The sequence below is a fragment of the Rhinoraja longicauda genome, chromosome 30, assembly GCF_053455715.1.
Source record: "Rhinoraja longicauda isolate Sanriku21f chromosome 30, sRhiLon1.1, whole genome shotgun sequence".
Lineage (NCBI taxonomy): Eukaryota > Metazoa > Chordata > Chondrichthyes > Rajiformes > Arhynchobatidae > Rhinoraja > Rhinoraja longicauda.
Window position 1 is genome coordinate 17,555,823 of NC_135982.1, and position 125,768 is coordinate 17,681,590.

The 125,768-nt window shown below is 45.8% G+C and overlaps 1 protein-coding gene across 2 annotated transcripts; it reads right to left on the reverse strand.

Moving 5' to 3' along the window:
• Positions 1-52,778: 52,778 nt before the first annotated feature.
• On the reverse strand, positions 52,779-121,226 carry LOC144607929 (alkaline phosphatase-like). Of its 2 annotated transcripts, none has more exons than XM_078425071.1 (13): positions 120,972-121,226; positions 108,253-108,365; positions 89,229-89,362; positions 84,257-84,376; positions 82,710-82,825; positions 80,204-80,378; positions 77,867-78,042; positions 74,741-74,881; positions 72,240-72,309; positions 70,719-70,853; positions 68,348-68,539; positions 57,483-57,602; positions 52,779-55,250 (listed from the first exon to the last, which is right to left on the reverse strand). In XM_078425071.1, the coding sequence occupies exons 3-13, from the start codon at positions 89,284-89,286 to the stop codon at positions 54,970-54,972; spliced, it is 1,584 nt and encodes a 527-aa protein (XP_078281197.1). In that variant the 5' UTR covers positions 89,287-89,362; positions 108,253-108,365; positions 120,972-121,226; the 3' UTR covers positions 52,779-54,969. The 2 variants fall into 2 exon arrangements, with proteins under 2 accessions (XP_078281197.1, XP_078281198.1); XM_078425072.1 differs by lacking the exon at positions 120,972-121,226 and adding an exon at positions 119,819-119,964.
• Between the last annotated feature and the right edge of the window lie 4,542 nt (positions 121,227-125,768).

The window sequence follows — 125,768 nt, forward strand, 5'->3', positions numbered from 1 at the left end:
GTATCTTCAAATGCCTTTTCTTAATTTAATATTACGTGCTTCTAAATGCATCTGCGACCTCCTAGCAAACCTGGGGACAGCGCGCGACAGACAGCGCCCGCAATAAGCTACGATACCTGGCGACAAGCCAGCTGTCGCCGAGAAATTTCTATCTGGAAATTTTTTCCGCGACGCGCAGAGATCCGCTACAATTCATTGAAGACTCCTCACGATCATGCCCGCGACACCCCGGCGAACGTTCGGCAACAGCCTAGTCGCCGGCAGTCGCCTTAAAATCGCCTAAGCCGGACAGGCCCTTTACAGTAAGACCGAATGACTTACGAAAGAGTGTTCAATACCCTTTGCCGGGGATCGAAGCTCCAACCGTAGGGCCTGTGGTCTTTAACATCGTGAAGCCCGCGGTCTCTGGTAAGGAGAGGCCGACTCGAGAGCTCCATGCCGCGGAGAGAGTTTCAACCGCCCCGACGCGGGAGTTTCAATCACCCCGAGGGGGGCTTCGATCGTCGGCTGCGGGTGGTTTGACTGCCCCGACTGCGGGTGGTTTGACTGCCCCGACTGCGGGAGAACAAGAGGAAGAAGTTTGAACTTTATTGCCTTCCATCACAGTGAGGAATGTGGAATCCACTGTGAAGGATGTTTATGTTAACATTCATGTGGTTGTGTGGCTTGTTGCTTTTCACTTGGTATGGCTGTATGGTAACTCAAATTTCACTGTACCTTAATTGGTACATATGACAATAAACTGACCTTGAAACCTTGACCTTGAACCTTGAAACCTTGATTGATTTGAAGAGGGGAAGGACAGGTAGAGTACCTGGCATAGCCTGTATATACTCTGGAATTTTGCAAACCTTTACTATGTTTTATTCAGATCTTATATTATGAGAGGAATAAATGGGGTAGACACACAGAGTCTCTTGTCCAGAGTAGAATCGAGAACCAGAGGACATAGGTTAAAGGTGAAGGGGGAAAGACTTAATAGGAATCGGAGGAGTAACCTTTTCACACAAAGGGTGGCGGGTGTATGAAATGAGCTTCCAGAGGAGGTAGTTGAGGCAGGGACTATTGCAGCATTTAAATAACAATTTTAAAAGACGGGTACATGGATAGGACTGGTTTGGGAGGGATATGGGCCAAACGCAGGCAGGTGGGACAAGTGTAAATGGGATATGTTAGTCGGTGCGGGCAAATTGGGCCGAAGGGCCTGTTTCCACGCTGTATGACTCTATGACTCTCGAAGTTGGATGCCCCACAGAACAACATCAATTGATCTCCCCCCCTCTTCCTCCATATCCCCACCCCCACCCACCCACCCACGCACATCCAGGCCCCTTACCTGTACTGCAGACAGCATGACAGCTCAGACACATCCTTCCATCTGTATCAGGTTGCATTGGCGGTGATCCAGGGGCCTCTGTTACCTTCCTCACCAAAGTTCTGAGGATATTCTGCAGCACCTGAACTTGCTTCCAGTGAAGCCAATCCCTTGGTCCATTTAACCGCCAGAAGTGAACGTTAACAAGCTTTGATGTACTCGATGGGGACTGTCTGGAATGAGTGGAATGTGGCTCTGGATGGTTTTGGCCGTGAAAGGTAATAACTCTCACAATGGATCATGCATTGATCCCTGATACTGGTTGATGTTACTTTATTTTGCTGAGTCCATCAGTTTTGTTCAAATGGTTCACTTTCTGCTCCTTATTTCATGCCAAGGGGAGAACTTCATTTTCTGTTAAATGTGCTAAATGTGTGATGTTGTAACAGACTCATTAAATTACTGTACGCTTCTCAAGTTCGGTTTTACTGATTTCTTAGCAACACATCAGGGCCATAGTTGTTTAATCAGGTCGATGCAGTCACTGAAATACAGGGGAGTGACCAGCATGGATTGGCTTTGACCTTATTGGCGATGAAGAGGTTGTAATGGACTGGAAACTCAATGGGAGAGACATAAGAATCTCATGAACAGAACAGTGGGAAATAAACTAAATCTTATTGTAACCTTAATTTACAGTCATGATTTGGGGGTTGATAACTTATCAAATCTCTCACTCAATTAGAGGCCAATAACACCCAAAACGTCACTCGTTCCTTCTCTCCAGGGATGCCGCTGAGTTACTCCAGCATTTTGTGTACATCTTACCATTATATCATTATATCATTCGTTCATTTTATCTTCCACATAAGAAGCATTTTATCGGGATGCATCACAGCATGGTTTGGGAACAGCTCCATCCAAGACCGCAAGAAGTTGCAGAGAATTGTGGACGCAGCCCAGACCATCACACAAACCAACCCAACCTCCCTTCCATTGACTCCATCTGCACTTCACGCTGCCTCGGCAAGGCCACCAGCATAATCAAGGATGAGCCGCACCCCGGTCAATCCCTCTTCTCACATCTCCCATCAGGCAAGAGGTACAGAAGTGTGAAAACACATACTTCCAAATTCAGAGACAGTTTCTTCCCAGCTGACATAAAGCAACTGAACCATCCTATCAACAACTAGAGAGCAATCCTGAGCTACTATCTACCTCATTGGAGACCCTCAGACTAACTTTAATCAGACTTTACTGGACTTTATGTTGCACTAAACATTATTCCCATTATCCTGTATCTGTACACTGTGGATGGCTCGATTGTAATCATGTATAAGTCAAGTCAAGTTTATTTGTCACATACACATACACAATAAATGTGCAGTGAAATGAAAGATTACCCACAGTCCAACAACAAGAGCAATAAAAATAAGCAATAACACACACAATCAAACAAAAAGAAACATCCATCACAGTGAGTCTCCTCCAGTCACCTCCTCACTGTGATGGAAGGCCAGAATGTCTTTTCTCTTCCCCTGCCGCCTCCACAGACGAGTCCCAGGTGGAGGCCGCCAGCTCCAGGGGCATAGCCGATGGTAGGTCGCAGCGGGAACGGAGACACGGCCCTGAACAAAGGGTCGCATCTCCGTTCGGAAGAGACAACTTTACATTTACATTTACAGTTTACCCCCCCCCCATAGTACACAACCCCAAAAAACGACATCACATTTACAGTACAATCAAGACAAAAAACAACATAAAAACACAAAGACAGGCGGACTGCAGGTATGCCGCTGCTGCTAAGCCAGTCAGCTATAGTTTTTCTGCTGACTGGATAGCAGGCAACAAAAAGCTTTTCACTGTACCTCGGTACACATGTCAATAAGCTAAACTAAACTAAACAAAACTAAATATTTCACTGCTGCTGATTGAGTATTTCTCATCTGAACAACTATGATCATGTTGAATGGGAGAGCAGACTAGAAGTTCTGTAGGTTCTCCTTTTTCCACATCTTATCGTCGTGTCCTTCGACTTCAGTTGACTATGGGAGCAGGGTGCCGGGTGCCTGCCAGGAATGAACCTCACCCGGTGTCAATACATCTGGGATTGAGGGCAAAGTCCGTCCATAGGGTCACAAGTTTAGGTGCTTGTCATTTCATCGCCACCTCAGGTGCTGAAGGGCATCCTTTGGAAGAGCGAGCGATCGCCTTATTTCTTGACCAGGTACGTGTAATAGAGGGTGATGGTGCGTGCGGAGCAAGGCATGGTAGCCACCGGTAGCCCCATTCTACATCTGTCTTCTGTCGATAAGCCGGCTCTGAAACCAAAACGACCAAGCTCACGTAGATCTTAATCTGCTGGATCAACGAGGAACATTGTTAATGCCTTACTAAAATATGTGTAGACACCATACATTATCCTGCCCTCATCAATCTCCTTCGTCATCTACACAAGAAGCCCGATCAAGTTTGTAAGACATGACCTGCCCCTCACAAAGCCAAGCTGACTGTCCCTAATTAGCCCATTCTCTTCCAATTGCGAATAAATCCTATTCCTAAGTGTTATCTCCAATAGCTTATTGATGTGAGGCTCAAAATCCTGTAATTTCATGGATTGGCTTTGATCTTCTCAAATTTCTATTCCCCTTCTCAAACAAAGTAACAACATTGTCTGCTCTCTAATTTCCCTCGCCTGTGGCTTGAGACGCTGCCAAGATCTTTGTCAAGGCTCCAGCAATCTGCTCTCTTGCCTCTCTTAATAACTTGGGATACATCCCAACAGGCTTGGGGAGCTACTCCACACTTACTCCACACAAGAGACTCAACAGCACCTCCTCCTTGATCTCAAAATATCCAAATACATTAGTATACCTCACACTGATATCACTGTCATCTGAAGAAGGGTCTCGTCCTGAAACGTCACCCATTCCTTCTCTCCAGAGAAGCTGCCTGTCCCGCTGAGTTACTCCAGCTTTCTGTGTCCATCTTCACTACCCTACATGTCCTTCTCCTTGATAAACACAATTGAGAAGTATGCGTAGGAAGGAACTGCCGATGCTGGTTCTCACCGAAGATGGACACCAATTGTTGGCGTAACTCCGGCGGGACAGGTAGAGAAGAAAGAATGCTGACATTTTGGGTCAAGACCCTTGTTCAGACTGAGAGGGAGAGGGAGTCGAGAGATATGGAGGGGTAAGGTGTGAAAGCACAGATAAAAGCAGACAATGGTAAGGTAATGTAGAGTGGTTCACTGTTAGCTGAGAGGAAGGTGACAAGGAGGCATACAATCAGTAAAATTAATCTGAAGGACAGCGAAACTAGTCGGATATCTAGGGTGGGGGAAGGATGGAGAGAGAGAGGGAAACCATGGGTTACTTGAAGCTAGAGAAATCAATATTCATCTCCAAAAATCTTACACATGCTTCCTATTTCTTTTTGACCAAATTTACAACTTCTGTCATTACCCAATTTTCTCTTGCCTTGCCATCTTTTTCCAGCCTCTCCACTGGAACATTGGCAGTCCTGAACTCTGATCAGCTGGTCTTACTCAATAACAGTTACTCATAATTTGCTCACCCTAACTCCCACCTAATACTGTCCAGATTTTGTCCCCTCCCAATTGTGTATGTTCCACCAAGGTCCAGGCTTATTTTTAGCATCACTATCATAAAATAGTGATTCCGGCTCCCAAATAAACAGCAGTCACCTGGCGGGGCTCATTTCCCAATACTAATCCATAATGATCCCTCCTCTCGTTGTATTCTCCACATACTGTTTAAAGGACCCCGCTTGCATACACCGAACAAATCCTGCCCCGTTCTAAACTTCAAGGGAATAGATTGCGGCACGGTGGCGCAACGGTAGAGTTGCTGCCTTACAGCACTTGCAGCGCTGGGGACCCAGGTTCGATCCTGACTACGGGTGCTGTCTGTATGGAGTTTGTACGTTCTCCCCGTGACCTGCGTGGGTGTTCTCCGAGATCTTCGGTTTCCTCCCACACTCCAAAGACGTACAGGTTTGTAGGTTAATCGGCTTGGTGTAAGTGTAAATTGTCGCTAGTGTGTGTAGGACGGTGTTAATGTGCAGGGATCGCTGGTCGGCACGGACTCGGTGGGCCGAAGGGCTTGTTTCCACGCTGTATCTCTAAACCAGACTAAGCATGAGTAAGAAGATGGATGTGGTGAGGGTTTTGGGGGAAGTTTCTTGGATCTGTGTGAGAGCTGAACTGATGCAATGCTCCTGCGGTTTCCCACATTAGTTGCCAAATGCTTTCTGAACTGTTTACGAGAAATGGTCATTGTAGATTTTTTTGGGGGAGATTCCTTCGCACTTGAGGCCAGCACAGTCATATCAAACAAATCAGTCACCCATTCTGATTTGTGAACGTAACATTAACATTGAAAAGTTCAAGATGATCATTTATAACATGTCCTTTTCTGAAAGTCTATTCCTAAACTATGTGGCATGTAAGTTATGGGTCTGGCATCAGATGACAGTTCACTGAGATGTACTGCCTTGCATGTTACAGAACCGTGCCCTGAATAAGTCCTCTTACATTGGCAAGTATGAATTGATCTCAACAGTGAAAAGGCTTCATTAAAATAGCAGATTATCATGTCATATTTTGAGGCAAAGAGACCGTGACAGTCAGAAATTTGGAAGCTTTAATTTGAGTAATGAATGTCATCTTCCATGACCATCTGCCTTGCAGCAGGTCTCATCTCAGATCTTGAATCATTTGGAAGGGATTCAATTCCTCAGCTTACAAGGCAGTTCTCTTCTGCATGGATGAGCTGGGTTTCAATGAGGGGTGCAGGGGGGAGCCACACGAGACTAACTGCATATTTAGAAACTATACATTCTCCACTCTTCGAAAGACACTCAAGCACTTATCCTTCCGAGTTGAAAGCCGAGACGCTCACACTGAGCCGAGGTCTGGCTCTTACTTTTTCCACTCAAGTACAGAAGGCACTGATTCACACTGAGGCAGAAATTGAGTCAATGGACCACGCTGGTACGTGAGAATAAATAATGAGTGGCCGCGGAGTAGGGCGGCACGGTAGCGCAGCGGTAGAGTTGCTGCTTTACAGCGAATGCAGCGCCGGAGACTCAGGTTCGATCCTGACTACGGGTGCTGCACTGTAAGGAGTTTGTACGTTCTCCCCGTGACCTGCGTGGGTTTTCTCCGAGATCTTCGGTTTCCTCCCACACTCCAAAGACGTACAGGTATGTAGGTTAATTGGCTGGGTAAATGTAAAAATTGTCCCTAGTGGGTGTAGGATAGTGTTAATGTACGGGGATCACTGGGCGGCACGGACTTGGAGGGCCGAAAAGGCCTGTTTCCGGCTGTATATATATGATATGATATGATATGATATGATATGATATTCAGCTCTGAACGTCATCTTTGGTTGATCTAGATTCTGCCGTTTCATCAATGCACATGTTCTAAGAGGGATAAAGTTCACCCCGATCAGTATGAGAATTACAACATGGTGGCGCAGTGGCAGAGTTGCTGCCTTACCGCGGCAGAGGCCCGGGTTCGATCCCGACTACGGGTGCCGTCTGAACGGAGTTTGTACGTTCTCCCCTTGACCTGCATGGGATTTCTCCGAGAACTTCGGTTTGCTCCCACACTCCAAAGCCGTAGAGTTAATTAGCCGTAGGTTAATTGGCTTGGTATAAATGTACATTGTCCCTCGTGTGTGTAGGATAGTGTTAGTGTGCGGGGAGGCTTGCTGTGCCATTTAAGGGTCAACCACATTATTGTTGTCCAGAGCCACTTAAGAGACTGGCCAGGACAACAATGGCAGGTCACCGCCTGGCTGGACCGTGGTAGCACTGCAAGATGGTGAAAATAAAACTCTATCAATTTAACACCCACAGCCATCACCACACAGCTTGCAGGCCGTCTTGATATTGGTATCAGTGCATTATTGTCACTTGCACCAAGATACAGTGAAAATCCTACATTAATCCCTATTTTTATTTTCTTCACAATCTCATCAACTTTTCCCCAGATTCTACCACCCACTTACACACGTTACAGTGATCATTTAAACTACCAACCGGCAGGAGTTCGATACGCAGGAGAAAACAGAAGCACCTGTGGAGGAAACTTGCCCAGTCACGGGGAGCGCGTGCAAACTCCACACAGAGAACGCCAGAGATTGGGATCGAACCCAGGTCTCTGGGGCTGTGTGGCAACTGTACCGTCAGAAATCCCCAGATTATTTGATTCATCCGTTCGAACCATTACAAACCTTGCTGCAATTGCATACGAAGTAAAATCTGCTCAACAAAATCATTTTAATTGATGCGGGTGACTTGCGTGCTCCATTATTTCTGCTCCACTCATGAGGTCCTCTGCCGCTTTTTCTAAAAAAAACTGTCGATAACGCACGGTTTCACTTTGCCACGAATTCAAAGTACTAACACGTACGTTTTTAGATGTTTTATTGCGCAGCGGGGATTCACGAACCTTTTTGATACAGGACTCTACCAAAGCTCATCTGGTTTTTGTTATGGTAATCATTTCAGCATAGCTTCACCGCATGCTTTGGAAAACTATGCTTCCCAGAAATTGCTTTCTATTTCTGGTCTTCTTTTTAATACATGCTGCTCTTGCCTTAACGTAACAGTTATGGAATACACAGTAAACTGATGAAAATTTATCCTTGTCTTTACTTTTGTTTACCATGAATGATCTCTTGCTATTCACTTTGCTGCTGTAACACTGTAAAATTCCGCGGTGCGGGACGAATAAAGGAATATATTATTAAATTATTTCCTTCTAAAATTCCCCATTTCATTATCTGAATGGTGGCCGATTAGGAGAAGGGGAGATGCAACGAGACCTGGGTGTCGTGGTACACCAGAAATTGAAAGTAGGCATGCAGGTGCAGCAGGCAGTGAAGAAAGCGAATGGTATGTTGGCATTCATAGCGAGGGGATTTGAGTATAGGAGCAGGGACATTCTGCTGCAGTTGTACAGGGCATTGGTGAGACCACACCTGGAGTATTACGTACAATTTTGGTCTCCTAATCTGAGGAAAGACATTCTTGCCATAGAGGGAGTACAGAGAAGGTTCACCAGATTGATTCCTGGGATGGCAGGACTTTCATTTGAAGAAAGACTGGATAGACTCGGCTTGTACTTGCTGGAATTTAGAAGATTGAGGGGGGATCTTATAGAAACTTACAAAATTCTTAAGGGGTTGGACAGGCTAGATGCAGGAAGATTGTTCCCGATGTTGGGGAAGTCCAGAACAAGGGGTCACAGTTTAAGGATAAGGGGGAAGTCTTTTAGGACCGAGATGAGAACGGTTTTTTTCACACAGAGAGTGGTGAATCTGTGGAATTCTCTGCCACAGAAGGTAGTTGAGGCCAGTTCATTGGCTATATTTAAGAGGGAGTTAGATGTGGCCCTTGTGGCTAAAGGGATCAGGGGGTATGGAGAGAAGGGATACTGAGTTGGATGATCAGCCATGATCATATTGAATGGCGGTGCAGGCTCGAAGGGCCGAATGGCCTACTCCTGTACCTATTTTCTATGTTTCTATGTTTCTAAAACATGATCATTTGCGTTGGTTTATAACTGCTCTGCGTTCACAATCTTCCAGCACTCCACCGCCAGATAGTCCCGCTGAAGTCCCAACAGGAAAATGGCTGAGAGAGAAAAATCAAAGGTCACTCTGCATTTCCAGATGGGTTCAGGAGCTCCAGAGGCAGGTGGCATACTGTATATGTTTAACAGGCTGGGGTTAACAATTGGGCAAAGCGTCCAAAATAAGTTCATTGCTCTTGACTCGGGGCCTGGTTGTAAACATGAACCCCCTCACAAATAAAGGGAATGACTAAGGAGCTGCCAATGGCAATGTGACAATGGGACAAAATGAAAGTTTGCCTGGGGGAGAATTATAAGAACGATGAGAAAACCAAACCACTCTGTTCATCCTGAGAAAACGGTATGGCGTTTTATTTTCAGAGATACAGCGCGGAAACAGGCTCTTTGGCGCACCAAGTCCATGCTAACCATCGGTCACCCATTCACACTAGTTCTATGTTATCCCACTTTTCGCATCCTACACTCCAGGCAGGGGTCATGTGCAGAAACCAATTAACCCACAAACTTTACATCTTTTGGAGTGTGGGAGGAAGCCAGAGCACCCATTCCTAATTGCCCCTGCACTGGTGAGGCAATCAAGACTTGACCAGGTGTCGATCTGGAGTCAGGTGTAGGCCAAACATGGCAGGGACAGCAGACCTACTGTTCTGGTTACCCCCACGACAGAAGGATGTGCGGGGAGAGGAGATTCTCCAAGGATGTTGCCTGGGATGGAGCTCCTCACTTACAAGGAGAAACTGGAGAGGCTACTTATCTTTTTGGCTGGGATGGAAAAGACTGACAGGAAACCTGAAATAATTATAACGGAGCACAGATTGGGTAGATAGAAGGCAACGCTTCCAAATAGCAGATGTCTAAAACTAGAAGGCGTGGGGTTAGGGTAAGGGGTCGGGGGTTTAGAGGAGATCCGAAGAAGAACTTTATCAACCAGTGGGAGGTTGGAGCCTGGAACGCACTGCCAAGTGGGTGCTGGAGACTCTCATAACATCAAGGAAGCATCTAGATGAACAATTGAATCACCAATACATGGAAGGCTATGGGCTAACTGATGATGAATGATAGATACATTCTTGATGGAGGACCATGTGCCAATTTTGTGCTGTGTGACTCTATGACTTAATGAAGTAAATCAGTAAACCAGATTGTCTTGTTTTACCTTAACTCCGTTCATGTTTCTTCTGCGTAACCCATCTATTACTAAGATTAGATTTTTTTTTCAATTCCAGACGTAATTAATTACTTGAATTTAGATTCCTAGCTGCTACGATGGGATTTGAACTCATGCCTCCGAATTAATGACGCCACCTCTGGCTACCAGTCCAGCAACCTAATTGGAACCCTAACCTAAAAAATGACAATCATTGTTACATGGGTTGGCTACAATTGACTTAAAGTTGTGGCAGTTTCCAATAATGTGTCATGTAACATTCATGTAACATGACACCAATCATAAATAAAGTTGAAGATGACTTATTTTGCCATGGTCCTCTTTTCCATTTTGACACATTAATGTGGGTGATTCTGACAAATTCCATGGTTGTAATGACGTACGAGTCCCACGTTCAGTTTTATTAAGATATTAAGGCTGTTGCCAAAAATATCTTTGCTGTAATACAGAAAATACTGAAAATACACAGATCAGGCAGCATCTGTGGAGATGGAAACACAATTAATGCTTCAGGTCCATGAACTGGGAACTGCTCTTCTTAAAAGTTCATACGTTCTAGGAGCAGAATTAGGCCATTCGGCCCATCTAGCCTACTCTGCCATTCAGTCATGGCTGATCTGTCTTTCCCTCTCAACCCCTGCCTTCTCCTGCCTTCTCCCCATAACCCCTGACACCCACTCTTGGAGTAAGGCTTAACTGGGACACCATTCAAGGTTGCAAGGGTGGCCTAGAATCTCAATGCTGGTGCATGTAGATTGTAGTATGAGCCTATGGCACATTTAAGTATAATATATCAGGACTACAGGGTCTGAGCGATAGGCAGGGGTTGAGCAGGCTGGATCTCTATTCCATGGGGCACAGGAGGATGAGGGGTGATTTTATAAGAGGTGTATAAGATCATGAGAGGAATAGATCGGGTAGATGAACAGAGTCTCTTGCCCAGAATAAGTGAATTCGAGGAACAGAGGACATAGGTTTAAGGTGAAGGGGAAAAGATTTAAGAGGAATCTGAAGGGTAACTTTTTCACACAAAGAGTGGTGGGTGTATGGAACAAGCTGCCAGAAGAGGTAGTTGAGGCAGGGACTATCCCAACATTTAAGAAGCAGTTAGACAGGTACATGGATTGGACAGGTTTGGAGGGATATAGACCAAAGGTCGGCCGTGGCTCAATGACACCACCAAAGCCCTAAGAAGGGAGTGCAGAAAATCAGAAAGGAGATGGAAATGTGACAAGCTTCAAATTTCCTTCGAAATTCTGAGAAACAATCTTCTCAAATACCAGGAAGCAGTAAAGTCTGCTAGAGCACAATACTTCTCCGACCTTATTTCGAAAAACTCTCATAACTCCAAGGTCCTATTTAGAACAATTACCTCTGTCATATGTCCCGCCCCCAGTACCAGCTTAGTTGGGTCCCCTGCTAAGTGCGAAGAATTCGCTAAATTTTTCCCCAAAAAAGTTGAGAATATTAGAATGAACATTTCCCCTCCCACCCGTGACCTAGCTGTCTCACTAGTCTGTTCATCTAAATTGGACTGCTTCCAACCCGTCACTCTATCCTCCCTTGCAAAGCTTGTCTCCACTATGAAACCTGCAACCTGCCCCCTTGATCCTGCCCCCACTGCCCTTCTGAAGGATGTCATTGCAATAGCTGGTCCCAGCATCCTCTCTATTATCAACAGTTCTCTGGCCACTGGCACTGTTCCAACCAGTTTCAAGCACGCGGTGGTCCAGCCCCTACTGAAAAAACCTAACCTAGACCCCACCTTGCCTAGCAACTACAGACCCATTTCCAAACTGCCATTCCTGTCAAAAGTCCTTGAAAAGGCTATCCTTAACCAATTAGTGCCCTACCTGCACCAAAACACCATCCTGGAAAGTTTCCAGTCAGGTTTCAGAGCCCACCACAGCACAGAGTCTGCCTTGTTGAAGGTACACAACGACCTGCTTCTCGCCATCGACACCGGCGACTGTGCAATCCTGCTCCTTCTCGACCTCAGCGCAGCATTCGATACAGTGGACCACACCATCCTTATTGACCGTCTCCGGTACGCGGTTGGCATTGATGGCACTGCCCTGAGCTGGTTCGCTTCGTACCTCAAAGATAGGAGTTTCGCCATCAACATAGGCAGTTATTCCTCTGCTCCAGCTAGCCTCTCCTGCGGAGTTCCACAAGGCTCCATCCTAGGCCCCATTCTCTTCTCTCTATACATGCTCCCCCTTGGCCAAATCATTCAAAGGCACGGCATTTCTTTCCACTGCTATGCCGATGACACTCAGCTTTACCTCCCCCTGAAACCCAACAACCAGTCAAATTTAAACAGCCTCTCACACTGCCTTGAGGACATAAAATGTTGGATGGCACAGAACTTCCTCCAATTAAATGAGAGCAAGTCTGAGGTCATCCTATTCGGCCCCCCCGACTCCATCAAATTGATAACAGGCAGTCTTGGAAGTCTATCCTGCCTAGTCAAACCGCATGTCAAAAACCTCGGCATGATATTTGACTCTGCATTAAAATTTGATAAGCAAGTCAACGCTGTGGTAAAAGCCAGCTTCTTCCAACTTCGAACCATAGCTAAAATCAAACCTTTCCTCAAATTCGACGACACAGAAAAAATCATTCACGCTTTCATTTCCTCCCGCCTAGACTACTGCAACTCCCTATACACTGGGATCAGCCAATCTTCCCTGTCCCGCCTGCAACTGGTCCAAAACGCCGCAGCGAGACTCCTGACGGGTACCCGTAAAAGGGACCACATCACCCCGATTCTGGCCTCTCTCCACTGGCTCCCTGTACGGTACAGAATCAACTTCAAGCTCCTCCTATTCACGTATAAAGCCCTAAATGGACACTCCCCCCCCTACATCAAAAATCTTCTAACCCCCCTCTCTAACTCCAGGTCCCTCAGATCGGCCGACTTGGGGCTATTCACTATCCCGCGGTCTAGGCTTAAACTCAGGGGTGACCGCGCTTTTGCGGTTGCAGCTCCTAGACTGTGGAACAGCATCCCTCTCCCGATCAGAACTGCCCCCTCCATCGACTCCTTTAAGTCCAGGCTCAAAACATATTTCTACTCCCTAGCGTTTGAGGCTCATTGAGGAGGCGCTGTGAACTGTTTGCGTGCTACTGTATGTTTTCATTTTTTTTTCTATTGGAACCTAATCAAATGTACAGCACTTTGGTCAACGTGGGTTGTTTTTAAATGTGCTATACAAATAAAATTGACTTGACTTGACTTGACATGCTGGCAGGTGGGACTAGTGTAGCTGGGACCTGTTGAGCAAGTTGGGCCAAAGGGCCTGTTTGCCACAATGTATCACTCTATGACTCTGTGACTTTATATTAGCACAAGCCTTTTGTTCATTATTATCACTTGATTTAAGGTCTTGGCTTCACCACAATTGAATTATTTGTAATTCTTTGAAATTGCTTCAGTATTATTTGCAGCAGTAAATAAATTGGAGGGAATAATAAGTCTGGTCCTTTAGTGAGCGGTTCCTTGCAATCTTGAAAGCAAATTGCTCACTGATAGAATGCTCACTGATTTGAGCGGCACGGTGGCGCAGCGGTAGAGTTGCTGCCTTACAGTGAATGCAGCACCGAGAGACCTGGATTCGATCCCGACTACGGGCGCCGTCTGTACAGAGTTTGTACGTTCTCCCCGTGACCTGCGTGGGTTTCTCGGAGATCTTCGGTTTCCTTCCACACTCAAAAGACGTACAGGTTTGTAGGTTATTGGCTTGGTAAATGTAAAAATTGTCCCTAGTGAGCATAGGATAGTGTTAATGTGCGGGGATCGCTGGTCGGCGCGGACCCGGTGGGCCGAAAGGGCCTGTTTCCGCGCTGTATCTCTAAACTAAACTAAACTAAAATGCGGAGATCTCTGGCAATGCCATCATTTATTGTCCCTTTCCAACTTCCCCATCTACTCAATGAAGCAGTTAAAAGTCAATGCGCTCGATATTTTTAAAGTATTAGAGTCATACAGCATGGAAACAAGCCCTTCAGCCTAACCTGCCCAAGCCATTCAAAATGCCCCATCTAAGCTTGTCCCACTGTCCACACTTAGCCCATATCCCTCTAAACATTTCTGATCTGTGTACCTGTCCAAACGTCCTGAATTTTGTTATTGTACCTGCTCAATTACTTCCTTTGGCAGCTCCTTTCATATACCACCACTCGCTGTGTGAAAAAGTTGTCCCTCAGGTTCCTATTAAATCTTTCCCCTCTAACCTAAACCTATGCCCTCCAGCGATTGATTCACCTACACTTGGCAAAAGACAAAGTGCATTCACCTTAGATCTCACCCTGGTGATTTTATTTTCACCTCTAAAAGATTATCACTCAGTCTCCTGTGCTCCAAGGAGTAAAGTCCAAGCCTGCCCAACCACTCCCTATAGCTCAGTCCATCAAGTCCTCGTAAATCTTCTCTTCCCATCCTGAATTCTACCACTCATCTGCACACTAGGTGCAATCTTAAGTGGAAAGCAGAGCACCAAGGGAAATTCATCCAGTCAAAGCGAGAATGGCAAACTGACCAGTTGCATCACGGCCTGGTTCAGCAACTTGAAAGCACTAGAACTGAGGAGACTACAGAGAGTGATAGACATTGCCTGGTCCATCACAGGCACTGGGCTTCCCACCATCGAAGGGATCTAAGTGAGGCACTGCTTCAAAAAGGCAGACAATATCATTAAAGACCCACACCTCCCTGGCCCTGCTCTCATTTTGCTACTAACAATGGGAAGAAGGAACTTGAAACCATGGCCGCCAGGTTCAAGAACAGTTTCTTCAAAGCAACCGTCATGGTCTTGAAGTACAGCACTACACTACTGTACAACACTAAACTCAGCAACTACAGTCTGACCTTCTATGGACTGTGTCTTGCTAATAATTTATTGTCGTTGTGGACTACTATATATTTAACTGTGTGTTATTGTGTTGATAAGCCTGTTAGGCTGCAGCAAGTAAGAAGTTCATTCATTCGTCGCGGGTACATATGACAATTGCACACTCTTTGACCCTTGACTAGGCAGCACTAGTCAGGGTTGAACCCAGGTCACTGGAGCTGTGAGGCTGCACCACCTTGTATCCAAATACTCTCCCCACGCCCATCCTCAGTTTTAATCATTCTGCCTTTGGGATGTGTGCCTTCAGCTGCTGTGGCACTAAGTCCTAGTCTTCCCTATGTGATCCTTCTCTACCTCTCCCCTTCCCTGTTATCTTCATCAAAACCTACCTCTTTGGACAACCTGCGGGAAGAAACTGCAGATCCTGGTTTAAACCGAAGATAGACACAAAAAAACTGGAGTAACTCAGCGGGACAGGCAGCACCTCTGGAGAGAAACAATGGGTGACGTTTCGGGTCAAGACCCTTCTACTGGAGAGAAGGAATGGGTGACGTTTCGGGTCGAGGCCCTCCTTTCGGGTCGAAACCCTTCTTCAGACTCCTGGAGAGAAGGAGTGGGTGACGTTTCTGGGCGAGACCCTTCTTCAAGGGTCTCAACCCAAAAGGTCACCCATTCCTTCTCTCCAGAGATGCTGCCTGTCCTGCTGAGTTACACCAGCTTTTTGTGTCTATCTTTGAACAACATCTTGGTCACCCATCTCAATGTCACTTTCTGTGCTTCCACAGCAATCTGCCAACTCTCCTGAAGAGCATCTTTGGACGATTTGACGAAGTGAAAGGTGCTACCTAAATTCAGCATCTCGCCGACAAGGTCTTGTGCACCACAGTGTGATCGTGCAAGAATGTGGGCAGAAGACATAAATGGTCTTTGACAGCTGGCTAAGCTGTTTACTCCACTCTGCCAGAAATTTTAAAGTTGGCAAAGAGCTTAAAACAATCTGGAATGTTTCAGATGCTCAGGAACAATTGCAAATGATTAAAACCATTTGAGAATTTTAAGCAAAAATCGTTTTTTTAAAAACTAGTTTTAAAACCTTTTCAAAGAATTCAAAACATTAAAAAATCTAATTTAAGCCGACAAGCCCAAGTCTCCCAAGTCTCCACGTCACCCATTCCTTCTCTCCAGAGATGCTGCCTGGCCCGCTGAGCTACTCCAGCTGTTTGTGTCGATCTTTAGTTTAAACCAGCATCTGAGGTTCCTTCCTACACAAATCTCCTTGAACCATCTACTCCATTCCCTTGGTACCAACTCGAAACTGACTCAGTACACGTGCAGGGATTCCTCACTGCAAGCACAATACAGAAATCTGCTGTAATTTCATGCTCTGATGTGCAATCTACAATGAGTCCAGCACCTAATTCAAACGGTGTTAAAAGGCAGGGGGTGTACTACAGACCATCTACAAACCATCCCATTATGCGGCCACTGAAAGAACTCTTGGGATCTAAGGAGCTCAGCGTGCAGTCCCGGTACATCCAGTCAGATCCAAATATATTTGTCCCCCTCCACAATCAGTCTGAAGAAGGGTCCCAACCCAAAACATCACCAATTGATGTTCTTCAGAGATGCTGCCCAACCTGTCATGGTACTCCAGCACTATGTGTCCTATGTGTAAACCAGCATCTCCAGTTCCTTGTTTCTATATTTCTCAGCCACTTGATGGAAAGCAGATTTCAGAACAGATCTAAGCACCTAATATTCAAGCTCTCCAATGGGGATTGAAGCACTTCTAATTATTTTAACACACACTTGGAAATCATCATTTTTTTTCTCTCACGCTTCAAGGGTATTGTTGCTCTCCAGTCAAGGAGACTGAAGGGACAAGCAACCCACCTCATTGCCAGTGCACGTGTCAATAGTCAAGAGTCATGCAGTTCACCTCCATCTCTTGTCATCCAAAAACCTCCACCGCTTGAAAGTTCAGCATTTGAGAGATGGATCCAGTTCATTGTATCATTGACCGAGATGTTGGGTTTTTTTCAGAAGCAGGCTCGCAGTTCACCTTCGCCACCTGTGATCCAGGATGTGTTTCTGCTCTCGGGTGGGGAACGTACTATAGGTGAAAGAAAGTAGTCTGTAGACCTGATCCAGAACCGTACACTTAGCCACCCTAAAGGATCCGCAACATAAATACAGAGAGTTGCTGGTCAGAAGGTCGCAAGTGATAGGAGCAGAATTAGGCTATTCAGCCTGTTAAGTCTACTCTGCCATTCAATCATGGCAGATCTATCTCTCCCTCCTAACCCCATTCTCCTGCCTTCTCCCCATAGCCCCTGACACCCGTACTAATCAAGAATCTATCTATCTCTGCCTTAAAAAGCCCTCCACAGCTTTCAGTGGCAAAGAGTTCCACAGGTTCACCATCCACTGACTAAAGAAATTCTTCCTCATCTCCTTCCTAAAGGAACATGCTTTAATCCTATGACCTCTAGTCCTCGGCTCTCCCACTACCAACTCACCCACTGGTGTCTTGTGCTTATTTGGACTGTAAAATGTTGTTTTGACTGAGGCAGAGTCGGCAAGCCGTTCTCCAGCTGTCCAGCCAACCTCCACTTTGGGTGAGATGAGATATTATTAAACGTCTCGAGAACGACAATCAGTCTGGTGTCCATATTACCACCCACGTAATGACATGGAGATGATTCTGCCACCAGACATTGAAACCCAGTAATGAGGTGGTATAATATAGAAATATATATACCAGAGCATTAAAATGTGCAAACTCGTGTTATTCATAAAACTTCCACAGTTGGAAAGTCAGCTTTGAGAGAAAGATCCAGTTCATTGCATCAGTGTCCCAGATTTTCGGTTAAAAAACAGACAGACCCTCTTTGATCTGCTTGGGTCTTCTGGATTCAAGAGCAGAAGATCAAGATTTCCGATGCCATTTAAGAGCAGACGACACAGACAACGGCACAAAATGCTGGAGCAACTCAGCCGGTGAAGGCAGCATTTCCGGAGAAAAGGAATATGTGACGTTTCGGGTCGAGGCCTTTCATCACTCAGAGAGTCAGGGAGGGGAACACTGGAGATATGGGAAGGTACCGAACAAAGCAGAACCTACACTGATGACTGGGGGAAGGTGGAGCCCACCATGGTGCTTTGTTGGCTGGGGACGAGGTGGTAACGAAGGAATACAAACGGTGACATTAGGAGGGATGGAGAGAGAGTGAATGCAAGGGTTACTTGACGTTACTCCATGCTGTTGGGGGTTGTAAGCTGCCTAAGTGAAATATGACATGCTTAGAGCAGGTGAATTGGATTTCCACATGAAGGTTGAGACCTCCCAAACTTCCACCAATAGAACAATACAGAAAGGGGCCAGCACATTAGTGCCACATCCTTTGAAGGACCATCCAAGCACTTCCATTGCATCTGTGCTCTCCCCATTCCCGTAATTCTCACCCCTGCAACTACTTACCCAATTTCATTTTGACGTTTAATATCGAACCTCAACCAACTGGCACAATGGCACAGCTGGTCGAGCCACTGCCTCACCCGGGTTCCCGGGTTCGATCCTGACCTCGGGAGCTCTCTGTGCAGAATTTACACGTTCTCCCTGCGACCGCGTGGGTTTCCTCCAGGTGCTCCGGCTTCTTCCCACATCCCGAGGACGTGCGGATCTGTAGGTTAATCGGCCTCTGTAGATTACTCCTAGTGTGTAGGCAGTGCAAGCGAAAATGAGATAACATAGAATGAGTGTGAGGGGCAGAATGGCCTATTCCTGCTTCCACTTTTAAATTTCCTTTGCTCTTCCATCATCCTAAGATTTTCCTTTAATAATGTTTCTCTGTCTCATGTTCGTTAACATTGTAAATCTAACCGAAGTCATGGACACTTCACACCGTCTAGGGAAAGAAGCTAACATAATCAAAGACCACTCACACCCTGGCCATTCCCTTGTCCTCCATCTCCTGCTAAAGATACAAAGGCTTGAAAGCTTGAAGGCACGTCCCAGCAGATTCAAGGACAGCTTCTTCCCCATCGCCCAAACTCTTGAGCGGACCTCTCATAAGCCGATGATTTATTCCTTATCTACCTTGTTGAATTTTTTTAAATCTTTACTTTCTCTGAAATTGTAACATTATATTCTCCATTGAGCATATTTTTCTCTTTCTGCACCACCTGTCGTACTTATTTATTGTATGATTTCCCTGGATAGCAAACAAAACCCAATTATATCACTATATCTCAATACATGTCACAATCATAAATCAACCGCCAATCTAAACTCTATGCTTTCAAATGTCAGCACATTCTCTCTTCCCCCTCCCTAAACACCCCCCCCCTCTCTCTCTCTCTCTCTCTCTCTCTCTCTCTCTCTCTCTCTCTCTCTCTCTCTCTCTCTCTCTCTCTCTCTCTCTCTCTCTCTCTCCCTTTCTCTTTTTTTTTTCAAATACTTTATTCAGCACAAACGCATGATACACCACATCAAAACCACATTCAGAGGTTACAATACATCAAGTAATCATTATAGTACAATGTTGCCTTCATTATTTACAATGCTCTCTCTCTCTCTCTCTCTCTCTCTCTCTCTCTCTCTCTCTCTCTCTCTCTCGCTCTCTCTCTATCTCTCACTCTCTCTCTCTCTCTCTCCCTCTCTCTCCCTCTCCCTCCCTGCCACCCTCTCTTGGAATGATTTAAACATGTTCATAAACACCATGACCAAGATTAAAAAGCATCTTTAAAGTAGCAGCATGTTTCAAGGTACTTCAGACAGACATTTATTGTCAGGCCTGCTAAAGAGAAATTAGGGCCGATGAGCAGAAACGTAACAAAGAGATGGCTTTTCATTCAGGGAGGAGAGTGAGATCACAGTTGATCTTTTCCTCAGTGCCACTTTATTCTTGATTCCTTAATACCTAAAACTGTCTCAAATACACGCTGCAACCAAACCTCCATGGCAATTATTGTCAGAGAATTCCAAGGATTTAGCACATTCTGGTTTAAAGATGCTTACCGAAGGTTCTCCAGAAATTGCAGCCCAAGCAGGTAAAGGTAACGTCGCCAGTGGTGACATAATTTAAGTTAGATTAGTACAAGAAGCCAAAAGAGAAAGATTGCAGAGATCTAGAAGGCTCAATGGGTTGGGTTGGGTTGGTTTGGAACAGAAAAGGAGATGTTGATCAACATGAACTGGGATGAAAGGTGCCCGGGGTTTAAAGAGCAGAATTTTGGATAAACCTGTGCCTATGGTAGATGGTAACTTTGGAATAGTCAGTGATCCCGAAAGCAGAGCTGAGGGGGTCATGGGTTTATAAACTGTAGTGAGGCTGTGACTGCATAGTGTTTCACAGATGGAAGTATGGAGTCATGGCTATAAGGTAGATCAGCCATGAAAGCTCATATCACAGTCAAGAGTCCCAGGGAGAACTTGGTTCAGTTTCAGACGATTGCCATGATGATTTGGTGCTCAGGGAACAATGAGAATCAGTTCATGGCGAGAATCAAAATCTCTTTGATGTGCCAGAGAGGTTTCGAGACACCTAGTGTGAGATGTATGAGATAGAGAAAGAACAGAGACATGTTGATTTTGAAGTGGAGATGTGGTCTGCTATCTATATGAGCTGGAGCTTCTGAATGATCTGCAGATGAGCAGGTAAGTGGGAAATGGAAGGAGATCATGGACAGATCTTTGTGGATCTTTGGAGGCTGTGGTGTGAGAGAATCAAGCAGAATCTTTGCATATGGCTTCCGAGACCTGACTGAGAATGGATGAAAAGATTCCCATCCAGTTGACTTACAGAAGAGAAGCAAAGACAAACAATGGATGTTGAAAGATGCACCTGGGTGGAGGAGAGATGAAATATAGAATGCCATTTGCGACTCTGATATGGACACCTTTAGTACTGTGGGAGTGGCGGGACTCGAATGGAGAGATTCAGACTTGGAGTTGTCGATGAGAGGTGAGGCTCCTACAGGTAGTGATCCGGGGTACAAGAGTCATGGATGAATTGGGAAGAATGGTAGTATAGTTTAGTTTAGTTGAGTTGAGTTGAGTTGAGTTGAGTTGAGTTGAGTTGAGTTGAGTTGAGTTGAGCTGAGTTCAGTTGAGTTGAGTTGAGTTGAGTTGAGCTGAGTTCAGTTGAGTTGAGTTGAGTTGAGTTGAGTTGAACTGAGTTGAGTTGAGTTGAGTTGAGCTGAGTTGAGTTGAGTTGAGTTGAGTTGAGTTGAGTTGAGTTGAGTTGAGTTGAGTTGAGTTGAGTTGAGTTGAGTTGAGTTGAGTTGAGTTGAGTTTAGTTTAGTTGAGTTTAGTTTAGTTTAGTTTAGTTTAGTTTAGAGATACAGCAAAGAAACAGGCCCTTTGGCCCACTGAGTCCGCACCGACCAGTGATCGTATGTACACTACTTTCATTCCGCACACACTAGGGACAATTTATAGAAGCCAATTAACCTACAAACCTGCGCGGCTCTGGAATGTGGGAGGAAACATACAAACTCCCAAAAGACGATATCCATAGTCAGGATCAAACCGGGTCTCTGGTGCTGTGAGGCAGCAGCTCTACAGCGAAGCCACTGTGCTGTCCTAAATTATAATAATGGTGCAGACAGAGAGTGGTGGAGCCTACAGCAATCTCTCTCCCATATGGACCTAAACCAGGTACTGATGGATTTTTGAAAAGAAAAATGGGAACCTGGCTTAGTAATGGATTAGCCGTGATGTCATTGAATAGTTCAGCAGGCTAAGTGATCTTCCACTGCTGCCTGTTACCCGAAGGATAATGAGTGGTTATGGCAGTGAAGAATAAACCCCAGCTTTGCATGGCCCAGCCGCCTACATTAATTCAGGTCACCGTTCATGAATGGTTGATTTAGCACTTCTGTCCAAGGTTTAAAGTTACATGTCCATTTTGTTAATAAATCTCTTTAACATACTTTCAATTTGACCTTTGAAGTCTACAATCAATAACCAGGATTTAAATGTGATTTATTTGCAAAGAAACCAGCGCTGCTAAAATATTCATCAGGTGTCTCATTTAAAAATCACAAATTGGGTTGAATCCTCTCAAAATCAGTTAACTCGTAACTAACTGTTACTGATGAATACTACCAGAACTTTGTATTTTTACAGATCAAAGGTCTTCAGGAAAATCTCGTGGGATTGCCAGCGGAATCTTTTTGATAACAAAAGCCCCTGATGGAAACGGAGGCTAAGTTTGCGGTTACAAAGTACATCAATCAGGGTCGATTCCACATGTTGATCTTGGCAGGAGCATCAACCCAGGTCAAATCCTGGTCATGTTTCTAAGATAATGATAAAACATGTTTGAAAAAGGTTGGATGGACATTGAGGTTTCTCAGTTGTAATTCATTTTGTTTTCAGGAACCCAGGAATCCTTGCCTTTGGATCTTGTTTTCCATCTTTCTGCTTCAGTTGTTCCATTCTCCGTCGCTGATGAAGCTGCAAGTGTCATAGAACCAGATGGTCGGAGCTGGGGGGGGGGGGGGGGGTGGGGTTGGTCAGGAAGGCCTGAAGAAAGGTCCCGACCTGAAACAACGTCAACCCATTCCCTTCCACAGATGCTGCCCTGCCAACTGAGTTCCTCCAGCAGTTTGTTCGCTGCTCAAGATTGCATCATCTGCAGTCCCTTGTGATTGGTCACTGTGTGCGACTGAACATTCATGGTGCTCCTAAGTTCATACATTCTAGGAGCACGACCATCAAGCCAACTCCGCCATCCAATCATGGCTGAACTATCTTTCCCTTTCAACCCCATTCTCCTGCCTCCTCCCCGTAGCCCCTGACATCCTTACTAATCGAGAATCTGTCAATCCCAGCATTAAAAATATCCATTGACTTGGCCTCCACAGACGTCTGTAATGCCACCACATATTGTAGCATCTGGATGGACATGTCAATGGTTGATATTTGACACTATTGGAAGCCAAGTAGCCCATGGATCTTAATGGAACCACCAGCTGTAAATTAGGCCAAGTCAGCCTGAAAGGAACCATTGTATTGATTATTCATGTCCGTGTTTGATGGTTTTTTAAATGTAATCTGATTTTGTGTTTGATATTTCATGAATTCAATTTTAACTTTGGATACCAGCTGTCATATTTTACATGGCTCCGACAAAGGGAAGGGTTTCATGTTGGTAGCCCTGCAACTAATGGTAAGATACTTATTTAGTGATCCATCCATTGTTTCAGCACCTTCGCTCTTTTGGTACTAATCTACTTTAGGACGGCACGGTGGCGCAGTGGTAGAGTTGCTGCCTTACAGTGCTTGCAGCGCCGGAGACCCGGGTTCGATCCCGACTACGGGTGCTGTCTGTACAGAGTTTCTACGTTCTGTCCTTGACCTGCGTGGGTTTTCCCTGAGATCTTCGGTTTCCTCCCACACTCTAAAGATGTACAAGTATGTAGGTTAATTGGCTTGTGTGTAGGATAGTGTTAATGTGTGGGGATCGCTGGTCGGTGCGGACTGCATCTCTAAACTAAATTAAACCTGCACCTGAAGCTAGATGGCAGTGCAGACCCCAGCTTGGCCTCTTGGGTACGTTAGGTCAGCTTGCTTGGGCCTCCGTACGTGGGACGGATGAGGTGCGTGAGGGAGTGTTGAGGGTCAACTGAGATGAGTGCAGGTGTGGTGAGGGGCAACTGAGGAGAGTGCAGGTGTGGTGAGGGCCAACTGAGGAGAGTGCAGGTGTGGTGAGGGCCAACTGAGGAGAGTGCAGGTGTGGTGAGGGCCAACTGAGGAGAGTGCAGGTGTGGTGAGGGGCAACTGAGGAGAGTGCAGGTGTGGTGAGGGCCAACTGAGGAGAGTGCAGGTGTGGTGAGGGCCAACTGAGGAGAGTGCAGGTGTGGTGAGGGCCAACTGAGGAGAGTGCAGGTGTGGTGAGGGCCAACTGAGGAGAGTGCAGGTGTGGTGAGGGCCAACTGAGATGAGTGCAGGTGTGGTGAGGGGCAACTGAGGGGAGTGCAGGTGTGGTGAGGGCCAACTGAGGTAAGGCAAATTAGCTGAGTTTGGGGACGAGACCCGATTCAGGTTTATCCTGACGTAAGATAGGCACACAAAACGCTGGAGTCACTCAGCGGGACAGGCAGCATCTCTGGAGAGACGGAATGGGTGACCTTTCGGGTCGAGGCCCTTCCTCAGACTGGTTAGGGATAAGGGAAAAGAGAGATAAAGAACAATGAATGAACGATATACAAAAAAGTAGCGATGATAGAGGAAACAAACCATTGTTAGCTGTCTGTAGGGTGAAAATGAGAAGCTGGTACGACTTGGGCGGGGGAGGGATAGAGGGGAAATGCCAAGGCTACCTGAAGTGAGGGAAATCAATATTCATGCCACTGGGCTGCAAGTTGCCCAAGCGAAATATGAAATTCTGTTCCTCCAATTTGCATTTAGCCTCACACAGAGAATGGATGAGTATCGTAATCCTTACTGAAATAGAATAAGCAAATTCATCTAAAGCCTTAGGACAATATTTCAAGTCTGTCGGTGTGAGGCCAACTGAGGCGAGTGAGGATTTGGCAGATTTTTGCGGGCCGTAGGAAAAAATAAAGAAATGTCAATTAGACTCGTAACTCATGCAACACGTACGTTCTTACCTTGAAAAAAACGCCAAAGTGGTCAGGTTTTGTGCTGTAAAAAATGGGGAAGAAGCTGGAGGATCCGGCGGAGGAAGAGGAACCGGAAGAAGGTCTGCAAAGCCCACGGTCACAAGAAGCATCTGGAAAGACGTCTGGCCAGCCGGCGGGAGAAGGGGAAACGTGGCCGGGAAGGGAGGCAGGAGAGCAAGGCCGAGAAGCAGAGGGCCACTGACCGGGGGGAGAAGAAGAGGAGGAGGACGAGGAGGAAAGGACAGGGTTGAGCGTGCTGGGAGAGGAGCAGCGGGAGGAACCGAGACGACCCGAAACATCACCCATTTCTTCTCTCCAGAGATGCTGCCTGTCCCACTGTCCCACTCCAGCGTTTTATGTCTACCTCTGTGGTTGAGCAGCCCTTTTGCAGCAGAAACAACACTGTCGTTACTGGAGGATATCTCGGCATTTGACATTACGAAGGGAGATCCCCCTTGAGTGAGTGTGGGAAAAGCTCCATCCCGAAGACTCTTGCGTTATCGCCCGCCACTGTTTAGTATGGTTTTAGTTTGGAGATACAGCACGGAAACAGACCCCTGTGAGGTAGCAGGGTCTATCACAATAGACAATAGACAATAGGTGCAGGAGGAGGCTATTCGGTCCTTCGAGCCAGCACCGCCATTCAATGTGATCATGGCTGATCATTCTCAATCAGTACCCCGTTCCTGCCTTCTCCCCATACCCCCTGACTCCGCTATCCTTAAGAGCTCTATCTAGCTCTCTCTTGGATGCATTCAGAGAATTGGCCTCCACTGCCTTCTGAGGCAGAGAATTCCACAGATTCACAACTCTCTGACTGAAAAAGTTTTTCCTCATATCATATCATATCATATCATATATATACAGCCGGAAACAGGCCTTTTCAGCCCACCAAGTCCGTGCCGCCCAGCGAACCCCGTACATTAACACTATCCTACACCCACTAGGGACAATTTTTTTTACATTTACCCAGCCAATTAACCTACATACCTGTACGTCTTTGGAGTGTGGGAGGAAACCGAAGATCTCGGAGAAAACCCACGCAGGTCACGGGGAGAACGTACAAACTCCTAACAGTGCAGCACCCGTAGTCAGGATCGAACCTGAGTCTCCGGCGCTGCATTCGCTGTAAAGCAGCAACTCTACCGCTGCGCTACCGTGCCGCTCATCTCAGTTCTAAATGGCTTACCCCTTATTCTTAAATTGTGGCCCCTTGTTAAGGACTCCCCCAACATTGGGAACATGTTTCCTGCCTCTAACGTGTCCAACCCCTTAATAATCTTATACGTTTCGATAAGATCCTTAATAATCTTATACGTTTCGATAAGATCCTTAATAATCTTATACGTTTCGATAAGATCCTTAATAATCTTATACGTTTCGATCACTGTGCCACTGTTCCTCTCCTTGCTAAGCTCGGGCCCAACTCTGACTCTCCACCAGTGAGCAGGCTGGACATGTTCCCAGCTGCATGATATACGTCCAGAGAGGCAGTAGACAATGTTGCAGGTCAGTGCAGACGTATTTACTCCTTAGCGACTTTACTTTGACCGAGAGAGACCACACGAACACCCCATCAAGGCCACTTCTTGATCTCAGCTGAGCAAAATTAGGAAGAGCCTGATTTTTCTTTGTTGATTTTTTTGTTCGCACAGTAATGTTATCTCTTCTTCAAACAACAGTGTATTGCGTTGATATGTAGATTCCCAAAACGGCAATCTCTCGAGGCAAGAATGAGTCATGTATCTCTCCCACTCACTTAATTAGGTGTAGTCAGAGTCATGGAGTCAACAGCTCCAGTTATCGTCATCATGCACACCATTCCTACACTAATCCCATTTTACTCTCTCTACATTCTTTCATCACCCCCACAGATTCTACCACTCACCTACACAATAGAAGCAATTTGTAGTGGCCAATTTACTTACCACTCTGCGTGCCTTTGAGATGTAGGAAGAAACTGGAGCAACTGAGAGAAATCCATATGGTAACCAACCACATTGTTCAAAGTGTGGAGCACAAAGCAGTTACTCCAGCATTTTGTGAACTGCTGAGTTACGCCAGCATTTTGAGAATCTCCCGAGATGCTGCCTGACCTGCTGAGTTACTCCAACATTTTGTGAATCTCCCGAGATGCTGCCTGACCTGCTGAGTTACTCCAGCATTTTGAGAATCTCCCGAGATGCTGCCTGACCTGCTGAGTTACTCCAGCATTTTGAGAATCTCCCGAGATGCTGCCTGACCTGCTGAGTTACTCCAGCATTTTGTGAATAAATACCTTCGATTTGTACCAGCATCTGCAGTTATTTTCTTATACATTGTTCAAAGTGATGTATTTCACAAAAATCTAAAAGATAGACCTTTGAAGGCGACGTTCCCGTCAGCTGTGGCATTGGCAATCCTCAGGGGAAAACTCACCTTGAGTGGCAGCTCCAAATGGACGGTTGTGGCTGCCAGACAGTTTATACTTTAGACTGTGGAGATACAGCGTAGAGATACACCGAATCTGCGACGACCAGTGATCTTATGCTAGCATTATCCTACACACTAGGTACAGTTTACAATTTTACCTGACCCAATTAACCTACAAACCTGTACGTCTTTTGAGTGTGGGAGGAAACCGGAATACGCAGAGAAAAACCCACGCAGTCACAGGGAGAACGTACAAACTCCGTACAGACAGGGCCGTCTTAACGCATGGGCCTGATGGGCACTTGCCCGGGGCCCCACGAGCATAGGGGCCCCATGCTGATCTGTGTATGTTAAGTGACTTGCAATAAATAAATACTACTTTAAAAATGTAGGTTCAATAAGTGCTTTTTTCGCAACATTTTCGGTCACTAAGTGCTTCTCACAGCGATCTGTAAGTGCTTTTCGCAACAATGTAGCACCCTATGTCCATCGCTAAGTGCTTTTCGGTAAGTGCTTTTCGCCGGCACGACAGGGGGGGGCTGGTAGGGAAAGGGGGGTGGGGGAGAGTAACGGTAGGGGCCCCAGTGCACTGCTTTGCCCGGGGGCCCATAATGCTGTAAAAACAGCCCTGCGTACAGACAGCACCTGTAGTCAGGATCGGACCCGGGTCTTTGGGGTAGTGAGGCAGCAACTCTACCGCTTCATCGTGAGTGTTGTGTTCGGTTTGGGTTACCATCTTCAGGAAAGATGTAACTGACAGAGTGCAAAGGAAACTTTTGTGGATTTTGGACTTGGAAATTGTACCGAGAAGGAAAGATTGATAAACGAGGATAGTTTTCTACGGGAAACATCAGTCTGAAAAAGGCTCCCGACCTAAAACGTTATCTATCCATGTTCTCCATAGATGCTGCCTGACCCATTGAGTTACTCCAGCACTTTGTATCATTTTTTTTCCCCTATACCCATCGACTATTTGCTTCCCCTTCATTGTACACCTTTAAAACCGACCCCTTTAACTGAGCATTTGGTCAAGGGTTCTGCATCTTCATGAGCCTTGGTGATAGCTTTTCCATCCGATGACCCTCGTGTGATGCTGGCCTGGATGGTTTATCAGGTCTGCAGTGTCAGTGCACCATAGCTAAATGCCACATCGCTCGTGCTACAGTGCTACAACTTGCCGGGGGTCAAGGTTCAACCTAAGCAGTGACTGTGGTTCCCTCAGACATTGGGCCGGTTTAGAAGATCGGTCTGCTTACAGAGGGAAACTGTGGTCTTCAGCAAGCAAGATCTTGGCAGAGGCAAGGAATGCCACTCAGTCTGGCTTTAGCCAATTTAATAACACCGTTCCGAACCCGCCTGGATAAGCCAGATGCAGGCAGCCAAGGAGACCACAGATCTCGGTTCGGGACGAGGACCCCACCTCTCAAACTTGGCCATTTGCAGCCCAATGACCATTTTCCTCCCCACTGTGATAGTTTATGATTTAGAATGATAGCTAATTTAGAAAGGGCGAGAAAACATGCACTGGGGATTATAACATGGAATTAAACTGTCTCTGTTCCACCCAATGCCAGATGCGTAAGACATTCAGTGTTAACTTCATCTTCATGTGCCTTGGTGTTCAGCCTACGCTGCCTCAGTAGAGCAGGCAAAATAATAAAAGATCCATCCCACCCCGGCCACCGTCTGTTTGTTCATCTGCCCTCTGGTCGACGTTTCAGGTCGATCAAATCCCGAACAAACAGACTTAAGAACAGTTTTTACCCCAGGGCTATATGAGAACTGAACACTACCTTCTGCACTAGGCAACACTGTTAAAAAATCTTTTGTACTTAATATAATTGTATTTATTTGTTTTTGCATTTATTGCATATATGTTTGTACGCACCGTCAGGATTGGCTATTTTTTAATTTCGTTGTACTCGTTGCAATGACAATAAAGAATATTATTATTATTATTATTATTATTATTAACAGCGCTGCTGGCTCGGTGCATGCTTCAACCTAAGCTGAGCTGATGTTGAGGAAGTCCACTGCAGACACCCAGGAGAGGGGGGCGGGGGTGGGAGGTGCAGATGTCTTCATGGTTTGTTGGAAATCATGGGTGATCTAATTCATTGATATAAATGAGAAGAAATAAGGCATTGAGCACTGAGTTGGTATGGAATCCAGCCGAAAGCAGCATCACAGGCACAGAAATATTGTTCACCTTTGTCAACTACATGGAACTAGCGTGAATAGGTGATCGATGGCCAGCGTGGACTCGGTGGGCCGAAGAGCCCCTTTCCACGCTATATATCTAAACTAAACCAAAATTTGGCCTGAGGTAGACACCAAGTGCTGGAGTAACTCAGCTGGTCAGGCAGCATCTCTGGAGAAAAAGGATAGGTGACGTTTTGGGTCGGTAACTTGGGTCTATCTTCGGTATAAACCAGCATCTGCGGTTCCTTTCTACACAAAACTGGACCTGCCTGCCAAGCTTTTGTGATTGGTGCATGAGAACACTTAGATCCCCCTGTACTTCATTCTCGAGTTTGATCATAATCTGCCTTTTGAATCCTCTCCCCGGTGAGTAGCCTCACATTGCCTCACATGAAACCCTGTTTGTTTGCCATGTTTTCACTCAACCACCCAATCTAATCTCATTGCGGAAGTACAATGTCCTCTTCACAGCATGACCTATTTCTCTTTATTTTCATTAAACTTGGAAAGCTTACATTTTATTCTCTCCTCCAGGGTCATTAATATAAATGCGAAACAATTGAACATCAAGGACCGATCCCAGGTTGCGAGGTCACATTAACCTTAATTATAATACCTGATGCTATGATACACATCCTTTTCCTTCCACTTGACAATTCTACAAACTGTACCTTGTACGTACAGTTCCAGGGGTCTATCGCTGACTGTCTAATGGGTCACTGCTTCTTGTGGCTGACCCCCATCAGCTTTCCTGCTTGTAGTGCCCTTGTGGTTTAGACGTATAACCTTGTTGGCCGTAAACAATTTCATTTGCGGTTTTTTCTTTGTTCTCAGCTTACGTTTCACACTACTGAGCTGAGCAAAAGGTAATTCAGCTCACCTCCTCTCTCTTGCTAGATGTCTTTTGTCAGCACTTTGATACAATTTTTAATGTTGTGAAGTCATAATGTTTGCATTCAATTTTGCATTAAATTTCACGTTAAAATATGCTCCTTCATTTTACGTTCTCATCCAAATCATTGATGTCAACCACAAACAGCAAAGGCCCCAACACCAATCTCTGAGACACCACTGGTGATGGGCCTTCAGTCTGAAACACAACCTTCCACCATCACCCTCTGCTTTCTTCCATGGTGCCAATTTTCTATCTACTCGACTAGCTCTCCCTGGATCCCATACGATCTAACTATCCAGAGCAGCCTACATGTGGAACCTTATCAAATTTCATGCTGATATCCATATGGATAACATCTACAGCTCTGCCCTCATCAACCTTTTCGGGTTACTTCTTCAAAAAATCTCAATCAGTTTCATGAGGCATGTTTTACCATGAACATAATCATGCGGGCTATCCTCTATCAACCCTGTCTGCACAAATGCATTTATGTCTTGTCCCTCAGAATACTCCCCAGTAACATTTGGCCACAGATATTAGGCTCACTGGCCTATAGTTCCTGGACTTTCTCTTGCAACCCTTCTTAAATAAAAGCACATGAGCCACCTTCCAGTCTTCCAGCACCTTTCCCATTTGTCATGTATCTCAGCTCGGGAGCCTGCAATGTCTTCTCTCACCTCTCACAGTGATATATCTAATCAGGCCTCAAAGATCTATCCACCATCGTACACCTTAGGTCGTCCAGAACCTATACTGGATAGCATTCTATCCTGAAATAGATAGCGCTGTATCCTGTAACGGGCAGCATTGTAACCTGTAATAGACTGCACTATCCTGTAATAGACAGTGTTTCACACTGTAATGGGCAGCATTCTAACATCTAACAGATCACCGAGGAGTCCCCTGCAACCTGTCCCTCGCGCGGTTCACAGACTCACCAGCCGCCTGCCACTGTTGCGGGCTGGAAGAGTGTGTGTACCACGTGTGTATGGAGAGGGTGAGTCTGTGTACCACGTGTACACGGAGTGTGTGAGTCTGTGTACCACGTGTACACGGAGCGTGTGAGTCTGTGTACCACGTGTACACGGAGTGTGTGAGGTTGCAGCCCCTGTTCCTTTATCTAAAGGGGCTGCTCCTTGCCTTCTGGCTGCACTTCTCACCCACCATCCCTATCTTTGGACACCCTGTGCGTAGGGGAGAGGGTCGGGCCGAGGATGTCCTGGTTGGGTTGCTCCTGGGCCTGGCCAAGCTGGCCATCCGCCACTCACGGCACCAGGCGGAAGAGGGCTCTGCCCGGGCCAGCTGCCTGCCCCTTTTCCGGGGTTACGTGCGCGCCCGGGTGGTGCTGGAGAGGGACTACGCGCTGTCCACGGGCACCCTGGGAGATTTCCGGGACCGCTGGGCACCGCGGGGGATTGGATGTATCCTGGATAGGGATTGTAATATAGTTGTATACTAGTTTCATTTGGTTTATTTGATTGTATTGTATTCTGATGGTGGGTTCTGTTTTGTTTTATTGCATTGTAAATATTGTTTATAGATAATTGAATACATTTTTTGATTATAAAAAAAAATAAGCTGTGCCACTGTGCTGGCTTCTCAGGGAAGGAAACAAGCCCAGCCATGTTCGGTTTCCTCCCACACTCCAAAGACGTACAGGTATGTAGGTTAATTGACTGGGTAAATGTAAAAATTGTCCCTAGTGTGTGTAGGATAGTGTTAATGTGCGGGGAACGCTGGGCGGCGCGGAGTCGGTGGGCCGAAGGGCCTGTTTCCGCGCTGTATCTCTAAATAAATAAATAAAATAAAATAAATTGCATCGGTAATCTCCAGAGAGCAGGATGGGAGCACACATTCGTGTTGTAACAAAAACGTCACATTCTTGTAACCAGAACCAATCGGCCTCACAGCTGCAGATCAAAATGATCTTCGAAAGAAACTAGAATGATTGGGAATCCATCCACATCAGGACACACCTTGCCACCCACCACAAATGTACGCACACATTGAACCGAAGGTTTCGTTGGGTTCGTTTCACGCTGGGGAATGTTGAACCTGTTCCTCCATTCACCACAATTCTATCGCTTTGCCCTCGGGTGGTCACCTCTGCATTCAGAACCAGCACAGTAGCTCAGGGGGGTAGGCTCACCTTGAATGGAGGATGGTTATGGATTTCTCAGAATTGGCTTAAAGCATTAAGTTACTTGTGAGGACATGTCGGGGCCCTATGAGGAGAGCAGCAGATTAACATTGTAGATTAAGAAAATAACTGCAGATGCTGGTACAAATCGGCGGTATTTATTCACAAAATGCTGGAGTAACTCAGCAGGTCAGGCAGCATCTCAGGAGAGAAGGAATGGGTGACGTTTCGGGTCGAGACCCTTCTTCAGACTGATGCGACGTTGTACAATCTACATTGTAGATTGATCATCTTCCATCAGGGGTGAGAAACGTCTTGGAAAGCAGATATGTTTTAAATTGCAGAGTACAGAGTAGGAGAAAGGTGGAGGGGAGAAAGGGAATGTGTGTGATAGGATGCAGACCGGAGCCAAGTGACACAAACAGGGGTTGCATCAGCTGGAAGGGGGCGGTAAAGACTCACCTGTTATTAACAAACTTCATTATCCTTTCTCAGCTGCCACCTCCACCTCCCTTATTCAGTTTCTCCTGATCTGCACTATCATCCAAATCTGCTTTTGTTCTCTCTAGCTTTCACCCTTCTCTGCAATTCAAAAGACGCTTGATTTCTAAGCTTCCCCTCATAAAGAGGGACTCGGGCGAGTGGAGGTGCGGGTGGACCATTGGGACTTTTGCAACTTTGTCGGCACCCTTTACATGGCGACTCTTTGCATACTCTGCTCCTATCACTGATGAACTTATGAACTTGTGCACTGTGCACAATCATCATAATCATAATCACAATCATACTTTATTAGCCAAGTCTGTTTTGCAACATACGAGGAATTTCATTTGCCATACGGTCGTACCAATAAAAAGCAACAGGACACAAAAAATACATTTTAACATAAACATCTACCACAGTGACTCCTCTGCATTCCTCACTGTGATGGAAGGCGAAAAAAAGTTCAATCTCTTCCCTTCTTTGTCCTCCAGCAGTCGGAGGCCTCTAACCTTCCATTGACCGGATGATCTAGACTCCCATAGCCGATGATCGGGCCTTCCATGTCAGGGCGATCAAGCTCCTGTATCGGTGAGGAATCTCAGCTACCCCGCACCGGGCGATCTACTCTGGGTCGGGGCTATCGAACTTCGTGCGGCTTAGGAGCTTCCCGCCCTCGGTCTCAACCCGAGACTGCGAGCTCCTTGATGTTAAAGTCTGCAGGCCCTGGTTGGAGCGTGGATCCCAGGCAAGGGATCGCACGCTCTGATGGTAAGTCCACGCCCCGCGGAGGGGCTCAAAGTCAGTCCCGAGCAAGGCCTCCAGATCAATGGAGTTGGGCCACAGAGCGACTGGAGATAAGATCTGAAAAACAATCGCATCTCCGGCAAGGAATTCAAATCAAAGAATTTCACTGTACCAAGTACACGTGACAATAAGGTGTCAATCAATCAATCTAATGTGACCGTTCTGCAGTGTTAACTTTGCTTCTCTCTCCACAGGTGCTGCTCAACCAGCTGAGCAGTTCCCACATTTTCTCTTTACGCTTCAGATTCCCAGCCCCTGCTGTTTTTTGGGCTTACAGGTTACTGTCAATCGGAGTGTCTGTGCATGGAAATCCTGGAGAAAAGGACAATAGACAATAGACAATAGACAATAGGTACAGGAGGAGGCCATTCAGCCCTTCGAGCCAGCACCGCCATTCAATGTGATCATGGCTGATCATTCTCAATCAGTACCCCGTTCCTGCCTTCTTGCTGCTCGCTACCTCAAAGCAATCATTCCACAGAGTTCTATCCTCTGTACCACAAAACAAGCTGCCCTTAAATTGTCAAGCACCCTCCTTAATAGTTTCAAGAAGTGGCCTCACCAGGCATCAAATGAACTGTTGATGCCCATTTGCCATGAAAACCAGAAGGTGGTTAGTTTGACATGAATTGGCAGTAGAGTTGCTGCCTTGCAGCGCCAGAGACCCAGGTTCGATCCTGACTGCGGGCGTTGTCTGTACGGAGTTTGTACGTTCTCCCCGTGACTGCGTGGGTTTTCCCTGGGTGCTCCGGTTTCCTCCCACACTCCAAAGACGTACAGGTTCGTAAGCTTATTATCTCCGGTAAAGATTGTAAATTGTCCCCAGTGTGTAGGGTAGTGTTAGTGTGTGGGGATCGCTGGTCAGTGTCGGGGGGAGACGGCCAGAGTCTCTAAACTTAACTAAATTGCGTCTGTTTCTGAAACTTTATATTTTCACATCCCACCAGTCCTAAATTTGTCTGTTTTTGCAGGTGAAAATTACTCGCATTAAAACATTCAACACGTCCGACAGCATTTAAGAAAGAAAATATTAGGATTTCCAGCAGACCCATTCAGTACTGTCCATGCCTGAAACATTAATATTTTCCTTTCTTTTTTTTTTTATCCTGTCAGTTTGCTCAATGTTTCCAATACTTTTTTTATGTGCTTTGCATATTTCCAACACAATTTTTTTGTTATTTTTGCAAATGATATTTAGGAGTTTATAATATTCCCTAAGGCAGGAACATGCCTTTCCAACTTAAGATATATTGGAAATCTGGTCACAGTTCAAATGCATGAACGGTGTAAATCTGGCGTGTCTTCTCTTTAATTTAGAGGTTGCAAGGCTAATCTAATCGAGATCATTAAAATTGCCACGGGTCTTCATTTTAACTCTGTTCCGTCATGCAGTAAATGAAAAGGAACCGCCTTGTAAAAACTACAAAGCTCTGGGACATTTTCCTTCTGCGCTGTTCTGTGCGACTAATTCATGCACAGAGAACTCACACAGCCAGCGATCTGATAATCTTTTAATACCAATTAAAAGTACAAGCCATGCTGTGTAGAAACGACATCATTTGCACTTTCCCCAAGGCATATGTGTTTACGATCTGATGGTTTCATCAGTGTCCTAGCATCAAGCTCATCAGTTTGGGAGAAATCATTCTCCCTCCTCATGATCGAAATAGTCATCCTACTAGTTCCACTGTTAAAAATGCATCCCTGTATCGCTCTGTTACCACCTCTTCCCCAGCCGACAATCGGCCATTATGGGGTTAACCCTTCCTTGGTCATCCCTCGACATCCCTGATTTGTTCTGGCCTTTTCTTACCTCCAGTTACCCCCTCCTCTCTACTTTTAGTGTGAAGAAGGGCCCCGACCAAAAACATCCTTTATCTCCAGAGATGCTGCCTGACCAGCTGAGTTACTCCAGCACTTTCTTCAAATAGATCCTGGCTTGCCCATCCTTGTCTATTAACCCATCACTGATCGCATCCTTGCTAATCCCACCAAACAAATATCCGTGGAATTTCTTTCCTGAAAATATACATTGATCCTCACCATCCCCGCTCTGATTACTCAGCATCTGTTTGCGATTTCATTTGGCCCAGCAAGATTGTTTGCATCGTGGACCTTCGCTTTTCATTTACCGTATGAGGAAATCATTTTCCTATCAGGCCTCCTCTCCATTTTAAAGATCTTGATTAGATTATCCTTTAAATTAAAGGGATTGCATGTTGGATTTATGTAGAGGCACATGAGACTGCAAGATGTTGGAATCTTGAGCAAATAGCAAACCGCTGGGGGAACTCAGTGGGTCAGGCGGCATCTGTGGAGACGAAGATCCCAACCCGAAACACTGTCCATCCATTTCCCCCAACGATACGGTACGGTACGATACGATACGATACGATATGATACGATACGATACGATACGGTACGGAACGGTACGGTACGGTACGGTACGGTACGATACGGTACGATACGGTATGGTACGGTACGGTACGATACGGTATGGTACGGTACGGTACGATACGGTATGGTACGATACGATACGATACGATATGATAGAACTTTATTTACCCCTGGAGGGAAATTGATCTGCCAACAGTCATATAAACACAAAATATATGAAACATGAAGTGATAAGTGGAAAGGATTGGGGGTGTGCAAAGATTGGGGAGAGGGGGGGAAAGGGAGTCAGTCTCAGTCTCAGTCTACCCCACAACAGAGGGGGGAGGAGTTGTTCAGTTTGATCGCCACAGGGAAGAAGGATCTCCTGTGGAGTTCTGTCCTGCATCTTGGTGGAGCCAGTCTTTTGCTGAAGGTACTCCTTCAGACGCTGCCTGATCATGGGCTGTCCTTCCACTGACTGGTTAGCACGCAACAAAGCTTTTCACTGTACCTCGGTACACATGACAATAAGCTAAACTGAACTAAACAGATCTGCTGTGTTCCTCCGGCTGTTTGCTGTTGTGGCTCAGGTTTCTACAGTCTAACTTCACACTTTAACCCACCCCGCCCGTCCCGTCTCGTCAAGCACCTTCCACGGCAGAATCTGTGGCTCCAACATTAGACTCGGCAGTCTCCTCTAAAACAACAGAACTGGAGTGGAGCAAAACCATCCTTAACCTCAGGGACTGCTTCAGAAGAAGAAGAAATCAAACCAGGTTCTACTCGAGTTATTTTAAAGGCAAGAAGTTAATCTGTACCAGGTGTGTAGGAAAGAAATGCAGATGCTGGTTTAAATCAAAGGTAGACACAAAATGCTGGAGTAACGCAGCGGGTCAGGCAGCATCTCTGGAGAGAAGGAATGGGTGACATTTCGGGTCGAGACCCTTCTTCAGTCTGATTCCATTCCTTCTCTCCAGAGATGCCGCCTGATCCGCTGAGTTACTCCATGTCTACCTTTAATCTGTACCAGGACTGGCAGTGTCAGCAAATAAATAAAACAACATTTGTGATTGATAGGAAAGGTACATGTGCACCAGATGTTTCCAAACATACACCATATCAGATCTTGGCTCCAATTAAATTCATTGTTCTTACTTATTCATGTTTGGAATGACAAAGGAAGCAATGTGCATTTCAATGGAAATATAAAGGAATTGTCCATGTATTGAGCTCTCTGGATCTCAATGAACCTTTTGGCATTTTTAGACAACAATTCTCGGTTTTAAGTGACATCCTGCTCATTAACTCCAGTTCACTTTCCCCTGACCTTCAGTCTGAAGATGGGTCTCGACAAAATAAAGAGGAAAATGTAAATTAACCTGCTGCTGCACGGTGGAAACTAATCTCAGTGTAGTCAGATGTAGACACTTGGGAAGAAAGTTTATTGCAGTGTCAATTAACTCCTTTAAAAACAGCTGGATAAATATCTGGTTAGTGCTAGGAATGAGGGTTGCAGGGATAAGTATAGAGGCAGATAATTAAATACTCCTTGCAGACACTGATTCCTTAAGGGATGGTGCCTGGGGAATATTTCCCATGGAATGCAGCTGTGGACAGAGGATTTATTCAACGGATTGTGTAAAATGCAGAATTAGATTCATATTCATTTGATCATTATATGAGTTGAGGAAAATTATTGAGTAGTGGCAATGTGAAAGGAGGCCATTCAGTCTATTGAGTCCATGCCGGCTCTCTGCTTCCACTCAAATACTAACCCAACTCCATTTTCAGCGCTAAAGTAGAGTCTGCCTCCACTAATCCCCCAGTTCCCCAGTTACTCACTGAGTAAAAAAACGTTTCCTCCTGTCATTCCTGCCAACCACCTTCACTAGGTGACCCTTTATTTCTGTCCTGCCTGAGAGAAATAAAGGGCCACTTAGTGAAGGAGGTTGGCAGGAATAGACAATAGACAATAGACGCAGGAGGAGGCCATTCGGCCCCTCGAGCCAACACCGCCATTCAATGTGATCATGGCTGATCATTCTCAATCAGTACCCCGTTCCTGCCTTCTCCCCATACCCCCTGACTCCGCTATCCTTAAGAGCTCTATCTAGCTCTCTCTTGAATGCATTCAGAGAATTGGCCTCCACTGCCTTCTGAGGCAGAGAATTCCACAGATTCACAACTCTCTGACTGAAAAAGTTTTTCCTCATCTCCGTTCCAAATGGCCTACCCCTTATTCTTAAACTGTGGCCCCTTGTTCTGGACTCCCCCAACATTGGGAACATGTTTCCTCCCTCTAACGTGTCCAACCCCTTATGACAGGATGTTGGAAGTGTTTATTAGATGTTCCCTTCATGATGTTGGAAGTGTTTATTAGATCACGTTGCAATCTCCCCTGCCCCCTGGAGAACAACATTGGCTTCCCTCGCCTCCAATCTGTCCACATAACTAAAGTCTCCCATCTTTGGAATCGTTTTGGCAGATTTATTTTGCACTGTCTGTGAAGCAGCCACATCTTTCCTCATCTGTACCATTCCGACCAGGACGCAAAAGTCACTTATGGCTGAACCGGTATTTTACAGTTTAGAGTTTACTGTTTAGAGATACAGCACAGAAAACAGGCCCTTCGGCCCACCGAGTCCTCGCCAGCCAGCGATAGTACTCTGGCACTGCCCTACACACTAGGGACAATTTACAATTTTTACCAAAGCCAATTAACCTACAAACTTGGAGTGCAGAGAGAAGATCCACACGGTCATGGGGAGAACGTACAAACTCCGTACAGACAGCACCCGTAGTCAGGATCCAACCTGTGTCTCTGGCACTGTAAGGCATCAACTCTACCACTGCTCTACAATTTATGTAAGGTTTTACCATGACTTCCATGCTCTTGCGCTCTTCTCAGGAAGCCCAGGGTTGCGTTTTAACCTCTTTTAAATCCTGCCGTAAAACTTTCAATAAACTATGCATGCTGTATATCCCCCCCAATCTCCGCTCTGGGCCTCCTTTTTTGACCCATTTGTTTATACTTCCTATTCTCATTTGTCGTACCAAAATGAATGCATTTATGGGCAATAAATTTCATCTGCCATCTCACTGTCCTTTCCACCAGCCCGTCTGTGGCTCTTTAAAGTCTGTTCCTATTCCTCCTCACTGATCAATGGCCTGTTCCTGTACTGTGCTGTTCTATGTTCCACGTTTTATTGCTCAAAGTGGACTCTGGCCACAACCTGTTTGATCATTGTCTGCAGGAAGGAACTGCAGATGCTTGTTTAAACCGAAGATAGACGCAAAATGCTGGAGTAACTCAGCAGGACAGACAGCATCTCTGGAGCGAAGGAAAGGGTGACGTTTCGGGTCGAGGCGGGTATGAAGAAGGGTCTCGACCCGAAACATCACCCATTCCTCTCTCCAGAGATGCGGCTTGTCCCGCTGAGTTACTCCAGCATTTTGTGTCTATCGTCCGTTTGATCATTACCTCCTCTAACTTACTCCCCACACTGTTTCTTACATGTGATTTAATGTTCTGGATGGCTTTATCAGTTGCTGCTGTACATTAACTTGTCACCTTTACCCGAGAATTGTTTAACATTCTCAGGTCTCTATCAACTTCCCTCTTGAATACTTCCAGAAGACTAGATCCAATGGCAAAACAAGGAAGACATTTTCACTTTTAAACCAGCTACTATCTGCAAATGACAAAAGGCGCCAGTTTCAAAATACTAATAGGACAGCTACCTGAAACGTAACAATGAAACACGTTCCAATAGTTTGAAGGTGAAATGATAAATAAGCTTTGAAGTTATTTACATTATGCAGAAAGCATATGGTAGACGTGATCAGCATGCATTAACCATGAAAGAATTGAAAGTCCAGCCACCAACTTAGCTTTGTGAACGACCCATCCGATGAATTTAATAATTACTGAATAATATTCTGGGGGATTTAATGAATTTTCTGTTTTGAACATGATGCTGGGTTCAAAGATTACTAGACTGCCTTCTCAATTCCCCACGAATTCTCTGTTACATCAAATTCCACAGTTAGAAAACCGACTTGTACTCGTGCACAGTAAACATCCAATGGCTGTACATTAGCTCTTCCTTTACTTATTAATTTTTCGGGTCACCGGCTTAGCTGGTAAGGTCAGCATTAATTACCCATTCCTAAGTGTCCTTGAGAAAGCGATCGCGAGCCACCTTGTTGAAATACAGCAGGACTTCTTTAGTTTAGTTTAGTGTTAGAGATACAGCGCGGAAACTAGCCGTTTGGCCCACTGAGTCCACGCCGACCAGCGAACAATGTGCACTAGCATTAACGTACAAACACTAGGGACAATGAACAATTATACCAAGCCAATTAACCTACAAACCTGTACGTCTTTGGAGTGTGGGAGGAAACCGGAGATCCCGGAGCAAACCCACGCAGGTCACGGGGAGAACGTACAAAATCCACACGGACAGCACCCGTGGCCAGGATTGTAAGGCAACAACTCTACCGCTGCACCACCGTGCCACCCCTGGTGAAGATCAGGTGAACGTGCTCCTGAGATGTTGTCAATGTATTGTCAAGTCAAGTCAATTTATTTGTATAGCACATTTAAAAACAACCCACGTTGACCAAAGTGCTGTACATCTGACCAGGAAAAAAAAGAAACATACAGTGGCAGGCAGCCAAACACAACGGCGCGGCCATCTTGAACAAAATGTTAATTCAATTGTGTTTCAGTTGACTGGATAGCACGCAACAAAAGCTTTTCACTGTACCTCGGTACATGTGACAATAAACTAAACTGTAACAGTGCATTTTGTCCGTGGTGCACACTCCAGCCGGCATGATGGGGGAATGAACATTTAGGGGGATGGAGGATGTGCCAAGTAAATGGGGGGCTTTGTTTAGTTTAGTTTAGTGTCGAGATACAGCGTGGATACAGGCACTTCTGTCCACCGAGAACACGCCGACCTACGATCACCCATATACTAGTTCTATCATAGACGCTAAGTACAATTTACAGAAGCCAATTAACCTACAAACCTGCACGTCTTAGGAATGTGGGAGGAATATGCCAGTTGTACAGGGCCCTAGTGAGACGGCAACTGGAGTACTGTGTGCAGTTTTGGTCTCCAAATTTGAGGAAGGATATTCTTGCTATTGAGGGCGTGCAGCGTAGGTTTACTAGGTTAATTCCCAGAATGGCGAGACTGTCATATGTTGAAAGACTGGAGCGACTAGGCTTGTATACACTGGAATTTAGAAGGATGAGAGGAGATCTTATCAAAACGTATAAGATTATTAAGGGCAGGAAACATGTTCCCAATGTTGGGGGAGTCCAGAACAAGGGGCCACAGTTTAACAATAAGGGGTAGGCCATTTAGAACTGAGATGAGGAAAAACTTTTTCAGTCAGAAAGTTGTGAATCTGTAGAATTCTCTGCCTCAGAAGGCAGTGGAGGCCAATTCTTTGAATGCATTCAAATGAGAGCTGGATAGAGCTCTTAAGGATAGCGGAGTCAGGGGGTATGGGGAGAAGGCAGGAACGGGGTACTGATTGTGAATGATCAGCCATGATCACATTGAATGGCGGTGCTGGCTCGAAGGGCCGAATGGCCTCCTCCTGCACCTATTGTCTACTGTCTCTTGTCTATTGAAACCCGATTTGTTGCCTGGAACGCGCCGCCAGGGATAGCGGTGGAGGCAAATACGATAGTAGCGCTTAAGAGACTTTTAGAATGTGCACGGAATGGAGTGATATGGAACTTTTTGCAGGCAGAGGAGATTAGTTTAACTTGGGACCATGTTCAACACAGACATCAAGGGATGAAGGGCCTGATTCTGTGCTGTACTCTTCTATGTACTACAAAATCATTTTAAACATTGGTACATGGATAGAAACATGGATTGAAACATGGTTGCAGGAGGGTTGCGATTGGCAATTAAATATTCCAGGATTTCATTGTTTCAGATGTGATAGAATCGGAGGGGCAAGAGGTGGGGGTGTTGCATTGCTTGTCAGGGAGGATATCACAGCAGTGCTTTGGCAGGACAGACTAGAAGACTCGATTAGGGAGGCTGTTTGGGTGGAACTCAGAAATGAGAAAGGTTTAGCAACACTTATAGGGGTGTATTATAGACCGCCAAATAGGGAACGAGAATTGGAAGAGCAAATATGTAAAGAGATAGCAGATATTAGTAGTAAGCACAGAGTAATGATTGTGGGTGATTTCAATTTTCCGTATATAGACTGGGAATCACATTCTGTTAAAGGGCTGGATGGTTTGGAGTTTGTAAAATGTGTGCAGGATAGTTTTTTGCAGCAATACGTAGAGGTGCCTACCAGAGAAGGGGCAGTGTTGGACCTCCTGTTAGGAAATGAGACGGGTCAGGTGACGGAGGTATGTGTTGAGGAGCACTTTGGGTCTAGTGATCACAATGCCATTAGTTTCAATATAATTATGGAGAAGGTCAAATCTGGACCAAGGGTTGAGATTTTGGATTGGAGAAAGGCTAATTTTGAGGAGATGAGAAAGGATTTAAAAGGAGTGAAATGGAACTTTTTGTTTTATGAAAAGGATATAATAGAGAAATGGAGGATATTTAAAGGTGAAATTTTGAGAGTACAGAGTCTTTATGTCCCTGTTCGGTGGAAAGGAAAGAATAATAATTTGAAAGAGCCGTGGTTTTCCAGGGAAATTGGACACTTAGTTCGGAAAAAGAGGGAGATATACAATAAATATAAGCGGCAGGGAGTAAGTGAGGTTCTTGAGGAATATAAAGAATGTAAAAGGAATCTTAAGAAGGAAATTAGAAAAGCGAAAAAAAGATATGAGGCTGCTTTGGCAAGTAATATAAAAGTAAACCCCAAGGGGTTCTACAGATATGTCAATAGCAAAAGGATAGCGAGGGATAAAATTGGTCCATTAGAGAGTCAGAGTGGACAGCTATGTGCTGAGCCGGAAGAAATGGGGGAGATATTAAACAATTTCTTTTCTTCGGTATTCACCGAGGAGAAGGATATTGAATTATGTGAGGTAAGCGAAACAAGTAGAGTAGTGATGGAAATTATGAGAATTAAAGAAGAGGAGGTACGGACAGTTTTGAAAAATATAAAAGTGGATAAGTCTCCAGGTCCTGATAGGATATTCCCTAGGACATTGAGGGAAGTTAGTGCAGAAATAGCAGGGGCTATGACGGAAATATTTCAAACGTCATTAGAAACGGGGATGGTGCCGGAAGATTGGCGCATTGCGCATGTTGTGCCTTTGTTTAAAAAAGGTTCTAAAAGTAAACCTAGCAATTATAGACCTGTTAGTTTGACGTCTGTGGTGGGAAAATTAATGGAAAAGATACTTAGGGACAATATATATAATTATTTGGATAAACAAGGCCTGATTAGAAACAGTCAACATGGATTTGTGCCTGGAAGGTCATGTTTGACTAATCTTCTTGAATTTTTTGAAGAGGTTACCAGGGAAATTGATAAGGGCAAGGCTGTGGATGTTGTCTATATGGACTTCAGTAAGGCATTTGACAAGGTTCCACATGGAAGGTTGATTAAGAAGGTTAAATCGTTGGGTATTAATAGTGAGGTCGCAAGATGGATTCAACAATGGCTGAATGGGAGATACCAGAGGGTAATGGTTGACAATTGTATGTCAGGTTGGAGGCCAGTGTCTAGTGGAGTACCCCAAGGATCTGTGTTGGGTCCACTGTTGTTTGTCACTTACATTAATGATCTGGATGATGGTGTGGCAAATTGGATTAGTAAATATGCAGATGATACTAAGATAGGTGGTGTAGTTAATAATGAAGTAGAGTTTCAAAGTCTACAGAGAGACTTGGGCTGAAAGATGGCAGATGGAGTTTAATGCTGATAAGTGTGAGGTGCTGCATTTTGGTAGGACAAATCAAAATAGGACGTACAGGGTAAATGGTAGGGAATTGAGGAATGCAGTGGAACAGAGGGATCTGGGAATAACTGTGCATTGTTCCCTGAAGGTGGAATCTCATGTGGATAGGGTGGTGAAGAAGGCGTTTGGTATGCTTGCCTTTATAAATCAGAGCATCGAGTATAGAAGTTGGGATGTAATGTTAAAATTATACAGGGCATTGGTGAGGCCGAATCTGGAGTATGGTGTGCAGTTCTGGTCGCCAAATTATAGGAAGGATGTCGACAAAATGGAGAGGGTGCAGAGGAGATTTACTAGAATGTTGCCTGGGTTTCAGCACTTAAGCTACAGAGAGAGGTTGAACAGGTTGGGTCTTTATTCTTTGGAGCGTAGAAGGTTGAGGGGGGACTTGATAGAGGTTTTTTAAATTTTGAGAGGGACGGACAGAGTTGACGTGGGTAGGCTTTTCCCTTTGAGAGTGGGGAAGATTCCAACAAGGGGACATAGCTTCAGAATTGAGGGACAAAAGTTTAGGGGTAACATGAGGGGTAACTTCTTTACTCAGAGGGTGGTGGCTGTTCAGAATAACAATGCAGCACCTTGACCCTCACCCTATGTGCACTATAACCACAGCCCTTAACTATAGAATGAACGACTTGGCCAATCCAATGGGAAAAGCTTGGCCAATGCAATGACCAATATTATGGCCAATACCATGGCCAACGCTTGCCCAATACTATGGCCAATACTTAGCCAATACTATGTCCACCACAAGCATCAGGAGAATAGTTTATCTAGTTATTGTCATTTTGTTTTCTCCTTCTAATCTGGCCCCTGTTCTCATTTGTATGTCAGCAGGTGATGGTAAGAGAAGGATTAGGGTTGGGTGGGGAGAGTAGGTGGTGGCAGACTGGAGAGGGCCGATGGAGAGAATGTTGCAGAACTTGAATTGCCGGTTGCAAGGTGGGTGATCAGGGTGTCCCGGAAGCTGGGGAAAAAATGTCCACGTCTCCATTACCCCAAGCCTTATGACGGCAGAGCAACCCACTAACCCTGGACAACTACTCCCGCCTGCTAATAGCTCTTGGTCAGCTCCGACCGGTGGCGCATCTCCACGCTGAAGCTTGCGTTAGCATCAGGCATAGTCCCGGCGGCCTTTCAGCTGAAAATCAGGAAACACCCAGGAAGTGCGTGGAACAGTCAATCTTTTTTTTGCAAAGTCAACCCCTCACTGATCTAATTACTAAATTGGCTGTAAATTCAGCTTCAGCATTAGTTTGCGGTCAGCTCAGTATCAGACGAACTGGTTCAAATCCAGCCATGCTCTCTAAATATCAGAAGCTTTCCCAGGTGTTTGCTCAGTGTCTGGGTCACACAGGCACCTCCATTATATCTGCCCTATTTTTTAGCATACTTGCATCTTGCACGCTGCTGGTCCAAGACCAAGGATCGCCTTCCCCCGACTCACTACAGCAGTTTCTCAACGCATGCACTTTACATTTATCTGAATGGGCCATTTGTGGACACTGGTTTCCCTCTGTTTTCGTACCAGCGTAGGAAGCTTCCCAAAGCCCTTGGTGCTGTCGAAAACACCAGGTTAATTCCTGAATCTCTCCCTTTGAGACTTCCAAAACCAAGCGACGCTGACTGGGCATTTTAGTGGGCAGTTGATAAAGCAAAGAAAAGCATGTCGAAACTGGGGTGCCTGGAGAATTATACATTCATTTGCCAGACCGCTCCATGGTACAACAGATAGAACAGCTCCAGGAATCCTAGTCCAATCCTGACATTGGGGGCTGCCTCGTTGGAGTTTGCATGTCCTACCTGCAACAGCATGGATTCTCTCTAGGTTTTTCTCCCATGTCCCAAAGGTGTGTGGGTTGCTATGTTAATTGGCCTCTGTGACCTGCCTCTAGTGTGTGGATACAGGGCATGAGCTCTCGGGAGAGGTTGGGCAGGCTAGGAGTTGTTTCTTGGAGCATAGGAGGCTAACTGATGATCTTATAGAGGTATATAGATTCATGCGAGGAATAGATAGGATGAATTGCATAGTGTTGTTTTCCCATGGCAGGGAATCAAGAGCTCGAGGGAGTGGATTTAAGGTAAGAGGACAAAGATTCAATCAGAACCTGAGGGGCAACCTTTTGCACAGAGGTTATATGGAACAACCTACCAGAGAAAGTATTTGAGGCAGGTACAATAACAATATTTAAAATACATTTGGACAGGCATATGGATAAGAAAGGATAAGAGGAATATGAGCCAAATAAGGATAAATGGGACTAGTTAAATGTGACATCTTGGTGGGTTTGAATGAATTGGGCCAGAGGCTCTGTGCTTTGTGACTCAATGCACACACATAAGCAGTTGTTGCGGCAAATGCTTGATGTAATTTAAGGGGGAGGCTAATTGTTCATCTAAGGGAAAATGGGAAGTGGCCTTTGCTGCGTAATGGGAGAATGGGAGAAGCTTGAACAGAACATCAACATCAACAATAACAGGCTGATGCACCTGTAGCTGAGTATTCTATGCAGGTACTGTTTAACTATTGTGCTTTAATTATCTTGCGTTAAGAAGGAGATGTCACTGGAATTATAATGAGCAGGAACACAGTGGATGGATCTGGTCTCCCTATCGAAGGAAAGATGTTCTTGTTGTTTTAGTTTTAGCTTTACGTTTGAGAGATACAGCACGAAACCAGACCTTTCGGCCCATCTAATCCGTGCCGACCAGCGATCCCCAAACACTCGCACTCTCCGACACACTAGGGATCATTTACAATTTTTTTTACTGAAGCCAGTTAACGTATGTCCCTACATGTCTTTGGAATGTGGGCGGAAACTGGAGCACCCAGAGAACATTTGCACGGTCTCGGGGAGAACGTACAAACTCCATTCAGACAGGATCGAGCCCGTGTCTCTGGTGCTGTAAGGCAGCAACTTCTACCGCTGCTCCCCTCAATGTGATAGAAGAAATGTTGTTCGATGAAGAAATGACACCCGTTCAAATCAAGAATTTGTCTATCTCTGCCTTAAAAGTATCCACTGACTTGGCGGAGTTTAAGTGTGAGATGTTGCATTTTGGGAGGTCAAACTAGGCCAGGAACTTTGCAGTAAATGATAGGGAGTCTTGTAGTCCAGAGGGATTGAGGCATACAAATGCATAGTTCCCTGAAACTGGTGCCACAGGTAGATAGGGTGGTGATGAATCTTTGGGATTCTCCACCTAAGCCAGCTATAGAGGCTCGCACACAGTTCAAAACGGGGATTGATAAATTATTGGGTGTTAAGGGAATCAAGGGACATTGGGCTAGCACAGGCAAATTGACCTGATGATCAGCCATCATCTTATTGAATGGCAAAGCAGACAAGGGGGGCTGAATGGCCTACCCCTACACCTATTACTTTGCACTTATGTCAAGACTGCGGATAAGGTACCAGACAGATTCATTCAGGTGAGAAGAACAGGCTCCACGCCCAGGAGGAGATATGACAGAACTCCTCGAAATAGGTGCAAGGTTTTGCAGAGACAAGTTGGGTGGAATTATTTAATATGAGTTGATAACTAAAGAGCAGAAGGTTTTAAATCATCAGCAAAATATTAGCGGGGTGGACCGGTTTACCACAAGCAGTGGTAGAGGCTGCACCAATTGAATGAAAGCTGGCAAAACACTGAAGGACAAGAATTTTAACGGGGCCACAGGACTGGCGTAAAACGCTTGAGTAATAGGTAATGCCCAGTGCTTGCGTCTCGAGGACTCGTACTGGGGAATATATATCCACCGTCAGCCAATAACTTTGCCGTGTAAGCAGGCCAACAAACCATGAATGCTAAACACATCAGCACTCGACGGGCTTTTCAAACTGAGTTGTGGGTTCTGTCAACCACGCCTTATAAAACATCAGCCTTCTGCAGTACTGAGGGAGCGTCGTACCTGTGTGAGAGCTCTATACTGTAGGTCTCTGTACAAACTTCCTGCCCTGGCCTCATTCCCATTCTAAGTTTTCCTTATCTAAATATTTATTCACCTTTCCCCGTTAGGCATTATTTACACAAAAAGATTCCTCTTAACCTTTCCCTTCATTCCTCTGGTGTCGGGGTTAATTCTAAGCCCTCCTCTTCTCCAGTGTGTTGGAGAGTGAACCATTACCATTGTTTCCATCCTGCACCACAGACCCTGGATCATTGTGTGAGCCTTGTCGGCCATGCCATTTCAATCCCATATCTATAACACGCCACCTTACATCCCCAATACACAAATACACGTAATTTATTATTCTTAATAATTTATTACTATTCTCTAGCCATTGTGCATCCAAGTGTAGTAGAAACTACATCACATAGGAGGAGATTAAATCATTAAAGTTTAATGTTAGTGCAATGCTACTAGATAGATACAGCTCTAGATTAGAGAGTTAGATATAGCTCTTAGATATAGCTGATAGGGCCAACGGAATCAAGGGATATGGGGAGAAAGCAGGAACGGGGTACTGATTTTGGATGATCAGCCATGATCGTAATTGCAGCAGCTAAGCAAGGTTTTTGAGCCGTTGGTTATGAACTGAACCCCTTGGCTGGTTTGGTATTCCAGATACAGATGTACCACAATGCCAGGTTTTATATTTCTGACATTTGGAAGGTGAATTTCTCAGATGGCGGTGCTGGCTCGAAGGGCCGAATGGCCTACTCCTGCACCTATTGTCTATGTTTCTATCTCAGTGTTGGACGTGAGACTCAATGACCAGTGAAGACCAAGGAGTTGAACTGATTTGGGACAGAGGATGTAAATGTGGTTAGAGCTTCTTGCTCGAGTGGAATGCCAACTAAATCACAGACCAGATGGTCTAAAGGACTGGTTTTTACTTCCATTCATTACTTTTATTATAGTTTATTATTTTTATTATCATCACAAGTACTGTATGTATAGCATGTATAGTGATACTTGTACTGAACAAGTATCGGTAGTAAGGAAGGCAAATTCAATGCCAGCATTTATGTCAAGAGGACTGGAATACAAAAACAGAGATGTAATGATGAGGCTCTACAAGGCGCTGGTCAGGCCGCATTTGGAGTACTGTGAGCAGATTTGGGCCCCATATCTGAGGAAGGATGTGCTGGCTCTGGAGAGGGTCCAGAGGACGTTTACAAGAATGATTCCAGAAATGATTCCAGAAATATGGTGAGCACTTGACAGCAATCGGTCTGTACTCGCTGGAGTTTAGAAGATTGAGGGGGGACCTCATTGGAACGTACAGAATAATGAAAGACATAGATAGAGTGGATGTGGAAAGGATGTTTCCACTGGTGGGAGAGTCCAGGACCAGAGGTCATAGCCTCAGAATTAAAGGGCGTTCTTTTAGAAAGGAGGTGATGAGGAACTTCTTTAGTCAGAGGGGAGTTAATTGTTGTACTTCGTGGTCCGATATCTGTTATACCTTTGTTATGACTCTGGACGGACCACAAGTACACGTGTTTAAAAGGATAGAATGCTGGAGCTTAAATCCAGGCTGTTTATTCCACGGCCACCTGGAACCAGAGTGACCACCAAATCACCTCATTCTCTTATGTACACGTTACTACACAGGTAAACAAAGTAGTCCTTGTGATACAACAAAGTAGTCCTTGCAATATCACAACATTAATCTGTGAAACATTGCCACAGAGGGCTGTGGAGGCCAAGTCCGTGGATATTTTGTAAGGCAGAGATAGACAAATTCTTGATTAGGACGGGTGTCAAGGGTTATGGGGAGAAGGCAGGAAAATGAGATTAGGAGGCAGAGATTAGCCATGATTGAATGTCGGAGTAGACTTGATGGTCCCAGTGGCTTAATTCTGCTCCTATCACTTCATATGAGAGGAATATGAGAGGTATAAAAGTCTGATAACAGCAAGGAAGAAGCTGTTCTTGATTCTAATGGTATGTGCATTCAAGCTTTTGTATGGTCTGCCTCACGGGAGAGGGGAGAAGAGAAAATGACTGGAGAGATTCATACAGCTTGGAAACAGCCCCTTCAGCACAACTCATCCATGCCGACCAAGCTAGTCCCATTTGCCCATATTTGGCCTATATCCCTCTAAACCTTTTCTATCCATGCGCCTGCCCAAGTGACTTTTAAATGTTGTTAATGTGCCTGCCTCAACAACTTCACTCACCCACAGAGTGAAATGGTTACCCCTCAGGTTCCTAATAAATCTTTCCCACTTCACCTTAAATCAATGTCCGCTGGTTCTTCATTCCCCTACTCTGGGTAAAAGGTTCTGTGCCTTCACCCTATCAATACCCCGCATGATTTTATGCACCACTATAAGATCCTGGCCTCAGCCTCCTGCACTCCAAGGAATAAAGTCTTAGTTTGCCCAGCCTCTCCCAAAAGCCCTTGAGTCCAGACAACATCCTTGTAAATCCTCTCTGCACTCTTTCCAGCTTAATGACTTCCTTCCTGTAGCAGAGTGCCCACAAATGAACACAAGACTCCAAATGCGGCCTCACCAACGTCTTGTACAACTGTAACATAATGTCCCAACGTCTGTACTCAATATCTAAAGGATGAAGGACAGTGTACCAAAAATCATTAATAATTGTCCTTAATAATGTTGGCTGCTTTCACGAGGCACAGATTGTAGGGGGGAATTACTGGACATGATTGGGATTGCACTGTGAGCCAACAGAAACTCAATGGGATGAATGGCCTCCTTCTGTGGCACAAGGAAATATGGAAATTCATGTACATGCCTCAGTTTAATTTTTGTAATCCATTAAACTATCATTCTTGTTAATATCTATTCACAAAATGCTGGAGTAACTCAGCAGGTCAGGCAGCATCTCGGGAGAGAAGGAATGGGTGACGTTTCGGGTCGAGACCCTTCTTCAGACCCTCCTTCTTGTTAATATCTAGTTTGACAATAACCAACCTGCACGTGTGTACTTTATTTGTTTTATCTTCTCCTGGGTGACTATATCGTGCAGCACTTCAAGTAAGTTACAATAAGTCGTTGTAAAAGCTTCTTAAATAGGTAACATGTCACTGCTTTCATTGAGATGCCCCTGAGACTGTTGCTGGGCCAAGGTCATTACTTCACTCCACGATCCGTTGGAGAGTTTTCTGCCCTGTGGGCCGTGGGTTAACGTTGAGGAAATCCCAGTACAAGCAGCACCTTGTGGGACCCCCTCAGTCAAGGCATGCAGGGAATAAGACCGTGAGTAGTAAGTTCAAGCGAGAGTGCAGAGGAAATGCTTTTACCCTGAGAATAGCAGGAATGTGAAGCTTGGCAGCTTGCAGAGTGGTTGGGCGGAAGATGCGAAGAAGAGGGAATTGCATGGGCATGTGGGCAGGGTAGGTGAAGTGCCGCAGTGGAGGAGCGAATCTGTTGGGTCATGAGTCCTCTTCCAGTGCTTGGGAATTCATGCAAAATAATGATCCTCTGCCCAGAACCCTTCTCTGAAGGGTCTCGACCCGAAACGTCACCCATTCTTTCTCTCCAGAGATGCTGCCTGTCCCACTGAGTTACTCCAACTTTTTGTGTCTATCAACCCTTCTCTGTTAATAGCTCACAGGCACTCTGCAGCTTCTGCTTATTCTTTCATGTCCGTCATCCATGTTTCAAATGTCACATCACTGTCATCGTCCGTCGTGAAAAGGGCGCAAGCTACCGGCGACAATCAGCGGGAGCCATCACTTGTACGGTAGATGATGGTGGTAGCAGAATTAGCTTCCAGTTTCCAGCCACTAAATTCTACCTACATCCCCTGGCTGAGGGTCATCTGCAACCACCCTCACAGCCACCGTACTATCACCAAACTGCCGCAGATCCTCCCCAGGTTACCAGTGTTCCCAACCCTGAGAACTGTTCATAAAAGGAATGGTGACACTCTGCTGTCTCGAACCAGGCTTGAGTCTGAGCCAGGCTTGTAACCATGCAATCCTACCTCTCACCCACAGACAGCGTGAACCCCCAGCCCGCCTGCCTGCAACAAACTCCGGTGGTACATTTTAAAGAAGTGCTGCTTAATGTTTCTCCTGTAATTAAAAGCAGCTTATCTAACACCAGTGCACTCGCCTCTGTTTTTATCTGGTGCTGATTTTGAATCCACACAAGGGATACCCGACTGACAAGACCGGCAGTCATTACTACCCCTAATTTACCACCCCTAATTTACCTTCAGGTTGACTGGCTTATGAAGACACCTGAAAGTTCAGTTAAGTGTCAACCAATGTTCTGTGTGTCTGGAGTTAAGTATGGGCCAGACCAGGAAAAGATGGCACAATTTCCTGAGGTATTTCAGCTAATCATATGTTTTATTTTACAACGTTCCTGCAGTTCTACCATCACTTGGCTTTTCTGGAGTATTTAATTGGTTGAACTTTTAATTCCCAGATATAGGATTGGTTTTGAACGTGTGGTCCCAGATAAATGGTTCACGGGTCAACGCTACTAACTATAATTCAACGGTAATACCACATTCCAAGACAAAAGCGGCACGGTGGCGCAGCGGTTAGTTGCTGCCTTACAGCGCCAGAGACCCGGGTTCAATCCTGACTACGGGTGCCGTCTGTACGGAGTTTGTACGTTCTCCCCGTGACCTGCATGGGTTTTCCACGGGTGCTCCAGTTTCCTCCCACACTCCAAAGAAGTACAGGTTTGTAAGTTAATTGGCTTATTTAGTTTGGTAAAGTTGTAAATTTTCCATAGCGTTTTGTAGGATTGTGCGTGGATGGTATGGACTCGGTGGCCAAAGGGCCTGTTTCCATGCTATATCTCTAAGCTAAACTAAACATTGTTTCAGGTCGTGATGAACTCTTTATGACACTGAGGCACCTATTGCCTCTTGGGTCCTTTAACATCATGGACGGCATCTGGCTTTGCGTAAGACTGAAAGAAAGCTGTGAATTCAATGACTAAACAAAATGAAAGGAAGAAATTGAAGTACGGTAGAGCATTTGATAAAACAGTGGAAACATTTTATTTTATAAATGCTTTCTGTAATTACAAATGTGATATTGTTAACACAAAGGAACACAGTTTGAAATATGTCTTGAGTTCGATTTACAGAAGGTTTTATATTCAACCATTTGAGTGTTGTGGTGTTATACTTCCTCAATAATGTCTTAATAGATAACAAATAACTTTATGCTTATCCACATCCCTATATGTTTCAAACCTGCGATTTCTGCTAATACGCATTCCCTGATGGATAAATTGAAAGAGAATCTTAAGTGAGTTCCAAAGTAGAGCGGGCAGATTCAAGAAACCCGTCAAAAACGTCTGCTCCAAAGCTGTGTTCAGGTCTCTTCAGGGAGTCATGTATTGACAATGCAGTGTCGACAGAGCTGGCACGTTGAACACATTCTCAGTGACTACCACACCCTCCCTCACACTTCCCGACTAAAAGGGAAGGATATATCAGCAATTGCAATAGGAAAGTAGCCTCTTATGAAATGATCCAACAACTCCCATCACCCATAGAGATCTGGAGTCAGCTCCCACTGAGAAACAAAACCTTTTTACAAATAAAAGACCGACTCAAAATGCTGCAGTAACTCAGCACATCAGGCTGGACCCTTCTTCAGACCTGACCCGAAACGTCACTTATCCATTTTCTCCAGTGATGCTGCCTGACCTGCAAAGTTACTCCAGCATCTTGACTCTACCTTTTGTATAACCCTGCGTCTGCAGTTCCTTTTGATAACATTTCTGCAAATGAAGATTGGAGTAAAGAAATAAAAACACAGGCGGACCATAATAAATTGTTATTTTGACATGAATCCAACTTTTGGAACTCTTCAGGTCAAAGATTGGTTAAAAGAACTTTCTGATGAAGGATGAACGATGTTCGACCTGAAATGTTAACTCTGTTTCTCTACCTATAAGTGCTGCCTGACCTACTGAGAATTTCCAGCATTTTATGCTGGTGTTTCAGGTTTTCAATATTTGCAGATTTTCTTTTATTTTGGCGCAGAGATGCTTCATATGACTAATTAAAAAGGTATAAAAACATTAAAATGGGTCTTCTGCAAGAGTAATGCTCAAAGTCTTGACGCAAAAGACAATTTTCCTGGGGTTTTGCACAGTCTAATACTGGAAGATCCATCATTCCGGTTGTCTGCAAGAATGTGAGGCAAATCAATATTATCGCAAGAGTTCTCGGAAGCCAGCGAGATTTATGGATCGCATTCAATTTAGCAAATACCATTGCATTTGGGGTGAGGGGGAGGGTTGCATGGGAGGCAAGTCGGCCAGGATTGCCCCTTATCCACTGGGTGGTGCAATTGTAATCTGGCAACATCTCATGTGGCAGCTTCCTTTGGGAATGGCTCCTCCATGCGGAGAGGTTAACTAACAATCCAGTCATGCATATCCCCATCAACGGGCTTGCACTGAGGGCAGCTTCTCCATGCCAGATATCAGGTCTACCTACCATGCACTCTCCCCCTCATTTACCCATCTTATTTGCTGCTTTGCTAACGATGAAGAAGCATTTTAAGCTGGAGAGGGACGCGGTGATTAACGCAATGGCATCTTCAAGAGGGGGGGGGAATGGGGGAGGTTGTCCAGTGCTGGTGCAAGAAGACAGGGACGTTCTCATCGCCAGGGTGAGCTGGTGCTTAGCTCTCATTCAGTCGATGGTTCCAAGCCAAAGGGGTGCGGGTGGGTGTGAGGACAACCTTGTTTTGTTTCAGAGGGTGTGAGCATGGGGTCCGGCCTGTCAATGTCCCAAGCACGGATATCATCCACTGGGGATGCACAGGAGCTCAGAATTAAGTCTCCAGCAGACCGAGAAGCAGGGGAAACCAGTCACTGCAAGAGTGGCTGCACTTGGAACTAAGCTATCAAAATTCATTTTGCTACGTAGTTAGCTAGTGGTTTTTGTTTAAGGTTCATGCCTTCAAATTGCAGGTCTCAATTTAAGACTCTGTGGGAGGATCTAGGAGGTAGGCCAGGGAAGTGAGGATGGAAGGCAGGGAGTGAATTGGCCATTTTGAGCTCATGGTGCACTGTGATCAGGGAGGCACTGGCTCGCTTCATCTAGATACACAAAGCTCCTTCCCGTGACTCGTTCCTGTGACCACAATGCTTCACAAGCCATAGCCATTGCATTGAAAAGAGGGGGGAGGATTCCTGACTAATAGGACAGTCCGTCCTGGAGAGCAAGTCCCAGGTAGATGTTGTGCTAGACGCAGGCCAGCAGTGCCAGCAGGGATAACAAGATTGCATTGGTGCCCTGGGCAACCCACGCGCCATTGTCACAGGGCAAGGTGTTGAGGTTGGTACAGTGGTCCCGGTTCTGGCCAATGCAGGCCGCGTACGCCATCACGTGCGGGATGTAGTTCTGCTCGTGCACGCTGTGGAAGAGGTGGGCCATCGGGCCTTTGGCAAATATGGCCACATCTTCCCCTCCGTGAGTTTCGTGCCTCAACGGCACGGCCGACTGCGACTGGTAATGGTTCTCATCTGTCGAGTGGCAGCGGGGGAGGGGGAGATGGAGTGGTGGGTTGAGCACAGAGGGGAGAATGGGGAGGGGAGAGAGGGAGCGAGTGAGGGAGAAAGGAAAACGAGAAGGCACGGCGGGCAAGGGATGAAAGCCAAAAGGGAGAAGAGAACAACAGGAAGGGAAGAGAAAGAGAAGCAGGCAACAAAAGGGTGAGAGAGCAAGGGTGTAAATGAAAGGGGAATGAGGAGGAAGAACGAGCGGAGGGCAGAGAGGGGAAAGGGAAGGGATTTGGGGAGGAGGGAGACAGAGGGAGAGAAGAGAAGGTATAAAAAAAAACAACAAAAAAAACTGTTAGAATAAATATCCTCCTGAATTGGTAAACATGCATCACCTGCTGGATGTAATGTGGCAGCTGTGTGGTCTTGTGGACCAGATTCATTTATTGCACTTTCAACGGCAAGATTAGGGGTGGCACGCTGGCACAGCAGTAGAGTTGCTGCTTTACAGTGCCAGATGCCCGTGTCTGATCCTGACTATGGGTGCTGTCTGCGTGGAGTTTGTGCGTTCTGCCCGTAACCACGTGGGTTTTCCCCGGGTGCTCCGGTTTCCTCCCGCACTTTAAAGACTTACAGTTTTGTTGCTTAATTGGTTTCAATAAAGATTGTAAATCATCCTTAGTGTGTAGGTAGTACAAGGTGATTTCAACCTTCTTTGCTCCAGAGAAAACGGTCCCAGCTTACCCAAGCCTAGCCTATAACACAAGCTCTCTAGTCCAAGCAACATCATTCTGCACCACACCATCCTTTCTTTGCTTTCTATTACATGGCGATCAGAACTGCACACGACATTCAAGGTGCAGTCTCACCAATGCTTTGCACAGCTGCGATGTGCCATCCCAATTCTAGTACTCAATGTGTAGGAAAGAACAGCAGCTGCTGGTTTAAATCAAAGACAGACACAAAATGCTGGAGTAACTCTGCGGGTCAGGCAGCATCTCTGGAGAGAAGGAATGGGTGACGTTTCGGGTCGAGACCCTTCTTCAGTCTGAAACGTCACCCGTTCCTTCTCTCCAGGGATGCTGCCTGTCCCGCTGAATTACTCCAGCATTTTGTGTCTATCTTCTATTACTCAATGGTCTGTTTGATAAATCATGTGTACCATGTGCATTTTTCATCTGGTTATCTAACTACATTAACCCTTTCAGGGAACTATGTCGTTGTACCTCTAAGTCTCTCTGTCATACAACATTCCCCAGGTACCTGTCATTTACAGTGTAAATCCTGCCTGGTTTAACTTACCTATAGGTATCACTCATGCTTGCCTGAGGCAAATTTCATCTGCCATTCGTTTGCCCACTTTCCCAGTTGATCCAGATCCTGTCCAAACCTTAGACAACCTCTTCACCATCCACCACACCACCAATCTCGGTGTCATCTGCAATCTTACTAATCATGTCACTGCACATTCAGTCTCATGTTTCTCAGTCTCCTAGTTACTGTTCAACTATTTGATGCTTTTTAAACGATCCTCCCAGTCCATCTTTACCAACCTGCCCCATTTTCCAACGTCATTTGTTGCATTTAATTTTAAGGCGCTGTTCCGCTGTTTTATTGTTCTGAAAAATTATATCATATTATGATCGCTCTTCCCCCATAGCCTCTAAAATTATAAGACAATTAATTATCCGCATCTCATTGCATAATTGGGTTAGTTATCTCTGTAACTGACTGTAAAGCATGCTAGTCTATCTAATTTTAATATTGTAAATAACTGAGAAGACAAATGCAATTCCAGATCCAGGAATTTGATATATCTTTTAGTTTAGTTTAGTTTAGTTTAGTTTAGTTGTGAGATACAGCGTGGAAACAGGCCCTTTGGCTCACCGAGTCTGCGCCGACCAGCGATCCCCGCGCATTAACACTATCCTACACACACTAGGGACAATATTACGATTATACAAAGCCAATTAGCCTACAAACCTGTACGTCTTTGGAGTGTGGATGGAAACCTGAGCACCCGGAGAAAACCACACAGGTCATGAGAAAAACATACAAACTCCGTACAGACAAGCACCTGTATTCAGGATCGAACCCGGGTCTCTGGCGCTGTAGGGTAGCAACTCTACCACTGCGCCACCGTGGATCCAGTTAACATTTCACAGAGGGATATCGGGTAAAAACATGTTACAAGAAAGAACTCCCAAATACAATAAATTTATCTCATTTCCCAGCCAGGACCGTTCCAAAACTTACTGATTTCACTAGTTGAAACATTTGGCCTCTCTCCATTTTCGATGGCATAGCCAGGTCCATTTCCGTAGAGTATCGAGGTGAATGGCTTGTTGTCCACATCACTGAAGTACGGAGCAAGGCCTGGAAGACAAAATAAAAGGGTCTGAGAAAGTGGCACCCACTAGCACATCATGTTTCCTCAGCTCCCAGCACTCACGATCAATGATGTCAATGCGCGTCATTTCACTGATAATTCAGGTCTCATGGGCCTCACTAATATGTGCTAGTCCACCTGTGTGGCAGGCTCAAAGTATTACACCACCTGCTTTACAGGCCCCATCTGTCACTGTGATCCATAATGCAGACTCCAATTGTTCCATCAATTGTAATACAGTCCCCTCGAGTCAATGTGTCTCTGCTTAGTTCAGTTCAGTGTCACGTGTACTGAGGTACAGTGAAAAGCTTATGTTGCGTGCTGTGCCATCCATGGTGCACAGGATAAATGGGACAAGATGAATAACATTTAATGCAAGTCAAAGACCAGCACAGTTCTATCAAAGATAGTCCGAGGGTCTCCAATGAGATACATAGGACTGCTCTCTAGTTGTTAGTAGGATGGTTCAGTTGCCTGATAACAGTTGGGAAGAAACTGTCCCTGAATCTGGATGTGTGCGTTTTCCCACTACACTAACCTTTGCATGCTGGGAGAGGGGAGAAGAGGGAGTGGCTGGGGAGCGACTCGTCCTTGATTATGCTGCTGGCCTTGCCGAGGCAGCACAAGGTGTAAATGGAATCAATGGAAGGGGGGTGTGGGGAGGGGGGAGGGGGTTGGATTGTGTGAAGGTCTAGGCTTCATCCACAATTCTCTGCAGATTCTCACGGTCTTGGATGGAGCTGTTCCCAAACCATGCTGTGATGCATCCTGGGTTACACACCAAATTGATTAAAACCATATGTAACAAACCCTACAGAGGAACACAACCCCACATCACAAGCAGCACAGGCCCCGAGTCACATTGTTAGTGTTTCAGGACATTAGAAACATAGAAACATAGAAAATAGGTGCAGGAGTAGGCCCTTCGAGCCAGCACCACAATTCAATATGATCACGGCTGATCATCCTGAATCAGTACCTGAATCAGTACCCCGTTCCTGCTTTCTCCCCATATCCCTTGATTCCGTTAGCCCAAAGAGCTAAATCTAACTCTCTCTCGAATACATCCAGTGAATTGGTCTCCACTGCCTTCCATGGCAGAGAATTCCACAGAATCACAAATTACAAAGATTAAACTTCAGAAACTACAAATCTTCAGTTTCCTCCCACACTTCAAAGACGTACAGGTATGTAGGTTAATTGGCTTGGTGTTTGTGTAAATTGTCCCCAGTGTGTGTAGGATAGAGTTAATGTGCGGGGGTCGCTGGTCGGTGTGAACTCGGTGGGCCGTAGAGCCTGTTTCCGCGCTGTATCTCTAAAACTAAAAAACTAAAACTAAAAAAACGCCACAGCCTTGTCTGCTTGAGAGAAGGAAATTGCTTTTGCTCAATGCACGCAGATCTAAAAACATTTCATGGCCGAGCAATAACACAGCCTTGGAAGTGTAAACATTGTTTTAACGGCGGAAACTCTGGCCAATTTGCAGACATTGGATCCCAAAAGCAGCACCAGGATGGGTTGAAGAATGTACATTGATTAGGGCTCTGGGAAATCACCCTTGCACCTCTTATACATCGGCGAGACCAAGCGTAGACAGGGCGATCGTTTCGCTGAACACCTTCGCTCAGTCCGCCTGAACCGACCTGATCTCCCGGTTGCCAAACACTTTGATTCCCCTTCCCATTCCCACACAGTCCTTTCTGTCCTAGGTCTCCTCCATTGTCAGAGTGAGGCCAAACACAAATTCGAGGAACAGCACCTCATATTTTGTTTGGGCAGCTTCCAGACCAGTGGTATGAATATTGATTTCTCTAACGTCAAGTAACCCCGGCATTCCCTCTCTCTCTATCCCTCCCCCACCCAAGTCGCACCAGCTTCTCCTTTTCACCCAACAAACAGCTAACAATGGCCTGTCTCTTTTATCATCGTTACTTTTTTGCATATCTTTCACTCATTGTTCTTTATCTCTCCACATCATCGTCTATATCTCTTGTTTCCCTTATTCCTAACTAGTCTGAAGAAGGGTCTCGAGCCGAAACGTTACCCAATCCTTCTCTCCAGAGATGCTGCCTGTCCCGCTGAGTTACCCCAGCTTTGTGTGTCTATCTTAGATTTAAACCAGCATCTGCAATTCCTTCCTATACACTTATTTGAGTTGTTCCCCTCGCAGCATCTACAGTATAGGATTTAAATGGTCTCACTTCAACCCACTGTCTGAGAGTCAATGTCATTATAGTGTCAACTCTTTGCTCCTATAGTTAAAGGTCAAATGGTTTTGGTGCTCTAGCTGTTGTTATGGGACTTGAATCCAAGACCTTCTGCTGTGTCTTGTTGATTTCTTACAAATATAAATGTATTATGACCAGCAGGGGACCAAAATACCCACGTGGTCACGGCGTGAACGTACACACTCCGTACAGACAGCACACACAGTCAGGATTGAACCCGGCTCTCTGGCGCTGTAAGGCAGCAACTCTACCGCTGCACCACAGAGCCGTGTTCAAAGTGTCCATCCAAAAGTGGTCGCAATGCTTAATAACGCTCCAATATTTAGCATCACTAAACATTGGGGTCTGTCTCACTGTTCTCCATTTCACCCGTTCCACTGCCCGCATCTTTTTCAGACCACAAAACAGTGGACTAAATGTGAAATAGGATGCCTTCAAAGCAACAGAGCATGAGGAGATGGAGTGGTGATGCTTGAGTTCAGACAGTTGGCTCGGCTGGTTTGGTTGTCAGCTGGGGTGCAGCTGGTTTGGAGGCTGTGGAGTGGGACCAGTGGTGACTCAAGGCTCAGAGGGCAAGATCATTGGGTGAGAGGGGCAAGGACAAGAGGCAAGCGATGGAGCTCAGTGAGATTCTTGCACAGATACTCCCGACAAAGGCCTGGCTGTGTGACAGTCGCCAATGGTGGGGTACGTCCCTGGGCCATGCTCTAACAACACTCATGCTGGGAAGCAGATCGTGGAATTTCTCCAATGATGAAAAGTGACTCCGAATTGATTGTTATCATGTTCCTTCCCCTTGTAAAAAATGCATTTCGAAAACCATGGCTATGATATAATTGGCATTCTGCGATTATATCTCCCGCTAAGACTCTTCACATCTCTCCTTGTGTACACAGTGAATGCTTTTTTGGCCTCTTTCCCGTTGTTTTTTGGCACCGGTTGTAGCAGGAATATTTTGAGTGTTACCAGGACTAGACATCTGAGACTGCTCTCTTCCCGGGGCTTCAATCTCTGGCTCTGGGCCTACAGAGTACCATCATAAAAACATGAAATATTTAACTTTGATGTGAATTTTAACCCCTGAAAGCTTCCCAATCCAAAGCAAATGATCTGTTCCACCACCTTGCACCCTTTGAAAAAAAGTTGCAATAATGGAGCTAAAATGCCTGGGGCACCAGACATGGATGTTGGACCAACATGGGAGTAGCCTAGACCTGGACTTGTATTCGCTCCATATACATTCACAGCAGCCCAACTAGTCCTTTGCTGCCCTGCATGTCCAAAGGATAACCAAGCCTTGCTACCTTGCTGTAGAATTAGGCCATTCGCCCCATTGAGTCTACTCCGCCATTCAATCATGGTTGATCTATCTCTCCCTCCTATCCCCATTCTCCTGCCTTCTCCCCATAACCTCTGACACCTGTACTAATCAAGAATCTATCCATCTCTGCCTGAAAAATATCCACTGACGGGCTCCACGGTCTTCTATGGCAAAGAATTCCACAGATTCACCACCCACTGACTAAAGACATTTATCCTCATCTCCTTCCTAAAAGAACGTCCTTTGATTCTGAGGCTTTGACCTCTGGTCCTACACTCTCCCGCTAGTGAAAACATCCTCTCCACATCCAAGCTTTTCACTATTCTGTATATTTCAATTAGGTCCCCCCTCATTCTTCTAAACTCCAGCGAGTGCAGGCCCAGTGCCGACAAACGCTCATCATACGTTAACCTACTCATTCCTGGGATCATTCCTGTAAACCTCCTCTGGACCCTCTCCAGAGTCAGCACATCCTTCTAGTGGGAGAGGTCCATGAGGGCAACTGCAAATGCTGGTTTATACTGAAGATAGACACAAAATGCTGCAGTAACTCAGCGGGTCAGGCAGCATCTCTGGGGAAAAGGAATAGGTGACCTTTCGAGTCAGCGCCCTTCTTCAGAATCAAGTCTGAAGAAGGGTTCCGACCCGAAACCTCACCTACACTTTTTCCCCAGTAATGCTGCCAGACCCGCTGAGTTAAACCAGCGTTTTGTGTCTATCTTCCATGAAGTGCAACCTGTCCTCCATTTATGGATTCTGAGCTCATGTTCCCAGATCACCCTGACTGCCTTCTGACAATCCATTCTCTGAAAAGCCTGTTCCACTTTCTAATCGAGTTCGACATTTGAACTAAATGAGTTGGACTTACGTAATCCAGAATTTGAAAAAGCATGTTAATATAATAAATGTATTTTTAAAACATTCAACTGATAAATGTCACTCTATACCCATTAATATTAATTAAAGACAAAAAATAACAAATGACTCAGGTCGTTGCCATTACTATGTGTGAGATGGGTCAAGCATGGCTGATGTAAGTCCCCAGACAAGGTACAAGGTGGGTCTAAGCCTTCAACTCACTGAGACTGTCAACTAGTGAGGAGGGCTTGAGAAGTGAGGAGGGAGAAGCAGTGGGCAAGGACTCCTGTGCTGCGTGTGTGTGTGTGCGTGTGCGTGTGCGTGTGCGTGTGTGCGCATGTACTTGTACATAACATAAGGTCATAAGTAATAGGACCAGAATTAGGCCATTCGGCCCACCAAGTCTACTCTGCCATTCAATCATGTCTGGTCTATCTCTCCCTCTTAACCCCATTCTCCTGCCTTCTCCCCAAAACCCCAGACACCCATACTAATCAAGAATCTATCTATCTCTGATTTTAAAATATCCATTGACTTGGATACATGCACATGTATGTTGTGTGTGCGCATGTGTGGGTGCACGCATGTTTGTGTATGAGTACGTGTGTTTGTGTTGCTGCAGCCATGTTTGTTCTGTGTCCGTGCATGTGTGAGCACGCGCACACACAACATACCTGTGCATGTATCCAAATCAATGGATATTTTAAGATCAGAGATAGATAGATTCTTGATTAGTATGGTTGTATGTGTGCACATGTTTGCATGTGAGCATCTGTGACTGGTTGTTTATATATGCTTGTGTGCGTGTGTGTGTTTGTTTATGTCTGCTTCACATGCTATGGGAAGGCAGGAAAATGGGATTAGGAGGCAGAGCTCAGCCACGATTGAATGACGGAGTGGACTCGATGGGCCGAATGGCCTAATTCTACTCCTATAGCTTGTGACCTTGTCATCAACTACAATGCCCATCCACTGCAGCCATCCCTGCAATCAATAGCCTTCACTCTGTTCCCTATAAACCTGTCATCCGCAACTCTGTTGTGAATAACTCAACACCAGATTGCCTTCACCCATTACACTTCTGCTTGCTCACCAACGCTGAATGACATTTAACCAAAACCTTGATTTTAAAACTGTTATCTCCCTAGTTTTCAAATCCTTTCGTGGATCTTGCCCTTCCATTTCTTTACAATCTATTTCTCCAAGATACTGGTCTTCTTGCAATTCTAGCCTCTTGTATATCTCCACAGCCCCCGTGACTCATCATATTTACTCGCTCCATCATCAATGACCATGACTCTGGCTGCCAAGACTCCATTTAACATTCTCCTCCAAAACCGCACCACATTTCGTCCTTGTAACCAATCTCTTTAGCCGAGTGTTGAGTCATTAGTCCTTTTTTGGCAAAGCTTATCTGGACAGCTGCAAACGTACTGATCAAGATGGCTGCAAAATAGTAACTGTTTTCATTACCCGATGAAGAAACCTGCTCCTGAAACGATAATTGTTTCACTTTCCCGAAGAGTTACTGTCGCCGACATTTTAGAACAAACTTAGTTGCATTGATTAATATTGACATTTCAAATCAGTGAGGGCCAACTTGAATCGAGGTAGCAGTTAGATAACATTGGTGATGGAAATTTGCAGGTAATGAGTATCTTGTGCGCATAAGATCATAAGACATAGGAGCAGAATCAAGCCATTCGGTCTATCGAGTCTGCTCCGCCATTCAACCATGGTTGATCTATTTTTCCCTCTCAACTCCATTCTCCTGTCTTCTTCTCGTAACCTTTGAAGCCCCCCTACTTCAAAAACCTATCAATTACTGCTTTAAAAATACCCAATGGCTTGGCCTCCACTGCCACCTGTGGCAATGAATTCCACAGATTTGTCGCCCTCCGGCTAAAGAAGTTCCTCCTCAACTCCATTCTAAAGGTACGTATACTGAGACATATAGCCTGTTATAGGATGGGGGGCTTTGATGTATTATGCAAATAGTGGACAGAGGAAAATTTGAGTGCAGTTAGAATGCATGTAGAGTGAATGTAAAGTGTTTAGTTTTTATTTCAGAGATACAGCGTGGAAACCAGGCCCTTCGGCCCACCAAGTCCGCATCGACCAGCGATTGCCATACATTAACGCTATCCTACACACGAGGAACAATTTTACATTTACATTTATACCAAGCCAATTAACCTACAAACTTGTATGGCTTTGGAGTGTGGGCGGAAACTGAAGATCTCAGAGAAAACCCATGCTGGTCATAGGGCGAAAGTGCCTGAAGTCGGCTATCATAGTTCCGGTGCCGAAAAAAGCAAAGATCTCCAACCTGAACGACTACCGCCCGGTTGCCCTAACGCCGATAGTCATGAAGTGCTTTGAGAGGCTGGTCCTCTCACACATCAAATCCAGCATCCCTGACTCACTGGACCCACATCAATTTGCATACAGGGCAAATAGATCCACAGAGGACGCCATCTCTCTGGCTCTTCACACTGTCCTGACTCACCTAGAGAGACAGGGCACGTACGTGAGGATGCTATTCATAGACTATAGCTCCGCCTTCAACACGGTCATCCCCACCAAGCTCATCACCAAACTCCACCAGCTAGGCCTCAGCTAGTCATTATGTGACTGGATCCTGGACTTCCTGCTGGAACGACCGCAGGCAGTGAGAATGGGCCCGCACCTGTCCTCCACTATCACCCTGAGTACCGGCACACCACAGGGCTGTGTTCTGAGCCCCATGCTCTACTCCCTCTTCACACACGACTGTGTTCCTGCATTCGACACCAACACCATTGTCAAGTTTGCAGACGACACAACGGTGATCGGGCTTATCACCAACGGGGATGAAACAAACTATAGAGCAGAGGTGCAGAACCTGGCGGACTGGTGCTCGGATAACAACCTGTCCCTAAATACCACCAAGACCAAGGAGCTGATCATCAACTTCCGTAGGTCACATAACGGGGAATATGCCCCGATCTCTATCAACGTGGACAGTATGGAGAGAGTGTCCAGCTTCAAGTTTCTGGGCACTCACATTTCGGAGGACCTAACATGGTCCAATAACACTGCTGCGCTGGTCAAGAAGGCACAACAAAGACTGTTCTACTTAAGAACACTGAAAAAGTCTGGTCTACCCCAACAGCTGCTAACGACCTTCTACCGCTGCACCATAGAGAGCATCCTAACGCATGGCATCCCTGTGTGGTACCTCAGCTGCACGGAGGCAGAAAGGAAAGCTCTACAGCGGGTAGTCCATAGAGCTCAGAGGGCCATCGGAACGCAGCTACCAGACTTGGAGGGCATCTACAACACACGGTGCCTCTGAAAAGCCACCAGCATCCACAAAGACTCTTCACACCCCTGCAACAGTCTGTTCGAACTCCTTCCATCGGGCAGATGATACAAGGCCTTCTACGCCCGCACCTCCAGACTCAGGAACAGCTTCATCCCCAGGGCCATAGCTGCTATGAACCGGTCCTGCTGAGCCGGATGGCCACAACGCATAGATCAACTTGCACTTTACCCTGTCTAAAAACTGTTACAATTGTTTCGTTTCGTTGGGTTGCTGTTAATTACTTAAATTATTGCATCGTATGGGAGGCGCATTCCCAATCTCGTTGTACCCCTGGGTACAATGACAATAAAGATATATTGTATTGTATTGTATACAAACTGTCTGGCGCTGTAAGGCAGTATCTTTACTGCTACGCCACACTGCATTAGCATGCATATAAAATGCAGTGATCATTACGTCAAAATACTAAAGTAGCTTATTATTTTTAGGTATTAGGTATTATTAGGTAGACAAAAGATTTGTCCTAAATGCCCCTACAAGGCACTGGCATGGAGCAATTGAAAATGTGATGGGGGTCATCGAGCACTCAGTACAAAATGATGCTATCAGCTTGAACCAATAGATTATGGGAGGTCTGTGCTTTCAAAGCAGAGCATGTTCTTATCAAAGTAGTTGGTAAACGCAGGCTTGGCATTTCTGTCCTCTGCATCAACATCAAATTCATGCCAAAGGCATTCCCATCTCCAATAATTTGGCAGGATTTGTAGATTGTTACTCTCCCTAAATATCAGATTTTACATATCTGAATGTTGAATAGGGTCTTAATCTTAATGGGTGGTGCAGCGGTAGAGTTGCTGCCTTACAACGCCAGAGACCCGGGTTCGATCCTGACTATGGGTGCTGTCAGTACGGAATTTGTACATTCTCCCTGTGACCTGTGTGGGTTTTCTCTGAGATCTTAAGTTTCCTCCCGCACTCCAAAGACGCACAGGTTTGTAGGTTTGCAGGCTTGTGAGCAATGTAAAATTGTCCCCAGTATGTGTCGGATAGTGTTAATGTGCGGTGATTGCTGGTCAGTGCGGATTAGGTAGGCCGAAGGGCGGTTTGCACGCTGTATCTCTAAAACTAAAAACTAAAACAATTAAAGCACTCTTTTAATACTTGTTAAGTATTGCTGAGGAAAGATGCCAGTTTTGGTGGAATGAGTGTGAGATCTAAGTGAGAGGCTGAATGAAGAACAGCCCAGCTGCTCAAAGACAGAATCCCTGCAGCAGTGAAGGGATCCCTGCTCAGCAATGTCCAGAGAAAATGGAAACTGTGAAATGCCCCAAGAGTGAACATCCTTTGTGCTGGGTGAAGGGAGGCTAACAAAGGTTCTCTGTTTGCAAAGACCCGTTTCCGTGCTGTATGACTCGATAACTCGATGACTCGATGGGCGGCACGGTGGCGCAGCGGTAGAGTTGCTGCCTTACAGCCAATGCAGCGCCGGAGACTTAGGTTCGATCCTGACTCCGGGTGCTGTCTGTACGGAGTTTGTACGCTCTCCCCGTGACCTGCGTGGGTTTTCTCCGAGATCTTCGGTTTCCTCCCACACTCCAAAGACGTACAGGTATGTAGGTTAATTGGCTGGGCAAATGTAAAAAAATTGTCCCTAGTGTGTGTGGGATAGTGTTAATGTGCGGGGATCGCTGGGCGGCGCGGACCCGGTGGGCCGAAGGGCCTGTTTCCGCGCTGTATCTCTAAATCTAAAAAAATCTACGACTAATTTGAGCCGATATTTGTGCTCTGAACTAGCCGTCCTTGGAACTGTGAGGCAGCAGTTACAATGACTGTGCCACCAGGTTGCCCCACATTATGGCAGCTCACAGCTCAGATAAGCATGAGAACATGTAGCAGAGTGATCAGTCCCTTTCAGTTGGAAACTGGGCACCAACAAATTTTGATCCCCAACACATTTGGCTCCGGCAGTAATTGATTACTCAGTTGGTGAAGCGGCAGGGTCCTTCACTGAAGGAGAACACTTTGCATTCCCTCCTTCAGTTCACCCAGTTAATTAGTGGACTTCAAAACCACAAGATCTTTGACAAAATTCCCAGTAGCACTGGGAGCATTCCCATTGACTGCAGCTTCCCCGTGACATGTTTACCCTGAGAATCTCCGAGGTCTGTGGGTTGCAGCTTGAATGACTTACTTCAAATGACTGAGTCAACATGCTGAGCAGACAGACAGAGTGGCTTTCAGTTGACATTTAGGTTGGCATGTAAATGCATTCAAGATGCATTGGTTTTTCAGTCTGGACTAATGTGCTGGTAAATCTACAGTTTTCCCAAATCTACAGTTTTCCCAAATCCACAGCAGCAATTTTGATAACATAAAAGACATAAAAGGTGAGTCTGTGAAATTCTTTGCCACAGAAGGCTGTGGAGGCCAAGTCAACGGATATTTTTAAGGCAGTGATAGATAGATTCTTGACTCTGGGTTACGGGGAGAAGGCAGGAGAATGGGATTAGGAGGGAGACATAGACCAACCATGATTCAATGGCGGAGTAGACTTGATGAGCCGAATGGCCAAATTCTTCTCCTACCACTTATGAACTTTGCCACAGTCTGTCCTGTTCACTCACCTGCCAACCACGCCCACCACGTTAAGTCAACTCCCCTCACCTGTTCACTCACCTGCTCCAGATCACCAATCAAGCCAGCATATAAACCCTTCCTGCACACATGCTCTTTGCCAGATTGTTCGTAGCCCTCATGCAAGACTCTCCAGCATTCTCTCTTGGACTGATTTCCCATTGCCTGCTCCCGACCCTCATGCCTCATCGTAGCCCTGGTGAATGCCTCAGTCTTCTGTCCCCGACCATGAGCAGGTAGAAATAAAGCTCATTCTAAAACTACTTCCTTGGTTCCGTGTGCTGCATTTGGGTCCACCTGCGGTCCGTTACAAACTTATCAACTTATAATCCAGCCTTTCTTAGGCTGATGACAACAAATGATCAAGTTCGCTCCTGAACTCACCAAATATATTGCTTCCTCGAAATGTGTAGCCACCAAAGGTAAAAACGTGAGAGTGATCAGCGGTAACGACTGTTAATGTATCAGTGTCTCTCGTCATTGAGCCAGCCCTTCCAATGGCTTTGTCCATCTCCACTGCTTCAAATAGGGCCATCTTAGGTTTCCCTTCATGATGCCCATGGTCTATCCTGCCTCCTGCAGAAGGAAGCATTCATTCATTAGTTTGGGATGCAGCGGGAGTGTCCTGTAATGCTTCTGTGTTGAAGAGGGGAATGACCACTCTCTGCAATATTGTACAAGAAGCAACTAAAAGTCAGAAAGATCAGCGCTTCGCCAGAAAAGGGAACGCCACAGAAAAAACAAGAAGCCCATCCTAACACTGAAGGCTTCCGTAATGAAGGGATGTGTTGCAAAGTCCAGCAAATGGTGGTGAGATGGGAATCAGTCACACTACAGCGACTGGGCACTATCGATCATGGCCTCGCTACAGCCAGGGGCTCAAGCGAGATTGGAAATGGGTCCGAGCTGGGGCTGAAATATCTGCCAAGAAGATCAAGGGCAAGCGGTGGTGATAACTTCTGGGAAGATCAGGGCTGGGGGGGGGGGTTACAGAGAGGGGTGATGTAAAAGCCTGAAGCGAGGGAAGTGGGCAGAGAGTGTGGACGGTTGGGGGAGGTATTTGCTGGTTCCCAAACCTTCACTGGCTCAAGTGGTGTAGAAGTAGATGGGTAGAGGGGAGGCGATAGGCTCAGTCTTATGCGATGTGGGCGAAACAAATGATCACACGTAACCACATAACCAAAACTCCCATGCAGGGACCATGATTAGCACTCCGTTAGTGAAACTTAGTTGTCCGAAGTGTTGGCCAACAATGGTCACACCTGAGACAATTTGGTTTGACTTATCCAAAAGGGATGAAATAGTTCACTATTTTTCTGATATCCATTTCCATCTGCATTGCAAACGCAAATTTAAAACAATTCCCTTTAATATGTTTGTCCGATAGAAATAAGTTGAAGGAGAGGGGAGGAAGGAGGTGGGGGACACACACACACAACCAGCAACCTCTGGTGTCTTGGGAGGGCAGTTGCTGGACTGGAGGGATTGATGTGACCCCATGCACTGCTAATTGGGAAACTGCTTCAGATGTAACTGGCGAACCACTGCAGGAAATACCTGGACAAGTTTCCAGAGTCTCGGTAAACAACTTGCAGTCATGCTCTGCACCAAGTACAGCCAATGTTCTACCAGGTGGAGCCAAATTTCAAGGATGGAATGCGGCAAAAGCAGCGCCGGACAATTGAGGTGCTGGAGGACTGTGACTCGAGGTCAGCTTTGTGCACAGAGCCAGGAGCGTGTGGCTCACCATTTTGCGTAAATCTAAAGGTGGCTGCCGCTCCCATGCAGTTTAATGGACTTCCCTGCCACTGACTTTCCCTTCTAAAAGGAGGGTGTGGTTGGGATGGTGGTGTCTGAGCCACAGGTCTAACTCAGACACCAGAGCACTTCGGCTGCTGGCAGTCTCTCCCACCCATTTGGAACTTCTTGCCATCTGACAAAAATATTAAAGGGGATTTTCTTGCTTTTCTGTTCTCAGCGTCGAGCTTCTCCCGTCGGGAGGGAGCATCAGAATAAATAGGGAAATACCACAGGTTATGATGTGATTTAGGAATACACATTATAGTTAAGAGTGGCTCCACCAACAATAGTTCCCACTCTAACTATACTGTGTATTCCTAAATCATAACCTGTGGTATGTCTGAATCTAGCCCTAACTGCAAGACCTAACTTGTGATGTTCTTAACCATTGCTTGATATATTTCAAGTTCTAATTCTGACGCAAATAATTCTGAACTTTAATATTCTGTAATATTATTCTTTACTATGCTGACCTGTATTATTCCTTGTCCTCAATCTCCCCTCCACCTTCGCCTGCCCCCCCCATGCCCCCCCCCCATCTCCCCTTGAACACGCACCCCATTTCTCCCAAACATCTTGCATCAGGCTCACCGGACTATTCCTGTACACTTTGCGAATCGGGGATGTGCTTAGGTATTGCAATACTCTACTGGACTGCATGCAATAAATGAATTTCACTGTGCACTTGCGTATGCAAACCTAACCCCAATGCAACATTGAACCATTGAACCCTTGAACCTCCCCTTGCCTTTCCACCCATATTCCTTCCTCTGGCTTCTCAATCCGTGCCTCTTCTCCCTTTATCTCGCACCTTTTGTCTTTTCATCTCCGGTCTTCGTCTGACCATCTGCCCAACAAAAGCCCCCCCTTATGCGTATCCACCTATAACTCGCCAGGAGTCTCGTTCAATCCCGGCGAAGATATTCCCCCGTTTGTAAAGCAGCCACACACTGACCTTCCACAAGTAAGAAGAAGCCTTTAGGATTCTTGCTCAAAATCCTGATCGCTACCGATACCATCTCTTCCAGTGAGGGGTCAGAAGTTTTATTTCTCTCCAACTCGTACTGCAGGTCACCATATTCAAAGAGACCTGGGGGATAGAAGGAAGAGCTGAAGGGCTGAATTCCCCAGTCGTCAGAAACATTATTGGTTGTCGGTTTACCAAGAGACAAAACCAAGATCAACACACATTGGAAACAGGGCAGTAATAATCCCAAGTGAACTATTTCAAAGTACAATGGGTAGGTTGTCCCAGGTATCCTGGGCAATATTTGTGCTGAGACCACTGACCATAACCCAGGCCTCACTGTTGATCTTGCTCCTCTTGGAGCTGGGGAGGGGATAGAGGCTGGGATTTGGCACGGGATGGGGAATAAGTGGAAGAGAAAATGAAATGTTCCCGGGCATCCTGCATTCACACACAACGCAGCCCAGTAACTCAGCATTAGAGATGCTGAAGTCTAAACTCTTCCCCATTATTGACCAGGAACCCACCAGAAGACTCGTTGGATGGCGTAACCGTATTCACTGGAGTTTAGAAGGATGAGAGGGGATCTTATAGAAACATATAAAATTATAAAAGGACTGGACAAGCCGGATGCAGGAAAAATGGTCCCAATGTTGGGCGAGTCCAGAACCAGGGGCCACAGTCTTAGAATAAAGGGGAGGCCATTTAAAACTGAGGCGAGAAGGAACCTTTTCACCCAGAGGATTGTGAATTTGTGGAATTCTCTGCCACAGAGGGCAGTGGATGCCAAATCACTGGATGGATTTAAGAGAGTTAGATAGAGCTCTAGGGGCTAGTGGAATCAAGGGATATGGGGAGAAGGCAGGCACGGGTTATTGATCGTGGACGATTAGCCATGATCACAATGAATGGCGGTGCTGGCTCGAAGGGCCGAATGGCCTCTTCCTGCACCTATTTTCTATGTTTCTATGTTTCTAACCGGGGTAGAGCTGGAGTGGTCGGGTGCCAGGAGCGGGCCGGTGGGAGGGTGAACCGGGGTAATGGCACCAGCACCTTCAAGGTCGGCTGCGGGAGGCGCCCCTGGGACACGGCTGGGGATGGCCGGGTGAGGAGCGGAGAAGGGCATCAGTTCTCGGGAACAGCTCCAGTACATCGAGCGCGTGGGCCGACCGGACTTTGGACTTTGAATAATGGGGCACCAGCACGTGTAATGTATGCAAAAGGAATTTCACTGTGCAGTTGCTGACTTTACCCTTTTTTTGCCAGAAGACACAAATATTTAGTTGGGGAAGGCTCGGGGAAACATGATTCCACCGTTGAACCATGGAATCATGTTTCCCCGAGCCTTCCCCAACCAAATATTTGTGTCTTCTGGCAAAAAAAGGGTAAAGTCAGCAAAAAAATTCGAGAGCCAATATTATATTAGAAGACACCTTTCAGGCCAATTAATCCCCTCGTACCAAAGAAAAGAAAACTGGACCTCAGCAGATAACACTCAGTTATACTTACCCATTAAATAGTCTACTTCATTTAGGTCAAGTTTCTTCAGCTGCTCTCGGTTCCAGACATAACTAGCTTTCTAAAGAAATGAGAGGATGCGTTATTGGGTTATCCGCAGAAAACCGCGAAGAAACAAATCAGCTTGTAAACACTGGAACCTCTCAGCAGGTCAGGCAGGATCAAGTATCGTCATAGAACAAACTGCTGAAGGAACTCGGCAGGTCAGGCAACATCTGGTGGAGGGAGACACAAAATGCTGGAGTAACTCAGCGGGACAGGCAGCATCTCTGGAGAGAAGGAACGGGTGACGTTTCGGGTCGAGACCCTTCTTCAGAATGTCAGTCTGAAGAAGGGTCTCGACCCAAAACGTCGCCCATTCCTTCTCGCCAGAGATGCTGCCTGTCCCGCTGAGATACTCCAGCATTTTGTGCCTATCTTTGATTTAAATCAGCATCTGCAGTTCCTTCCTACTTTCTCTCTTTATTAATACGATCTGAGCTTCCAGGTCCTGCTGGTAGCAACATGCATCACAAACATAAACATTTTAGAAAGCACTCACTGACCTCCACCGTTACTTTAACTGCACCTCGTCCCATTCTGCCTCTTACAAAGATACCATCCCTTACTCTCAATTTCTCTGCCTCTGCCAATGTCAGCTTCTAAGATGAGGCTTTCCACTCGGACATCCGAGATGTCCTCTTTCTCCGGTGGTGTGGATGTAGCCCTCACCTGTGTCTCCTCTGTGTCTCACAGATCTGCTCCCACTCTCCCTTTCCCCAGACGGCACAAAGATAGAGTTTCCCGTGTCATCATCTTTTACCCTGCCATCTTTCACATCCAGCACGTCATTCTCTGACATTTCCACCACCTTCAATATGATCCCACCACCATTCACATCTTCCGGTCTACATCCCCTTTTGCTTTCTGTAAAGACCACGTGCTCTGCAACTCCTTGGTTTGCTCATCCATTCCCAATCTAATCTCAGGCACATTTCCCTGTAATGACAGGAGTTATAACACCTGTCCCTACACCTCCTCTCTCAGTTCCATCCTGGGACCCCAGCAGCCCTTGCAGGTGAGTCAGAGGTTCTTCCAACCTCGTCCATTAGATTTGATGCTCCCAATGTGACCTCCTTTACATCGGCGAGAACAAGGTAGACTTCAAAGGAACATAATGATGGGGGAACCTCACTGAAACGTACTGAACAGCGAACGTCTAGGGCTGCAGGTCATACCCTCAGAATTAAGGAACGTTCCTTTGGGAAGGAGATGAGGAGGAATTTCTTTAGTCAGAGAGTGTGGTGAATCTGTGGAATTCTTTGGCAAAGAAGGCTGTGGAGGCCAAGTCAATGGATATTTTTACGGCAGAGATAGATGGATTCTTGATTAGTACGGGTGTCTTGGTTCTTGGTTCTTGGTCCTCCAAAATATTCCAAATGGAATTAATGGAATGTGTGGAGAAGGCAGGAGAATAGATGTGGGAGCAAGAGATAGATCAGCCATGATTGAATGATGGAGTAGACTTGATGGGCCAAATGGCCTAATTCTGCTCCTATCACTTACGACCTTACAACCTTTTAATCAAACAGCACCTGGCACCGAGCAACAGAAGAACCTGCCTTAAATTGAGCTCCAGTGTTAAACAGTTTCTTAAATAATAATGTGGATGGGTAATGGTACAGCAACTAAGAATGCAACAAAGGAAGCTGAAGCTGAAGATGGACAATAGACCTGGAGGAACACAGTGTTGAGGTTTGGGACTGCGTTTTAGGGTGAAGATTAAGTCTACTGCATTCAGTGTTGTTTACCTTAAAGATCATGTGAGTTGGAAATAATTTGCAAAGTATTTGCAAATTTGCAAAAGCAAATTGCAAGTGTGTCGGAAAGAACTGTAGATGTTGGTTTATTCGAAGATAGACGCAATAGACAATAGGCAATAGACAATAGGTGCAGGAGTAGGCCCTTTGAGCCAGCACCACCATTCAATGGGATTATGGCTGATCACACAAAATCCTGGAGTAACTCAGTGGGACAGGCGGCATCTCTGGAGAGAAGGAATGGGTGACGTTTCGGGTCGGGTCTGAAGAAGGGCCTCGACCCGAAATGCTTCTCACCCATTCCTTCTCTCCAGAGATGCTGCCTGTCCCGCTGAGTTGCTCCAGCATTTTGTGTCTATTAATAAATTGCAAGTACTTTGTGGGTTCAAAACTGTAGGTCAGTAGCAAAATTCCAAAAGGAGGTAAAGACATCTGGGAAAAACAGATTTGGCATCAATTTGAAGGGGGAAAGGGATGCAAAAAAAAACAGATGGAGAAATGATGTGCAGGCAGAAGAGCAACGGAAATGGTGACAGTACAAATGTGATCAAAGGGTTACCCCAACTCTGTGGTGGGTCCACATCAATACATCCAACTTTAACCACCAGAGAGCAATAGTCAATAGGGTAGATATCTCAATGATTCAATGAAACAGTTTACGCAGCTGTTTGTTGGACTAAATTGACAGCCGACCTTGTCATTTTTCAAGTGTTTCCATTCCTCCACCAGGTTCCTTCCATCGTTCCGGGTGCCGTTAGCTTTCCACTCATTGGGATATTCAACGTCAGGAGTGTCCCTTGGGAACATGTACCTCCTGCCGCCACCCATTATCACCTGGTTCAGGAAGAAGGGATCAATGGAAACATGTCACGTAATTGGTTACGACATGAGCGAATGCTTTTACGTTTCAAACCAAGAGTGCATATTTCAGAGAACTTAACAAGCATGGATCAGATAAAAGCAATTTATTTGCAAAAGCTCTAATTCTCCAGTTAATTATAGCCGGAGGTAATGACGCTCCTGATGGATATCATCTAGGACGGGACGTCTGAAGGAACTCCCCACCACTAAATCACACAAATATCTCCTTCGAGCATTAACACAGCCAATCTAAACATGGTTCTCAGTAACCCTGCATACATTTTGCCACCAGAAAGTTGCATGGAGAGTGAATCTCGTTAGAAGTAATGCTAAAGATTGTCCACAATGTAAAACTGTGAAAATTAAATTCATCAAAAACAATGGAAAAAAGGAGCAAGGAGTATCTTAAAAACGGCAAGGATTGGCATTGCTGCGATTTTTGCTTTAAGGATTTTTGCAGGGTGAACAATACACAGAGGGATTTAGGTGTAGGGGTGAATAATAAAGGGGTAGGGGGACATGGTGCAGGGATGAACAATACAGAGGCAGGGGTACAGGGTGTAGGGGTGAACAATACAGAGGCAGGGGTACATGGTGCAGGGGTGAACGATACACAGATAGGGAGATATGGTGCAGGGTGAACAATACAGAGGCAGGGGTGCATGGTGTAGGGGTGAACAATACAGAGGCAGGGGTACACAATGAAAATACATGGCTCAAAGGCAAGAGTACAACACAGGGTCTCATAATGCAGATACACAGTGCAAAGACAGGACTGCATGGCAGGGTGGGAGAGATGGACTCCACGGTGAGATGGATCTGTAAGTTACCATAGGATCAGAACATTGGACCATGGATTAAGTATTAAGAATAGACTCCTGTCTGCTTTGGCCAATTCCGGGCTTGCTGAAGGACCAAACTGGGCAGCCCATGGGAGGGTGATACTTGTTTTACTCGTCATCCACCACTGACCCAATTCCCAGCGCGACTGCACGGATACACAGGGATTAAAAACCCCTCCCTATCTCATCGCTGACTTGGCATCGAATGAAACACCACCTTCAGAGGACCCCAATGGGAAGCGAGCGCCAAGTAGATTGATTGCCATTAAGGTGGTAACAAACACATTCATGGCCAAGAAGCAGCAAATATACTTGGCAGCCATCCCCTTGCAGATGCCGTTTAGAAAAACAACAGGTTTCTTGATCTCTGCACATTTTCAATTCTGCGAATGAATCGCACGATTGTTCCTACGTAACAGCAATAATTCAATTCGAAGCAGCATTTTTGCTTTGCCTTTGAGACACCATTGACGGGTGGCTGACATGAATATTTATCCTTCTCTGTTCAACTGGAGGAAGATACAATGGTCCCTTAGGACTGTTAAACGGCCAAGATCACCATTTATGAATGACCAGACTTCCAGTAACAAATGATGTGTTGTCTGCAGCACAAGCCTTGGGACCTATGACACAGATGTTTTAAGGGGAAGGCATTAAGAGCACTGGTTCAACTTCTTTACTTAACTGAAGATAGACACAAAAAGCTGGAGTAACTCAGCGGGACAGGCAGCATCTCTGGAGAGAAAGAATGGGTGGCCTTTCAGGTCGAGACCCTTCTTCAGACCGGTTAGGGATAAGGGAGATGAGAGATATAGACGATGATGTAGAGAAAGAACAATGAGGGAAAGATATGCAAAAAAGTAACGATGATAAAAGAAATAGGCCATTGTGAGCTGTTTGTTGGGTGAAAACGAGATGCTGGTGCGACTTGGGTGGGGGAGGGATAGAGAGAGAGGGAATGCCGGGGCTACCTGAAGTTAGAGAAATCAATATTCACACGACTGGTGTATAAGCTGGCCAAGCGAAATATGAGATGCTCTTCCGCCAATTTGCGTTTAGCCTCACTCTGACAATGGAGGAGACCTAGGACAGAAAGGTCTGTGTGGGAATGGGAAGGAGAATTAAAGTGTTTGGCAACCGGGAGATCAGGTAGGTTCGGGCGGACTGAGCGAAGGTGTTCAGCGAAATGATCGCCCAGTCTACATTTGGTCTCGCCGATGTATAAGAGTCCACATCTTGAACAACGGATACAGTAGATGAGGTTGGAGGAGGTGCAAGTGCTTAACTACTACTCTGGAAAGCAGACAAGCATATTTGGACAAATATAGACGTTGGGTTATCTACAATTTCCCGCTGTAGTCCAAAATATGCTTGCCTGCATTCGGGGTTCATTTGGCACCACTCAGCAATCTCTTCACTTGAGATTGTTGAACAGTTCCAATAAAGCCAAACGTCACCCGCGGGAATGTTAGAGAGAAAATTACTTGGAAAAGCATTTCAAGAGGTTGCTCCTCAGACTCTGGACTGTGATTCGTTCAGAAGGTCTGGGCATCGGGAACCACTCCATGATCATCCAATCATGATTGAGGGGTGGCATGGACTCAATAGGCCGGTTTCCATGCCATATCTCTGAAAGTCTAAAGTCTAAAAGTAAAGTCCAAATCTCATCACATTTGAGTTTTAGTTTTCGAGATACAGCGAGGTAACAGGCCGTTCGGCCCATCGAGTCTGGGCCGACCAGCGATCCACGCACACTTGCACTAACCTACACACATCAGGGACAATTTACAACTTTACCAAGCCAAATGACCTATAAAAGCTGTATGTCCTTGGAGTGCGGGAGGAAACCGGAGACCCCAGAGAAAACCCACGCAGGTCACGGGGAGAGCGTACAAACTCCGTGCAGACAACACCCATAGTCAGGATCGAAGGCGGGTCTCTGGCACTGTAAGGCAGCAACTCTACCGCGGCGCCGCCGTGCCGCAATGTGTCTACATTGTCCACATTTCCATCATCTGTTGCAGAAGCAGCAGGTTTTCACACATCTCCTCATTACTTGGTGGCCCTTGATTCAGAAGTCCCATCCCACAAGTCCTGTTCAATGGCACTCACTTACCTCGATACCAGGGATGTTGTAAATGAGCTGCTGCGCGATGTCCTTGCATCCCTGCTCCAGTGCATCACTTGGCATTTCATTGTCTGAGTACCAGTCCCGGTTCACAGCGTGTGCGTAGGAAGCGCTGGGCGTGGCGTGCTGCACCCGTGTCGTCGTGACGATGCCCGTTGATTTGCCTGGCAAGAAGGGTTAAGTAATGAGGCAACCTCTCAGCCCTTATCCATCACCAGTTCAGTTTAGTTCATTGCCACATGTACCGAGGAACGGTTCACCAATGAACCCAGCGGGTGCAAATGTTTTGATGCAGCAGTAGATATTGCGAGTGGAGTTTTGGATGAACTGTTTTGCACAGGGGGATACATGATGAACCAAGGAAAGGATTTCAGTTTAGTCTATTGTCACGTGCACCGAGATACAATGAAAAGGTTTCGTTGCGTGCTATCGAGCCAGCAGAAAGACAATACATGATTACGAGCGATCCATTTACAGCATGATAAGGGAATAACGTTTAGTGCAAGGTAAAGCCAGCAAGGATAGTCTGAGGATCACCCATAGAGGTAGATAGCAGTTCAGCACTGCTGTCTGGTTGTGGTAGGATGATTTCAGTTGCCTTTCAGTGTTTTGACCCGATTGGAAGATTGGTTGAGCAACAGGGGGCAGAGAGGAAGGGGAGAAGACCATACAATAACTGGCAGGACATAGCTAGTGGTGGCCTAGAAGATTGGGGGTTGGAACTATTCACGACATCTAACAACTAAAGCATTGGGATTGAACGCCATACTGCCAATAACACAAAGGTAGATCAAAAATATTAAACAAGGTCTAAGGTAGCATTGAATTATCCAGAAATATTAATCCATTAAGTGATTCCATAGCAAATAAAGAGACAAATAAGAGGATATTTTCTTTTCTAAGTGAGAAAAGTTAGAGGTGAGAAGTTAGAAGCTTCTAAGGTGAGAAGTTAGAAGCTTCTCTCCACTTCTTTCAGGTATCAGATTTTTAGCAGTTGCAAATTTAGGTTCTAACAATTCCAGCACCTTTTCATCTCCTGTCTACATCTCCTCTGGCCAGTCCAGCTGCACTATTCAAGTCTTTATCAATCAACGGCAACATTTTATGTCATGGCCTATCGTTTTATTCTCTCCACTTATACTTAATTAGCACTTTAATTTATACCCTTTCCCAGTTCTTAGTCTTCTCGTGTGGGGTGCACGGTGAAGCAGCAGTTAGTGCAGCTGCCCCCCCCCCCCCCCCCAAGGTACTCCCTGTGACCCCCTGGGTTTCCCAAAGACTCTTTCTTTCTTTCTATCATTTTATTTCGTACATGTTAAAAGACATCAATTAAAAAACAAAATAAACCAAAAAAAACAGAAGAGATACAAAGAATTTCATCCATTACTTAACGTCTTTACATGTGCGAAAAGGAGTAGGAAGAAGTGTGAACTTATTTAATCCTACCCCCATTCCCTAATCAATATTTATCAAGTATTATCTATAATAACTAATACCTAAAATACATATATAACTACATATATACTCACTCACCCCTACAATCATATGAATATACCTATTTACACAATAATGTCTATATTAACTACATCTGATATATATACATACATTAGGCCAATCATATATATACATATACCCGACCATTTACATACAAAATATAAATACAAATATAGTCACCCACCCGTATAATAAGTCAGATATTAATACAAAAATACTCATACACCCTTATATGTTCATATAGATATACTTATTTAAATAATGATGTGTTATTATATGGCTCAATGACATGCTGGTGAGTTCAATGGCTGCTGGGAATGACTGCTCAATGCAGGTAAGCAGCAACTGGAACCAAAGGTAAGTTAATGAGCATATGGGAGAGATTGAGCTGCAGGGCGACCGGGAAATATGGAAAGGGGGAATGGAATCGATGGCAATATCCGTCTGGGTCCTGATAAACTGAATGGCCTTCTATTGTGTTGTAGTAGGCAAGACTATGATCCCTCCCACTGATGCACAAAAGACTATGATCCCTCTCACAAAAAAAGACAGGAGGTAGACACAAAGAGCTGGTGTAACTCAGTGGGTAAGGCAACATTTCTGGAGAAAGGGAATAGGTGATGTTTTGGGTCAGAACCCTTCTTCAGACTGAACCCTCCTTCGGTCTGAAGAAGGGTTCTGACCCGAAACGTCACCTATTCCTCTCTTCCAGAGATGTTGCCTGACCCAGCTGTGTTACTCCAGCATGTCAGTGTGAACCAGCATCTGCAGTTCCTTCCTGCACAAGGTTAGAAAACAGCATGATTGGATTGAGGCCATGCACACACTAACCAGCATCTTCTGCCCACTTCAGAATGGACGTCACCTCGTTGCCGAAGGTGGTGTTGCACAGTTTACGCACTGAGGCCGCGCTCACGCCCACGGTGCCTTCGTTCGCCTTAACGCCGCACAGGTAGGCCGTTGCTGTGCCAGCACTGTCAGGTACTTGGGCGTTGGTGTTATAGGTCTGGTCAATGCAAAAGAAAGAGGCACAGCAAGGTCAAACCTTATCTCTCCCTGAAGAACGGCACACACCTCATAAATCAACAACCACCACCAAAGAACATAACATTAAAATTGCCCGTCTCATGAGTCAGCAACAATTATGTAACCAACCCGCCCACAGCCACTGTTACTGGCAGAGAATAAGGTTATTGTCTTCAGGGACATTTATCATCAGTCGTTTCTGCCCTAAAGGAAATAAAAAATCTTTTGCACTTAATGAAGAGAAATGCACGCTGTTTCAATGATTAAGATTATCCTGGCATTGATGCTTAGAAATTCTGGTGGACCCAAACGACCAAGAGCTCAAACAGAGGGGTGACCCCGTTAGTGGTTGGCACTCCAGAGGAAGGATCGGATCCGGGGAAGTAATGTTGGAGTCCAGCATTCAGTAGAGGAGGGAGAATTAGATGTAGAATGGTGCATAGGGTGGAAGATGGAGACACCTACTGTCATGGAAGGGATGGGGAAGTTGGGAGATTGTAGAAGGGGGCGACCTGATGGTGCAGTGGTAGAGTTTTTTTTAGATTTAGAGATACAGCGCAGAAACAGGCCCTTCGGCCCACCGGTTCCGCGCCGCCCAGCGATCCCCGCACACTAACACTATCCTACACCCACTAGGGACAATTTTTACATTTGTCCAGCCAATTAACCTACATACCTGTACATCTTTGGAGTGTGGGAGGAAACCGAAGATCTCGGAGAAAACCCACGCAGGTTACGGGGAGAACGTACAAACTCCGTACAGACGTCGCCCGTAGTCAGGATCGAACCTGAGTCTCCGGCGCTGCATTCGCTGTAAGGCAGCAACTGTACCGCTGCGCCACCGTGCCGCTGCCTTACAGCGCTTGCAGCGCCGGAGACCAAGGTTCAACCCTGACTTCGGGTGCTGTCTGTATGGCGTATTGTACGTTCTCCCCGTAACTCCGTGGGTTTTCTCTGAGATCATCGGTTTCTTCCCACACTCCAAAGACTTACGGGTTTGTAGGTTAATAGCTTGGTATAAGGGTAAATTGCCCCGAGTGTGTGTAGGGTAGTGTTAGTGTGAAGGGATCGCTGGTCGGTGCAGACTTGGGGGGCCGAAGGGCCTTTTTATGCGCTGCATCTCAAAATGAAACTAAAATAAACTTCCAGCATCAATGGCTGGAATGTGGGTGGAGAATGGTAAGCAGCTTAAGCACAGCCCCAGCCTGGTGTGGTGGTCACACCAGTGTCATGAGGATAGTAGAATTCGCAAAATGCCCAGTCAATTTGTCAAATTAATTGTAAAATCTTTATACAACTGGATTTATCAGCTGTTTTAGGAAGGAACTGCAGGTGCTGGTTTAAACCGAAGGTAGACACAAAAAGCTGAGGTAACTCAGCGGGACAGGCAGAAAGGTTTGAAGAAGGGTCTTGACCCGAAACGTCACCCATTCCTTCTATCCAGAGATGCTGCCTGCCCCGCTGAGTTACTCCAACATTTTGTGTCTATCTTGGATTTATCAGCTGATGTTTTCCAATCACCACCTGAGATGAAATTCTTATGTGATGAGTAGCCTTCAAGAATTATACCTAGAAATTAGACAAGGCAGCTATTATTTATCCACGAATTGCGTGTAGAAAGTTGTTGGGCATGTTTAAAATGTTTTTGCCCATTTTCCTGTTGAAGTCCCATCATTGGGAAATTGGAGTCGGACCGTCTAGGAGCAGTTCAACCCGGCATTGTCTCCACATTGTTATTCTTGTCTGTGACGAGATAATCGATGTGTGTGACACTGACTGCCTTCTTTAAAGTGAGAAACTGGAGCAAAGGTCCATGAACTGCTCACAGAGAAAGAAAGAGAACACTGACCTACTAATCTTTCCACCACAGGGAGCTGGGACTACAACTCAATGGCCTCCATGATCACAATGCTCAGCAAGGCTTGTGGCCACTCGTGGCAGGGGGCACCATCATTCCGCTCCAAAGTGAGGGAGGGCCCACTTTCCCACCCCCTTTGTCTCGCTGCAGCCCCGCCCCCTCTCGTGGCTCATTGCACATCTGCAAAGGAGAGAGGTCTATTTGAGCCATCTCACATTCCAGTGCAGCGCACGGGTGACGTGGCAGCTGTCAGCTCAGCGAGAGGCCGACCACGCCGCACTCTGTCGCTTCTAAATGGGAAAGACTCAAGACGACCATTTCTTAAAGCAAGGGTGAGCAAACAAAATTTGTTTTGAGTGAATCCCAATGTGCCCGTCGCGCCACCTCGATGAAAGAAGAACACGGTTCCATTTTTTTAAGCAGTGACTGGTGAGGAAGAGGATGGTGAGCTACCTTTGAAAGAGCTACATGTGGGAACTTGTCCATTTCCAAGAACCCTTCCTCTCCATTCCTGTTTTCCAATTGGCCTTTGAGAATTCGAGCAGCAGTCACTGTGGAGACACCCATGCCTGGAAAAGAACAAAGATGTCATGGCAGAGAAAACATCAGCACGCCTTTCTCTGCATTTTCCCAGATTACCTTCAGGTCTCTAAGTGGTCCTACTGGTCCACCACTGGTCTCCAATCAGCGTAGGACTCATATATTTAGATGCTTGATGTCAGCATAGACTCGGTGAGCCAAGGTTACCTGTCTCCATCCTGTATGACTCTATAAAAGAGTCACTATTAAATCTTTCCCAGTATGTAGGTGAGGGGTAGAATGGGAATAACAGGAGAGTGGATTAAGGGAAAATTATCGGGAATAGGATTGCTCTGTAAACTGGCATTGACTTAATGGGATGAAACCTTCCTTCTGTGTTGTAAGGAAATGTGGAAATGAAAGAAATCCTGGAACAAAAAGCTAGCATTGGTATAGAGACAAAAAGACTACTGGATTGTTAAAAAGCTTCGGAAAAGTCGATCTACCATTCTCAGCTACTAAGGTTCACTCTTAATTGCTCTCTGAGATACCCAACAAAGCCATTAACTTCAAGTGCAATTATAAAGGATAATTACTGAACTAATAAAGTCAAAATGAAAGTTAATTAGCTACAGACATCCATGAATGTACAGGTATGTAGGTTAATTGACTGGGTAATATGTAAAAATTGTCCCTAGTGTGTGTAGGATAGTGTTAATGTGTGGAGATCGCTGGGCGCCGCGGACTCGGTGGGCCGAAGGGCCTGTTTCCGTGCTGTATCTCTAAATCTTTTTTTAAATCTAATATGACGTTATAGTGCTGTCTGTATGGAGTTTGTACGTTCTCCCCGTGACCTGTGTGGGTTTTCACCGGGATCTCCGTTTTCCTCCCACACTCCAAAGGCTTTACAGATTTGTAGGCTAATTGGCTTGGTATAATTGTAAATTGGCCCCAGTGTGTGTAGGATAGTGTTAGTGTTCCCAAAGAAAGAAAATTCCATTCTGTTAAACACACTACTTGGGCATTGCTGGACGAAAGCCCTCAATGTGTCGAGATTTGACTGCGCCAACCAACAAATTCACACTGTTATATCTCACTGTCAGTCGTGGCTGCCAGCAGTGAGCAGAAACCAGACTGTCAGGGCAATCCGTACACTGTTAGAGTCAACAGGGACAACTCAACAGACCTCGGTAATCCTCCAATATGCAGCACAGAATGTCACGGGAGATCCTTCTTCCCTGTGGCTATCAAACTGTGCAACTCCCCCCCCCCCCCCTTCTGTCGTGGGGTGAACTGACTCCCCTCCCCCCCACAAACCCCCTCCCCTCCCCAAATCTTTGTGCATCTCCAATCCTTTCCACTCGTCACTTTAATTTCACGTATCTTGTGTTTTATGACTGTTGGCAGATCAATTACCCATCTTGGGATAAATAAAGTTCTATCGTACCAAATCGTATCGTATCGTAATATCCGAAACCTACCATCCCCCAGGAAGAGAATGATATTTTTGGCACGGCCAATGTTGAGTTTTTGCAAGTCGAGGGCCTGTTTCAATGTATCCTGGGCTTGGTCCCTCCAATACGCTGGGTTCATTTCATGCTCTGCAACGGGCAAAATAAGATAATTAGATTGAAAAACGTGACAGACTTGAGAAATGGTTGATGCATCATTTCCGATACAAACTTTGTATTTAAACTGTTCTGTGCCCGTATTTGATACAGGTCAAAATAAAGAGTGGGTTTTATCTGATACTGTTAGTTATGTGCTTTTTCTTGGTAACTTTTGTCCCGGTGGTGTAATAGGGAGTCTATCCATCTCATAGCTCCAGCGACCTGGGTTGATTCTAACCTCCAATGCTGTGTGGAGATTAGATGTCCTCCCTGTGAATATCTGGGTCTCCCCCCTGTTCTCTCATATCCTCTCACATCGAAAGTTAGATTAATTGACCACTATAGATAACAGGGCGGCGCGATGGCACAGCGGTAGAGTTGCTGCCTTTCAGTGCTTGCAGCTCCAGAGACTCGTGTTCGATCCTGACTACTGGTACGGAGTTTGTACGGAGTTTGTACGTTCTCCCCGTGACCGCGCGGGTTTTCTCCGAGATCTTCGGTTTCCTCCCACACTCCAAAGACGTACAGGTTTGTAGGTTAATTGGCTTGGTGTATGTGTAAAATTGTCCCTCGTGTGTGTAGGACAGTGGTAATGTGCAGGGATCGCTGGTCGGTGCGGACTCGGTGGGCCGAAGGGCCTGTTTCCACCCTTTACCCTTAGCATAGGTCGGAGATGGAAGAACCGGGGAATGTTAACGGGCAGGTGTGAGAGAAAGATCACAGGGAAAACATTGCTCTGTGTGCAGGCAAAGAGTCAATGGGCCGAATGGCCTCCTTCTGTGTCGTAAAGAAACATGAACCATATTTATCCTTATTTCCGAGAATGAAGCTACAGATACGTGGATAGGAAAGGTTTTACATGGGTGAGATTTTACATGGATAGGAAAGGTTAAGAAGAATATGATCAAATGCATGTAGTTGGGACTAGCGTAAATGGGGATTTTGGCTGGAGGAGTTGGGCTGAAGGGCCTGCTACTGTGCTGCATGATTCTATGACTCTAGTGCAGTACTATATTCAAGGTAGTCATGAATTTCATTGGCAAACGAGGTCAGGTATGGGCCTGGGAAACTTTGCAATGAGAGCTATGTTTCTATGTTTCTATGAGTTCCCTGAGTGCCAACAGCTCAGAATCCCAGCATTTAATTCCATGGCAAAATAATGAGATGGGGATCCGAGCCGATGTTGAGGCAACTCTTGGACACACGGGTGCCTAACATGTGGGAATCCCTCTGTCCACATTCGCAACAAACTTTATACATCCGGGCTTGCAGACCTGATCTTTCTGTTAACCATTGGCAGAGGTAACGCGAGCCGTATTTACCACTTTATTTCTGTGCAAAGAAAAGCATAAGCAGTAGGGGGAAAGGAACACAGCCGTTTCCATCCAGATTTCTTTGACCAAAAGACTGTAAGCCTTTCAACAGGAAATGAATCAATCATCCTTCATTTAGATCTGGAGGTGGATTGTCCATCTGCTGTAGGTAGAAATCAAGTCATTCGAGGCATTACAGACAGGAATAGACATGCGAGAATCTTAGCAAACAGAACATCCTTGCTCAGCTCGATTTATTCACAAAATGCTGGAGTAACTCAGCAGGTCAGGCAGCATCTCGGGAGAGAAGGAATGGGTGACGTTTCGGGTCGAGACCCTTCTTCAGACAGGGAAATAAGGGTCTGAAGAAGGGTCTCGACCCGAAACGTCACCCATTCCTTCTCTCCCGAGATGCTGCCTGACCTGCTGAGTTACTCCAGCATTTTGTGAATAAATCGATTTGTACCAGCATCTGCAGTTATTTTCTTATATCCTTGCTCAGCTGCTGTGATTGCATATTTTCAAACCACAGTTGACCCAGGATGAGGGGTCCCTGCATCTGGTACAATTATTACTCGTGGTAATAATGTGCTGCCGTCTGGAGAGAATGTATTTCAGGGTTGCAAGAAGCCCGTGCCAGTTCTAAGCAGAGGAAGCAGTTAATTCTTGCCGAGGGCTCAAGTCAGGAAAGAAAGTCCGAGAGTCGGAATAATTTCCTCCCGGAAGCTGGCAATCCATTGCAGCAGTTTGCGGAGCGCTGCAGTGGCGCATCAACCTGTCTCTGCTCAAGAGAACACATAGACCCACGCCCAACACATTCAGACAAATGACGCCACGAATGGAACATTAAATGAGATATGACAGGCCTCTCAGCTCCGCCTAACCTGGTGGTGGGGGGCGTGTCTGATGATAGATGCGTCTTTTCTTGACTACGACGGGTGTACTGCTTCCTGAAGTCAAAGAGAGGGGAATGTGAAACTTTTCATTGAAAGGTATCACCTTTCCACAAAAGCAAAAAAATATGCGGAGGTTATTAAAATGCACCCAAAAGGCTTGGGAGTTGCAACGTAGCTAATGGCAACAAAGTGGGGGATCAAGATTACTTGAAGTGAAAGGAAGTGCAGGCCTGAATTTTTAAAAAAATGTATATATATATATATATATAAAGGAGAGACTGGCAGTGTGGGGAGTGGAGGAGGGAGGTCTTCTATCAACCTGTCACACTACGAGAGTTCACAAGGAGATGGAGATAATTCCAACACCATCTTCCAGGTGGTGTAGCTGCCATTACTGAATCCGTACAGCTTTCGCCACTTTTGCAATTCATGAAATTCAGGGGAGTTCAACGAGGGAGTGTAACCCCCGTATCTGTCAGGTTAAAAATGAAAAATTTGAAAATAAACCCCTCTGGTTGCTGTTTCTCCTCTGTTCCTTTGCTGTCGGATTCAATTCATTAACCAGGGCCAAACTCCTGAGGAAATCATCCTGGAGTTTACCAATACAACTTTTATAGGTGTAACTGGCAGAAGATTCCAACAAGGGGACATAGCTTCAGAATTGAGGGACAAAAATTTAGGGGTAACATGAGGGGTAACTTCTTTACTCAGAGGGTGGTGGCTGTATGGAATGGGCTTCCGGTGGAAGTGGTGGAGGCTGGCTCGATTTTATTATTTAAGAGTAAATTGGATAGGTATATGGATAGGAGGGGATTAGCGGGTTATGGTCTGAGTGTAGGTAGATGAGACTAGGTCAGGGGAAATGGTCGGCGTGGACTGGTAGGGCCAGACAGGCCTGTTTCCATGCTGTAGTTGTTATATGTTATATGTTATATGTTGTTATATGTTATATGAGGGACACCGCAGACTGTTCGTGCCATACCATTTAGAATGATGTATGGACATGTAATTTTCCATATATATATATATATATGTACAGTGACATGGATGTGTCAGGTTTGGAAGGACATGGGCCAAACGGGGGCAGGTGGGACTAGTGTAGCTGGGACATGTTGGCCACTGTGGGCAAGTTGGGCCTGTTTCCACGCTGTATCACTCTACGATTCTCTGACTCTATGTATCACACCATACTTCAGTTTCAATGTTATTGGCCTGAACACTTGACTCCAAATGCAAGATTTAAGAGACCAAGTCTCAAATCTGCCTGTTGGTCTTGTTAGGGGATGGTGAAGGCAAGCCAGGGAATTCTTGATGGAGAAAGAGTTCCGCAGTGAGGAATTCCCTCTTAATTCACCTGCGGGAAGGAAGAGGGAAAGAGGAAACGTGGCATCGAGGTTTCCATTTGAATAAACCCTGCATGGCTGCAAAAAAGTGATGCCGGGGGGAAGAGGCAGGTTCGGGGAGAATGGTGGGTCTGGGTGGTGGTGGTGGTGGTCACAATCACCCTTCAGGCTGGTCTGGGCATTGCCACCTGTCGGTGAGCTGCAGAGGCAATGATGAACAAGTGAAACAGCACAAGACAAATGAAACACATGAAGTAACAAGATGAATACACATGGGAACAGACGGATGATCAAGAGTCACACCGAACGAACATTATCACATTTCAATTAGATTCAAAGAGGAAGACCTTAGTCTTGCAAGCTCTCTGTGGCCACCTTGCACAAAGTCATCTCCTCCTGCCAGCACCATCCTTTCCAAGTCCTTCTAACTCCCTCGAGCTGCTCTTCCACTTCCATCCCTTCACAGTGGCAGCTATTCATTCTCTTGCACCACCTCCCAGCCAATGTATTGTAATGTGGACTGAAGAAGGGTCCCGACCCAAAATGTCGCCTATCCCATTTGCTCCGGAGATGCTGCCTGACCCGTTAAGTTACTCCAGCATTTTGTGTCCATCTTTGGTGTAAACCAGCATCCGCACTTCCCTTTCACTACTGTAGTGCGGTATATATCCCTTTCACAAGTGGCTGCAAGGATTGCATCTGCTGGGCCACACGCTGAGAGCTGCGAGAATTTGCAGTACATCATCAATAAGTCCAATGAGTCCGAAGATGCCAACTTCAGCACTGTGTTACAGAGGGAAACCCAAACATTTTTTTTTTGGCGTCCATGAGATGGAAAGTGGCGCGTATAATCGCAGATGCCAATTTTATTTCAAAGTCAATGGAATTCACGGTTGAATTATTAAGTGATACCATTCGAGAGACACGAACCACCACTCCCAGACCATAATTACTGAATGTTTCTTCTTTGTTTTCTTCCTGTTGCTAAAAACAAATCTGGCAATTGAACGCTGTGAGCCAACCATTACTTGGCATTGCACTGGGACTTTTCTCTAGGAACGAGACCAGTCGTGGTGAAATGGAAGAGCTGGTGAGAGCAGCACCGAGACAAGAGGGCTGAGGAAGGATTAGATCCTCACGTGCTTCATTCTGGACGAGGTAGAACCAACAGAGCGTACTTCATTAGCTAGCAATTTAAAACATGTTAACTTTACAACACATCCACGAAATTAGAGGAGATTGCCTGTGGAGTAAAAAATTTATGAAAACGATTTTGATGAGATGTTTATACCTGGCAGGACTGCGCAGATGAGGTTCAGATTGGCAAGCAGTAGCAATTGAACCTTCATTGTATTTTCAGAAAATTAAATCTGTTTCCAATGATCCAACTCGCAGGGAGCTTTGCACCAAATCCTCAGGTGTTCCCTAAATAATAATAATAAAAAAACAATATTTATTGAGTTTTATGTCATTCAAAAGAAGCCAAGAGTCGAGAGTGTTTCATTGTCATTTGTTTCGACAACAGAACAATAAAATTATTTCTTGCAGCAATGTTTAAGAAATGTATGGATAGGACAGGTTTTGAGGGATGTGGGCCACATGCGGGCAGGTGGGACTCGTGTAGATAGGACATGTTGGCCGGTGTGATCAATTGGGCCAAAGGGCCTGTTTCCACGCTGTAAGACTCTATGACTCCATGACTTAACAGGCCCATAGACACAATACACACAGGTAACATGTAGTAATTTTTCTTAAAATTATTTAAATTTCTATAAATTAATAACCGCAATACGTCCAAAACCTGAAGTCATTAGTGCAAATTGAGTCCATAGACGTTGATAGTTGTGAAGTTTGTGTTGTGTAGTGTTCAAGACACTGGTGGTTGGTGGGAAGAACCAGCATCTATTACTCTGGGTAAAAGACTGTGTATTCACCCTTCATTAATTTAATATTAGGGGAGAAGGCCGTAAAAGAGGTAGGGATAGGACAAAGGCCGGCAAGTGATAGGTGAGTATAGGTGAAGTGGGGTTTGATTAGCAGATGGGTGGAGTAAAAAGGGTGTCAGTTAAGGAGAGAAGCGGATGTCAGATAAACTGATCACCTGAAATATTTAATCCATTTCTCTGTCCACAATGGTCTGTTCAGCTATTTTCTAGTTTTTATTTCAGACAACTGCTGACGGACTCTGCTGATAGCTGACACCTCCTACGTTCAGTCCCTCTAGAGCGCTGAACCATATTATCATCCTCGATTAAGTCCTCGGGCTGCTGGAGTGCACCTGACATCAGCAATCTGCCTACTCACAGAGTTTTAACCATTATATTAATTCCCACAGGACCCAATCCTAAAGAAACAAACAATCGGTCTCGTAAACTAATGCACAGTTGCCTAAATCTACATATAACAATTGCCATAACCTTGACAATGAAAGCAGCCATTTCACAGCATGCGAATAGATAGTTATGCAGTGTTTAATTTTGGGGGATTTTACACCATTCTGGACATACCAGCAAGCCAAAGTGTAAAGAATGAGTACTCTGCAGGACAACGTTATCCCCTTATCTTGTATCTCTATGCTGTAATCATGTGTTGTCTTTCTGCTGACTGGTCAGCTTGCAACAAAAGCTTTTCACCGATGTATAAAGGTATTCATTGTACCTCGGTACACCTAACACTAAACTAAACTAAACTAAACTAAACTAAACTAAACTAAACTGTCCCATAGTAAAAAAAAAGAAGAGCTCAGTGTGTTGCACTTCATCCAAACCCCAGCTTCAAGCTGGAAAATAATTATCCAAACAAACTCTCATTCTTTTTGATTAAACCGAAGAAAATAACATTCAAGGCCATTTGATATTCCTCAAACTGGAGTACACACTGGAATCAAATTAATACCTCCCATGCATCAAGTAGTTGCTGATTGAAAATCCAACTGGAAGCAGTTAATTTGGGCTGGTACCAATGTTATTTTATTAGGTTATTGCTTTGAACACATGCTGGACAAAAACCAAACAGAACAGTTCCAGCAATTATCGGATTTACACAATGACTCAGAAACATTGCAGAGTGCATCATCTCAGCTGAATTGAATGATGCCCTGAATACAAACAGGGGCTATTGGATTATGGTTCGGCACGGTGGCACAGCGGTAGAGCAGCTGCTGCCTTACAGCGGCAGAGACTTGGATTCGATCCTGACTATGGGTGCTGTCTGTACGGAGTTTGTACGTTCTCCCAGTGACGCGCTTGGGTTTTCTTCAGGATCTCCAGTTTCCTCCCACACGCCAAAGACGTAAAGGTTTGTAGGTTAATTGGCTTGGTAAAATTGTGAATTGTCCCTAGTGTGAGTTGGATGGTGTTGTGTGCAGGGATCGCTGGTCGGAGCGGACTCAATGGGCCGAAGGGCCTGTTTCCGTGCTGCATCTCTTAACTGAACTAAACGGTAAGTTGGCCCAGGAGTTTAGGATGTTTCTTGGTCTGTGCGTGCATTTAGTTTACTATGGCTCTGATAAATGGTTTGTAGTGAGAAAGTGCTTGGAACGTAGGAGAGGGTTTGAGGGTCCAACTGTGTGCATGACATTGAGCGTTTTGTGAAGCGGTGCCACCTTTTCTCAGGTCTTCCAAGTCAGATATTGACGCAGTCATGTGAAGTTATGCCCAAACCCATGACTTGCGATCTTATTCGCCTTCCGTGTGGTGACTGCAAGTCTGAGTGAGGCCTTTGTGCTCTATCTAACGCTGAGCTGAGCTCCAAACCCTTCCACCCATCCAAAAGAAAGACCCCTTGCTTTCCCATAAGCTCAGGGTTAGGTGGGACACGTAGGGTTTCACACAGCCTTGCAGTTACCACACAAGAGGTTTGGGTCCAAGAATAAGATTGCAATCACCGGCTTGGCCATAACTTCACATGATTCTGTGCATCAACGTCTGATTTTGGGAACTTGAGAAAGGGTGACATATGAATAGATCAATTCTCAAACTGTCTCCTACTCTATTTCAACCCTCACTGCAGTGCATACATAAATATACATATATGTGTGTACATGTATATATACACACACTGAACTTTTTTTTCTCATTTATTACTGTATGTTGTATACAGTGCACTATGTTTACCTATTCTGTTGTGCTGCTGCAGGTAAGAATTTCATTGTTCTATCCGGGACATGTGACAATAAAACACTCTTGACTCCCAAGCACCCTAAACTTGTGCGTAGGGGAGGGGGTAGGGCCGAAGATGCCCTGGTCGGGTTGCTTCTAGGCCTGGCCAAGTTGTCACGGTGAGTTATGGCGCCAGGCGGAAGAGGGCTCTGCCCGAGACTTTTCCGGGGTTACGTCCGCACCCGGGTGGTTTTAGAGAAGGACTAAGCACTGTCGAAGGGGTCCATGGAGGATTTCCGAGACCGTTGGGTGTGGAGTGTATCCTCAATAAGGATTGTAACATAGTTGTTTGAAAATTTAGTGTCTAGATAATCTAGTGACTTTGTACTAAGGTGGTGGGTGTGTTAGCACGGTTTTGTTTTGTATCGTAGTTAAATAAATTATTTTTGATACCAATGAAAAAACACCCTAAACTCTTGGGGCAGATGATGTTGCAACAGCCTCCGCTCATTTTCAATTGGAGTTACTCAGATACCAACAATGAGAATGGCCATTGATGAACAGTCTAACATTCCCATCAATTACATTTAAATGGAGGAATAAACATGGGTCAAGTTAACCGGAGAAATGTCCGATTGGGCAATGTGTAAATAAATTAGGATCCAAATCCATTGAAGCGATCACAATGTTGCTAATTCGGCTAAACTGTGCATGAGCAGGTGGTGAATTATTCACAAATTAGCTGCCGGAACTGGCTCCTGTTGCAAACAGTTCCAAAATAGACAGATTTTCAGACCTTGTCTGAATACCACCTCCGTGTGTTGGAAGAGCAGAGCCATAATCGGCATCATATGCACCTCAATTGGTAAATATTCAGTCCTCTCCATTAACTTTCATTCCCTCTACTACTTTTACATAATGGCTGGAGGTCGTTCCATCAGCTGGATGTATTACGCCAATGCTTCTTGAATGGCATCTCTCAAGTCCTCCAACTCCATTGACGACAATAGTGTGGACCGGGACAATGGCACCCGATGTTCCTTCATCATTATGTTCATAGGTTATAGGAGCTGAATTAGGCCATTCGGCCCATCAAGTCTACACCGCCATTCAATCATGGCTGATCTATCTTTCCCTCTCAACACCATTCTCCTGCCTTCCCTTATTAATCAAGAATCTATCAATCTCCGCCTTAAACATATCTATTGACTTGGCCTCCGAGACAGCCGTCTGAGGCAATGAATTCCACACATTCACCACCCTCTGACCAAACAAATTCCTCCTCATCTCCTCTTTACGGGTACATCATCACTGGTCATGTGGATGTAGCCCAGTCCATCTCACAGAGTAGACTCCCCACCTTTGAGACCATGCTGCCTTGGGAAAGCGGCCAATATATTGATAGATCTTTCCCACCCCACTTGTCCCTTCTCCTCACCCCCCCCCCCCCCCCCCCCCCCGGTCGGGCAAAAGGTACAGAGGCTTGGAAGTGTGCACCACTAGACTCAGAAGCAGCTTCGTCCCCTCTGTTCTCAGGCTTCTGAACAAAATAAATGCTCTCTTTCTGCTTAGTTTATGATTAGTTGCCAGAGCAGTAACACTTTATATCAGCAGTTCTCACTTCAGTCACTTTACAGCTGTTGGTCATGGCTGTGACATTGCCCTCAGTGACTGGGGACAAGGGTGATGAACCCTGTCACTATCTGGATAAATCGGCTGGTGCAACCCAACTGCTTGATCTCTCCAGCCATACCAACTACGCCCACTTCCAATGCTGGCTCGCACCATTGGAAGGGACTTGGCACCAAGGGGGTTGGCAATGTTCAATGTGAACCTATCAGTTCTCCGAACTCACAGCTGATGGCACCGATTCCACTCGTGAGAAAAACACAGCATTAGTTGACATCAAACTTTCAAACTACATCCATTTACGATTACTTACTACACCGGGCTGCAGGGAGGCGCAGCGGTAGAGTTGCTGCCTTACTTTGCCAGAGACCCGGGTTCCATCCTGACTACGGGTGCTGTCTGTACGGAGTTTGTACGTTCTCCCCGTGACTTGCTTGGGTTTTCTCCGGGTGCTCCAGTTTCCTCCCACACTCCAAAGACGGACTGGTTTGTAGGCTAATTGGCTTGGTTAAATAGTAAATTGTCCCTGGTGTGTTGGATAGTGCGGTGACCATGGTCAGCACGGACTCAGTGGGCCGAAGGGCCTGTTTCCATGCTGGTTCTCTAAAATAAACCTAAACTAAATAGTCTTCACTTTTGAACAACCTGTCGTTCGGGAGAGCAAACGTTACAAACTGCACATACAATTAGGTCATTAATGCCTTCATTAATTAATTAACTATTTAGAAATTAAGGCATTTTGCAGTTGTAGATGACCCTCAGTCAAAGGATTCACTGTGCGACCACCTGAATCCCAGGTAATCCTGCCTGCCAGATCAACTTCTTTATTCTCCAAATGACCGTATTACTTTGACTGTATGTCAAGTCAAGTCAAGTCAATTTTATTTGTATAGCACATTTAAAAACAACCCACGTTGACCAAAGTGCTGTACATTTGATTAGGTTCCAATAGAAAAAAAATGAAAACATACAGTAGCACGCAAACAGTTCACAGCGCCTCCTCAATGAGCCTCAAACGCTAGGGAGTAGAAATATGTTTTGAGCCTGGACTTAAAGGAGTCGATGGAGGGGGCAGTTCTGATCGGGAGAGGGATGCTGTTCCACAGTCTAGGAGCTGCAACCGCAAAAGCGCGGTCACCCCTGAGTTTAAGCCTAGACCGCGGGATAGTGAATAGCCCCAAGTCGGCCGATCTGAGGGACCTGGAGTTAGAGAGGGGGGTTAGAAGATTTTTGATGTAGGGGGGGGGGAGTGTCCATTGTATGTGTTGGCAATAGTGATGATGTCATCCCGTTTCAGAAGACATTTGATTGCACCCAAGTTGTCCTCTTGTGAATATTGGGCACTATTCACTTTCCTTTGTGTACAGTCTGTTCATCAGTCTGTTTAATTTAGTTTAGTTTAGAGATACAGTGCGGAAACGTGCCTTCAGCCCACTGAGTCCACGCCGAGCAGCACACGAGTTCCATCTTACGCAGTGGGGCACAATTTACACAGGCCAATGAACCGACAAACCTGAACGTCTTTGGGATGTGGGAGGAAACCGCAGCACCCGGAGGAAACCCTCGCGGTAAACATGGAGAACGTGCAAACTGCACTCAGACAGCACTCGAGGTCAGAATTGAGCGCAGACCTCTGGAGCTGTGACACAGCCGCTGTGCTGCTGTGCCGCTGTGTCGCCGAATATACCGGCTGTGTGTCTTACTGGAAATCTTCTGCTAACTCTGGAAATCCGACCAATAAGTATGCAGTTCACCCATTTGTTCAGAAAAGCAGCCCAGAGCATTTAAACGCCCTACCCCCTCCCTCCAACACGCTTAAATAGACAATAGGCAATAGACGCAGGAGTAGGCCATTCGGCCCTTCGAGCCAGCACCGCCATTCAATGTGATCATGGCTGATCATTCTCAATCAGTACCCCGTTCCTGCCTTCTCCCCATACCCCCTGACTCCGCTATCCTTAAGTAGCTTGCCCATACTGATTCCAGAAGAAACCAATAAAAATTGCACAGACTGCTAGCTGCCTGGTAATATCAGGCCAGTGGAAGCACGAGAGTGTAGATTGAGGGGAGACAAAATGCTCATCCTTCTCTGCAGGGCTTAGAACTGCACCACTGCTTCTCCAGGCCCGCCAAAAAACAGTCTCATTATCGCAGCAAGACTTGATTGCCTCTCCCTTGATGGGAAAGCTTTGCTGCTCAGGCCACGGTTAAAATTGCCTGATAACATCAACGCAACATATCACGTAAATTAAAACAGCAGGCATTAAACTTTCCACCACAGGAATGAAGCACACACTCAACTGGTCCGAGAGGTCAGAGTGACATTCAACCATTTCCATGGCAACACTTAAAAGGCACAATTATGCAGTAGAGCAACTTGGCCAGCTGTTGAATTATTACAGTTGCTAACCAATCCATCTTTCATTTCTTTTGATGGCCTGACGAGTTTAGCCACCCAGAGCCGCAAACTCCCTCAAGTTTGTCAGTCTGACCCAGGCCACACAAAAGTGTGAATAGACTCGTTCACATAAGGGGGTTTCAGCACCAAATCACAGCATAAACTGAGGCCATTCATTTCAAATGGGCTCCTAAGAATTGTAGGCAGTGACACCTGTGCTCGAATTTGAAGTGTTGCCACAGGTGGCATTGTTTGAGCTGCTGAACAGGTCCCATCCAACGTTTAGTGAGAATAGCACAAGCAGCTGGCTGCAAACAAACATCAATATAACTGCAGCATGATATGAAGGCATTAGCGAAAGTCAAGCAAACACTTAAGTGCTTGGGCTTAAGAGGGATTTAAGAAAGAAAGGAAAAGCTAGCATTTACACCGTCAAAACCTTAGGCTGTTAACAAGTATTTAAAGTCCAATGAAGTTCTTTTGAAGTGTAGTCAATTTTGAACTGTAGGAAATGGGGCCTCAATTTATCCAAGGTATGTTCCGACAAAGAATTATGTGATTCAGGACAGGTAATCTACTTTGGTGCTGTATCTCAAAAAATATATATTGACACGGAGAGCAGAGAAGAACAACTTTAACATACTTTTCGGTGGAAAGGAAAGAATAATAATTTGAAAGAGCCATGGTTTTCCAGGGAAATTGGACACTTGGTTCGGAAAAAGAGGGAGATATACAATAAATATAAGCGGCAGGGAGTAAATGAGGTTCTTGAGGAATATAAAGAATGTAAAAGGAATCTTAAAAAGGAAATTAGAAAAGCGAAAAGCGAAAAAAAGATATGAGGCTGCTTTGGCAAGTAATGTAAAAGTAAACCCCAAGGGGTTCTACAGATATGTCAATAGCAAAAGGATAGTGAGGGATAAAATTGGTCCATTAGAGAGTCAGAGTGGACAGCTATGTGCTGAGCCGGAAGAAATGGGGGAGATATTAAACAATTTCTTTTCTTCGGTATTTACCGAGGAGAAGGATATTGAATTATGTGAGGTAAGCGAAACAAGTAGAGTAGTGATGGAAATTAGGAGGATTAAAGAAGAGGAGGTACGGACACTTTTGAAGAATATAAAAGTGGATAAGTCTCCAGGTCCTGATAGGATATTCCCTAGGACATTGAGGGAAGTTAGTGCAGAAATAGCAGGGGCTATGACGGAAATATTTCAAATGTCATTAGAAACAGGGATGGTGCCGGAAGATTGGCGCATTGCGCATGTTGTGCCTTTGTTTAAAAAAGGTTCTAAAAGTAAACCCAACAATTATAGACCTATTAGTTTGACGTCTGTGGTGGGAAAATTAATGGAAAAGATACTTAGGGACAATATATATAATTATTTGGATAATCAAGGCCTGATTAGAAACAGTCAACATGGATTTGTGCCTGGAAGGTCATGTTTGACTAATCTTCTTGAATTTTTTGAAGAGGTTACCAGGGAAATTGATAAGGGCAAGGCTGTGGATGTTGTCTATATGGACTTCAGTAAGGCATTTGACAAGGTTCCACATGGAAGGTTGATTAAGAAGGTTAAATCGTTGGGTATTAATAGTGAGGTTGCAAGATGGATTCAACAATGGCTGAATGGGAGATACCAGAGGGTAACGGTTGACAATTGTATGTCAGGTTGGAGGCCAGTGCCTAGTGGAGTGCCCCAAGGATCTGTGTTGGGTCCACTGTTGTTTGTCATTTACATTAATGATCTGGATGATGGTGTGGCAAATTGGATTAGTAAATATGCAGATGATACTAAGATAGGTGGAGTAGTTGATAGTGAGGTAGATTTTCAAAGTCTACAGAGAGACTTGGGCCTTTTGGAAGGGTGGGCTGAAAGATGGCAGATGGAGTTTAATGCTGATAAGTGTGAGGTGCTGCATTTTGGTAGGACAAATCAAAATAGGACGTACAGGGTAAATGGTAGGGAATTGAGGGATGCAGTGGAACAGAGGGATCTGGGAATAACTGTGCATTGTTCCCTGAAGGTGGAATCTCATGTGGATAGGGTGGTGAAGAAGGCGTTTGGTATGCTTGCCTTTATAAATCAGAGCATCGAGTATAGAAGTTGGGATGTAATGTTGAAATTGTACAGGGCATTGGTGAGGCCAAATCTGGAGTATGGTGTGCAGTTCTGGTCGCCAAATTATAGGAAGGATGTCGACAAAATGGAGAGGGTACAGAGGAGATTTACTAGAATGTTGCCTGGGTTTCAGCACTTAGGCTACAGAGAGAGGTTGAACAGGTTGGGTCTTTATTCTTTGGAGCGTAGAAGGTTGAGGGGGGACTTGATAGAGGTTTTTAAAATTTTGAGAGGGACGGACAGAGTTGACGTGGGTAGGCTTTTCCCTTTGAGAGTGGGGAAGATTCCAACAAGGGGACATAGCTTCAGAATTGAGGGACAAAGGTTTAGGGGTAACATGAGGGGGAACTTCTTTACTCAGAGGGTTGTGGCTGTATGGAATGGGCTTCCGGTGGAAGTGGTGGAGGCTGGCTCGATTTTATTATTTAAGAGTAAATTGGATAGGTATATGGATAGGAGGGGATTGGAGGGTTATGGTCTGAGTGCAGGTAGATGAGACTAGGTCAGGGAGAATGGTCGGCGTGGACTGGTAGGGCCGGACAGGCCTGTTTCCATGCTGTAGTTGTTATATGTTATATGTTATATGTTATACTTTGAAATAGTGCCTTGTGATCATTCCTTCCATCCAAAGGGTTGACACTTCCAACAATGCCACAGCCTTCCAGTGCCAGAGGCTCTGCATCATTCTACAAGAGTAGTGCTCAATGGATTAGAACTGAAAATCCATAAACTTCTGGCTGAGAGTTCAACCAAACAGTCACTTGTTCACTACTCCTTAAAACTGCTTTCTCTGAATCTCTCATTTTCTAGAATCATTTTCTAGAATCATAGAAACATAGAAAATAGGTGCAGGAGGGGGGCCATTATATATACAGCATGGATACAGGCCATTTGGCCCAACTCAACCATGTTGACAAAATGCCTTTCTTAGCTGATTCCTAAAATGTTTTTAAGAATTAAAACGAGTCCCATTTGCCTGCATTTGACCCATATACCTAAACCTCTCCTGTCCATGTAGCTGTCCAGATTTATTTTGAAGGTTGCAATTGTACCCACTTCCTCTATCACTTCCTCTGGCAGTTATATCCATGACCCTCTGTATAAAATACTTGTCCTTCAGATGCCTTTTCAATCTTTCAACTTAAACTTATGCTTTTTAGTTTTGGACTCCTCCACCCTGGGAAAAAGATTATGACCATCCAACTTATCTTAGCCATGATAATTGTATAACCTCTATATGGTCACTCCCCTCTGCCTCCTATGCTTCCGTGAAAAACGTTGTTCTATCGGGTCCTCATCTGGGACCAGCACGGAGCAAGAGTCTCCGCACTGCTGTGCAGTCAGGAGATAGCAAGAGTGGTGAGAAACCTGAGCAACAGAATGGAGATTACATTGTGGGAGGGAAGGCAAGACACTGTACGAGTCCCATGGAATGAAAACTCTGCTTGCTGCTGGAACAGATCCGGCCAGCCCTGCTGGAGATAGCAGGCAGTCCCAGCATTGCAACAGGGGAACTAACAGCAGGTGACCTTGGCAAGTAATGGTACAACTGGCCCCTGGGAAAGAAGATAGGGAAAAGGACAGGTTGTCCCAGAGGATAAGTTACATGGCAGGCAGCTGATATGAAGTTCAGCTATTTGCACAGCAGCAGCAGCATATAACTGACCTTATCCTGATTCATGTGCAAGAATGAAATGTCGTCTTTAACAAGACTGCATACGGGAAATTATTATGGCAAAAAGCAAAATATGCAGTGAACAGAACAAAAAACGTTCTCTCCGCAATTCCCTGGTTGATTCATCCCTTCCCACCCAAACCATCCCCTCCCCAGGTACTTTCCCCTGCAACCTCAGGAGATGCAACACCTGTCCCTGTACCTTCCCCCCTCGTCTACATCCAAGCACCCCGACAGTCCTTTCAGGTGAGGCACCTGCACCTCCTCCAATCTCATCTACTGTATCCGCTGTTCCAGCTGTGAATTCCTATATATCGGCGAGGCCAAGCACAGGCTCGGCGATTGTTTCGCTGAACACCTACGCTCAGTCCTCCCAGACCTACATGATAACCCGGTTGCTAAACACTTTAACTCCCCCTCCCATCCCCACACTGACCTTTCTGTCCTGGGCCTCCTCCACTGTCAGAGTGAGGCCCAATGCAAATTGGAAGAACAGCACCTCATATTTCACTTGTGCAGCTTACACTCCAGCGGTATGAATATTGATTTCTCTAACTTCAAGTAACCTATCTTTTCCCTCTCTCTCCATCTCCTCCCCCATCCAAGTTCTCCGACTAGCCTTAAACTTTAATAATTGTATGCCTTGTTGAAAGCTTCCCCTCACATAACAATGATCCATTCTAAGTTTTCCATGAGCCCCATCCCCTTTGATCTCTTGTTTTCACACCTTACTCTTCCATATCTCTATGTTTCCTTCCCCCCTGACACTCAGTCTGGAGAAGGGTCTCAACCCAAAACGTCACCCACAATTTCCCTAGTCTCGTGTTCTCAGCCTTTCTGGAAAGGTTGGAATGTGGCAGATAGGTTTAGAGATACATTGTGGAAACAGGCCCTTCGGCCCACTGAGTCCGCACCGACCAGCGGTCCCTGCACATTAACACTATCCTACACACACTAGGGACAATTTACACTTATACCAAGCCAATTTACCTACATACCTGTATGTCTTTGGAGTCTGGGAGGAAACCGAAGTTCTCGGAGAAAACCCACGCAGGTCGCGGGGAGAACGTACAAACTCCATACAGACAAAGCAAGTTGTGGAGGCCATCATGCTGAGGGGTTCATGGAGGCAGTTTAAGATGGAGAATACTGTTCAGGGTAGTATCACTGATAAGAAGAGGCCAGAGTTGCCATGGGAATAGGTGACGTCTGGCTCACTTTTGGGAGAACAAAGGTGGACAAGAGGAAAGGTACGTTGAGATGCTATACATGGTCGGCATGGAACCAGTGGGCCGAAAAAGGCCTGTTTCCACTGTATCTCTAAACCAAACTAAACTTTGGTTTCATAATGTTCGAATAATGTGCGCCATGGGCGATGATAAGAATATAATGGGCTGGAATTTGCAGGGATGTTACCAATGTGCAAATCGGCAAACAGATTCAGAGCGTTAAGCAATGCATGAGCTGCTGTGATGGTGTACATTAGAAGACGGTTCTCACTAGTGATTCAGGGACAGATTGAAGAACATTGAGCAAAGATAAAGAGAAATGATTCTACACAACAGTATGTATGACCTTGAGCGCATGACCTGACAGGATGAAACATGAAAGCAGATTCAACCTGTGACTTTCAAAAAGCAATTGAACGAGTATTGAATAAAAACAATTTACAGGGCAATGGGGTAAAAGTAGGCCCCCATCTGTAGTGGGGAAATAGAAGGGAGCGTGGGATTGTTTGGGTGGGTTAAGAGTTTGATGGGGGTGGTGGGGGGGGGGTTGGGCATGGAGGGGTGAGATCGATTAAGTAGCTCTTTCAAAGAGTCAGCAGAGGCACAATGGGCTGAATGGCCTCAAGGTACTCTCTACCAGTCTCTGCTTCTCGGCTGTGATGCTCAAATAAAGATTAGCGTTTATATTCTATCTGATAGCACTGCACCATTTCAAAAATGTTCGCACAATGGTTTATGTATTGCAACTATGCTAATTATTGAGCTGGCAAACACAAAGCCGGCTCTAACGCTGCGTTAAACCGCAATTTAAAGAGCTGTTAATCTCTCATCACCTTTCCCTGTCTCTCCATTCGTGTAGCTGAGATAAATGTTATGAAAATGCTGTGCTTTTCTTGGATTACTAAGAGGAATTATGACAGTCTCCCCACACCTCAAGGTGTGTCTTAGCTCCGGTGAAGCAAATTCCAATCAGAACCGCATGACGTGTTGTCCTGCGCTTAACGTCAGGGACCGACGGGCGGGTACCTGACCGAAAATAACGAGTACAGGCTGAACAAAGGGAGAACAAAGGGAGAAAAAGAGAGAACAAAGCGGGACCTGGCGTGTGTGTGTGGGGGGGGGGGGCGCCAAGAACAAAGAGGGACCAAATGGAATACTTTGTAACTTTGTCGGCGCCCTCTATGTGGCCACTCTTTGCATACCTTGTGTATGTAAAGCAAAGAATCTCACAGTGACATGTCATATGTGATTATATTAATGAAGTATCACTCATTCATTCATTCATTCATTCATACATTCGTTCATTCATGAGCATTCAATAATGGGGCTTGATAAGATGCACTTAGAAATCTGGAGTGCAATGGATAATGTCTCGTAGGATTGAGTACAGGGTGTTGGAGATTGGAGATGCAGACAATGGTGGGGGGGGGGGGGGGGGGGGAGGGGTGTTTGTACGTACCACAAGCATAACATGCACAACCTAAACTAATGCTAGAACTTCCCCAAAACTATTGGGGATCTGGAGAAAAATAGTTAATTCCTGCATGTATCATCTTAGTACTGATTGCTCATAGAGCTCACACTGCATCAAAATAGGCACTTCAGCACATTAAATCCATGCCGACCATCAGTCACCCATTTTATTACTCCCACATTCCTATCAGTTCCCCCCAGATTTTACCACTCACCGAGCACCAGGGGCAATTTACAGGGACTAATTAACTTCCCTGCCCACTTTGGGATGTGGGGGGGGGGGGGGGGCGGGTGGGGGGGGAAGCGGAGCACCCGAAGGAAAACCACGTGATCACAGAGAGCTCTGGCACGGAGAGGCAGCAGCTTCATTAGCTGCACCATCATACCATCTAGAGATCTGGACAAGAGAGTCAAGAGTCACGAATGTTTTAATGTCATATGTCCCAGATAGAACAATGAAATTCTTACTTGCAGCAGCACAACAGAATATGTAAACATTGTACAGTGTAAACAATATAATAAACGAGAGAAAAAAAGTTCAGTGTATGTATATATATATATACATACTCACAAAATACACATATATAGATCATATATATGTGAATATATATATGTGTGTGTGTGTATATATATATATACTGTATATGATCTATATATATGTGTATACTGTATATGATCTATATGTGTGTGTGTATATATATATATATATATCTATATATGTGTGTGTGTGTGTGTATATATATATATATACACACACACACACACACATGCACATGCACACATACGTACACACAAAAAAACAAGAAATAATAGTGCAATAATAACAATAATAGTCCATGTAGTTGAACGACTAGAAAACAGAAAGGATTATTCCCTTGTCATTAGCCTTCACCTTGCAACATAACAACTAGCCCCAGTACTTGCAGAAATCAATAGTTACACACTTGAGCATGGGGGCATTTAATTGTGTGGTCCAGCACAATAGAGCCCTCAAAGTTAATTGACCTCATTGCCAAGCAGGAAACTGTTTTATAGCATGGATGTGAATTACTGAGTCTTTTCAATGGAGCTCAAACACCAAAGATTAAACCTCAGTGATTTATGATGCTGCAAGAGGCTATAGAATTCAGACCGTTCATGTTATTGTGACTGCTAAACTCAAGTTGGCTTTGAATTTCAATAAAGTGCAGGAAAAATCAGGGAAGAACAAAATGCACGTTCAATTACCTCATGATTGAAGAATGATGTATTCAGGGGAGAGTTAGATATAGCTCTTCGGGCTAACAGAATCAAGGGATATGGGGAGAAAGCAGGAACGGGGTACTGATTTTGGATGATCAGCCATGATCATATTGAATGGCGGTGCTGGCTCGAAGGACCGAATGGCTTACTCCTGCACCTATTTTCTATGTTTCTTTGTTTCTATGTTTCTAAGATAATTGCTGAAGAAAACAGATTAAAACTCCAGTATCTGCTGTACTCCAGACCTCTGGCTAACTTGCTGGACTAATAAGTGAATCGGATATCGGATCATCAGGATTTCTGAACAATTGCCGCCCATGGCAGCACAGTGTCGCAGTGGTAGAGTTGCTGCCTTACAGGCACCAGAGACCCCGGGTACAATCCTATCCTCGGGTGCTGTCTGTGCAGAGTTTGCACGTTCTCCCTGTGCCTGCGTGGGTTTTTTCTCTGAGCGTTCCGTTTCCTTTCACATTCCTAAGACCTGTGTGTTTGTAGGTTAATTGGCTTCTGTAAATCGTCCCTAGCATGAGTGGGATAGAACTAGTGTATGGGTGATCATTGGTCGACGTGGACCCGGTCGGTCCGTGTTACATCTCTGGGGAAAAAATGGGTGCTAGATTATCAGAGGTGTGCTGCAATAAGAGATTCAGGTTTGACCATGTCCTAAATCTTAGATTTCAATCTAACATGCCATCGCCATGCCTCTTCTAGGAAAGGCATAGTCAGCGATATAAACGCCTTTGAGCTGTGCCTCGCTTACAAGTGGTGACATTTTGCACCATTGCTGGTTGATTTACATTACCTTTGTCAGTGCAAGCAATGGAATGAAACACATAAAACAGTCAATATTAATTTGGGCAAATAAGTCAGCAGGTTCTATGTAAAATTCATTGGAGCACCAACGCCTGCCAAGGATAATATGTATCCCTGGCTTTACTTTCTACCATTTCAGGCCGTTAAAAGAGGTACAGGTCAAACAACTGGCCGTATTCCTGTGCTACCAGAACAAGACCTCTTTCATTCAAGCATGGAGATTTACCAGATTACCCCCAAATTGCTTTAAATTCAATTTGGTTGCTACTTTTTTTTTCTTAGTACCTAATCCTTAGTACCTAATCAGATGTACAGCACTTTGGTCAGCGTGGGTTGTTTTTAAATGTGCTATACAAATAAAATTGACTTGACTTTATTCTTACTCGTACAAGATCCAATTTTATTCGCATGACACCTCTGCCTTGCTGATTTTGCAAATTCCTCCGCATTAATGTGGCATATTAGGAGCGTGTTTCACTGGGGAGATGCCATTGAATGTCCTGGAGAGGAAATAGGATTCCCAGATCATGGCCTCAATAGAATCGAAGACTGGGTCGATCATTCGTTCTACAGTTCCCCCTTCATCGATCATGACTAATGCTTGACAGACAGTCAAACTTCGATGGAAACTTTTGAAGAAAGAAAGGAGAAAGTGCTCTTCAAAAGATTTATTAAACTCTCAGCCATTGTTTCTGAGGAATGAGGATGCAGATGGTAAGAAACATCAATTATAATTAAATGAGAATTACAAATTCAGTAAAATACACATGTTTGCCTCGTGACAGTTGTTTGAGGAGACCCACTCAAGACGATGCAACTTGAACATGTTGAGATACCGATTTATAGTTTTACTGACAACCAAATGCCGTCAGCCTCATTTGTAACCATGGGTACGTCTAAGATGATGTATAGGCTTCAGAATTGGAAAGAACTGCCGTTCCGCGACCATCTGCATGGGACTTGAGTCATTCGCTCTATTCAATTTGGAATGCAGCGAGCACAATAAGCAGTCACGTGCCCAAGTTTGCCAAGGACACAGGACTGGTGACATGGTAATCGGTGTGAACGGAGGCGTAAATTGTGGAGAGGCTTTTGCTGGGAGGGGGATTAAATAATCTGTTTACAAAAAGTCACAGGAAGAGGGTGAAAAAAAATCAAATATGCGAGTGAAGTGTTAGACTCCGTATATCTGAGCGCACAAGTACAGAGAGAAGAAATGTTATTTCAGCTTTGCAAAGCCTTGAATATATCAGACGTGGAGCAGAGGGTGCAGTGCCAGGTGTCGGAGTTTAGATAAGTACATTGAATCGAGTGTAATGCAGAGTCAGTAAACTGTTGCCAGTGTGTTCAATAATGCTGAAAGAGGGCACAAGAGGCCATTTCCTGGAGAGTTATCGTAACAGGGAAGTCATCATTTAGTCGATATGAAATTCTTTGAATGTCACAGAATGTTTCATCATTAATATTCATAATAGGAGACAGTCATTCTAAACGCTAAGGCTATTCTAAACTGGTAGTCCAGCACACTGCTGAAGGACTGCTGCACTGTTCTTTGGATCTCTCTGTCTAGTTTAGTTTAGTTTAGTGTCATCTCGTTTAGTTTCGTTTCGTTTTTGGAATGCGGGAGGATACCAGAGCAATCAGGAGAGGAATCCTGTATTATGTAAAACACAAAAGTGCTGGATTTGCTCAGCAGGACAGGCGGCATCCGCGGACGGAATCTGCAGGCGACGTTTCATGTCAGGACCCTTCCTCGGACGCAATGCTGCATTCGGGTGTTCATAGTGGCCCTGCAGCCGTGACCGCAATCAACTAGTAATCCAACTACAGCCGAGATAGCCAAGATCAAATCTCACCAGGGTGGTTGTAGAATGTGAATCCCAGTAAATAATCTGGAATTTCTATTAAAACTAATTATGCGTGATGATGGCCACCAAGTTGTGAATGCAACAAACCCACCTGGTTCGTTAAACCCCTTCGAGAGACGAAATCAGCCATCGTCACCCAGATCAAAGGATGCCATTTTCCAGCCAGCTTTCAACTAATACCCTTTATGCTTGTTCCTCCTTTTATTTGAGTGTTGAAAACTCCATTCAAAGAAGACCACACAGTTCTGATCATAGAGTCACAGTGATGTACAGCATAGAAACAGGCCCTTCGGCCCACTTTGTCCATGCCCACCAAGTTGGTGCACTGGGCTAGTCCCATTTCCCTGCATCCATATCCCTCGAGACCCTCTGAAAAGTCCAGAGTTCTTTTCAATGTCATAACTGTATCCGCTTCTACAACTTCCTCTGGCAGCTCATTCCATATACGGACTATCCTCTGAGTGAAAGAGTTGTCTCTGAGATCCCTCTTAAATCTCACCCTTCTCACCTTGAGCCTATGCTCTCTAGTTTTAGAATCCTCTACCCAGGGAACAGACTGAGTGCTCACTGTATCTGTGCCCCTCAAAATCCTGCACACCTCAGTAAGGTCACCCCTCAGCCTCCTGTGCTCTGAAGAAAAATTATCGGCCTATACAACCTCTCCCTATAACTCAAGTACAGATAACATTCTGGCAAATCTCATCTGAACCCCTCCTAACTTAATTACATCCATCCTATAGACAGGTGACCAGAACTCCTTCAGTTGTTATCAAGAACACTCTCTTTCTACATTACTAGTGGCAATATAATAACCACAAAAGAAATGCATGCGTGTTACTCTGAACTGACATCTTATTCGATCCGTTAGTTTATTTTGTGAAAAGACTCTCAGTGATCAGACATAGTTTAGTTTAGTTTAGGAATACAATGTGGAAACAGGCCCTTCAGTCCACCCAGTCCACGCCGATCCAAACACTACTATCCAACACACTAGGGACAATTACCAGAAGCCAATTAACCGATAACCTGCACCTTTTTGAAATGTGGGAGGAAACCGGAGCACCCGGAGGAAAACCGCGCGGTCACAGGGAGAACTTGCAAACTCCGTACAAACAGTTCCAGCAGTCAGGATCGAACCCCAGTCTGTGGTGCTGTCAGGCAGCAACTCTGCCGCTGCGTCATTGTGCCGCACTAAATGACAATGCATGGATATCCCTTTCAATCGTCTCACATTTGACTGTGTGACAGGCCACTATTTAACACTGATGAAGCCCCTTTGGTCGTGAACTGGGATGTTTGAGCAGAGGTCACCTGGATGGGGCTTCCGCCACAGCAGTCTGGAACAGAGTCATGAGCTGCAACTTCTGAGCAACACTTACTGCTGCCCGAGGTCCCCACACGCCCTCTCAGAAGAAGATGGAAAAGAGCAAAGTGCAGTGAATGGTAGCCAACGGAAGCAATCTGTGTAGAGCAGACTGGGCAGTGAGTTGTGTAAAGCCTTGCACTCTGCGGGAATAGCAAAGGGGAGTCGTGTTAAACCTCTTGGGGGAGTTATTCCAACACCTCAAGCAGATGGTTTATCTCTGCGTTGGCAGATAGCTGAGAGCAGATGGTCTCAGAGGAAAGGGGGAAGGAGTTGAGTGACTGAGAAGAGAATAATGATGCATATCTTAACAAGGAAGCATTGCCACTCAGCTGGCACCAGTCTACACAACACGGTTATAATACACTTCATTAAAATGAATGAGGGAAAAGAATCACTTACTTCTCTGGTCTATAAACTGCAGTCCTCCTGTAATCCAAGGGGTGTGTTGATGATCTGTGAAGCAACTCGTGGCCGGTCTCAGATTCAGAGCACGAAAAACTTTCGGGATCAGCCTGAAAGCAGAGCAGAGTTTGAGTTCATGACTCTGTGGTGTGGTTATGTGTTTATAGTCTCTTCTTTAGAATAACAGTTCCTCCTCACTGACAAACACAAAGAATTTGGCTTTCAGAGCACAGACAAAGGGTTTCAGGACTGATCTAAATGATTCCTGTCCAGTAGCTATTTTCGAATGGAATCTTCCTTTGGCACGTTGGGAATGTTGCAAATTGAACTCTCGATTGTAATTGTGCAGGTCCACTGTACTGCCACTAATGTGTGGACCGTTCAGGGGAATAATTAAGGTGCCTCATTGGAGGGTCGGAGGAAAGGCTGCGAAATAAAAAAGATCAGACACAGGAAGTGAACCGGAGGCCTGGCACAAAGCTGTGGGGGTTTCCTGGGAGGCAGGGGGGAGGTGGTGGGGGAGAGAGGGGTTTCAAAATCCCATTTCACAGCAAGGAGAAACACAGCTGAGCAATCTTTTAATGTGCCACTGCCAAGGATGTGACAAAGGCACTGATTAAAAGCAGCACAGCATTAACAGACACCACATGTGCCCTCACAGTGACTAGAAACATAGAAACGTAGAAAATAGGTGCAGGAGTAGGCCATTTGACCCTTCGGGCCAGCACTGCCATTCACTATAATCATGGCTAATCATCCAAAATCAGTACCCCGTTCCAGCTTTCTCCCCATATCCCTTGATTGCATCAGCCCTAAGAGCTAAATCTAACTCTCTCTTGAAAACATTCAGTGAATTGGCCTTCACTGCCTTCTTCTACTGAAGCCTGTGCAGACACTATACTAAGCTACTACTAATAACAACTACTACTCCTAATACGAGGATACGAAGATCAGCACATCAGCAGACATTTTGGCATTTTTGTTTGAGTTTGTGTTTAGTTTATTGTCAAGTGTAACAAGGTACAGTGAAAGGTTTTTGTTGCATGCTAACCAGTCAGTGGAAAGGCAATATATGATTTCAATCGAGCCGTCCACAGTATGCAAAGACATGAAAAAGGGAATGACGTGAATGACATTTAGTGCAAGATAAAGTCCAGGAAAGTCCGATTAAAGATAGTCTGAGGATTTCCAATGATACAGGGAGTGGCCCAGGACTGCTCTCTAGTTGTTGGTGGGATCCGTTGCCTGATAACAGCTGGGTAGAAACCGACTCTGAATGAACGTTTTCACACTTCTATACCTCTCGTCTGGTGGGAGAGGGGAGAAGTGCCAGGATGTGACACATCCTTGACAAAACTGGTGGCCTTGCAGAGGCAATGCAAGGTGTATATGGAGTCAAAGGAAGGGAGATTGGTTGGTATGATGGTCTGGGCTGCGTCCACAATTCTCTGCAATTTCCATTTTAACGTTAACATGTTAACAGTGAAGAATGTGCTGTGTCTCTCACTCTCTCAACCACTTTTCATTGCACCCTCTCCATCTGTTGTTGGCTATCCCCCTCCTCTTGGGATTGATTCTATATTGTCACGTGTATCGAGATAGTGATAAACTTTGTTTTTGCGGGCTAGTCTGGGAAATCATGACATGCATGAGTACAACATGTAGAGCAAAAGGGAAAGAAAACAGCGTGAGAAGTATAGTGTTGCAGCTGCAGAGAAAGTGCAGGGTTTTTAAAAAGTGCAATGGCTGCAACGAAGATGGTTGGAAGATTGGGTTTCATCCCTAGCACACGACAGATCTGTTCAAGAGTCTGATAACAGTGGGGAAGAAGTTGTTCTTGAATATGGTGGTAGGAGCTTTTGAACTTTTGTATCTCCTGCCCGATGGGGGAGGGGAGACGAGAGGTTGACCAGGGCGCGGGTGGTCCGTGATTGTTTTGGATGCTTTGCTGAGCCAGTATGAAGTATAGATGGAGTCGATGGGCGAAGGCTGGCCTGCGTGATGGACTGGCCTACATTCACAACTCAGTGCAATCTTTTACAGTCTTGGACAGAGCAGTTGCTATACCAAGCTGTAATGCATCTGAATAAGATGCTTTTTAAGGTGCATCTTAGAAATCGGTAAGCGTCATTGGAATTTATGCGGAATTTATCTTCCCTGCTGAAGTAGAGGGTTTGGTGTGCTTGCTTGACTGTAGCATCAATATGGTCGGACCAAAACAAATTCTTTGTGATATTTACACGTCAGAACTTGAAGCTTTCAATCTTCCCTATTTCAGCACCATTGATGCAGACTGGGACATGAACTCCACCCCACTTCCTGAAGTCAATGACTAACAGGGTCGGGGACTCCATCCGGGCCAGTCTCTTCCCGTGGATTCACTCCGATCCGACATCCGCCGCAGTGACCATGGGTACGGATGCACCCGAAGCTGTCGAGCCAGATGGCCCCATCCCACCGAGCTTCTGCACAAACGGGCACAGAGCGCATTGAGCTTGTCGAGGAATACAATACAATACAATACAATATATCTTTATTGTCATTGTACAGGGGTACAACGAGATTGGGAATGCGCCTCCCATACGATGCAATAATTTAATTAATTTAAACAACAACAACCCAACGGAACAAATTGTAACAGTTTTAAGACAGAATAAAGTGCAAGTAGATCTGTGCCGAATCACTGTGCGTTTTGACCATCTGGCTCAGCAGGACCAGTTCATAGCAGCTATGGCCCTGGGGTTGAAGCTGTTCCTGAGTCTGGAGGTGCGGGCGTAGAAGGCCTTGTATCGTCTGCCCGATGGAAAGAGTTCGAACAGACTGTTGCAAGGGTGTGAAGAGTCTTTGTGGATGCTGGTGGCTTTTCTGAGGCATCGTGTGTTGTAGATGCCCCCCAAGGCTGGTAGCTGTGTTCCGATGGTCCTCTGAGCTCTATGGACTACCCGCTGAAGAGCTTTCCTTTCTGCCTCCGTGCAGCTGAGGTACCACACAGGGATGCATTGTTGCCGGTGACGCAGGTCATACCCCAGACATGGGCTGAGTGTGAGCTGCACTGCTGAGCTGCACGGCTTCTCTCAGATACATTGTAACGCAGAGATCGTTCAGGTGAACGTAACAGATCCTATGGTGTTACTTTGAAGATGAGCTTGGGAATATCTCATGGTTGGGAAGTAAAAAGTTGCAGACACTAGAAGTCAAAACTGATATTACTGAGTACTATCCCACTCATTGTCCTCCCGGAACAGCTCACTCATCGCAAAAGAAAGATAATACACGGCAGGTAAGGCAGCGTCTGCGGAGAGATGATGTCAGCAAACTGAAATGTTGATTCTGATTCTGACTCCTGACCTGCTGCGTATTCCGATATTTTCTGTTTTGATTTTCCATCGTGTTCCGGCTAAAATTCGTTTATTTTAGTTTTAGTTTAATTTAGTTTAGTGATACGGCGCTGAAACAGGCCCTTTGGCCCACCGAGTCTGCACCGACCAACAATCCCCCATACACGAGCACTGTCCTACACACCTGGGACAATTTACCATCTTTACCAAAGCCGATCAAGCCACAAACCTGCACGTCTTTGGAATGTGGGAGGAAACCGGAGCACCCGGGGAAAACCCACGCAGGTCACGGAGAGAACGTACAAACTCCGTCTAGACAGCACCCCGTAGTCAGGATCCAACCCGGGTCTCTGTTGCTGTAAGGCAGCAACTCTACTGCTGCACTACCCTGCTCCTCTCTCCTGATCTACTGAGTTTTCCAGCATTTTTCTGTTTTAATTTTCCATGGTGGCTCCAGCTAAAATAAGTTATTACTTGAAGGATTTTTTTTTTCCACATATTCTCGTACTATAGGAGCTTGCGATGTGCAGATTGTCTGCCACATTTACCACGGTGAGGAAATCCCAATAGATTTTTAGGAGACTCACGAGCAGGGAGAAACTTGGATTAACACTTGTTCAAAAAGACAGCACCTCTGAGAGTGTGGCTCCACTGGGACATCAGCCTGTACTTTATCTCGTTTAGTTTCCGACATGAATCCCCTGCTCAAAGTCTGTCGCCACAGCCAACATTTCCCCTCAAAGAACATCACAAAGCAAAATGGTGTGGTTTGGGCAAATTGGCTAAAATGGCTTTCTACGTCAAAACAGTAAAGATGTTTTCAAAATACATTATTCTTTGGAAAGTGCACTCTGACCACCCAATGTTCTGAAACACATTCCATGAATGCAAGTCTCCCTGTCTTCTTTATATTTCTTCCTGCATCCATACATTCCATCTGCATCCATCTTCATTGGATACCTATGCCTCGGTGCCCAGGTGAGGCAACAAATCATCCGCCAACATTTCCGTCACCTACAACGGGACCCCACCACTGGCCATATCTTCCCATCCCCTCCCCTTTCTGCGTTCCGCAGAGACCGTTCCCTCCGTAACTCCCTGGTCCACTCGTCCCTTCCTACCCAAACCACCCCATCCCCGGGCACTTTCCCCTGCAACCGCACGAGATGCAACACCTGTCTCTTTACCTCCCCCCTCAACTCCATCCAAGGACCCAAACAGTCCTTCCAGGTGAGACAGAGGTTCACCTGCACCTCCTCCAACCTCATCTATTGCATCCGCTGCTCCAGATGTCAATTTATTTACATCGGCGAAACCAAACGCAGGCTCGGCGATCGCTTCGCTCAACAACTGCGCTCGGTCCGCGTTAACAAGTCTGATCTCCCGGTTGCTGAGCACTTCAACTCCCCCTCCCATTCCCAGTCTGACCTTTCTGTCATGGGCCTCCTCCAGTGCCATAGTGAGTCCCACCGGAAATTGGAGGAACAGCACCTCATATTTCGCCCAGTGGTATGAACATTGACTTCTCCAACTTTAGATAGTTCCTCTGTCCCTCTCTTCCCCTCCCCCTTCCCAGATCTCCCTCTATCTTCCTGTCTCCACCTATATCCGCCCCCCTGACATCAGTCTGAAGAAGGGTCTCGACCCGAAACGTCACCCATTCCTTCTCTCCCGAGATGCTGCCTGACCTGCTGAGTTACTCCAGCATTTTGTGAATAAATACCTGCATTGGATACCTGGTCAGCCATTTACACTTTCGCAATCACAACGCGGTGACTTCCCAGGCAACCCAACAGCCACAAGAACACATGAAACAGAAATAGAAGGGGGTCAAATGGCCCACACAAACCTGGCCCATGATTCAATTAGGACAGATAACAGTACAGCACAGGAACAGGCCCTTCGGCCCACAATGTTTGTGCCAAACATGATGCCAAGTTAAACCGATCTCATCAACCTATACGTATATAATCCATATCCCTCTATTCCCTGTGCTTTCATGTGCCTATCTAAAAGCCTCCTAAGCACCACTGACGTATCTGGCACACCATCACCCCTGGCAATGCATTCCAGGCCTCCACCACTCTCTGTGTAACAAAACTTACTCCGCACATCTGCAATAAACTTTCCCCTCTCACCTTATAGCTTTGCCCTCTAGCGTTGGACTTTTCCACCCTGGGGAAAAAGTACTGACTGCTATCCTATCTACGCCTCTCATTATTTTATATACTTCTATCAAGTCTCCCCTCAACCTCCGATGTTCCGGAAAGAAATTGGATCATGACTAGATCTGTACTTGCCTACACACTTCTACACACCAGGACAGCCAGCAAACACTCCTCCTCCCTTCTCACCAACCCCCCCCCCCCCCCCCTTCAATGTACACCTTTCTTTCCCCTCCCTCCATCCTCGTCATCCACTCCCCCTCCACCATCTCCACCATCTCCACCCCCATGCACCATCTCCAAGGCCAGTTTATCCATGCTCGGGCAAGGAGCTGAAAGCTGGACCATGTAGCCCACGTGCGGTCTCAACAAAACCCTGGGCATCTTCAACCAGACTTCCCTCCTCTTGTTTTCCAACTCATTCAGTAACGGATGTATCATTTGCCACCCTAACTACTTGCATTTACCAGTTTCTCTCTATTTTTAAATATTCTAAATGACTATTAGTCCTACCAAAATGAATGACTTCACATCTTCCCACATTATATTTCATCTCCCACCCTTCTCCCCATGGGCCGGCCTGTCTGCATTCCTTAGCTGGTTCTCTGTATCCTCACAGCTGATTTTCCCTATTAGCTCGGTGCAGCCAGAAAGCTTCGCTCCAGAACACCCTGTCCTTTCATCTGGAATAATTACTATGTAAGGTAAATAGCTGGGGGGGGGGGGCAACAGCAATTCCTGTAGCACCCCACCATGAAGTGCCTGCTGATGTGAAAACGACTCGTTTATTCCATCTTTGTTTCCTGCCCTCTGAACATTTTTCCATGTTAATATAACCCCACCAGTGGTCTTTACTCCATTTACACTGTGAGAACCCATGCATACATGGGTGAATGTCACGCTCAGTGGAGCCAGAGCCAACAGCACAATGGCCAATTCATTTCACCCCTTCACGGGGTCCATAGTGTTGGGTTTCTCTCACGGTATGTTCTCATGCAACAGCCCATTGCCAAGACCCAGAAGGGGGGCTGCTTCTCTTCCAATCCAAGAGGAAGTGTCACCTCGGCTCCTGCCTCTGCTTCTATTCTGGGCTCCTGAGTAAATCTCTGCCCTGGATCATTGACTTCAAGCTAAAAGGAGTGTCTGTCACCTACTAAGCAACTTCATTGAGCAATGGCAATGCCCAGAGTAGGGAGTGATGGTATTCACCCACCTGGTGGATGATGCCCCATGTTAACCAATTTATCCGACCCAACCCTCCCTTTGAGTTTAGTTTGAGTTCACTTTGTGTCAGGTGTACCGAGCTACAGTGAAAAGCTTTTGTTGCGCGCTGACCACCTAGCGGAAAGACAATGCATGCTTACAATCGAGCAATCTGCAGTGTATAAGATGCATGATAAAGGGAATAATGTGGATAATGAATAATGTTTGGTGCAAGATAAAGCCGGTAAAGTCCGATCAAAAACAGTCCGAGGGTCTCCAATGAGGTAGGTAGCAGTTCGGCACTGTTCTCTAGTTGTAGGTAGGATGATTCAGTTGCCTGATGACAGCTGGGAAGAAACTGACCCTCGAATATTCTTTTTCAGGCAAAAGTTTAATGTGGGGTCTTGCAAAATTGTAGGTGTTCTTGCAAAGGTTTTATGCGTGATTTATGTATAATTAATGTTTTTGTGTGTCTGTCTGAGTCTACACGCCCGAGATGCTGCTGCAAGCAAGTTTCTCATTGTACATGTACTTGTGCAAGTGACAATAAACTCGACTTGACTTGAATCATCCAATTCTTCACAGAAACTATTTATAGGCTTTAATTCAGGAACCAATTGTGGTTGAGAATTCAGCAGTGTAACCTGCCCTCAGATTACTTCGGCATCCTATTATTCATCATTTGCAGTTGACGGTTTAATGGTTTGCTGTGTTTCACCTCCGTCTGAGTGGTGGCAATTACACTGGGTTCTTTTTCAGGTTTTGACACTGCCGTCTGCAAGGCTTTGAAATTAGCTATTAATCTCATTACAGCCGCTCGATTGCAATAATTAGTCATCCCAAGATCCACAGAGAGTCAGAAGGAAGACACAAAAAGCTGGAGGAACTCAGTGGGGCAGGCAGCATCTCCGGAGAGAGGGAACGGGCGACCTTTCGGGGTCGTGACCGTCAGAATGATGCAGACATCAAACACAGTCCAATAAGAGATTGAACAGAATGAAGGAGGAACCCAAAACTTAAAGGACGAGGAATCAAGAACTAAAGGGCATGGGTTTAAGGTGAGAGGTGAAAGATTGTTCATTGTTCTCTGTTCTCCCCTTGACCATGTGGGTTTTCTCCCGGTGCTCCGGTTTCCTCCCATGCTCCAAAGATGTACAGATTTGAAGGCTAATTGGCTTCGTTAAAAAATTGTAAATTGTCCCTACTGTTTTGGATAGTTCTGGTGTACGGCGATTGCTGGTCAGCACAGACTCAGTGGGCCGAAGGGCCTGTTTCCGCCCTGTTTCTCTAAACTAAACTACATTTAATAGGTACCAGAAGGGCAACCTTTTCACACTAGGGTGGGTATACGGCACAAATTTCCAAACAGTAGTTGAGACAAGTACAATAATAACTTTCAAAAGACATTTGTGCAGGTACATGGATAGGAAATGTTTACAAGGATATGAGTCAAACGCAGGCAAATAGGATTTGCTTAGATGGGCATCTAAGTCGGCATGGACTAGTTGGTCCGAAGGGTCTGTTTCCGTGCTGCAACTCTTTGTCTTTATGAGAGCGTTAAGCTTTTAGTTTAGTTTAGTTTAGTTTAGAGATACAGTGTGGAAACAGGCCCTTTGTTCCACTGAGTCCACGCTGACCATTGATTACCCTTTCACACTAGTTCTATGTTATCCCACCTTTGCATCCTCTCCCTGCACATTAGGGGCAATTTTACAGCGGCCAATTGACCTAAAAACAGGACATCTTTGGGATGTGGGAGGAAACCAGTGCATCCAGTGGAAAACCTCGTGGGTCACATTAGACAATAGACAATAGACAATAGGTGCAGGAGTAGGCCATTCGGCCCTTCGAGCCAGCACCACCATTCAATGTGATCATGGCTGATCATTCTCAATCAGTACCCCGTTCCTGCCTTCTCCCCATACCCCCTGACTCCGCTATCCTTAAGAGCTCTATCTAACTCTCTCTTGAATACATTCAGAGAATTGGCCTCCACTGCCTTCTGAGGCACAGAATTCCACAGCTTCACAACTCTCTGAGTGAGAAAGTTCTTCCTCATCTCCGTTCTAAATGGCTACCCCCTTATTCTTAAACTGTGGCCCCTGGTTCTGGACTCCCCCAACATTGGGAACATGTTTCCTGCCTCTAACGTGTTCAACCCCTTAATAATCTTATACGTTTCGATAAGATCCCCTCTCATCCTTCTAAATTCCAGTGTGTACAAGCCTAGCCGCGCCAGTCTTTCAACATATGACAGTCACAAAGGGAACGTGCACGCTCCACGCAAAGGGCACCTGAGGTCAGGTCTCTGGCCCTGTGAGGCAGCAGCACCACCTGCTGCGCCACTACACCAGCCTCAAAGAGGTGGGGAAAGCAAACAGCTGCTGTGAAAGTAAGGGATTCCTTGCCCTGTGTGTAAAACACTTACAATGTCAACTGTCAATGTCAATGTCCCCCGAACAATTTCTGTTCCGCCCCTCTCCCCATTCTGCCCCTCTCTCCACCCCTTCTCCGCACTGTGTGGATATCTTTGGGCATCCGCTGAGTGTGCAACTTCTCTGGTACCCTCACTGGCACACAACTACCTCCGTTGTGGTTCAGTCCACCTGTCGGACGGCACAGGTTCTATTCGTAGGGAAGGCACCGCCCTTGAGGAGCATCTGCAGCCCAGGAGATCACTGCTGCACTTTAAGAACTTCCTACATCTCTTTGGGTGGGATCAATTCTTGCTGGAAACAAGGTACGTTAATGGTCGCGAAAACTGGCTGCACATTGTTGGGAATCCAAAGCATAAACTGCGATCTCCAGACACTGCTGTGCCACTCATGGTGCTCTCTGCTATTGAATCAGACAGGTTGGCTCACCCACCCACTTCACATTATCATTAGGCTTTGCTGAACTTGCACATTTATCACGCATTAAACTCACCACGGAAGAAGTTTAAGCTGGTAATTATCCCTTAAATTATCTGTTAATTTTAATGCATCTTCGCCGATACAGAAAAGCAATAATTGAAAGTGTTCACGCTTCACTTGTGCCAATATTACTTCAAATAGATTTTGTGTTCCACCCCGTGCTAAACGTTACTCAAGGAACTGAGCAGGACAGGTTGGCATTTGTGGAGGAAAACAGACAGATGGCGCTTCGGGTCAGGACCATTTTTAAAAACTGGAATCGAGAGGGGAGAGCTGGTAGACAGAGGTGAGGGGAAGGGTTGGGGGCAATAACTGGCAATGTGATAGGCGGCACCACCTTAGAAGGGAGTAATTGGTAGATGAAATGTGGAGGAAGGAACTGCAGATGCTGGTTTAAACCGAAGGTAGACACAAAATGCTGGAGTAACTCAGTGGGACAGGCAGCATCTCTGGTGACGTTTCAGCTCGAGACCCTTCTTCAGACTGAGAAGTTGGCAGACTGAGAATTGGCAGGTGAGCCAGGTTGCGGAAAGAAGGGTGGAGATAGGTTCAAAGGCTGGAGGTGATAACAAAGGAGAAGACAAAAGGCTGTAGATGGTGGAATCTGCTGAGAAAGGAAGGTGGGTGGAAAAGTTTAGAACCAGAGGGAGGGGTGGTGGTGGGAACAGGTGGTGGGGAGTAGGGAGAGGGGTGGGTAATGAGCAAGTGAAGGTGATGAAGGAAAGGAAAGAAACTGAATGATAGGGGTCAGGGGAATGGAAATAAACTCGTGTGTAAGATGACCTGGGTAGGTAAGAAGCAGAGAGAAAGAGGTTTGGGATTATCTGAACTTGAGAGAGTGAGAGGGAGAGAGAGAAGGGAGAGGAAAGAGCGCAAAAGGAAGAAGGGGTGGGAAGAGGGTGAGATAAATGGATGCTTGATTAGTATGGGTGTCAGGAGTTATGGGGAGAAGGCAGGAGAATGGGGTTAGGAAGGAGAGATAGATCAGCCATGTTTGAGTGGCAGAGTAGACATGATGGGCCGAATGGCCTAATTCTGCTCCGATCATTCATGACCTTATGAAAAGATGTATGAATCAGGTATAATCATATGAATCAGATTTATGTACATAAAAGAAGGTAATGGAGGAGAGAAAGTGACAGCGGGTGGGAAGGAATATAGAGGAAAAGGAGAAAAGATAGAAGGAAGAGGAGAGGGAGGGAGGCAGTAGAGAGAGGAGAGGGTGGAGTGGGAAAGAGAGCAGGGGAAGGAGAAAGGAGAGAGGAGCAAGGGCAGCATAGGGGAGAGTACAGGAGGGAAGGGGAGAGTACAGGAGGGAAGGGGAGAGTGCAGGAGGGAAGGGGAGAGAGTGAAGGGGAGAGTGTGGAGGGCAAGAGAGAGGATGGGGAGTAGAGGGGGAGTGGAGAGTGTGGAGGGCGAGAGAGAGGATGGGGAGTAGAGGGGGAGTGGAGAGTGTGGAGGGCGAGAGAGAGGATGGGGAGACAGAGTGAAGGGGAGAGTGTGGAGGGCGAGAGGATGGGGAGTAGAGGGGGAGTGGAGAGTGTGGAGGGCGAGAGAGAGGATGGGGAGTAGAGGGGAATGGGAGGGTAGAGTGGATTGGGGAGAGGAGAGAGGGTTAGGAGAATGAGGGGAGAGGAGATAGGGGGCGAGGGGTGGGAGGTGAGAAAGGGTTGGGGGGGGAATGACCGAGAGTTCATGAAGTGCGACAGTTGATGGAGGGAACGAGAGAGGAACGAGGGGGGAGATAAAGAGAGAGAGAGAGGGATGGAAAGGGAAGAGAGGGCGGCGATAACAAGGAGGGAAGGGGAACGAATAGAGCGAGTGGAAGTGAGGGAGGGGGGAAGACGGTGGGAGACCAACTCATATTCCGCTCAATGGGCATCAGTAAGCATTTCAGATTTCTGATGGAACAAAAACAATGGGAGATGCTGGAAACACTCACCGGGTCGGGCAGTGTCTGAGGAGAGAAGCGCTTCACGTCTCGGGTGCGGGACAGTGGTTGGAGCTGACACCTTAATGGGGGTTTTCTCTCCACAGATGTTGCATGAGGCTCTGGGTGTTTCCAGCACTTTCAGCTTTTAGTTCAGACTTGCAACTCTTTTTGGTGATCATTATTATTTTCTAATGCTTATATTTCTAATTGCTTATATTATTTCCCTCTTGTTGTCATCGTTGCGCAGTTAGATCCGATCGCCACTGTCTACAAAAAACAGGCGAGGACAATTCTGATATAGTTATGTGTCCCGCGTAATAATACAATTGTACCAGCTCCGGGCATCAAGGCATGGAAGTTAGCAACTCACGGTATTCAATCATTGAGAAATAAAATTCTGTTCCGTGGCAATTAAATTGGGGGATATTATGAAGGGTCTCGACCAGAAACGTCTCCCATCCTTTCTCTCCAGAGATGCTGCCTGTCCCGCTGAGTTACTCCAGCATTTTGGGTCTACCTTTGAGGAATTTCAATGATTGTTCTGCTTCGTTCACAAAATGCTGGAGTAACTCAGCGGGTCAGGCAGCATCTCAGGAGAGAAGGAATGGGCGACGTTTCGGGTCGATACTCGGGTTCAGACTCCCATTCCTTCTCCCCTGAGATGCTGCCTGACCCGCTGAGTTACTCCAGCATTATGTGAAATAAATACCTCCGATTTGTACCAGCGTCTGCAGTTCTTTTCTTTGACGTTCTGCTTCGTTCTGCCAGTTGCAATCATCTCAGAAGCCTCTCTCCAATACTTGGACGAGTCTCCAATACTCTCCAATACTCCAATTCGGTTCAACAAGTCATTTTTTTTGCTCCGTTTCTCTCCCCGACTCTTCTGAAAAGTCAGCCGCGACCCGACACGCGTTAAACCAGAAGGAGCAAATCAATAATTTCTTCTCTATTCCCGATATTAATCTGTTTTTGAAAAGTTCAGTTCTAACACGTGAAAACGCAACACGCACACTGCATCTAGAATCAAACAAGAGAAATCATCCGCAGATTTTACTCGTTAATTCAGATGTAAAACGGTAGATAATTCCAAGAAGTTGTGGGTAAAATGCACTTGGATAGTTCTGTAGCAAAAAAAAATTTTTTTAATTGGCGATGCGCTCACCTGCCTAGGAGTATATCCCTTTAAAAATCTGTTGCAGCTGGTGAGATGAGAGGTAGCGGTCCCCTTGTGTGAAATGCGCTCGGTCAGAGTTGCCCGTGGAGAGAGCAGCGAGTGCTGAGAGTCCCGGAGAGTGGGCTGTCTCCTTTATAGAGAGGGGGGCTCCTCGTCCAGCCTTGGCAGTCTCCCTGCCCTTGGGGGGAGGAGGTCTCGCACATTGTTTCTGGCAGCCTCCCACACACACACACACACACACACTCACACACACACACATACACACGCACATGTCTGGCCAGAGGCGGAGCTCCATCTACTGCCGAGCTGTTTGTTTGTTTGTTGGCTGCGATTGCTTCTCTTCCCCATAAAGATGTGAGCAGCGCAGAGGCTAAGCGTGTGAGGCGGGTATTCCCGGAGGACCATCTCTGGGATTAAAGTTGCCACGGTGCGCGTTTAACCGCCACCCAGTCGGACTCAATGCCAACTGCTCTAAACCGAATGATTGTCGAGATGGGGAAGGGACTTCTACCTGAGACCTGAATATACTCTGTTTCTCTCACTCCCCCACATACAGGGCCGTCTTTACAGCATTATGGGCCCCGGGCAAAGCAGTGTACTGGGGCCCCTACGACAACTACTCACATATATTTATTTTATTGGCACTTCCAACAAAATCGGTGTTGAAACAGTTTCCGTGCTGTAAAGACGGCCCTGCCCACCCCCCTTTCCCTACCAGCCCCCCCCCCCCCCCCCCCCCCCCCTCCTGCTGGCGAAAAGCATTTACCGAAAAGCACTTAGCGATGGACTTAGGGTGCTACATTGTTGCGAAAAGCCCTTACAGATCGCTGTGAGAAGCCCTTAGGGATGGAAAATGTTGCGAAAAAAACACTTAGGGACCGAAAATGTTGCGAAAAAAGCACTTATTGAACCTACATTTTTAAAGTAGTATTTATTTATTGCAAGTCACTTAACATACACAGATCAGCATGGGGGCCCCTATGCTCGTGGGGCCCCGGGCAAGTGCCCATCAGGCCCATGCGTTAAGACGGCCCTGCCCACATACGCTGCCTGGTCTGCTGAACCTTTCCAGCGTTTCCCCCCGCGGTTATTTCAGATTTCCAACATCTGCAGTTTGTTTCAATCTTGGATTGTAAAGGCTCCAAGCGTGGTCTGTACCTGGCGGTGTCTTTCCATCTTAAAAATACACAAAATGCGGGTGTAACTTAGTGGGTCACTCAGGCAGCATCTGTGGAGAACATGGTCCTGAGGAAGGCTCTCAATCTGTAACATAGCCTATCCATCTTCTCCACAGATGCTGCTCAGTTGCCCCAGCACTTTGTATCTTTCTTGATAAACCAGCATCTGCAGTTCCCTGCATCTAAGTCCTTCCATCTTATCCGGCCCTCAGCTGCTGTATTCATTTCCCTTAAGGCCAACATTCCCGGCGTGAAATGATTCTGATTTCCTTTTCCCGATATTCCCAGAAATGGAGGATGAACTCGCACCCAGACTCTCCGTCTGTCTTATAAGAAAATAACTGCAGATGCTGGTACAAATCGATTTATTCACAAAATGCTGGAGTAACTCAGCAGGTCAGGCAGCATCTCGGGAGAGAAGGAATGGGTGACGTTTCGGGTCGAGACCCTTCTTCCGACTCGGTGACGTTTCTGTTCGAGACCCTTCTTCAGACTGGTCTGAAGAAGGGTCTCGACCCAAAACGTCACCCATTCCTTCTCTCCCGAGATGCTGCCAATCTCCGTCTGTCTTTCTCCCACCTCCTTTTCCTGCTGCCACAACCCCCCTCACACCTCTCTACCAGGAATGCAAGGAATGGGAGTAAGGATGGGCCACTCAACCACCAAATCTGTTTTGCCTTTACATTCTCAAGAGGGCTAAGGTTCCACAACATCCACATTTACCCACTGGTATCAAAGCCCCTGATCTCAAAAAATAATCTTGGTTTTGAATATACTCGACCTCTGAGCCTGCACAGAGCAGTGGTCAACAGAATCCTAAGGATTTTCAATCCCTCTATAAAGTGATTGTTTCCCAGCTCTTTCTGAAATGCCCTATATGTGTCCCCTAATTAAAATCTGTCTGGGACTAGCCTTAATTTTCATACATTTTCTTTGCTGCTGGGAGGGGGGTGGGGACTGATTGTCAAGACATGCCCATTTCCTTCAATCTCTCCATTTCCAAGTTTAGATTTTGGTTTAGAGATGCAGCGAGGAACACAGGCCCTTCGGCCCACCGAGTCCGCACTGACCAGCGATCCCCGCACATTAACACGCACCAGGGACAATTTTACATTTATACCAAGCCAATTAACCTACAAACCTGCAGGTCTTTGGAGTGTGGGAGGAAACCGAAAATCCGCGGAGAAAACCCGCGTGGTCATGGGGAGAACGTACAAACGCCATACAGACAGCACCTGTAGTCTGGATCGAACCCGGGTCTCGGGTGCTGCAAGCGCTGTAAGGTAGCAACTCTACCGCTGCGCCACCGTGCCGCACTGTATCCAAGACTCTGACCTCTTGCTCCATACTTCCCAACATTGGAATTTGTGGCCACACAAAGCCCTTGCCAATTTCCTGTGCACAGGTCCTCTCCAGATTCTGACACCATTCCATTACTGAGAACTGTTCATAACCCGAACTCGTAAATCGGAAATGTACCTGCCTGTCAATACGTTTAAATAAAAACATAGGCCCAGCCTGCGTTTAACTCAACCTTTCCGTTTTCCCTGTAAAATGCAATGATGTTCACAAGTTCATAAGTCATTGGACCAGGAATAGGCCATTCAGCCCGTCAAGTCCACTCTGCCATTCGGTCACAGCTGATCTATCTCATCCTTCAACCCCATTCGCTTGCAATCCCTCCCTCCCCCCATAATCTTTGGCACGCTTACTAATCAAGAACCTGTCGATCTGCGCTTTGAAAATACCCAGTGACTTATCCTCCACAGCCATCTGAGGCATGTTGCCCGAGACTGAGTTGCCACATGGCAGACGATGCCCGCTGCCTCATTGCATCAGATCCATCCTGCCTGCCTCCTGAATGCTCGATTGTGTCGTACATTTGTAACATGGGGAGACCTTGCACTGTGAGGTGGATATGTGAATAGGCAAGAGCACTGCGCCATTACAATGCCTCGACACTTACTGCTTCTAAGTGTGTTGACGACTGCAAGGCAGGAAACATCACAGATTTACACACAGCACGCTCCCACTATCAGATAATAACATTGCAATAGTGATATGGTTTGAGGGCTAAATATTGCCTGGCACACTGGGAATAAAGCCACTAACACCAGGTAATCTTCAACATCCAGCTGGGAGCGCTAATTGCTTCACATAACGCCTCATCCAAATGATGGTACTTTGGATCGGAGGGTGACATTTCCTGCATCTTAAGTTACGCACTCCAGTCAGTACTGAGTCACCACTGATACCTGATCATTTTGCAACATAGCATGCCCGAGATTGGGTGGCTCCCACTTCATGAGCTGGTAAGTGGCAACCACAACCCCAGCTGACAAGCCTGTACATGCTGGCAAGTGAATCTGTGGTACGCCAATGTGTTTTTCAAATGACACAAAAACCCACACCCACTACTGAAATACTTGACTTCCAGCTCCACCACGATGGTTTTCCATTCAAACCCACTCATTAGAAAGTGCAGGTGAGCGAGGAACTCACTCTCTTGAATGCCTTGCCAAAGCGTTTACGTTCAGATGGTTCTGTGCAAGGAACAGGCATAATTGAAGCGCAGAGACTTAGTTTGCCTCACTGACCACAAGGGCACCACCATTGTGGTTTAGAAATGTCATCAGAACCTCAAGATCAAAGCTTCATTGCTTTCTAATGTGGAGCCTTGGGAAGGAAGACGACAATTGCATGCATTGCCAAACTGTCAAAGCCCTTTGATCTTAAACAAAATGCTGATTATTCCAACAGCAACCAACACTCTGGAAACTCTTGGGGTAAATATTTTTTTACACGGCAGACTGCCAATTGTGTCAGATCAGCGCCGTTTCCTTGTGTCTATTTAAAGGGCCTGATGGAGACACCCATCGCGTGTCTGGGTGCCACACCAGGGAGGGTGCTGCCATTGCCAAGACTGACTGCTGTCAACACATGGATTCCCTGAACTAGTCTGGCAACTTGCAGAGGTTCCAGTTGATATAATTGAGTGGGAGTGCTGCATCTCCCAGTTCAAATTATCGTGTTTGGAATTCCAACATACCCAAATACACCCTCATCCGAATAAAACCTGAGGCCACTCACACTACGCAAAGATTAATGGCAAAGATTTAAAGACCGCATGGATGAACTCCAAAAATTGTTCATCCCTGTCTGGCGAAAAAATAAAACGGGGAAGGCGGCTCAACCGTGGCTAACGAGGGAAATCGAGGATAGTGTTCAATCCAAGAAAAAGGCGTATAAATTGGCCAGAGGAAGCAGCAAACCGGAGGACTGGGAGAAATTTGGAACTCAACAGAGGAGGTCAATGGGGTTAATTAAGAGAGGAAAAAAACCCATGAAAGAAAGATACAAACTGACTCTAACAGCTTCTTTAGATATGTAAAAAGGAAAAGATTAGTGAAAACAAATGTAGGTCCCTTACAATCAGAGACAGGTGAATTTATAATTGGAAACAAAGAAATGGCAGAACAGTTAAACGAGTGCTTTGGTTCTGTCTTCACTGAGAGGAAGACACAAACAATCTCCCAGAAATACTAGGGGACCGAGGATCTAGTGGGAGGGAGGAACTGAAGGGAATCCACATTAGTCAGGAAATGGT

Coding starts and splice junctions, on each gene's coding strand:
- LOC144607929 (XM_078425071.1), bottom strand. CDS start 89,286: ATGAAGGTTCAATTGCTACTGCTTGCCAATCTGAACCTCATCTGCGCA. Junction 82,826..84,256: donor CATTCTCTTCCTGGGGGATG/GTAGGTTTCGGA, acceptor GTTCTTTTCCAG/GCATGGGTGTCTCCACAGTG. Junction 72,310..74,740: donor AACACTTGAAAAATGACAAG/GTCGGCTGTCAA, acceptor TCATTTCTTTAG/AAAGCTAGTTATGTCTGGAA.